Raw genomic sequence first — 144,179 nt, 5'->3', positions numbered from 1 at the left:
GAGATTGAGTTTTTCCTCCGGAGTCTCCCCCCTTTATTCTCATGGGTTATGCTGCAATTGCCTTTTGACAGTCATTCTTATAGCCAACACCTTAAACTTTATGAGTAAATGCAAAATCCAGCCCACACAGTGTCTTTGTTTTTGCCAGGAGCATACAGGGCTTGTGAAATGAATTAATTCAATATTCTATGTTCCTCGTTCAAGGAGGTGGCTCTTCATCATATCTTGAGCTTGATGTCCGGCTGTGGCCAGAGCTGCAGCCTTGCTGGGTAACTGACTGACTTTGGCAGAGGGACACCAAGCAAATAAAAACTGGCAACGTTCTGTTCTTTTGGGTACATCAATGAATGTTTACTTCAAAGACCTGACAGTTCTTTTATTAGCAAATATTAATTTCAACTGAAAAAAACCAGAAGACCTTCATGGTGCAGCACGTTTAAATACACATTGAGATAATTTTTAAAACACCTATTGGTATGTAAAGCAACCTTCCTCATGAAAAGAAGTCACTGAACAAGTGGCAGAAGCCAGTTGGTAGAGCTAAATATTTTGATTATTTAATTTATTGCCATTATTTTACAAAACATAAAAAAAAAAAGCAATTGAATTGCAATTTTGTTCCCATTCCTGCCCAACTTTGCAATGCTATTTTATGACTGCTGTCTTTGGAAAGAGATAAGGGATGAGGCAGCAAATGGCTTTTTATAGAGAAAGAGGTGGGTCCCCTTACCTACTTAGTCTTCTGTTTCTACAGGGATGGTAAAGGTGAGTTAAGGCCCTCCGTGGGAGGAGACAGACCTCAGTGGGTGTTCTCAGAAAGAGCTGTTAAATGCTGGTGCGTCTCCACCTCTGTCCCGCCTGTGGATATTTTGCAAATTGTTTCTCTCAGCCTCCTTCGCAGACAGCGTCAGAAGGGAGGCTTGTATCCTGGGAGAGGGGGCTGGCTCCCTCTATCCTTTCCTCCCCTCTCACTCGAAAGTTGCTTTTTGATGCCAAAGATGGGGACAAGTTGTTATAAAGGCACCCAGAAGGCAGAAATTAGCGCTTTTAAACTGAAGGTGAATCACAAGTCCTATTTCTGCCTCCAGGGCTTCTGTTCAACCATTAAAAAGACCCAAATTAACTTTGAACACATCTATTCTTCGCATAAATAAGAGTGGGAGGCACACCAAATCATTTTGTAAAACAGAAATCCTCTTGGAGAGTTTATGTTTCATGTGTGCATATTTTTAAATGCCCAAAATTCAGGTTATTATGGTGTTTGAGAGAATTCGCTTGCAGGATCAGACTTTAACATTCCAAGCTTAGCTCTGAGCAAATTTCTACGACTGGTTTAGAGACCTTTGAAAAATACACTTAATTATAACAAGGCAGCATTGTGCAAACATGCTAGGGTGATGTTTATCCTACCCCATTCTTATCAGTTAGAAGAAAAACAACAAAAAATATTAAAGAGCAAACAAGCCGAAATCAATGTGAAAAGAAAGTATGCTTAAATGAAAAAATATATGTGTGTAAATAATGTAAAGATTATAAAGTATCACCACACATAAGGTAATATGTGTGGTGGTTTTTTTTTTTTTTTTTTTTTTTAGAGACAGAGTCTCACTCTGTCACCCAGACTGGAGTGCAGTGGTGCAGTCTCGGCTCACTGCAGCCTCCGCCTCCCGGGTTCAAGTGATTCTCATGCCTCAGCCTCCTGAGTAGCTGGGACCACAGGCGTGTGCCACCACACCCAGGTAATTTTTGTATTTTTAGTAGAGACAGGGTTTTGCCCTATTGGTCAGGCTGGTCTTGAACTCCTGACCTCATGTGACCCACCTCCCTCGGCCTCCCAAAGTGTTGGGATTACAGGTGTGAGCCACTGCGCCTGGCCTGGTAACATTCTTATTATCATAATTACCTATAAGCCTTACAAGATAGCACAGGGCATGACTGGAACAGTTTCCTAATGTGTCGAAGCTGTCTGATGTTTCCTGTATTTATGTATTTAAGTTGCAGGACAATGAGCCATTTTAAACTTCTGTGTAAACCAGTTTCTATCTTCCTTTTATTCTGTGCTGCTTCAAAGAAATCTCCAAAAACTTGCAACATTTCAAATGTTCCTCATGAGAACTCTGGATGGTAAAGTCAAAATAGAATCATAAGTAGTTTCAACTAAGCATTAGTTTTCAGGGAACAGAATATCATGGATGGAGAAGGTCAATTTGAAAAACAGTGTGGGGTTTTATAGGAAGTGGCCTTATTTCTGAGTCTATAGGTGTCATCTAAGCTCCACCCCCCATGCCAGTTTATGCGATTTCTTCTGTAGAGGTTACCTATCTTGGAGCCAGGCTAACCCCTGCCCACATCCAACCACTGCCCTAAAGCCAGAGCCCAAGAAGCAAAATTCAAATGTCCTGGAGGCCTTAGGTCTTTAAAATATTAGCTTACGGTTCCCACTCAGGTGGGAATAGAACCCAGGGCCTTTAAGCTGATACCCTAGGGGTTCCAGAGGCTCCCTTACCTCCAGCACGGATCTGCTATGTTCTTATAAACACAAATGAAAATAGATATATCTCTTTTGGTGTCTAATCTGTAGTATCTGAAACCAAGCTTCCTTTTGCATAAATAAATTGAGGGGGTAAAAACTTTGAAAATTACCTACTTCCTTTCAAATTAGAAAAACAGACATGAAACAGACTGCTTTATTTCATTGCCTAGGACCTTGAAATTTTTAATTGGCTAAGAGAAAGTTGTTTTAAAATAATGAGTAGGGCAAAATAAATACATAATTTGATAGTCTGTTAGCAACTCCTTTACTTATTGTAAGCGGAACACTTTCTCATTTTCCCTTTGACTGTAAACAGAAACCTAGTTTATTAAGCAGAAACATAGATTATTAATAAATAAACCACTTGATGCTTGTAAAGCACTTTGAGGGTGAAAAGCCCCTACTAAATGGCAAATATTATTATTTTTATTGCAAGCTAACGGGAGGAAACTAAGCTAATGAATGCTTACAGAGCTTGGAAGTAGTCATCACACTCAAATTGCCACATACTGCAAACTATTAAACTTGTTTCTTAGATAGAGATGCTTTTACATTTTAAGTTGATACTTTTTAATTTTTGCCAAGGATGAAAAGCAATGCTTATGGGCCTGTAATTTAAATAAGAATAACTCAAGGGTATAATCACTTTTTAGTTGAACTAGAAGTTGTCTAAAAGAGAAACTATTTTTGAAAGTACAGCTAGCAAAAGAAGATAAAAATAAAAGACCAAAACTAATTTTCTGAGTTAAATCTCAGAAATATAGCTATTTATGAATATCTCTTCCCTTGAGTAATATCATATGCATGTACCAATTTACATTAAAATAATACCCTAAACAGATAAAGTGAAGCCTGATGTTTCAAGGTTCAGGCTGAAAGGTATTTTTTTTCGTGCCATGACTCTTTGGCATTTGGCCTTGACACTGTGGTGTAAGACACTGATATGTAAGACAAATGAAAGCTTTTACTGTTTGATAGTTGAAATAGGGAAGAATATAAAAATAATACCAAGTCATAATTAAGACTGGAAGTAAGAATTTAAGTCTGATATTCCTAACATTTTTCTAAAGTAAGACTATAGGTATTCAATTTTGATACCATAGGTATTCAATTTTGATATCTTCCCATGTACTCTATATTTCTATGTATTACCTAAAATTTGCTGATATGCATGTGAACATGTGTTTATATAACTGGATCCACACATTTTGCTCATTCTTATTAAGAGATTTTATTTAAACAACAACAAACAATTTTAACAGACACTTGTAAACATACAGTAGAAATTCCTTTGTTTAAATCTAACACAAATATATATTTTAACTAAATCCTGTAGGAGAAATTTTTGAGTTACTTGAGATTTTCCTTACTAACATGTCAAAGCAGTCTTCATTCTCAAGGGAACTAGGTTCTGATCTGGGATCACAGCTAAGGTGTGCTAAGAGGAAGGCATTTAAAGACAATTGTTTTGTCTCTCCACCCTCCTACCCCTCTAAACACACACACACATTCCAGGCGTTTAAAACTGACACCAATTATGTTCCATGCCCAGGACTGAAAAACAAAATCTCCTCCTGTATGACAAGATTCAGCCTGCAGTGATTTTAGCAGCCAAGATACAAGATTTTTAAATTAGGGCCTTCAGTATATTAGCAGAGCCATATTAAAACAATGCTGGCAGCCCTTATGCTGATACAGGGTAATTTTCTAATTAGCAGAAGGCTATTTGAAATGCAGCATGGTGTCCCATTTTTCATACTGTTATTTTCTACTGGATAGAACTAGAAAAGTAAGACAAAAGCCATGAAACTTCATGGTTAAATTTCTGTAAGTTGGTCTCTCCAGCCCTGTAAAAACAGAATCTAATTTTAAAGGATTTTTAATTTACAAAACTTAGCTTTGTTGCACCAGGGATGTGTTAAAAACCAGCTCACCATCCAACCAGTTAACAGATAGCAATTGCTACTCTTTAATCATTTGATTTTAGGTAACATTTAAAAATTTATAATGGCGTGTATTATTCATCCTTGTTTTCTCAATATCTCTATTTGGGTTCATTTTTTAAAAGAAGATTCAGCAAAAGGTTGTGTGTATAGTGGATGCTGAATGAATATGACTGTATAGTGGGAAGGCTTAGATATCTTCAAATGTTTCTTTCTAGAGGTAGAGAAGAGGGATTTTCTTCATAAATTTGAGTCCTACCTTTTGGCAAATTGGGTCAAGGGAAAGGGTAAGGGTTAGAGGTAAAAACTTTTGGGGCCCCCACAGGGAAGAATGAATTAGGTTCTTAGACAGTCCAAATATAGAAGCATTCAAAGAGTAGACTTTCTATGAGAAGATTCAGCCATCCTGTGTATGTAAATAGAAATCACTGTCAGAAGCATCATCGTCAATTATGGAGGAGAAGATGGTGAATATTTCATTCCTGGTGAGATCCAAATCACTTCATTTGCATATGGGCCACTTCCTCTGCAGATTGGCAAATAGAAAAATAAGTTGAATGGCAGAGAACAATTTGCTTCAAGCCACTCTCTAAATTGCCTCCAGCTTTCAATTTTTTCAAAGAGCGTGTCACCCACCACCCCTACTCCAAAACCTCTCATGACTTTCCATTGCCTACAGATTCAGGTCAAGACTGTGAATAATGACATTCCAGGTTCTCCCCAGACTTGCCCCAACCTCCCTTTGCAGACATCTTCCTGTCACGCCACTGTGCTTCAGCTACACCAGGCAACTTGCAGCCCCCAAACTCACCAAGCCTGCCTGAGCCGCTTGCTCTCGGGTCAGCCAGGACTTCCACTCTGAGTGCTCTTCTCACATCTTCCCATGTAGTAAAGGCCTACTCATTCCTCCCCAGCAGCAGAAAATTCTCCCGCTTTGGGACACCTCCCTGACCTCTTGTCTATTGCCTGTTCCCCAGTCAGACTTGTATGTGAGTCCCTCCCCTGGACTCTGATCCATTCCACAACATGGACCTTTTCTTGTTGTTAACTTGTCTTCGGTTCCCTCAACATCTGACACAGGTTTCTGATACTCAGAGGCACCTGGTATTGAGCTGACTCTAAATAAGGGACCTGCCTATTTCACATTATATACAGTATTCAATATTCTATATGTTTAGGGAGATTGTTTATGAATGAAAAATCAAAACAAAAGTAGCAGTACCATGTTCAAGGAAATATACTTTGAGTAGAAAGAGAGCAGCTGATGTTCAAGGTCATCTGGAAGCATTTTTTGACCAGTTAGTTCTTCATTTTCTTCTACCCAACTCCAACATGATGAAGCAACTTCCTCATCATTCCGAGGGCCTAGGAATTTACACCCTCATTTTTACCTGAACTGAAACTGAACAGTGACGGTGATAGGCATGACAACATGACATCATTTGGCTCACTCTTCCCTCCCCCTGGCAAAGGGTGATTATTGTAGACACAACTTATGAAGTTCTGGCTTTTTGATCATGGTGCCAATGTCTCTTTATAAGAAAAATGAGGCATCCCCTCCTCCCTAGGCAGTCAGAGTTTTCTTCTCTTAAAGAAGAAAACAAAAACAAAAACAAAAACGAAAGAAAAATACATCATATTATTCTGTGAGTAATAGAATTGGATTTCTTTATTTTTAGGATGCTTGAAAATCAACTTGCATTATCTGTCATGTGGAAGCCTGGGATATGGTTTTAAAAACAGGACACTTACCTCTCCATCAGATCTTCTATTACACCCCCTGTACTAATGGCTCCTGGCTCATTATCTTCATCGCTTGAATGCTTACAACTTGGTACATCCTAGATGATCTGTATTCTGCTGTTTCTTCTACTGGGGGAATAGTAAGTTCCACTGGGTCCTGGATGCCAGACCATCAGCAACTGCTTTCAATAGCCCTGGATGGCAGATCCACCTACCTACTTTCTTTCCCACAAAAAGATAAGATAATTGTTTATCATAATTCTTTGTATCTATATATCTATTTGATAGTTGTGCTTTTCCCTCCAAGTCTGGATTCATGGAGGCTTTTTTTCTCCCCACCCCCCCCACCGCCCCGCTCCCAGAGGATACTTTGAATGTTCTTACAGGTCTCTGGCATAGTTGACACCGAGGACCAAATTGGGGTTAATGCACAATGCAGTCTACTTTATCATATCAACCCAAGGACTTAGAGTCCTGATAAACAAAGCTAAGCAGATTTGCACAATATGTGGGAAAAGCACTAGAACCTGAATCTTTTGATAGAACATATGTAAGTAATTACGAAAAAAATAATTGCACGTTTGAGAAGGTGGACTCACCAGGCAGTTGTTGAACTATAAAAATGCATTAAGTGTAGTCAGTTTCTTTTTTAAATTATTCAGGAATGTTGTTTATGTTATCATGAAAAAAAAGAGGTGAGAAAATATATTCGGCAATTTTTGGTTTTCCCCCATTTGAGCAGATGGCGATTCGTAGTTCAAAATTTGTAACTCAAATTATTTCACATTTTTATTAATCAGTACAATATGTTTTTAAAACAACAAACTGCACTTAGAAATATCAGTGTAAGTTCCCCAATTCTCCTAGTTCCATCAGAGAGCAGTTTGAGAATTAGAGATTTTGTTAGCAATACTGGGAAACAGGGCATTCTAGTTCAGTGTTTCAATAGTAATTATTTTTATTCCAGTGTTCAAAGTGTCTTATATGGGGGAGGGGCAGTTGAAAATAGTACAGAAAATTGCCATGGGGAGCTGTAAAAAGCTGGGAGAATCTGTTTCAAGATGTTTGCTTTTTTGGTAGAACAAAAAGTGCATTTTGTTAGAGACAAATATTTTTGTGATAAAAAAACATTTTATGTGAAGTAGATTGGACTTTTAATATAAAAAAGAAATGTTAAGACATTCTATTTTCGGAAGGTTTGGCGTCTTAGAATGAAAGCTGTTAGAACTGCATATATTGGAATGTTCTCACAACTGTTGTCGTCCTATGTTCCTCTCCAAACCTGTTAAATTACATGAGTGTAGAAATAAGGGAGCTTTTTTATTATTATTAATTGACACTCATTTTTAGCTGGCATGTGCTGGCAGGTCTTTCCAGACAAACCTCAGACCGTACAAGGCAGAGCTTCAATCTGAAAGTTTGGGGACTATTCCTAAAGCTCTGTAACATGGAAGCTAGGAAGTGTAATATTAAAGTGATAAACATCTTAGATTCAGTGTAATTCACAGTTTCTTTCATTCTTTTTACTATCTATAGATCTAAATCAAAACAAATTCCATAAAAGAGGGGGTTATTTTCAAGCACATTTTCCTTCAGAGAGCTCTTGAATATTTTATCATATCTATTTCTATACATATGCTATACGTTTCTAGATCCATGCTGAACAAAATCCAAGGTGATGATATAAAAAAAATGAGACTATGACATTAGAATTCCTAGGAGATACAAAGTTAGCCCTTGTAAATGAAATAAACTTTGTTTTGGCAATTAAGGAATATACAGGGATATTAAGTCAAAGAACAGTATGTCTGAACTATTGAATTGGCTTTTTCCAGGAGGTTATTAAAAATGTATTTCAAATTACCAGAGTGGCAGGAAAAAATAAAAAATAATGACTTAAAAACGGTTACATTTTCCTTCGTTCTTGAGAAGGCATATTAGATTTCATAGAACGTGATTTCTAAGTAGAGTCTTTTCAAGCAAATATCCACTCTAGGATGCACCAGAGGTTCACGCTGCCCCTCACTTCCCCACCAGTTCCAAATAGTGAGAGCTTTTGAGCTGTCACTACAACAAACTATGAATGGGTGAGCACTTCAACTGTTGTCTGGCAATGGGAATATATGGATTTTCCGGGTGTCCCTCCAATTGTGCAGAACCCCGGGATTCAGGCAAGCTCTTCACAAGGTCAAACAAAAACCAGACCCGGATCACGGTGCCGCTCAGGATCAAATGGGGCACGAAGTATAAGCTTATGATGTGAGGATGGAATCTCTGGTGACTGAACAGCGTCTGCGTCCTCAAATGGTTAATTCCCCAAGGCTGTCATATTGCATAAACAGATCTTCCTTTAATAAAATTAATTAGGTTCTGAGCTTTATAGGGTGATGCCCACTGACCCTTTACACGCCTATTGTTCCTAGATTCAAGAGAAAGAAAAAAAAAAAGAGAGGCTGCCCAGTAGACAAGAGAGAGACCCAAGTTGAAAGATTAGAGATCTCAAGTAGGATCTGGGAGGGAGTGGAGGAAGCTAGGTAGCGTTTGCTTTTGAACCGAACTGGGAAAAAAAAATCCCCAGGAAAAAACAACAGCGCGGTGGTGGGGTTTTGTTAATTTCGCTTTTTTTTTTTTTTGCACGCGCCACGAAATTCAGGCTGCGTTTAGTTCCTGAGAAACATCCAGAGTAATTGCAGATTGCGGAGACGCACAGCGTTAGTTCAAAAAAGACCCGAGGCATTGGGGCAGGGTTAGGTGGAGGGCACCGGAGGCTCTGCACAAGAAAAGCAGGAACCTGCAAACCCACGTAGATTTCCACTACACCCTTCCCTTTTCTTCCGGCTAGCCACCCAGCACTCTCCATGGCATTGCATGGCACAAGTTGCTTCTGATAGTCTTTTAAGTTTGCTAAGGGAACTCCTTGAGGGTGGAGTGGGGGCTGGGGTAAGGAATGAGGATCCTGGTCTTTTTCTTTTTTCTTTATCATAAGGAGCTTGAGGTTCCCATCCTGGGGATTACGTGAGCTCATCCTGGGCGCCTCTTGTCGCAGATAATACGAGGCAGGGCAGCAAATACTGCCTGATTTTGTCGGAAAATTTTTTGAAAGGGAAAGAAAAGGAAAAAATCGTCGTAGACCGGATGTTTCCAATTACAGGGGAGCCAGAGAACAGAAAGTGTGTGTGTGTGCGTGTGTGTGTGCGCGCGCGCGTGCGTGTGTGTGTGTGTGTGTGTGTGTGTGTGTCGGGGGTGGGGGCGCGCGGTGATGGGGAGGGATGGAAGGATGGGGCAAGATTTGGAGAGGGTGTAGGTTGGAAGTGGGAAGAGACGCGGCAAGGCAAAATGCAAGAAATGAGGCTTCTGTGAGGAGAAGAGGAAAATAGGAAAATGAAGCAGAACTAGAAAAATGACAAAGTGTTGAGTGCTGATTTATTGCAGAAGCCTCTGGTCATTTCCATATATTGAAATGCGCCCAAGCGGCCAGTCAGTCAATTTCTTTTGAGCTGCTGCCGCCGCTGCCCACGGGCTGCCCACGTGACTCCCCCTCAGTCAGCCTCTTTACCACCCAGCCCCTGATACAGAGAGAAGAGGAGGAAAGAAAGAGAGTGTGGGGCAGAGGAGGCATCTGTGTACTCTAGTGGGTGATCTGGAGAAGCAGACGTCCGTGTGGGTCTTTGGGAAAGGAGGAATGTGGCCTAGAGAGGGGAGAAGAGGATTTCAAGCTCCATTCAAGTGTTACATCGTTTCCTCTCTCTGTTTGGCATCTTTCCATCTGTTTCTCTCTCCTCTATGTCTCTTTTCTCTGACTTTCCTCTTTCCCTCTTTATCTCTCCCCTCTTGATGGTTAAAAAAGGGGTCAGAATTCAGAGATGGAGAAACCCATCTATCTAGAAATAGATAATGAGGATGGGTGCGGAGATGTAGGATATTCAAGTCAGATTTGATTTTGGTATCTTTGATACTATCCATTTCTTTGGTAGATTTTTCTTAAAGAAAGGCACATGTGCACACATGCACACACACACATACACAAATCCTAGATAAAAGCCAGTGAGTTGTTAAAAATGAATTTGCAGCATTAGAGCTGTTAGCATCATTCAGCAAGCAGGAAGCTTGATAATTTCCAGGTGTTGGGGAAAGCCGTTGTCCGGGAGCTCTTACAGAGCTTATAAATCCCTGTTGGGAGGGAGAAAAAAAATCTTCGGAGGTGAATGAAATATCAAATCACAAGACTCCTATGTAGATTTATGATTGCATAAGAGGCTTGATCATTTCCATATACTGAAATGTGCTGTTCTCCTGAGTCTGCCTAGCCCTTCCAGGAGACGAGGCGCTCCGTTCTGCCTTGATCAATGTTGACTATGAAGCAAAAAAGGAGGGGGGGGGGTGGTGGAAAGCAGGCTGGCACCAGATGGAGCGGGGTCTCGGAAAAGGTCAAGGTTAGCCCAGGCTGCTATTGAGTCGGTAGCAGCCTCACAGATAGATCTCTGCCTCGAAGGCACCCACTGGGGCTTCTCAAAATCAAATCTAATAGAAAAGGCAGTCACAGAATGAAATCGCTTCATCTGAATGCTAAAATTGTTATTAGGCTACATTAGAGAGATATCAGGCACGTGGTTACCAAAAAAGGGAGCATGCCTAGCAGTTTGTGTCTGAAAGAAAAGCTATGAATATGTTGATAACATCAGTAATGGGCAAGTAGAAGAGATGGATATCTTTTTTTTTTTTTTTTTAATCTGAAGACAGATTAACATATTAAACGAATATTCCCCCCCACCCTTTAGCAGGACTACCTATAATTCTAATTGCTTAGAGTTCTTCTTTGGGGGGGGCGGCAGTGAAAAGTCATTCATTCCAGCAATAGTTGATCCTTATTGATCCAGAAGTTTGACTTACTGGGGGAATTTGTTGAGGTTTTTTTTCCAGGTGTGTGCCTTTGGAAATTTATTCCTTAGGCATTACATGAGGGGTTGACACTGGCTGGAAATCAGTCTTTCTGGCTTTGGACCATTGGAAATCTGTTAGAGGACTCCTTCCCTTCTTCCCCCTCCTCTTTTTCCTTTTGCATTGTTTTCAGAGACTGAACTGTTTCTGGAGAAAATTTCATTTTACAGGCAAACCTCAGCCTCGGAGAATGCCTGGGATCAGACATCCATAGCCTGTAAGGGTAGCCACACTAGTATTTTTCAGACAGTCTCTCCCCCCAATTATCATAATGAAACCCACATTAGCTGTTTTTAACCTACAGCACAGCCATATCTTAAAGAAGGATTTAGTCTTGTAAAATAAATGTGGGCTACACTAGATTAAACATGATGACTGCACTCCAAGGGTTAATAAATTTAGAATTAACAGATCATCCCAGCTTGATACAGCTACTATAGATGATTTAATATGCAGCCTAAGCAGGTTGACAGTCAGCTCACAGATGCAGATAAGATCAAACAGTCTCTTGATTCAATAGATTGAATGGTTGTACGGAGTGTCTAGAAGGTGAGCGACAGAGCATATATGGCAGGGGTTCTGGGAAAGAGGAGCTTCCATTCCCAGCTGCTGTTTTGTGCATGCTGGTTTTCTTTTTCTAACAGTTCACCTTCTGTGGCAGTAAAACCTGGAGTAGGGGTTTAAAAATTCTCCTCATCATATAGAGTGATGGGTACTTGTGTAAGTTTTGGGTAAGGAAAGGATTGGTACCTTTAATATCAGGATCTATTTCTAATTAGTTCTGCCTGGTAAAAGCATCCACCAGTTTCTCTTCCTTTCTCTCCTCGTGGGCCCTTAGGTCAGAGCGCAACACACAGGATACAAGATTCCTGGATGGTGCAGATAAAGGCAGGCTCATTGCTGAAATTACATAGGTAATTTCCTCAGTCCTCTACTTTGTTGTAGCTGTAAAGATCTGAATATGGAAAAGAAGTACAGAGCTAAGTTGAAATTCAAACTTCAGTATGTAGCCACGGTGAGATGTTTACACTAGGAGAGAGCTTATATTCCTAAAACTGATGTTAAAAAATAGCAAAATTAGGGAGCGTGGGGCCTTGGGGAAGATTGAGGTGAGTCTAACAGAAAAACTTGAGTGTCTTTCATCAAGGCTTGCCTTGGTGGCTCAGAATCTAGAGTTTTTAATGTACACCTGAGTTTCTTTTGGTAGGTTTAATTTCCTTTTATCTATTTCCACTTTAGAATTTAAATAAGACAAAAAAAAATACCCAATTTCAATAGAAGTATATGTGATTTGATGTGATAGACAAGGTTTAACAGTTTTTATGATTTGATCAAGAGCAAGGACTCCTCCTCAACCCATTAGATTCTGTCATGTGAATATATATTCAGGCAATTTAAAAATGCATATTATGTATTCAATAGACCGTCACAGGTCTGAATTGTAACATATTATTCTGTTCTGTCAGCTACCCCCCGCCCCGCCCATCTTAATATGAAAATCTGTAACAGAGTGACTATAGAGCTATGGCCATCACTTTTTCAATGTGCCTAACTTGGTTGTTTCATTTATTTATTTTATTTCATTTTATTTAGAATATCAAAATGTCCAGTCTACACTATAAGCTAATGGGTCACAAAATTTTCTTTTAATAGATAAAGCCATTTAAAGCTGTGTAATATCTGTACATGCTGTTAACACTAACTTTTCCCATTCTGTTTTAATGTCCTAGTAAGTGGCAGGAAATTCTTCTAATTCAGAATTTGTTATCGTTAGGTAACCTCTAGGAAATTCTTAAAACATTTCATTCTTTGAAAATGCTGTTTGGGATCTTGGTGAGTTTTTTTTTTTTTTTAAACCTATCTCTATGTAACATGCATCTTTAAAGGGTTTGAGATAAAAGCAAATCTTCCAGATTTTAGGCTGAGGAATGTTTAAAGTGGAATTGTGGCTGACGAGAGGAACTCTGAACTCAGGTATGGCTGTTCCTGGAGCAGGGGAAGTGGGCATTTATTTCACATATTAACCAGATCTAAATGCTTCTGAATTTTATTCTCCCTTTCTTGGACAACCTATGATTGCAGCAGGGGGCACCACCAACATACGAATTACTTGAAAGTAGGAAGCTCTGGCTTTCCTGTTTCCCTTACTACTTGGAGGCATAACCACTGAAAACAGTTATCTCTCAGAAATTTGCATATTTATAGTGCCTCCTGCAGGTTCCTGTGATTGCTTTACAGTCAGGAAAGGTAACAGAAAAATATATATCCTCCTTTAAAACATGAAAAAGGATCATATAGGAACAGTGACTCTAATAGGAGACTAATCCTTGCAAAGCCGGTAGCATGAAATTTGTTTCCTGAATTTTTTTTTGTTTTGTTTTTGGATTTGAAAGGAATATTCTGAAAGTTACAGGACTAAGTCCCTGATTCCTTGGAAATAGGTATAGGAAAATACTTAATGTTTTGAGAAAAAAATCAGCATAGACTTACTTATTCATTGAATGACTACCTCTAAAGAACAGAAAATTCCTTACATTTAAGGAAAAGCCATGCAGTAGATCATTTAAAACCCTAGTTCCATGGCACATACATTTTTTTAGTTCTCGTCGTAAGCAAAGAACAAATGTGCAGTGAACCTCTGGATATAAAAGTTAATTAGGTCTCAGAAGAGAATAGTTTCATTTTTATTGGCTCTGAGTTCCAAGGATACTTTTGATATACCTTTTCTTTCAGCCCTTCTTGACTGACCCTCTTTGTGGAAGCTGTCCATGGTCCAGACACTCAGGCCTGTTTGGTTGTGGATGCCAGATTTTTGTTACTCAGCTTGCTTTCTTGAAAACCATTCCACCAAAAATCAGCATCATAATTGAAATTACACCCAGAAAAATCTAATCTTATCTCCACCTCAGGACCAAGGTGCAGTTAATCTGCTGTTTCACCAGGGGTTTCAGTTCAGTGAGAGATTTCATATACTCTTTAGTTGGCGATACTTGGACACAGGAACGTTCAGGGAGGATGAGACTGAAGCTTTAATTCTGAGTCATCCTGCTTCCTCCCTGTATCTTTACCAGAACCTCTTTCTTATTTTATCACAAGTCTATTGTACTTAATTTCCTTTTCTTTTAAAAGGCCGGTGTACACGGTGCTAATAGAACTGGTATCAGCAATCATCAGCACATCCTTCGTGATAGTGGAATTCCATAAGATGTGGAATTCCATAAGATATGGCCTTCGCTGTATCTTACCCTTTCTGTGCAAATGCCTATCAAAATCAAGAGGATAAAAATAATTTTTCCTGCAATTAGGTTTTATGTAATAAAGATACCATGTAGTAAAAATAATATGTGCTATCAATAATACTGGAGACACAAATGCCCAAACAGCAAGCAGAAGGATTCTCTTATCACCCATTAGTCACCACAGCACTACGTGTTCTTAAATTCTACCTCTCAGTGTAACATTAGGTGATCTCTCTGCTTGTTACTCTGGCTGGGGAAATTTTGAGTGAAATAATTACTGCCATCATCTTATTATTTCAGTGCAAGTTTACACACAATGTTTAGGCATTTGGTATTATGTTGAAAAAAAAAATGTACCTCAGGATTAATATTTGTTTCCTGGCTGCTGGTTAATCTCATCCCTAAAAAATTAATAAAAGATACCAACTAAAATCAGGATCTTTTTTCCCTTTTAGCATCCATAGTGACAATCTTCTTCCTTCTAGAATGTTTAAAAATTGGAAGTATTGAAGCACTACTTTTTAGCATTGTCATAAATGTATTAATTTTGGTTGTTACTACAAATCAGATATCATGTCAATCTTACTGAGGGTAAAGTAGCTGAAAACGCAGTCTGGACCCAGCATTTGAATTTCTTTCTTTGTCACATTAACTTAAAGAGATCTAACCCCTTATATGTGAAGATCAGTGGAAAGAAACGATCCATCTTGGAATTCTGAAGACGTTACTAAAGCTAAAATCATATCATTTTTTTTAAAGAAAGGAGTTCCTTTTTGGTTTGAGGCTGCTTCTCAGTTTATTTATGCTAAAATAAAAGAAAAAAATGGAGAGCTGCATGTTCCTATGAAGGAGAGTTGATTTCTTATAAAACATGTTTTTAAATGAGCATATTTAAAATTTTCTAGAACCTTTAAATCAATACAAGCAGAAGATCTATAATCTTCAGCAAAATCCCCTTATGTGCTTAATATTCAAATAATGTATATGCTTCCCCCTAATATATTTGTAGTCAGAAGCTGAGTTTATTTTAAAAATCTACTAATTTTGTGTTTTCTCCTACTAATTAAGCTCTGAGTTCAAGATTCAATATTTTGAGAAGAGGAGGTCATACTTCTTTCTTCATCATATGTCAAGAGCACATAGTGATATTTCCCTTGCTCCCTGAGCCAGGACAGAAAAATCACTGTTTGGGGGTGTATGGGAAGGGGGTTGCCCATATAAAGCTCTGTGAGCTTTGCCTGTTGCAAATGAAAACCAGCTAGACAGGTCTTGATATTTAAAGAACGTAGTGTCTGGAGAATCAGCCTCCAGAATTAGTCTCTCAGAGTTACTCTGTTATGATGCTCTTGAAATTTGGCTCTTTGAATATTTTGCTGCATTTCAAAATCTGAGAATTGAGAACAATAAAAAGGACATTTTGTCTATGGTAGATAGGATTTTGAAGTTCCTGGGAATCTAAGTGGTTTACTTTGTAAGTCTTTGTTCATGTACCAGACATTTTCCTAAGGTTCTACTCTGTGCTGAGGGAGAGAAAGATGAAAATGACAGAGACTGTGCCCTGTAAGCCCTAACATCTTAGGACTTGGGTGATGTGGTAGCTTTTATGACATATATACAAAGATATTATACACACATATATACACAGATATTATATGAAATATACACAGAGAGACACGTAATTGTTTCCCGCTGATGGAAGTGGGTGTGGAGTTTATAATATGTAGGTTAAATAGCAGTGCAAATGGCCCATGTTTCTTAACTATTTAAAAAATGAAATAAAATAATTTTCTATTATTGAGTACTTATTAGTGAGCAAACGCAAATACCCATGTCTTTTTCACTGGCAGCAGCAACTGAAAATATATCTGTGGAATTCATTCCTTGATTCAGCAAATGTATTAAGTGCCTACTATGTGTTAGGGAACCAAAATAATGTCACTTAAAAAATGGGCTGGGCGCAGTGGCTGATGCCTATAATCCCAGCACTTTGGGGGACCAGGCGGTTGGATCACCTGAGGTCAGGAGTTCAAGGCCAGTGTGGTCAACATAGTGAAACCCTGTCTCTACTAAAAAAAAATACAAAAATTAGCCCGGCATGGTGGTGGGCACCTGTAATTCCAGCTACTCAGGAGGCTGAGGTAGGGAGAACTGCTTGAACCTGGAGGCAGAGGTTGCAGTGAGCCAAGATTGTGCCACTGCATTCCAGCAGCAACAGAGTGAGACTCTGTCTCAAAAAAAAAAAAAAAAAAAAAAAGGCACATTCACAAATACATGTTAGGAACAGTCCATAATATTGCCTACAAAACAAGTGGTAGCACAGAAAGCTCATTTCTCAAAAGTAACTAGTTAAGCCATTTGAAAACATTATAAAAACTGTGATAGTGATAGATGATCACAGATATCTATGACCAGACCTCATTATTTACCATTCTCATTTAAGGGAAATCAAGTTTTTCTCCAGAAAGTACAAATCTGGTGTCAGAGTGACCAGATCTGTGTTGCTTCACATAGATCCTTGCTATAGGTTTAGAACCCCTTAAATCAGTAATATGAAGCTAGGGCTATACAAAATAGGATAATAGTGTGCATTTGTATGGCTTTGGCATGTATGACTGGTGAACTTTATGTGAAATGCTTGTGCCTATGTATGTGTGTCTTAGTGCCTTAAAAAACAAAACAAAACAAAACAAAACCAATCATCCAAAAGCAGGGACCACATCTTATGTTTGCACAGTGCAGTGCTCCATAAAGAAGGAAAGAATAACAATTCTTAGGACCAGATTCTTCATTTTATAGGAATCTGGAGGTTTAGATAACTGAACTTGTGCAATGATTTTTTTTAAGAGAAAGAGAAAACAGGCGGGTTGTGTGCAACTGGGAATGGGAGAATAGAGAGATTTGTTTATTCTCTACTAAGCTACCAAAGAAAGATGACAGAGGGATAGGTATTTTATCCCAGAAAAGTTCCCTTTGCTGAATTTGACAAGAAAAAAAAAAAAAAAAAAAAAAGACTTTTGACTATCATGGAAAAAAAAAAAAGTCTTAATTTCTAGAGAAGGGACCAGAATGGTCTGGGTTGTGCAGTGCCCTCTGGGAATGACTGGCATGCAGCTGGAGTGGTTATGGGGCTAGGCAATTGTGGAGTTTATGAGACACTGGTAGAGAAGGAACTTGAGCCTGGTGACATGTTTTGATGACTGCTTCCCTTTTATCACCCATTGAATTCCAGAGGAGACCAACTAAAGCTATTGTGAAGTGAGAATGATCAAAGCCTGTGGTCCTCAGTGGTCTAATTTGGTGGTCTGATCCCAGTCAGAGGGAATAGAGGAAAGGAACTGCTCTTCTGAAAGTGGAAAGATTTCTGAACGCACATGTGGTTGCTGCAGAGCTCTTGGTGGGCCTTTCTGTGTGAAGTCAGTGACCTTAGCGGCTGCCAACAACACCCAGCCAAGGCCACATCTTGGTGGAGGGGCCATGAGCTCATGCATTTAAAAACTTCACTTTAACTTGTCTGCCACCTGATCTTTATTATAGAGTGGCTTTTCTAAAGCAACAAGATTTGGAGAAACAATGTGTTAGAGCTTCTAACCTTAGCCCATCTTTCATCCTATTTCTACTGCCCTCTGGTGGACATGTTAATTAGAGAAACTGCCACTCCCCACCCTGTCAGCACTACCTTCTCCACCACCATCACCACCAGTATCATCACTGCCACCACCGCCACCCCTATTGCCACCATCATCATCGTTACCACCACCATCCTTGTTTTCCTCATGCACATAATCAGCATCAGTCACATCATCACCCATAAACATTAGTTTCATATTGTGGTGATACACCAGGTTAATAGTACATATTTCAAAACTCTGGTCCACCGCATAATATAAAGTAAATTCTTCATCAATCTGTCAACAATCAAAGTCAAGCAGAGAAATACATGGTGTTTGTGTACAGTCCTTGGGTAGCTCAGGGATGACTGCACCATGCTATTGCCTTCCAAACAAACCAAGCGATGCTGGGAAAGCTATACCTTTTACGAAATAAGATGTGAATACTAACTCTTATTTTTACCACACAGTTGATAGACAGGATTAAGATGATCTGAGGTGCTTTATTTTTCCTTTCTGGTAAGTTCATACTTTTTCATCAGAAGGTAGCACAGAATGCATACCTCTGTGTATGTATGAGGTCGCAACATTCCTTGGCATATAATCTTGATTTTTAAGTTGCTTCTTTCTGTGTGTGTGCCTATATATATGTAGGAACACACACACCCACACATACATACTCCAGGACAAAATAATAAAAACTTATAAAATCGCAAAGAGTACTTGTCCAAATAAAGGACTAACCGCCTATAAAATTTCCTTTTAGACAGTGAAGTCATAGCTAGAAGCTGGCAATAAGACCATCTGAAACTACTAAAAACATTCTGAAATGTTCTGGAGGAGAGAGAGGGAGAGAGAGAGAGAGAAACAGGAGAGAGAGAGAGAGAAATGGGGGGGGGGGCGGGGAGAGAGAGAGAGATCGATCCAAATCCAAAAGCTTCCTCAGCTGAGTTATTCTGCCTTTTATAAAACAACTTCACATCTGGACTGATAACTTGAATTCCACCCAGTGCCATTTAAACAGCCTAAGTTATAAACCTCTTAAACTTGGGGTTTATAATAGAAACACTGACAGACCCTTAACTATAGTGCCTCTATAGTAATGAAAGCACAACTATTTCATTATAGCAGTGTCTGGCAGGGCTGCTATAATTAAGAGTCTGTCAGCGTTTCCATTATAAACCCAAATTTTAAGAGGTTTTTAACTCACATTGTTTTAAATCACATTGGGCTGAAGCTGGCTGTACAAAATGTCAGACCAGATGTGTGTGTGTGTGCATTGCTTTTCTTTTTATTTACGAGAGAGAGGCATATAGGTGAAGGTTGTTTTTAAGGTTGGGTTTGAAAAACATGTATTAAAAAATTATTCCCTTGCTAAAGGTAAAAGATGCATGGGGTGAGGAAGCATAGAGAATCAAGTTTGGAATACCTTTTATTTTAGATTGTTTTGATTATATATTTTTTTCCTTTAAAAGTAGTCTCATTTGAGAAAGCAGATTTGTACGTATCCAAAAAGGAATGTTAAAAGAAAGAAATCATTTGATAACAGGTTATTGATACTGGCTTATTTGGAAGATATTTGATAATGTATGCTACTGGAGATGATGGAAATATCTTGTATTGTTACTTGTTCAGCTGCTCTGATATTCGAGATAATCTTTTCTGAGCTCATCCTTGGTGGGAATCACTTTTATGTTTAAACACACTCTTGGAATAGGGTTGCCTGATCAAAGCCTTATTAGTTTTTGGGGAAAATGAATAGAATTTGGATGGTTATGTTGGTTTCATGTATGTGGTGATAGGATTTATTAATTTCTTATTTATCAAATTATTGTTTATCAAATAAATTTATTATTTTTCAAAGACCATTTATTGAGCATCTACTGTGTGCTGAGTATTGCATTAGGAACTCTCTAGTGCAGTACATTCATTGGACTGGCAGCATTGCCCAGCACCTACGTGTCTTTGATGTCAATATTAGGAACCTAAACTGAGCATTTGTCATTCAGTAGTGTTCTAACTAGAACTCTTTGTCTCTTCCAAGGGGCCCCTTACTTATGTGGTAAGACTACTGCTCCCTCTTCCCCATACATTGTTGACTTAGCACACAGCAGCCTCGTCTAGAGGCAAGTATAGACTTAGAGTAGATTCAGCACCTTCCTTCCTTCCTTCCTTCCTTCCTTCCTTCCTTCCTTCCTTCCTTCTTTCCTTCCCTTCTTCCTTCCCTCCTTCCCTTCCTCCCTTCCTTCCTTCTTTCCTTTTCCTTTGGATGGGTTCATTCAGGTATTTGAAGCGCTGACTGCCAGCTAGCTAAAGGCCTAGGAAACCTGGAGAGAAAGATGCCAGACTAATGGTTCTCCCAGGAGCCTCCTTGGGGGATGTCTGTGCCTTTATGGAAGGTATAAATACTGTCCTCCAGGGACCTCCCAGCCTCTGGGTCACACTGGGAGTAGAGGAGGAAAAAGAGGCTCACCCTCTTCCACAAGCAACTCCCCAACATTTTTATTATTATTTTTTTGAGACAGGTTCTCACTCTGTAACCCAGGCTGGAGTGCAGTGACATGATCTTGGCTCACAGCAACCTCTGTTCCCCAGGTTCAAGCGATTCTTGTGCCTCAGCCTCCCAAGTAGCTGGGACTACAGGCCTGCACCACCATGCCCAGCAATTTTTTGTATTTTTAGTAGAGATGGGGTTTCACAATGCTGGCCAGGCTGGTCTTCAACTCCTGACCTCAAGTGATCCTCCTGCCTCAGCTTCCCAAAGTGCTGGGATTACAGGTGTGAGCCACCGCACTCAACCATCCCTAACATTTTAAAATTCATTTTTCCTTTGTCTCAACAGCAGCCTAGCACTCCCATCCTTGAGAACCCAAAATACAAAGCCTATGCCAAGCATAGAATCCAAACCTAAGTTTTATTTATATGAAGATGACTGCCTGTTCTCTATTTTGTGACCTGCTGATTAGGAAAAACAAAACAAAAAATAAAAATAAAATAAAAGAAATAAAAAGAAGAAAAAAGGCTAACGTAAAAATCAAGAAGGGAATGATTGTATTTTTAATCATTCATTCAGTCATTCACTTATTTATCTTTAAGTCTATGAAGGTGTTTCCCCCTAAAGGCAGAGAGCGAATATTTTATTTTAATCTTGTAGTTTCCATCCTGACAGACCTTTTAACCCTTCATCTTCCAGCTCAGCCCGAGTCCCTCGCGCCAGGCGATCCTCAGTCCGAGGGCTGGGACTGTATTAAGTCTCCCTCTTCGAGCTGTTTGTTGACCACATTCACGTTCAGAGCCCTGGAGCTAAAAGCACTTTACACCATAAAATAAAAGCACTGTCTTTTTTTCTAAAAGGTTACGTCTGGAGGCCACGCGGCTCATACTTCATACCGAAAACTACTGAAAGGACTATGAAATCCTGTATGATTTACACTCTCTCACTGCATTAGGGTATAGATCTACTCAACTCTAAAAATACGGTGGGTTTCTAACCGACGTGAATATATGTACATTATTTCAGAAAGTCTGTTAGAAAACTTGTCAACACATTATAAAGCATAAACTAGGACTTGGCTATTAAGTACGGAGATCAGAGGCAGAATATATACTGCAGGAAGTCCTGGGGCGTCTCCTCCGCGGGCAAGATAAAAAGGGGGAGGAGGGAAGGGGAGGGGTCGTCTGCTGGCCTGGAGTTTACACGCAGTGTCGTCACCAAAGGTTTGGGAAAGAGCCCACGGAACGTAATTACCCTTTCAATGGGAGCAGCAACAGCTCCACAGCTCCAAACGAAGTTAACTGAACGGCCAGAAAATAATTTTAACGTTGTCATAAATTATGACTTTCTAAAAGCCACTTCTGGAAAGGTAAATATACTTACTGTGTATCCAAGTGTGCGCATTTAAAGTGACCTTTCACCCCCTCTACAAAACCACCTGCATCATTAATCAATACTTATGTAATATTTTAAAATCTCTTAAAACGACACATCTTTCTTTAAACACACATACAAACCCTCCCCTCCCCCACTTTCGGGCGCTTTAGCGAGATCCAGCAGTGCTGAGGGAGGGGGTGTCACCGTAGAGGAGGGCACCAGGGGCCGAGGAGGGGGGTCAACGACCAGGAGGGATCAAATGCCGACACACAGCCGTGGTTTTCTGGACTGGGTGAAATCTGGCTGGGGGAGGGGCGGAAGCGGAGGGCACTTCCCATTTCACCCTGGGTATATTATGATGGTGAAATTAAATATATGTTAATCGGGGAATAGTCACTGCTTACCTCTCCATTGGCACCCAGGGAAAGCTGCTGCAAAACTGGCTTTTTAACGTATGTTTTAAGATGTGGTTTCGGAAGGAACCCCCGGAATCTGAAACAAGTGCAATAACATAGCAGACCTACTTGTAACTAAGTGCTTAATTTCCTATGATTTTTTTTTTTAAAAAGGAAAATCAATAAAATGTTGCCAGTTATTTATTGGAAATAACCACAGATAGCGGCCCTGATAGGGTGCCGTCGTTAGAGCGCACACAATTGTGTAATGAATTGTAATTCAGAAGACTGTTAAATGTGAACCACAGAACCTTTCAGAGGTAATAAAGTCATTACTTTTTACACTATAGCCAACCCCGAAAAGCTTTATACACACCATTATATATAAATCACACACACATATATATATATTTCCACAACACTCACTCGCTCATTTCTATATCTTCGTCATAGATGGATTTTTATGGATGGGTGGGAACAATATTCAAATCTGAAAAGCCTGGTTCTGAAAGAATCTGGCTCACTATTGTTACCTGAAGGGGCTTTTCTTTTATTTATTTATTTTTCAAAGGCCTCCCAGTTGCACTTTCTTCTTCCCTCTCTTCACCTTCCCTCCAACTGTCCCCCACTTCGTCCTCCCCCGCCACCCCCCAAGAAGACATTCTTTTGGTGACTCCAAGGCTGGTTTAACAAGACAAAAAACAGACTGTGATGGAATAGAGATGCTGACCTGCTCTGAAGAACTCAGTGAAAAGGGGAAATGGTGTCACACACAAGCTACAGAGCTTAAGTTCTAGTGAATCTTCCCGCTTCTTAAACAGAATTTGAGGTCTCACCGCCCCCCGCAAACTGGAGGGAAACAACAACAAACAACAAACCACATTGAGACAATCCCAGTCCAGCCCACATCACTCTCAATGTTGAGCATCAAAACCTCCTTTTCTTCCTTAGAGGGGTCCGAAGCTCCGCCGAGCTAGGCAAGCCAGTCATTTTCTAACACAGTAGACTTGAAACTTTACTAAGACGACACAGGAATAAACAGCCGCTTGCCGGTAGGGTTGCGGGATGGCTGAGCGCGTGCAAGCCTGGGACCCTCGCTTAAAACAATAAAGCCCCCCACCGGGTGGGTGAGTTTCCGGAAACGACACCCCTTAGACTGAAGAGGGGGATGAGAAGACGGGGGTTGTGGAACCGCTCCGAGGAGAGGGAAGGAGGGCTCCTCGCTCTGTAGACACACTCACACATATCCACCTGCAGCTCAGGGTCTCGCGGGCCGTGGCGACCCGCCTCCACCCTGCACCCTCCGCACCTCCCTTGGACCTGAGTTCATTCTCCTCTCCCCCCAGCCCCTTCCCGATTTGGAATCGGACCGCGATCTCCCCGGCGGCGGCGGCGGCGGCTGCAGAGTGGTGCTGGCAGGCAGGGAGGCTGGGAGGCGGGAGGCGCCGGGGGACTTTACAGGCACGTTTCTGAATAAACTTTCCAATCGCAGGGGGTGCTGTTGCTGTACATTTTACGTAAAACTGAAAGTATCCCACGCCAGAGTGAAGCCCGCTTTTTGACAGCGGCAGCACGCGCGTGTGTGTGCGTGTGTGCATTAAAGAGACAGGGTTTTATTTCCAACAGGTCTTCCCTAATTTCCAGGGAACGTCTGCAGAAAGGCGAGAGGGGGCTGCTGGCTCCCGGGTGTGCGCCTTGGCGGGCGGCGCCTGGGGAGCGCGGCGCTGACCCGGGGCGGTCATCTCACCACCGTGGCCTCCCCGCTGCTGCTGCGAGCCTGTCGCTCTCTCTCCATTCCCCATTTTCTTTTTCCCTGGGTAACAGCACAGGAACAGTTGTGCTCTGCCCGTAAGAAACATTTTCTTTCCATCCCTCTGTGCTTTTGCAGTTGCTCTGGAGTGGGAGGGGGTGTGTCCCTCCCAGGGACCCGGCTCGGGGACCTCCCGCGGCGCCGGGAGCACATTCCCAGGGACTGGGACTCCCGGGACTGCCCGCGCTTTGTCCTCGGCCGCTCAGAGAGGTGGACGCCTCGGCGCCTCTCTCGCCCAGGCCCCCGGCGCTCCCCTCCGGGGGCCAGACTCTGGCTCCTCGTTCTTTATTCCTCGTGCTCTCTTTCCGCGACCCTTAGGAGCCGGGGACTCGGCACTTCCAGTTGCATTCAGACCCAGTCGCTTGGCGGGGCGCTCAGATCCCAGGTCCCTGGCTCGGCCTTGGGGGCGCCCTCGGGCCCTGGCCTGCGCCGCCTCCCTCTCCCTGGTCCCCTCTTTCCAGGCCGCCCGGGCTCCTGGAGACTCGGGCGCTGCCCTTCCGGACCTGCAACCCTCCAAACTTGGGCTAGATTCCACGTTGCCGTGCGCTCCCTCCCGTCTCCCCTCGCCCGCTGCGGAGCTGTAACTTGGAGGCTCAGCTCTCAACTTCGGGTGATTTTTCTTTGCTGTCCTCTCCTCGGGCAAAGTTTCCCGAGCGCAGCCGCGGGCTCGGGGCTTTTACTTCGGCCCCTGGCGTCCGCACGCGGGGAGCAAGCGCGGCGGCGGCGGGGAGGGGAAGTGGGTGTGCGTACGGAGGAGGGTGTCCGGGAGCAACTCTACCTGGCTTCCCTCCGCCCGCGCTTCCCCAGCCCGGGGCTGCAGCCTCCCGGTGCACTCTCGCTCTATTTTTTCCTTTTTTGAATAATCTTTCATTTTAGGGCCCGCGTGTGTGGGGGGGAGCAGGGCGCACGTCTTGCTCCCCCCCACCCTTTCCTCCCACCCCTGCCACCCCTTTCTTCTCTCCCGGCCACGCCACCGCCGCGGCGCTCGCTGCGGCCACTGGTGAGCCTGCGGCCCCAGCGCCCCCTCCCCTCGGCCCGCCCCTCCCCCGGGGGCCGCGTCTGGCGTCCGCGGAGCCCCCCGCCCCGCACCTCCCCCGCCCCGCACTGGCCATTGGCTTGTCCTGGTCTCTTTTTCATGTCCAGCCCCTGATGTGTGTCCATTGGTGTGAGCTTCCCCTTCCCTCCTCCCCTTCTCTCCTGCTCGCCCTGCCCATGTTTTGTGTGTCTCTGTCCATCCAGACTCCTGACGTTCAAGTTCGCAGGGACGTCACGTCCGCACTTGAACTTGCAGCTCAGGGGGGCTTTTGCCATTTTTTTCATCTCTCTCTCTCTCTCTTCCTCTATCTCTCTTCTCTCTCTCTCTCTCTCCCTTTTTTTTTTTTTTTTTTTTTTTTTGCTTAAAAAAAAAAGCCATGACGGCTCTCCCACAATTCATCTTCCCTGCGCCATCTTTGTATTATTTCTAATTTATTTTGGATGTCAAAAGGCACTGATGAAGATATTTTCTCTGGAGTCTCCTTCTTTCTAACCCGGCTCTCCCGATGTGAACCGAGCCGTCGTCCGCCCGCCGCCGCCGCCGCCGCCGCCGCCGCCGCCCGCCCGCCCCGCAGCCCACCATGTCTCGCCGCAAGCAAGGCAAACCCCAGCACTTAAGCAAACGGGAATTCTCGCGTAAGTAACCCAATAATAGTAATAATAATTATTAATAATCACGAGAGCGCGCAGGACTAGAAGCAAAAGCGAGGGGGAGAGAGGGGTGTGTGCATGCATTTTTAAATTTTTCACGAGAAAGACCTCCGAGAGTCGAGGTAAAAGAGATTAAAGGGGGAAAAACCCTCATCCCATCTCGAACCATTGCCGTGTATGCACTTTTGAGACAGTACGCACCTTTTAATTTTATTTAATTTTACAAAAATTTGACTCCTCCTCTTTCCTCCTTTCCGCTGCTTTATTTCTCTTTTCGAAAAGGAATGCAATGATTCCACCGCCCCCCCCCCCCCAGTTTTGCAAAATAATGAACAATGCTAAGGATGCGAACAACTCACATGCAAACCTGGGGGTGGGAGCTGGTGGGGAAAGGGAGGTTGCTTCCCACTCACCGTAAGAAATTGGCGGGGGAGGGGGGGAAGTGAGTGAGTACAAGTCTAAAAAACGATTCCCGGGGAGAAAAGAGGTGAGACTGGCCTTTGGACACCAGCGCGCTCACGGTCAAGTGTGCAGCGTGAGGAAAGTAGTCATCCCCACAATAGAGTGAGAAAGTGGGACTGTGGAAAGGGGCCCCCGGCGCTCCTGAGTCCGCCGAGTCGGGAGAGGGGCCGCGGCGGCGGGGAGAGCCGTGGGACCGGGAAGGACAGGAGACGCGGCCGGCACTGCCGCCTTTTGTTCCGGCCCGAGGTGGGTGTTTGTCCCGCTGCCTTTTGTGCCGGCTCCTCGCGCTTGCCCTCCCGCGCCGCCGCCGCCGCCGCCGCCGCCGCCGCCGCCGAAGGGCAGGAGCCAGGGCCGGGGGAGGAGGCGGCCGGGGGCACGCGGGAGAGGGAGGGAGGGAGCCGGGACTGCTGCCGCCTGGGTTGCCGCTGCCCTCCCCTCCCGACCGAACCTCAGAGGCAGCAAGGAGAAGACTGGCACATAAACAAACAAATACATAAAAATAAAATAAATAAAACAAGGCAAGAGAATGTACAATTTCTTGCCCCCAAATCGAAGCCAAACGCTCTGCCAACCCTTTTCTGTGACGGCCTTCTCTTTGACTCCCCCACCAGCCCCCCTGCAAAAATCTCACAATCTCTAATCCAGAAAAAAATTTACAATCACCCTGTTCCCCAAAACCCCTTCAGTTGCAAACTTAGGGCGCCGGCGGCACGGAGAGGGAGAGAGGAACTCCCTCCTCTTACTATTTTTTGGAAGATTTTCAAAAAAAGTGGAAGTGGATTTTGATTGGGAAAAATCTCGTGTCTGAATGTTTACAAGCACCGCGTGTGCGGGAGCCTCCTGCCAACAAACAGACAGAGGACCGAGCGCGGCGCGGCAGCCCCGGAGCAGGCGGCGGCGGCGGCCTGGCCTCGCCCGGGCCTTGCCCCACCTCACCGCGCCCCAGCCCAGCCCCGGATCGCCCACCCGGTGCCCGCCGCCCACCCGCCAGGCACGGCGGCAGGCCACGCAGTGACTCCGCGCTAGCCTGGCCCGCGGTCCTGGTCTGCCCCCAGCACAATGCCCAGACCTCTTCTCGACCTCCCAGACTGCGAAATCGGCTGGGTGAAACTCGGCTTTGCAAAGCATTTTTATTTTGCAAAGCAACTGTAAAAGCGCGTTCTGCGCCTCCCCTCCCCTCTGCCCTGGGTACTCTCTCAGATGTCTCTTGTCCACAGCTCGGGACCGCGAGGAGGTCACCACGTGCTTTCCCTGCCCACCCCCCACCCTGCCCGGTCTGGCCACGAGTCCCCCTGCTCCCCGAGCACGGCCAGGCCAGGTGGCGGGGTTGCCGGGAAAGGGCAGGGCAGAAGTGTGTTTGAATATGCATTTTGAGGGTGCTGGATCCTGGGACCCCGAGCACTTCACCCTTTGGGGCTTGCCCTCTTCCCCAGGCCTGGCTCGGTCTGAGGTTCTTGTGAGTCTATATAAGAGGTGGTGGTGTTGGCTGTCTCCTGCTGACTGCGCCTGAAAGGCGGGCGGTGGGCACTTAGGAAAGTTTGGCAGCAAGGGAAAGAAAGGCGTGAGGGCCCACATTCCCCCCCTACCCAATTTATGATTCTTACTTTAAATTTTTGATGCAGTTTTAAAGGACCACCTATACTTGGTTCTGTGTTTTTTTTTTAAAGGGGTGGTGGTGGGGGGTGCGCACAGGGAATTGAATTTTTCACTGGGCCCTGGAACTTGTCACACACTTCGGAAGCTCCCCCGCCCCGGCACGTTGCGGGGCCCTCCCTCTCCCCACCCCCTCGCATCCCTCCCTCGCCGCTCTCCCCCGCCCCCCACTCCCCCGGCCGCGCCGGATGCGGATCAGACGCGGCGCGCGGCGGTGTGAAGTTACAGCCCGGCCAGGTACCGGCGGGAAGGAAGGGCAGTGTTCGCAGGACTCGGGAAAGTCAGGCCCTTCTTCGGAAGGATGCAGTGGGGGCTCAAAGGACAGACTGGGGCGCGCAGTCCAGGCTGCTCCCTCGTACCCCTCTCCCTCTTGGGTCCATCTTGGGACACTCTAGGCAGGGAGGGTTAGTTCCCCTTCCTCCTGTCCCGGGGTTAAAGGGCCAGTTTGGGAGGGGATGAGGGGGCTACTTTCTCTCCTCATTTTCTGGGTGCGCAGAGGGGGCAGGAGCCATCCCGGTCCTCAGGACCACCCCCCCGCCCCCCGCCTTTGCTCTGTGGGCTGAATGAGCCATTCGGTCGCTAGGAGGCAGAACAAGATCAAGAAAGCTCAGCGAACTTGAACCTGTACCAGAGCCTCCCCCACCTCCTGCCCGGCGATTCTCGTCCGGGGAGGAACAAGCTTTGCGAGGGTGGGGGTGGGGGGAACGAACGGTTAGGCAGAATTCCCTTTCTCTCCCCCATCACCTCGTATGTCTTTGTTCTTCATTTTGACTTTAAAAATGCTTCTGGCAGGGGCCGCGGAGAAGCGACCGGGCGCGCGGCCGACACCCCCGTGCGCGAGCTGAGACCAGCGCGCGCCGGGCTTGGAGCGGGGTGCAGTTTTTGCTTTCTTTCGCGGCCGGCATTTTTGGTAGGGAGGAACCGGGAGTGCGCGCTCTAGGGCTTCGGGGCATGGCCAAAGAGGGAGATATGGCAAGTTTGCACTTGGTCTCCAGGCTCACTTCTTCCATCCCCTCACCCCCATGGAAAGCACAGACCTCGGTGGCCTCGGCTGGCTTGCTCGGCGGCTCTGCAGCCCGGCACCCCCCTCCCCGCCTCCCGTGGCTCGCCTCGGAGCTCGGAATCACAATAGTAATAGTTATCATCATAATGATGCGGGCAAGCAGCTTCATTAATAATGAATAACCGCAGCCACCTCTGCGCGCACACCCAGTGCTCAGAATTGCGGGGGAAACGCATTTGCAGAGATCCCCCAAAGTAAAAAGTGTAAGCTTGTGGACACAGAATGAATTTCAGGACCCGCACTTGAGGTGTGTGCGGAGATACTGAGACTGCACCAGGTTAACCAGCCGGTTTTTCCAAACCTCACTTCCTTTTTCACCAACTGGCGGGCCCAGGGAACCGTCACCCCACGGCCGAGCTGGACGGGCATGGAGGCAGCAGTCAGGGCCCCTGGCTGCCCTCTGCCGCCGGGCCCCCGGGCCCCAAGACCCCGCGGTCGCTGCTGCACGTGTTCGCAGCAAGCGCGGCGGGAGCCTGCAGCCAGCACGCTGCTCGCTTTGTGCCTTAGAGTCCCCGCGCCCAACTTCACTTTCTGCACGGTCCACCCCTGCCGGGCCCCCTGCCCCGGGCCCGTAGCCCCCGGCTTTGCTTTTGTTTCTTTGCTTTTCCTCTCTGAATTTCAGCCTCCTTTTGCTTCTTTACCCTGTTAAGACAATCAAGGGGAAGGACTTGGAAAGCAAACTTGAAGACACATCTCCCTTTCCCCCTCCCCCTCCGCTCCTCGGCAGCTCTCGTTTCCCTCGCTCCTTACCAACATTTCTTATAAGGATTATTTTTTTTCGTTATATTTATTCTTTTGCAACTACACAGAGAGGAAAGAGATCTCAGTCTGCCACCGAGAGACATTGACACGTTCCAGGCTGTCTTGCTGTTTGAACGTAGAAGCATTTTATTTTCTATTTCTTCCTCCCCTCGTAGAAAGAATTCGCGGCTAATTATTATGATTATTTGCTCACTCCCTTCCACTTCAATCGAGGACTCCCTGCTTTGTAGCCGGAGTTTAGGCCGGAGCTTAGAAACGTTGGTATTATTGGGGCGAAGGAGGATGGAGTTGAATTGAGGGAGGGGGTAAAATGGCTGAGGTTAGGAAGGTTTTTAGGGAAAGGGGAATTTGCATTAAAATGCAGAGAAATTATCAGATGCCCAGAAAGGAAATGTTGATTGCCACTGAGAAAAGATGTCAATGCAAATCAGTAGACTACACTATGAGAATTGTGTTTTCATATTTTCTTTGTGTCCCACTTTGTCTGATTTTTAATAATATAGCAGCAATATTAAAACACAGTTTGGTATTTCTCTGAACATCACTAGCCAAATGTTTTGCAAGGAGACCGATGTTAAACGTATTTCATACATCAGGATATAATTCTTGTTAATTAGCAATAATTTACGTTAAGAGCATAGAAAATGTTGAGGTTACAGGTTTTATATCTGTACATTTGATCATCTTGTTATTTTCAAGAACTTTGCCTCCTATAAAATTAATTAGGTGAAATGTGGAGGTGTAATCAGCAACCTCTGAATTACCACTTCATTTCCCGGTTTTGATTGTAAATCAGTTCAGTCACTACATTTAGAAGACTTTAACCAAGTCTGTTTTGAACCACATTACTTTTAACTATTTGATACCTAGGAGAATATTTCCTTTTGCACCTAAATAATATTCCCACTTTTAGAAATGTGTCAGGCCTTGGGAAAAAAAAAAGAATCTTAACGGTGGAATTAAAAAAATTTTTTTTTGCAAAGGTTCTGTGTACTACTAACTTTGATAAAATAAAATATTTTCCTGAGTCTTCCTTCAGTCTGAAACCTCAGAACTTGCAGCTAATGCTAAACAAAAAAGCCACATTTATCAATGTGTACTTAAAATCCTTAATTCAGACAACAGAAATATTTTGAGAATGAGTTCCCTATTCCTCACTTGGTCAAAATAGAAGCAAATGTAAGAGAAGAATGACATAAAGGCACAATGCAGAAGCACTTCCGTTTGTCTTCTTTTATTTGAAAAGTATGCATATGTATTCTGTATTTATCTTTTGGCCAGTATGTTGGGCAAAGAAACATAAATGCTTACTTTACTGTCTTTATTAGTAGGAATATAACCTTCATATTCCTGTGGTGACCTTATGTTAAATTAGGAGGAGTACCAGAGGCTAGAAATTATGAGATGTCCTACTTGAGCACAGGTGCAGCTAGGCAGGGCTCTCTCAATATTATTTCACCTAGCACATCTGGGAGTTACTCCAGATCTTCCCCCTCAATATTCAGCCTGGGTAGGGTTGAAATAAATTTAACCTGAGTTCACTGGATTTTTGCACTTTATCAAAATCTGTTCCAATATTCTACACTCAAATTAAAATCTATTTTTTGATTCTCTGTGGCTTTAAGTTCATTAAATGTGAAATTGGCAGCTTGCTAAAGAAGGTCAGACTGATTAACTGTTTAAGACTTGTACATTTTCTGCTTCAGTTTTATTAACTGCCAGCATCCTGGATGTGTTTTGTATTTTGTGATTTTTTTTTTCTTTTGATAGAGCAAGCATAAGATTTCATAAGCAGAGACTTACCAACTCTCTTTTCCCCTTTGGAAGGTTAAAAAATGATAGAGGCTGGTAAAGTAGATGCTGGAGTATTTTAATACAAAGTTAAAAAAAAAAAGCCAACAGGAAAAAAAGACATGGCTACCTTGTTATACCATCCGCTGGTGATTATGTGTGCAGAAATAGTCACATAATGAAGCATTTTGGAGCTCATTCAGAAAATTAGTCAACTTTGACAACATTAGGTGAAGTATTTCAAGTCTAAAGAAAGGACTTCTCAGCCTTGCTCTGAAATGTGGTGTTTGCTTGACCATTCTGATTTTTATGTCATGGATGCCACCAAGTACAAACATATTTAGAATATTTTAGGCATTCCATTTCTCAGAATAAAAAAAAAAATGACTGATTGGCTTATTTTCTTAAGTACTCAAAAGTATCCCATTTAGCTAATGTGTCTGAGAAGTATTGCCAGTGAATTTGGTATTTCTTTGATTTTGTGGCACTGCTGAGAGTGAAAGCAGAAAGGTTTTTGGCAGTGTGAATTACGCTGCGACATGATTATTATTTAGATCCGTTTCATAGGTGCATGCAGTCGTTTTCTTATTACGGCAGTGTAAATGTGGCACATTTTTCGTGTGACATAGTAGCTTTCTAATTTATGAAGCCATGTCTGTTTACTTAGGAGTATATACATTCACACACAAAGGGTGTGTGTGTTAATTCACCTCTCCTTTCATTCTTTGGCACAATGGACAACTTAGTGTATAGGAAAAAAGAAACAAATTTGGTTTCTCTCCACTTTTTTTTTTAACCAGTTTTTCTTGTAGTTATTATTTAAACTTCCTTTATGTTCCCTGTGTTAACTATTTAAGTAGCATTCTTTCTAAACTTACAAACCAGACACATTTGTTGCTGTGTGTGTGTGCATGTGTATATGTGTGTGTGTGTGTGTTCTCTGGAGTTATGCAAGGAAGACTGTTTTCTATACATATATGATGATTTGCCTCATTGATAAATTTGCTCTCTGGTTGATAACCTTCACATCCTTGTACATCTTGCATACTCACATTTTCTGGGTATTACATAGAGAAGCCTAGAAACACTTTACATGATGTGGTAGGATGGCATGGGGTTGAGATGTGCTTTTCCCCCTTTCTCTCCTCTCTGGCACTCTAATAATTGTGCTTTTGTTTCTCCAACCACAGCCGAACCTCTTGAAGCCATTCTTACAGATGATGAACCAGACCACGGCCCGTTGGGAGCTCCAGAAGGGGATCATGACCTCCTCACCTGTGGGCAGTGCCAGATGAACTTCCCGTTGGGGGACATTCTTATTTTTATCGAGCACAAACGGAAACAATGCAATGGCAGCCTCTGCTTAGAAAAAGCTGTGGATAAGCCACCTTCCCCTTCACCAATCGAGATGAAAAAAGCATCCAATCCCGTGGAGGTTGGCATCCAGGTCACGCCAGAGGATGACGATTGTTTATCAACGTCATCTAGAGGAATTTGCCCCAAACAGGAACACATAGCAGGTAAATGAGAAGCAAGGAGAAAAGCTGTTTGCATGTTTTCTTTTCATTTTCAGAGGTGCTGTAGCCAAGCAGTAAGGAGTGGTGAAGTGCTTTCTCTATTTCTCCATGTGACTGTCCATGACAGCCCTGTAATGTTAAAATAATCATTTCTGTTGCTTACGTCCAGAACACAGAAAAATAAATATTTTCCACCTAACTGAATCAGATGTAGGCAGGACAGGTACACACACCAGACACCCTCTCTCTGGATCTGTCAATTTTGGATTTCTTTTCTTCCCCATCCCCACCTTCTCATTTCGAAGTATTGAACTTTACTACACCTAGTCCAGTTCCATTGTCCATTTCCAGACTTGGTGACGTGTCAGAGGCAAAGTGGCCATATAGGCATTTGCAGTTCAGCTAACGACTTGTTTGACTCAGAACATCTGGCCAGGCCTCCTTAGGGGTTCAGCTCGTTCTCAAGGCTTCCCTGAAGTAGACTAGGCTGGCAGGGTAGTTGGAGGAGGTGGAAAGAGTTAACTGAGCTTCAGGGCTAGCCTTGGATCCATATTGGCTGTCAGCCCGGATGGGGCTGTAATTAAACACAGCCCCGTGGTGGGATGACACCATGACCTTGACTTTAAGATGCCATTTTCGACTGGCCAGGCCAGAGTAGAGAGGGCAGTTGCTGAAGCGCACAGACATGCTTACTCGAAAAGTTTAAGGGCATGTTGGAAATTTCAAAAGGTTGGTTTGACAGGAACGGCTGCTCCCTGCAGCCTGCCTCCTCAGCTAAATGATAAATGCTTCTCTGTGCTCTCTCTTGTCTCTGATGTGGTTTTGACAGATGTATCTTGATTTTGTTTGTGGTTTACACAGCCACATGTCACCCTTACAAATGTCCAGTCCAGACTCCACTGTTTCTGCTATAACACAATGTAAAAATTTTCTTGGAAAAATCCACACGCATATTCAACAGCCCTCCCTCCTTCGGTTAATTTTAGCAGGGAGGTAGCTAGGTGTGTGGGTTTCTCGGCAGCTTAAGGGAAAAGGAATTAAAGGCTAGCAGTGGGACTTAAATTCCCTGCTCTAAGTGATAAACAGCAACGCTATATAGTGACCCTCAAAACATTTTTTGATTGAGCACATTAGACAAAGTCGATACAGATTCTGTGATGACCGACATGCCATGCCTGTTGGTGGATCACTTTCTTCCATCTGCCCCCCACCCAGCTCCCGAAAGGCAAGAGGTTTGTTCAGTTTTAGGAAAGGTGGTGCATATCATCAGTTGATTCACTGGAACTTGTCTCTCTGACCTAGTTTGACCACAGAGTTGAACCATAATAGGTCAGTGGTCCAGAGGGGATTAAATGTCATATTATTTCTCCTCTCCCCCTCTAGAATTTGATCATTAAAACCAAACGTGGCATTTTCTTTCTTTCTTTAATGCTTTCTGTAATAACACTCAGATACACTCCCTTTAGTGAAATGGGAAATCTGCTACTGGGGAAGCTGCATTTGCAGAGTGTATTTCTTGAATCCACCACATTTACCTTATGTGACATGTAGGTGAAGATTTTATCTTCCCTACCCCCCAGTAGGATGTGGGAATGACCATTTCCATGTGTTGTCTTGTGACTGGAAGGAAAATGAACAGAAGTGTAAGGCATGATTAATGAAGCAAGAGCAGGCGGAAGGGGATTTGTCGTCTTCGGAGATCCAAAGCCTTGCTAAATCACCAAATATGGAGTAACACTTGCGTGATGTAACATCGTATTTACATATCGAGCTGCTCGTTTAAAAGACAAAACACAGTGTCTGTCAAGCAAGAATTAAAACCACACTTCTTACTGAGGTCCCAAATAGGTTATTCAGTCTCAGATTAACCAGCTCAAAAATTCTGTGCCTCTGTATTTGGAGGAGGAATCTAAAAGCTGGGGGGAAGGCCTTATGTATAGTTAAGGCTTTTACTGCTATCGTTGTGAATCTATGTAGGGAAATAAAAGATATTTGCTTGAACTCCCTGGTTGTCTAAAGGTTCTGTTGTTTTTTTTTTTTTTTTTTTTTTTTAAAGAACAAGTACAATAGCAGAACCTGGAGAAGCCAAAAGCAAATTTAAAATATATTTTGTAGAGCTAATAATCAATTGTTTAACTGAGACGAAAAGCTCTCTAAGATGTCTAAGATATTCAGTGGGTGCACAACAAGTGCTGCGACCCAGGTGAGGTAAACCTTTCGTGCATGAATAATTACAAAGTCTTGATTTCTTTCATTGTGTTTAATCACCTGTTCCCACCCTGGAACTGGCTGAACATAAATAGTGTGGTCACATCTCAAAGTGAGATGTCAGTAACTAGAATCACGACTTCTCATAATTCACAGTAATGAATTAAGAGTTTCCTATGGTGAAATTACCATTCTACCATTGCACATAAATTCCGATGCTCTGGCCCTCAGGTGCCCCTGAAACGAAGTTCTGGAAGACGGCTATGTGTGTAGCCCCAGCCCATTTCTCTAAAGCACGTCTCTGCAATTCCAAGTCTGCTTTTCTTTTTATGATGAGGAAGGAAACAATAACAGTAATCATTCAGTAGATATTTGAATTGTGTCACAAAAAGAAAAGAGAAGCAATGCTTTTGTATTAAGGAAAGAGATATATTGATGAATCTCTAGAAGAATATGTTTGGCAACCACATAAAAGATAGTCATTTAAGCGTGCTGGGTAGGAAAGCCTTTATTAAAGTGATGTAAGTTGGATTTGAGTTCACTGTGAGCCTGTACCATTTTATAGGCAGGAAGCAAGAATAAAACGGTGACAGATTCTTCCTAAGATAAATAAAACTTAGAATTCGGGGCTTTCAGATAGGAGAATAAGGCAGAGTTCTTTACATCTTGAGTAAAATGGTATGCATTTTCACTGTACTCAGGCCTCTCCAAGCTGAGGTTTTTTTTTTTGTTTTTGTTTTTTTTTGAGACAGAGTTTTGGTCTTGTTGCCCAGGCTGGAGTGTGGTGGCATGATCTTGGCTCACTGCAACCTCTGCCCCTCTGCCTCCCAGGTTCAAGCGATTCTCCTGCCTCAGACTCCCTAGTAGCTGGGATTACAGGCACCCGCCGCCAAGCTTGGCTAATTTTTGTATTTTTACTAGAGACGGGGTTTCACCATGTTGGCCAAGCTGGTCTTGAACTCCTGACCTCAGGTGATCCACCTGCCTCAGCCTCCCAAAGTGCTTGGATTACAGGTTTGAGCCACCTCACCTGGCCCAAGCTGAGTATTTTTTAGAGAGGATTCTTTTTACCTGGTGAGTAGATGGGTATGTGCTCCCCCATTTCATCCATGTACACATATGAGCTGTACACATAGTTGTTAATCAGGTTGATTTTTTCATTTTATTTAAATATTCAAAATATTGTGTGATTGTGACCCATTGAGATAATTGAAGTAGTATTAATTTAGCTGGGAATTAGCAGCATATGTTGTGTGGGCCCAGTTCATCAATGTGTGTGTCAAATATCCACCCTCAGATATCAGCAGCCTTTGACTTGCAGTCAGAGCTTTCAGTAGGGGTTTTGTTTTTTTTTCTTTTGTTTTTAGTCTCATATGTTATGATGGGGGAAATATTCATGGAAGATGACTGAATGTGAAACTGCTGTTCCCTTATAGAAAAGACCCAAGCATGATCCCATCATGTCAGATTTAAGGTTTTGGCTTATTGCACATAGGAATCTTTACATTAGGTTTGGGCTGTCATAAAGTTCACTTTTTGAGAGACTAGTGAAAAAATATGACAAATCCTATAAAATGTAGTAAAGTCTGCTCCTGTTCATATGTAACATTTTTTTCTCTTTAAAATCATAACATAGACATTTATATCAGGGTATTTAAAATTATTTGCCTAGACAGTATAGCTGGTATTTAAATAATTATATATCAGACAGATACGCTAAAGAAGGGAGATATACTAATTCAAAATGGAAATACATTAGCATGCTACTTAAAAGTAGATCAAATATAATATGCTTTTCAGAATTTAGAAAATTAACTTACCTTTTCTTTTTGTATCCATTCTGATTCTCTCCTAGCTCAGACTGAACTGGAGGATGTATTTGTGTAACTTGTGGTATAAATGTAAATGAGACTATAAATTATAGTATGCTGTTATGACTACTTATTTTTCTTTTCTCTTTATTTATGTGATTCTGAATAAAAACGACTGACCTCTGAATTTTCAGCATGGCAGTTAAAACAAAAAAACACCACTACCACAAAAACAATATACTGGTGAACATTTTATTTACCTTCAGAATCCAGAGAGTAGAGAACATTGTTTCCTAATAAATACCTAGGATTTTCATAGGGAGCCTATGTTTGCAAGGCCACTATCCAAAGACTCAGGTTCATGAAACTGGGAGTCCTATATACAAGCTGTATTTGTAAATAAGACAGAGAAAGGTTGTGAACTGGCAGCTTGGATGTTTTGTCAAAGTACAATGTCAGAGAAACTCTTTCTAAGACAAATTGTAAATAGAACTGTCACAGTGATTGCATGATTGAGCCGCAGAAGTGTCCTACAATTGTTGGCATTGTCAGGACTTTTGAAAGCTTAATTAAACACAGTGGCCCGCATGGCTGCTAAACTTACTAAGGAAAGCCAAAAGGAAAAAATACATATATCTAAAATGTAGCAGATCCTAAAGATCCCAAACTTCTTTAGACATTACCCTTGTGGTGACACAGAAAAGATGCATTGTGCATTTTCCTAGTCGTCTTTTATAAATAATAGTTTTGAGAATAGGTCCACGTGATATGAAGATCATCCTGTGTGTGATGTGGAGATTGTGTTAGTTTTTCTGTCTCCTGCTGTTACAGACAGTTAATGTAAAAATGGCCTTTTATTGGAAACACAAATATGTATTCACTTCAAGAACAGGAGCAGAGGGGGACAAAGTTTCCCTCCCGTTCTCTGTGTTTATTCTGTGAAAGCTTAAAAAAAACAACCACCAGTGCTGTAATTTCTTAAATCACCCCATTCCTTGTTGTGTTGCAAGTTGTGCCTTTACTATAAAGGATCTGAAATATGTTTTGCACACCTTTCTCTTAGTGAATGTGGCATTTAATTGTGGAGCTGCACATGGACTGGAAAATGCAACTGGGTGTAGAAACGTGCAGGCAGGGTCAGGACAGGCAACCTTCAGCTCAGGGAGGAGGCGAGTTGGATGCATATTAATGGCACCTTTTAGAGTCCTGGAAAATCATTAATTTCACACTGCAGCCTCCATGTAGTTTGGCTAATGTGGGAGTACTAAATTGGGGTACATAACAAACATGCAAATCCTAGGGAAACATTTTTTAGATTTTTGTGATTTCTCAAGGAAAGTGTTTAATAACAGAGAATAGGTGAATGGTGGCTTTGCGTGCTGGTCAGTAAGAAAGGAAGAAAGTTTGGCTTTCCTTTGTGGGGAGATATTAAATTTAACCAAAGTAGAAAGCATAGCGAGGGAGATGCACCAAGATTGCGTCACTCGATGTTAATTTAATCTACTTTGGTTGGTCTGTGCACACCCTTTATTGCACAAAGAAATCATTTGACAAAATTTACCCCAAGTCCAAGTCTGTTTTTACATACAGTAGTACTAGCTTTGTGCAATAAAAAGCACTTAGCATCAAGCTGGACCCAGCCTGGCACCTTGCCACTTTTTTAGCATGAGATTTAATCACCAAGGATCTTTAGTACCTTTCTGCTTGTTCAGATTTCATTTGGGTCATGGCTATGTCAGCAGTGTTGTTATTTCAAGGACTAAAAAAAAAATATTCTAACTTAGAGCCCACTTTTAACATTATTTCAAATCAAGCAGGTTTGTATGTTATGTGTCAATTTGGATGACATTAATAAAGTTCATAAAATACGTTCAGCCTATATAATTTAATGGATAATGACTACTATTTTTATTTGTAATACAAATAGGAAATTGACCATTGTCTCCCTCCCTCCTTGGTTCTTTTCTCCTACCCAGGTAAATGAGCATCCTTAAACAGCTTCTTCCTTTTACGACCAGGGTACAGAGCACTGGCCAATATCAGTAAATTTACCTTTGTAATTTGCCACGTAGTTTTTACAACATGACCTAATTAATTTGAGCACGAACCATATTATTGCTGCTGGAGTCATTTTCTGTCACAAACTTAATTTCCAGGAAATGTAACCTGACAAATAAGAATTCTTTAGCTCTCTCCATGTGCTCCTAGAGACCAAAGGCAGATTTAAAATAATAATAATTTTAAAAGTGCCAGCATTATTAAAGCCAGTATGCTTGATGCCAAACTCAATTTGAAGCCAGTAAACATCAGACTGTATTTCTAATCAGTTTTAGAATGTAACGTATTCCATATTGGATTCATTGGAATTTGTCTCCTTGCTTTTTACTGGCCAGCTGCACTCCCTATGCATTTTTAAAACATTTCAGCAAAGGCTTTTGCTGTTCTTAGCAGGGTTAGTAACTTGGGGTCTATTTCTGAGCTCATTCGTCATTCTGCAATGGCATTGAGTTAGGTTGGCAAGGGAAGGATTTGAGGCATGGGGGGTGGTGAGGTCACTTCTGATCCCAGCAGGGAATAGGTGAGCTTCATTTGCCTTTACAATAGGTGCACAGTTACTGCACCTTGGAGGAGCTCTCAGGTGCCGCTCAGATGGGCGCATGTAAATGCCCTGTCAGATGTGGAGCTGGAATATTAATGCTTCTTCCACCACCGCACCATAATAAAGCTGTACACAGCAAGCTTAATATGCAGCTAGTCTGGGGAATTGTATAAACTTAGATAGCCCAGTGTGAAAGACAGCAATGGAAAAATGCTCGATATGCCACAGTTTCCATTCTTGTTCTCCTTTGATCTATAGCAAAATGAAAACATCATCCTTTTCTTCTCTTGGAGTTGTCTCCCCAACTCTGCCACCTCCCAATTCACCACCAGAATTTTTTTGCATGTGCTGGTATGGAGAAATGCAACATAATTTGTTTCATATGGTTAATTACAGGCGTTTGAATATTTAAAATTTTAAATAGCCACAGTTCCAGCTTTTCCTGTTAAAAGTATGTGATTTGAACAAAGGGAGTACAGTGTAAATATTTGTGGTGATTTGCAACACCCCTCTTTCCCCATTAAACACACACACACACACACACACACACAGAGAGAGAGAGAGAGAGAGAGAGAGAAACATTCAGTTTAAATCTAGTACTGATCTAAAGGACTTCTGCACCTTCATTGGTACTTTTTTTTTTAAAAAAACTTTCAACCGGAATTCCATTAAAATATTTCACCATTATATTTTTGAGTCCACATTGCTTGAGGTTTTAAAGAAGATTTTTATGTGTTCATTTAACAGAATCAACAGCTGTCAGAAGCAGTTGTGGTAGATCCACAAAACATATAAAGAAAAATACATGTTTCCTGAAACAAAACACTTGGAAAAATAAGCTGCCAAGAACTGGCGAATTAGAAGTTTGCAGACAGGGAACTGAAGTGTCGTCTCTTGGTTCACCCTGGAGACTGATGTGAGCGGATCTGATGCAATGCTGCTGGAAGATTTACCTGCGCAGGTTGCTCCTCTAAGGCAATGCGCAGTGCACGATTGACGTGTGCACCAGAGCTAAGCTGGGCCTCAGCTCACTCCATCTTCTGCCCTATTTTTTCCCTTTTTGATCTCTTTAAATAGATAAAATACCAAGTTCTCAGAGTGCTAAACAACAAATTATATGTACCTAAAGGTGAGATGATCAGGTTTAAACTTCCTGTAAAAGAGGTGAGAAGGCGCCTTGCACACTCTTTTCCAGATAGGGCTGGCAGCATGTTATTCAGAACTGAATCGGTCTCCGCCAGGGAATTCCCAGTGGGAACCTGGAGCAGGTATGTTGATGAAGGGGATACCTGGGGACCTTTGGTCACTCACAATGAGTTTTTGTTTGTATTCTGACTGTTGTTAGCATTGCTGATGAACAATTACACCCACAATTTGATTTTAGTTTTAGATAGAGGTGAATCTACTGATTAAAAACTCCCATTAAAATAAAAAATGGAATTATGGTGAAACCTGCAAGGGTGCCTTCAAAAAGAACACCGGTGTTGTTGTGTACCTACCTCGCCTTTCTATTTGCTTTTTGAACATTCTAAAAAACACAAGGAAGCTTTTTGCTAAGCATGAGGGCATTTAAATTTATTTATATTCATCAGTTGTTCATTTTCTTAACATGTAATGATGCATAAAAAAGCTGCAAGGAAATCACATCTGTTAATTTTTAGAGAAATAAGGTGTAGCTTGGATTCTTATGTTGGAGCACAAAGCACTGTGTGCCAAGTCTGATCCTGTATGTTTTAAATATAGAGTTTTAATATTTGGCCAAGCCCCCCTCTCTCCAAACAAAAACAAACCTCAAAAAACTAAGAGAACCAAACCTGAAGTATTCTCCTTCACCAACTCAGGTTATACCTTGATTTTATGATTTATTTACTTTTAGGGGGGAACTCGTCAGTGAACCATTTACTCCCCATTTTAACTTCCCTGCCCCAGATCTTTTCAGTTCCCAGTTAGAACAATGCATTAACCAATGTTAAATCTTAAATCGCATGAGTTTCTCTCTCCTACTCCATTGCACCCTAAGATTTAAAAAAAAATTATTCCTTTACATTTAAAAGTGAACATTGGCTACTGAAGAATGATTTAAAGGCTGAAAAAAATTTTAATAATAAATCGTAACCTTCTCATGTTATGTTTTTGTTATGTTAAGGGGAAAAAATCAATAAGGAAAAATTTAATTCTGATAAAGATACTCTTGGATCTTTGAAAACAACTGCTGTCCTTTTAACTAAAACATTTGAGCAGCTTCAAAGACTATGTATTTCTTCTGATCTTGGAGCTGTGTGACTGGTAGCAAGAAAGAAAAAAAAATCTTATTCTACATACAAGTGGATTGCTTAACAAGTCAGCACAGACACGTACTTGTTTGTACAATAGAGATAAAAATTCCTGTATAAAAATAATTCAGCTGCTGACAGCAGGCATTGTTGTTGGACCTGTCTTTTGTGCTTGTCCCAGCTCTGGGCCCCCCTCCCCTCCTATCTGCTTGGGGCAGCCTGCTGCCTGCACACTCCTGACCAGAAGTTAATTGCTATATATTAAGTATATAGGTATTGTATTTAAAGAGGACTATCTCAAGGCTTCCTATATGCATTCCACTTTACTTTCTGATGTGATTGCGGTGTTGCCAGCAGGGGGGTGGCAGGCAAACGCTCTAATAGGGAAAATCACTTGAAGGCAGTTAGGGGAAATTTGGCCTTCAAGTCCCATTTGCTCTGCAGTGTAGCATCGGTTTCTAAACTTTTGTTTTTAATCTAATTCTGATTTACCCTGTCACATCCCATATCAACCCTCGTTGAACTCTACTCATGTAGAGTAACATTAGTGTCAAACGGAATTGGTCAGGACTGTGGACCTGTGGCTCATACAGTTGGTTGTGGATGTGGATTCCATGCAGCTCTGCATCCTATCCTTTCTAATAAATGTTAAAATGTGGCACATTTCTGAACAGAGCCCAAGGATAAGAGAGTTAAGAAATCAGGGAGTAGTACCTGAGATTTTCTCCCTTCTCTTTCCCATTTCCTTGATAATATCCACATTTCTGGTAAGATCAACTCTAGGAGAAAGTCTGAGGCTGGGGGAGAGAGGGGGAGAAGGGTGCGGAGAGAGGTTCTTGGAATATTCTTCGATAGCAGTTCAAATGAAATCCCCACAGCAGAGAGCTTTTGGGTCTAGCAGTGGAGCGGTAAGCTCGGACACGTGGCCTTTCGAAGCTGTTATTCTCAGTCTGACTTGCACACCAGCTGAGATAGGACTTAACATATACTTTCTTGCTTTCACCTGGGTTGGAGAGGTTCGGGTTGGGTGGAAGAGGAGTTCATTGGGAATTCTGTCACTAGAATTTTTTAAATGTCAGGAGGTTAGCAAGGTGTGGGTTAGCATTCAAGCAAAGGATTCTTCTCCAGACTAGTAATTGGAAAACCTGAAAATCCAGGTTCCCACGATACTCTAATAACTGGGGTGGGATGGTGGTGGTGGGTGGACACCACGGCTTTCTGAATGTCAGCTGATGTCTGCGTGACCCGTTCACCATGGATTCAGTGTGGCTAGTGCTGAATGGGGGAAATCAGAAAGGCAGATCTCAAGCAACAGGATATGCACTCCTCAGAAGTAAAGCAGACCTTGCTCCTCTCCCTCCTGTGCCTCTCCTTTCTTGCTGGTTTCCCTTTGGAAGCAGAAACTTCTAAAATTAATGCCACTCCAAGCCAGTGAAAAAGCTGTTTTTATACCACAGTGGATGTTTACACAGGAGAGACAACTTGAGGGGGAAAAGGCTTTTTGGGAGGGTGGAGGGACTCGAGTTAATCTGTTCTGTTGGAGGACTGTGCAGTATTGCCTATGAGCGACTCTGGGCTGTTTTTGATAAATTACCATGTTTAGAGATAGGTTTGGCTCTTAAGGGCTTAGTTTTATGAACAAAGTCCGTGACAATGTTTGCAGCCTCTGTTTGTCTCTTAGCCCCTTTGGCTTGACTAGAAGCTCTATGTTTAGTTTAAGCTCAGTCTGGAAGATATAACAATTTTGCATTAAAAAAATGAGGAAATCATAGGAAGAAAAACCCTTTGCTTTTTGGATGAATCTTACTGATAATTTGCTAAAGCTCATTTGAATTTTAAGCACTTCTTTAATCTTCAAAGGCTAAATTGCTTTATGAATATGCATGGTGTGGGCAGACTTCAGTTCATTACCTAGTTGTAAATTCTAATGACCATTAGGTCCTTCCAGTAATTGCGAATTGTTTTGCATTTTTGATTGGCCTATTAACATGTACATTCGGTGCACATCAGGCTGGCCTGTCAGCCTGCTGAAGGAGAAAAAAAAGGTGAAAATTGTTTATAGCACCAAGATTCTTAGATTTTCAATCTTGCAAAATTGATGATGTAAAAAAATTAAAGCAGTGTTTTTTCTTCTCAAGATTGAAAGTTCACCAAGAGATTTGACATATTTAATTTACATGATGACTTTGCACTCCTTCATTAATGCAATTTGCATATGAAGCTGTTGTTAATCACTTTTGATCATGTTTTGTGTATTAGCTGCCTCAGTGGCTCTCCTCCTCAGATGCCCCAGTAGAAAGGAGCAAAATGATGCATCTTCTTGCCAAGTTTCCTTTAGTGAATTGAGGAATTAGAAGTCTAACCTTGAGTAATTACATATGTTTTATCCGTTTTCTTTTAACGTTAAGTACAGTTTGTGAACGTGTTGGCTGGAAATCGTTCTCATTTGGGGAGAAGACTGTAAAATTTAAGTATATGATTGAGGCACTTCCAGATACATAGAGAAATATGTATTGCCTGTTTCTGTTCCCCACGAACGTTGCAGGGCAGTTTTATTGTTAGCAGTTTGATGGCAGGAAGCCTTGGCTATTCCAGTGTATTAAGACATCAGGTTCCTCCTTTGGAAGAGGGAAGGCTACAGAACTACAAACCTTTCTAACAATGCTTTAGATTTCTTCTTTAGATAGATGGCTAGCACCTAAAGAACTTGGGCCTGGGTTTGGCTGACTCTTTTATCTTTTAGATCAAGTAAGTTTTCCCATTCAGCTGCTGCTCTGAGCTACAATGTGTCCTCCCCTCATCACCAAAGTATATCCTGGTCTCCAGGCTCCCTGGGCTCCCAGTGTCTCCCTCAAGGTACACGAGTGCCCTGGTCGTGAAAACAAGGTGCTAACTAACGGTTTCCAATTTTTGAGACCCTGTGATTTTGGTGTTTGCCTTTGCTGTTGAATAACCTGTGCTGTATTATTGATGTTCATCTTGGGTTTGTGAGTTTATCACTGGTTAACAAGCAGAATCAGAACACTGAAACTGATATTCTGATTAAAAGGAATGTTTAATGAAAGAAAATAAATTGTGATGGAAAATGAACAGTGTGTAAGAAACATAACTCTAATTTTAACCTCCGAGGGACCTAGCACTGCCCTACTGCGACTTCCATCTATACCATGCTAAAAGCATGCTTCAGTTTAAAGTTGTTAATATTCAGCTGGGAAACAGTATCCAGAACACAAATAAATTATTAAGTGCATGAACTTTTTAGGCAGTAAGATGAACTGATGGGGTCCATCTGTGAGATCCAGGGGCTTTTTATTTGTGTGTGTCGAGCGATTCTGCCCTCTCCGACTTCACAGCCTTTGGTCTCCGGCCAACTGCATGCATAATTGATTCCACACGCACTATCATTTTCTTGATGTAATTGCTTTACTAAGATATGATGAAATCTAATGGATAATTTGCTATTTGAAAATGGGCAAAAAAAAAAAATCTTCATACTTTATGTGGGACTGAGTGGGCAGTAGAGAAAGGGGTATTCAGCTGACCTGGTATTTAAGAAAACAAAACAAGCAACACTGACTTATGCATGCTGCTTCAGTTGCGTTGGCTGTGGATAGGAAGGTCTTTGTGACATATGGAAGCCAGTGTATAAATCTCTCTCCTTCTATCTTGCATCACTCCCTTCATTTCTTCTCTCTTTCTCTCCTCTCTCTCTCCCCCAAACTTTACAAGAAAGGGATCCTAACAAGGTAAAAAGTAAACAATTTAGTCATCACAAGCCTTATTATTCAGTCTATCCAGGAGTTTTGCCATGTCGGTTTATTTAACTTCCAGGAATGTAAACACTGACACAGCCCTAGAAGCAGCAAGAAAGATTACAGTATTAGAGTTAAAAACATGAGCATGGAGGAGCTGTGCTTTATACTCTGCTATAATAACACTTTACATTGAAACATAATGGTAAGTCAAAAGCGGACTGGAAACTTCTGCTTATATGGAGTACAAATTTCATTCTAATAGATTGGCATAATCTAGTGTACCCAGGGTAGATTGTTATATAATGGAGAAACTGTATAAATGTCAAGGACACAAATAATTCTACAGGAAGTAAATGAAAAGTATTAGAATTTCTTAAGTCACCATTAAATTTTGTTGGTGGGACAGTCTCATTAGCTGCTTCAAAATCATGTGGCTTTGCATAAGTCTTTCGAAAATGTATTTTCAGGGAATTTAGACGGTGAAACATTGTTTTAATCCAAACCAGTTCATGCTTTAAATATACCTTTAAAAAAATTGTACGGTTTTTCAAAGTACTTAAAGGGAGTGGAGGGGTAGAAAGCATATAAGTGAATCCATCTCACTGTGGCAAACTGTTTTTCAAGTAAAGTCATAATAATGAACAACACATGATCTGAAATTTGATCAGCAAACATATACTTATGCCAAGGAATTTTCTTTCTTTCTTTCCTTTTTTTTTCTTTTTCGCCATTCACATAACCAAGGTTCTGTAAATCAGTAAACCAGGCAGAGAGTAACTATTGTAAGGGGGAAACCAAACCATAATACCCAGAATGGCCCAGAAGCTGTCCTTCTGAAGAAACATTAATGCCACCACCACCAAAAAAAGAAAAACCAAAAACAAAACAAAATAAAACCTTTTTACAAAACTGGAAATGACAGAATCGTTTTAAAAGAAAAAAAAAAAACCACCTTCTGATGCTCAAAACTTCAAACTATTAATAGACCACCAGTGAGATAGACTGTCTTTGTGCCTTGAAATGCAAAATGAGGGAAATAATTAGCAGAGGAACAAAATTCTCAAAATTTGAAGAACTTCTGTGATTACTGGGGGTACAGTGAAAAGAAAATGCAAATTTCTTCCTGATCTTAATTAGATTCGATTGTGCGGTGGGTGTGTTGGATTTGGGGGGAGGGGCAGGGGCAGGGAGTGCTGGGGTGAGGCGTGAGGCAGAGTGTTGTGGAGACAGGTTAGCAGGGGCCTGGCGGTGTGGCAGGAACAAAGGCAGCTTCCAAGGCTGGTGCAGGATTCCGTGCCTTAACCCAGATGCTCATGGTGCCCCAGTCTTGAGTCCTTCATTTAGGTGGGCTTATTTCCCACTGGGTCTGGGGGATTTCATTTGTCTTTTGAGGGGCAGGGTGGACACTGACAGAACAGCTGCCTGGGGAACCTAGGAAGAGGGAAGCAGCCTGTGGGTAACTTTTCCTGATCACATGGGAAGGCTAAGACGTTATGGATCCTGCCTTGGGCACTGGGGTCAGCGTCTCCTTTTGGTGTCTGCACAGGGCCCCCCAATGCCAGGGTACTGCCAAAACACGCTCTTGAGTTTAATGGTAGTGGTTGGTCTGAGTCCTGCCGAAGTGTATGGAGCAAGTTTCATTGGCTGGACTTTCCCTTTGCATGAAATAATAAAAGACCTGGCCAAGGCTTATGAATCTATTTTTGTTTCATTAATATTATTTATTATGTATTTTATTAATATTTTTAGGAGGGACTGCGCTCTTATTTGACCATTTGTAGTTATAATTAATACATTCCGTACTGGTTGTAAAAAGTGTACTTGCATTTAATTGCAAGTCAGGGTAAATTAATGGATATGATTTAAAACAAAACTCACTTAAAATATTCTTGCAGAAAGCAAAGGAGGGGGCAGTCCCAGTATTTAATTTATTTTCTGGGTTAGTGTCAGTGGTGAGAGGGTCGAAAAGGTTGTGTGGGTCCAACGGGATTTGTGTCTGTGTGTGCAGGACGGTGGGGGCAACACACAGGGAGGAGGAAAACCTGGGCCGGAGGAGGGATAGCCAGGAGCTCTTTTTTTTTTTTTTTTTTTTTTTTCTTCCTCTAATTTCTGAGGTTGCCAGGAGGGGCTTAAGCAAAGTGGTCAAGTCCATCTGCTCCGGAGAAGGTGGTAAAGAAAAGAGGTTAGTGGCAAGAGGGAAGGAGCACAAAGGGAAAATTGTACATCGGGAGCGTTACTCTCCCTGGCCGTGGTGTAGCCAGACTGGTTTAGCAGACAGAATGATAGATTGTTTTGTCAGGGGTCCCAGGGTGCGCCCTGAACTTGAAGCACTTTGTTTATCTTGAATAGAAAGGGAAAAGCGCAGACATAATCGATGTCTAGTTTTTAGGAGCTCGAAAGAGGTAGGAGAACAGAGAAGACTCGGGAGGGGTAGTGGGAGGTGGGGGAGGTGCGGGCCTTGGTTGTGGTTGTCCATTAACAGATGAACTTGGCCGAGGGCCAGGCTTTAGATGAGAGCGTGTCAGGGCCCCAGTGCAGCCAAGCCTTTTCAGTGTTTTTTTTTTTTTTCCTTTTTCTTTCTTTCTTTTTTAAATACCTGCTGACTGTACATCAAATGCTCCCTGGTCTTTTGGCTAAAGGCAAAAAAAATAAAAAAATAAAAAATAAAAAAATAAAGAGACGCACAGCTCAATTTTTTCCCTCCTCTGAACCAGTTGAGGCCAGTCTTTTGGCTACACACGCGGGTTCTATCATCTTTCCTGGCTTGCCATTGGGAAAAAAAGAGTTGTGATAACGCCAGTAACCCGAGGGCCAGATGGGAAGGGTTTGGTTATGTTCAGGAGACCAGGTGTGAGAGCTCGTGGTGCAGTAGGGTGGGGCGTGGCCGGCGTGCCTGCGTGTGCAGGTAGGAAATCAGTGGAAACTCTTTTTTTTTTTTTTTTTTAAATGGCTGAAGTTTAACTTGTTGGAAGGGGCCTGTGAATTAAGCTGTCGGTGGCTGAGAATAATATGCAAGGAAGGCTCAGGAAAGGCCAGGGGTGGGGAAAAGGTGCTCTTGCTAGAGGCACAGCCTTTCCTGGGCAGGACCGATGGCAAACCCATGTGTTTGGGCTTGTTTTGTTCTCGATTTTCTTATCTTCTTGGCCTCTTCCTGTGTTTTTTCGTTTATTGTGACATTATGCATTCATATATGAATGTTGGCAAGCAAGAGTCATCATCCCAATAACTTCCTGACATTTTTAGCTCTTTTAATGTGCAGTCTTTGCCCTCCTGCCACAAGTGGCGAAGTAATTGAATTTCCCTGTTACTAACTGGCAGGAGGCATGTTCTAGTTCCCACCAGAGGAGCTGCTGGGGCTAAAGCTGGGTTCATAGAATCCCACCTAGGGGACACCAGGGCTTTCGAGTGGTTTGGGGACCTGTCTGAAATGAGATTCACACAATATAAAATATTTTTCCCATCATAGACTTGAAAATCACCATTGTGCACATCTATATAAAATGTGATAAAATCACATTTACTTCTCCTGGCTGAGGCCTCATAAGGGAGGCGGGATTTTCTTCTCCTTTTCTAGTAGCAAATAAAAACTGGGAAAATTTGGGGGCCTCTGGGTTTATCCCATGGATACCCCCCCAACTCAGCCAAGCCCTTAGAGGCAGTCTTCTCTCCCACCTGGGTGTCTTTGTAACCTGAGCTGGTAAGAAAGGGAAGAGGGACTGAAAGAGGGGAAATATGCCCTTAACATATGATTTCTCTCCTTTCTTTTCTTCTTCCCTTTGATTACACGAAATAAAATGGTTTACGCTGAGGGTAAAGAAGTAATACCATTTCTAGTTGTGTGACCTTGGGCAGATTTCATTCCCTAAGCCTCCGTTTCCTCAATCTGTAAAGTTGGGTGGATCACGGGGCTCGCTTCATAGGGCCTTTGAGCATCCTATGAGAGCACGTGGGGTGCTGGGCTCAGTGCTGGGCACATGGTAAAACATGTCACAAAAGCTCATTACTATTACGGTTATGACTCATGGCTTGGAACTGTGTGCTCCTGGGGTCTCAATGTAGTTCCCCCACTATGGGGTGAGCAGGTTGGGATGAGAGAAGAGCAGGGCAGGTGGGGCTCTAAAGAACTCAGGGCCTCATTATGTTTCTGGTGGCAGTTCCCTCAGTGGGTGGGAGTCCCCTCTCCCCATAGGCATGTGCTGCCTTGTGAGAGGCTTGTGCCTGGGTGTGTGACGCAGTTACTCTGGGTTCAGATTTCTACATCACCGCTAACTGGTTGGGAGAGTCTGGGGGAATCATTTCACCTCTCTGTGAAATGGAGACAACTCAAGGTCCCTTACCTTACAGAGTCCATGTGAGAAGTAAATGAGGGAAAGCACAGACATTACTTGCTCCAGGGGCTGCACCTCCAGATTGCTGTTGTCATTACCATGTGTCTGACACATTGATATTCCATCCCACAACAACCCCGGAAAGGAAACACTCCCATTAGCCTCATTTGGTAGAGGAGAAAATTGGAGTTCATCAAGGGTTAAATGACTTCACTGAGGGTCCACAGTTGTTCAATCCTTTGGCCTGCGGCCACCATCCTCTTCTACCGCCTCAGTACGTGTGCAGCTTTCTTCGGCGGCACCAGGCAACAACTGGGCAGGAAGCTCTGGTGCTGGACAGTTGTCCCTCCCATGGGTTCTGTGGTCAAGTTTTTCAATCTTCTGGGAAAGAGAAGAATGTTCCCCTCCAGTTCGGGGCATATTGAAGGAGCACAGAACTGTTGGGAAAAGTTGCAATGTAAGGAATTCTGCTTTGCAAGTAGTCATTTCCCCATCTGTCCAGAATGAGCCAGAAATCGAGTGAGGGTCCTGAAAAACAGAGGGAGGAGGTTTTACTGTTTGTGTGTGGCTTGGTTAGGAGACTGCAGTGGGCTGAATGAGAAGCCAAGCTAGGACTTTTAAGGAGTGGTGAGACTTGGCCTGCAGCAGTTCTGTATGTTGTCTCTGTGGCATTCACTTCTCGGATTGTACCTTCAAAGGGTGGGGAGAATCAGAATTATACAGGGAGGGAGAGACTGTGTGTGAGTGAGTGTGCATGGCAGGGGTGCTTCTGAGGACGATGGGTACTGGGGGATCATAATCTGCTTCGAGGAGGTTTTCATTTCTGGCTGAACAAGTGCTGTGGTAAGGCAAGTCCGGAAGGCATGCTGGAAACTTGAGGGAAGTTTTGAATGGAAACTGCAGTCAACAGCTCCGTATGATCCGCATGTGGCTTCCCCAGAGGCAAGTTTTCAGCTGCATGGTGGCCTCTCCCAGTCACTCCACAGGCTGCCCTGACACTATTAATATTTGCTGAAGCAAGACCTGAGATTCGTTGCAGATGGATTACACAATGTATTCCAAAACCAAATGTCACTGTTTTCCTGTACTCTCCATCCTTTCGAATTGGCCGGGCCATCATAGACCTCCACTGATAGAATTTCAGAATCATTTGGTAGTTGAGAAGCGCCTACTGCATGTGGAGGCCCCGTGGGAGGAGTAGAAGAGTTGGCCTCGGCACTGACGAGTGTTGGATGGGAGCTCTGCTCACTTGGTAAGTCCTTCTGCTAGAACCAAGAGAGGCTGTTCAGATCCATCACAAAGAAGTTGTCGCTCACATCCAGGTTGTCTTCTGAGTTTGAGGTAGGATGGAGGTGGCTGCTGAGAACCCATGTGAGTCAAGAGCTCCAAAGCTTCACTTTCACTTCGCACTCTGTCCCGGGGCATGGATGTCCTCAATGGAGGTCATGCAAGCCCTTCCCTCTCACCCCTTCTCTTGGCCCTCTTCGTTGTCTCTGTATACCCCTGGGTCAAGAGTGTAGTGGTTCTCCTTTGTCACCCTGGAGGAGAAGCTCTTAGTTTTATTTGCTGAGTCTCCTAGACTGAAATGATAAAGCTGAAATGATAAAAAGCATATCATGGCCTTAGAACCCTTCTTATTTCCCTTGCTCGCACCCCCTAGTTTTCCTTCTCTTCCCTTGAAAATCAGTGAAAATCAGGCCACATCTCTGATGATGGCCTTTTGTTTCTTTTTCTTTTTCTGTTTCTGCCTTCGTTAGGTAAGCACAAATTTAATGTCCCAAGAGGCAGGCCGGTGACCCTTCAGGCCAAGTGCCTGGATGTGGCAAAGCTACAATAAATATCGAATGGTGAGAGCAATGGAAATTTAACAAAGCCATAACCAAGGAGACCTCAGAGGGGCAGTGGACTGGTTAAGAGGCTGTTGGATGAGCCGGGTAGTATTTCTACTTCAACCTGATTGAAATGTCGACTAAAAATCAATGCTGTTGACTAGTGATAATTTACAACGTTCCTGGTGCTAAGTAGTTCCCCGCTTAAGAATGCGTTTGCTGGGCAGAGATTAGTGCAGGGAGTTGTGTGTGTCACAATGAATCAGACGCATTATAGGTCAGCCCTTTATTTGTTTCATCATGACTTTTACACAGTTGTCATGTAATTTATGGCTGCTTTCACGTTGTCAAACATTTTCATTGCATCTTCTTCTTTAACACACTCCTGACATAGACACACTGCACTTGAAGGCTTGGTATTGTTTCATAATCCGAGAGGAGGCCTATAAACCATCAAATTACACTATCTTTGGGCTAATCTAAATGCGCTGCAGATTAAAATCAGAGCTCATTTGTCCCTGATGCAAATTATTAAGTTCTAATTATAAATATCCATTTAATTACCCCATACGTTTTTATTTTGCGGACCCTTTTGAGCACTGCTGTCTGCGACGCGGAGGGGGTGGGGGGAGATGCATAGGAGACAATCTGCGTAATTAATGTACACTTCCCAAATGGTAAAGGATAAACATATGCTGCTTTGTTTGTCTTATTTATTGATTGATTAGATGTATAGAGACTTTGGCATGGGCACAATCTGAAGTTGAAATCCTTTTAAAAATGAAAACTATTTAAAAATCTTTTGGGGAAGAAAGAGCAAAATATAGCCAACCAATGGCTTTCTGCTAGAACACATCATCCCAAAATATGGGATTCTGAATTTGATCAAATCACCAGTTTCTGAATTTGATCAAATCTAGATTTTGCAGAAGTTCAGGGTGAGAGAAACCATGCCTGTTTTATATCTAGAAAGTGAAATCATTGTTATAGAAAAAACCTACTGTGGTTAGAAAAGAAACCACATTCTTTTTTCCCAACTCTGCTGCCATTCTCTACCAGAAAATAACAGTATCTGCCTGTAGTATGAAGACCTTCCAATTGAGAGCATTATGATAAACTATTTTTGATTACCAAACACGAATGAAGGAAGAAGATAACATAAAAATTAGTAAAGGCCTTCCAACTATACATTTACCCTTCTGTGAAAACCATGGAGAAATTACCAAGACTGGTTTGCGGGGAGGGCATTTAAGGTCTTTTGGGCATTACAGATTTTCTAGAACCAAACTTTGACTTTTAGTGTTAACAGAGAGACACTGATCTGAAAACCAGGACACCTGAGTTCTGACCCTTATTGTGTCGTGCTGTGAGATTTGGGGCTCCCTTCACCTGTTAGCATTTGTTTCCGTGTGTTGTAAAGTAGGTAAAATAGATGGTTTGAACTGGGTGGGCCTCTAAGTCCCCATGACGTTCTAGCATAGTATGAACACCACTGACCAGTTTCCTCCCTGCTATATTTTGGAATCTAGTTGCTGAATGGGGCTCACCTGCAAAGACGGCAGAATATTTTCTTGATTTGCCTCAAAGATGGAAGCTATGGTGGAGATTAAGGCTTGGATTCATGATTCCCCAACAGAAAGCTTAAAGGCATCTTTCAAATTGCTGGAAGCAAAACTGAAGTGCAGTATAATGGAATGGTGATAATTCACAGAAGTTTCCAGCCTTACAAGCTTTCTCCATCTTTTAATTGTTGCAAGCTGTTTTTTTGAAAAACTCCAAAGAATGTAATGTGTATTTTCTCCAAGTTTGCTTTTTTGGGCAAATGTAACTACATCAAAATAGAAGTACGTTTTTGAAAAAGAAATAGTTGAATTCAAACAACCAGGTATTTTAAATTCAATTAACTGACTTAATTCAGTGATATTTTCCTCCTTCCTCCTCCCAAAAGCTGGTTTCTCTGTATGGACATAGCCTACATATGCTGAGTCCCTGGAGTTAGGAATTTTTGCTTGTTAAAGGCATCCGATGCAACATGTTTAGAAGAATTCTCCCTCTGTTAGTGTTGAAGACAGCATAAATTGAGGGAAAATGTTCTTTTTTTATTCATCATGTAGGTAAAAGCATATGGCCTGTTCTGGGACATGCGATCTTTGCAATCCATTTTTTAATCTTGGTGTTTACCATTGGCTTTTAGGACGGATGTTTCTGTTTTCCACACTGTCCAGCAAATACCATTTATATGTGGCATTGAATGAGATATGAAATGATGTTTTCAGAAGCATGCTGAGAAAGGGCATTCAAAGTTATCCTTTGGATAATGATGATCTAAAACTTTCTTTTATTATCCCATGTGCTCAGAGTAAGGGGCAAATGAATCAGTTGTGAAATATGTGTTCCTTGTAGGACACAGGCACTCTTGAGATCTATAGCTTCAATAAAAAAGTAATTTATTTAAATTACTGCCTCTTTAATTTATAATGTTTTGGGGATTTTTAATAGGCGTGCTCTATAAGGGCACTGATAATCAGCTGTTTCCGATTTCACATGCTCTTCTATCTCTGGCAAAAAAATAAAATCTTAAAAAACAAGAAACAAGAAAAAAAAAAAAAAAACAAAAGCAAGGAACATGACGTTTAACCCTAACCCAACGCAAAAGCAAATAACAGGCCAAATGAGTGGCAGCCTCCCAGAGGTTCTACTTTCCCCTTCCGTTATTACCTGAAATAAAAGCATGATAACATTCATGCCAGAGATAGGTGACAAAATTATGTATTCAGATATGAAGTTTAGGATTTCATAGCCCGATGTTCTCTCTTCTCCCCCCCCCCCTTATTGTGATTGTGTAAATGTATCAGCCGTTGTATTGTTAATGTATGATAAGAAGCTGCCGCTAGGACAGTCTTGGCTCACTAATGGGGTCAGCTATGTCACAATGTGATCTATGGATTATATTTACCATGGCATATTTTGTTTGCAAGCTGGGTTGTGAGATGGGAGTGGATGATAACTGAAGATACCCTCCAGTTTTCACACTAGTTCCTGTGGTCCCAAGTCTCTAAAACAAGCACTCCTGATAATGGAGAGGTATTTATGGGAACATAATTGACTTCAAAGTTTTAGATCTCTGGCTGAAGTTTAAGATGGGATAGTCCATGACATTAATATCTGTGCTTAAAGCTCCTATTTGTCTTAAATAAATTGTTTAGGGTTTACTGCTAAAACCTTGGTTAATTCTTGAACCTTTGGGCTAGTTAAGTAACTTTCCAGGGACTTTCTGTGCCTTGGTGATTCATTTACTTGATTGAGTTCCTGTGTGCTCATATGATTTCTAAATTTATTTCTCAAGTTTTGTCTGGCAATGAATGATTTTGCTTACTGGAGTCTTGTGTGGTACACCTATACAAGGCTTATTATCTCTTTTTGAAAAAAAAATACCCAAACATATCAACACTGTCATCATAAGATAAAGCATATATACATATGCATCTATATACACACATATGTATATACATACTACATATATACATATGTATATGCATGTATGAATATATGTATTGGTTGTGTGCGTGTGTGTGTGTGTGTGTGTGTAGAAAGGGAGAGAGAGAGAGTAGGAAAGTCTTTAGAATTTACCATGATTCCATCAAACCAATATAAAAGTTTTTGAAAGCTGTCCATGTAGAAACCACTTTTCATCAAAATCTGACTTAAGCAAATTATCTCCATACTGTTTATCTGAAAGTCTATTTTTCACATAGCCCTGGATTGAGGATCATAGTGGTTAATTTAGGAGCAACAGTCCCAAGCAGGAATCCTGGATGGCAGGCTGTCCTTTGTGCCTCCCCTGAGTTGAAGAGACTGGTGTTTATTCTTTCTCTAGGTTGCAACACGTGTTGCCTTGAAATCTCCCATCTTTACAGTTCTGCCATGAGTGTATTTTCTGTGACCTGCCTCTGCATCTGGTTAAATGGACTTCAGTAATCTGTACACAGTTACTTCTTACTTATTTTATGTCCTGAAAGATATTAAGTCCAGCAAGCTTTTACCCACAGAGTCTACAGAGAAAACGGCCAGGCAATTTTTGTTTCAATCTCTGTGTCTCTCTGGAGCACTAGTTCCAGAGGCTGATCAATAGGTTTTATTGTAGACCTCACTGTCTCTAAAAGCATTGTGACCTTATCCTGTCTAAAAATAGTATTTGCTCTTGCCTGCAGAACCTTGACCTGTGAAAACCCATTTGGAACATAACTGACATATCTAGTCAGCTGTATATCCAAGACATGCTCTGTGAATGAATTCTGTGCAGAACCGTCCAGGAGAACACTTTCTTCCAAGACAAATGAATTCCAGTTCTGAACACTGGGAGTGCACCTGCTTGTCTGATGTGGTGATGGGCCACATGGTGGGGAATGAGGGAGACACAGGGCCTGTGGGGCAGTCGATGTGGGCAGACTGTCACAGAGACTCTCAGAGGGTGCATTCAGCCCTGAATAGGGCAAAGGACTGCAAGGGGCAGGAGCTTGGGCTGACATGCAAGGTGGCTTTCCACAAGGCCCCTTTTAGAGAGTGTGATTCTCTGAAGCTTTTCTTGGCAGCTTCAGTCTTGAACTTCACTGGAAGGGATCCTCCAAAACATGACCCAGATGGAAAGAAGTATTTCTAAGTTTAAAGTAACTCCCTTATTTGGTAATGCAGGACTTTATTTGTCACTTTATTATTTTTAGGTGTGATAATGGTTTTGCGGTTGTATTTAAAAGAAAAAAAAGTTCTTGTGTTTAAAAAATACATACAGAAGTGTTTACTGATGAAATGATATGATGTCTGGGGTCAACTTAAATAATAAAATGGGCTAGGGAGGCGATAGGGTTACAGAAGACAAGAACGACTGTGAGCTGTGGTGGTTGGAGCTGGAAGATGTAGACTTGGGGACTGATTTATAACATTCTCTCTACTTTTGTAGTATTTGAGATTTTTCCAGAAAATAAAGACATTGCCTGACTGGTAGAGAGCAATATGACCTTGTTTAGTTGGTGTTGCTTCTTCACCAAGGGTTTGGCTCAGAGGAAGCAAGGGGACAAGTGTCATGTGGGCAAGAAAGTACCTGTGAGCTCCAGTAAGTTCATTGTGAAGGGGTCATTTCAGGGTCTGTACTGTGCACTGTCGCCCATTCTCCTGGAAGAACAGAGATCCCTTGGCTTTTTCAGTGCATAAGGCAGAGTCAGATGTGGCGTTTGCTTGAGTTTCAGCAGAGGTGCCTCTGTGCATCGTGGTGGGCTCAGGAAGAAGCAGCTGGGACGTGCTCACTTGGCTGGTAGTGTTGATGAAGACAAGGCTCTGGGACCTTCCTTTGGCCATTTGATCCCTGACTATTAGAGAAAGATGGTTAGCCTGAGAGGAGATTGACCACACTCTCAGAAAGAAGGGAACAAAGAACATGTCAAGGGTTAAGCAGCCTTCCCTTTAAGGGAGGACTGGGACACAAGATGGAAGATGAAAGGGAGCAGAGTGACAGTTGCAGAGCTGGAAAGGGGCATTTTGTTCTTTTGGTTAGCAGAAGCCAGGACTGTTGCCATATGACTTGAAAGCTAGGTCACTGGTGGGCTTCGTGCAGCCCATCATGCGGGAGCCATGGTGGGCCTGGTCTCTGCCGTATCTGCTGCCTGGAAGCTGAGAGTGGCCTAACCACATCATGCTGTTCCCAGGCCCAGGCCCAGGCCCCTCTGGTTTTACAAAATGTCCACTCCCTCTCGCTTCACACCGAGGCTATTATTAGCAAGTGTCACTCAGTTATCTGAGAGTGGCGCTTTTAGCTGCCATCTAAGTGCCCGATACTTGGGTTTACAGCAGATTAAATTAAATTTTAGGCTGGTTTGGCTTCACTGGCAGTAGACAATGGAAGGCAGCTGTTGTAGAAATGTAACCTGGCACCCTCAAGGATGTGTGTGAGTGTGTGTGTGTGTGTGTGTGTGTGCGCGCGCTGACCACTAGGCTACACTTTTCCTTTTCCTTTCCCCCTCATATCATCCATTTCCAAAAAGTGTTTAGACAAATAGTTTCCCAGACTTGGTTTTATCATGCTGGGTTTACAAAGGTTGTGTACAGAGCTGGAATAATTTTTTCTTCTGTCTACTGTTAGCACATCAATATCTTTTTTCTGCAAAGAAGGGGCTGAGCTTGCATGAAAACACCGGTGGGAACCCACTGGAGAAGGGTATGAGTGGTTTTTGGTTCAGTTGGTGGCTGATCTGATGGGTGGTATAGGCAGAATGTCTGGCTGCCCCTTCGGATTCCTGTAGGTTCCGTAGGCGACCAACATGGGGTGGGGGTGGGGACTGTCTGCTCTTTTTGATGCAAATATCTTCACTCCTTGGTGCTTCTGTGGTTGTGCCTATGAATTTAGGACCTTATGCCTCATAATGTTGAGTCAGAGCAAAGCAGTGTACATCAAAGGCCACTTATTTAATTTTCCTCAGAAAACTCTGTGAGGATAATTTCTCCTTCTTATAAACGGAATGCAAATGTGTACATTATCCCACCGAAGGGTGATGCTCTTTACTTTTATAATCTAGATTTTTAAAAATTTGGTGGCACTTGATTTCAGGTCCTCAGACTCCAGAATTTATACTCACTGATTAGTAATGCATTATGCAAATAATTCAGTTTACATATCCAAATACTGTTTTGCATCATTCACACCTCATGTCTTGAAAAAAAAAGTGAAATGTTTCCTCAAAATAAACAAAACCTGCAGGAGAGTTTATTGTAAGGGTGAAAATTAAAGAGGCACCCATTTGCCTGGGAACTTTTGAGGAAAATTTTAATACTCCTGCATAAATAATTTTGCAATTATTTTTGATTCCTACCCAAAGGATGTGCCACTCAAGGTATATTCTGTTATCTTTGGCTTTCTGAATTTTTCAATTTTCAGAAAAAGAAGCCATAGTACTACATCATACACACATTTGTGCATAAATATATAGGCATAAATGAAAATTTAGGCCGAGTTATTTGAAGAGGATACAATAATTGCTTGCCAGTGACATGATTCTCCTGCCAGAGAGGGGAGAATAACTAGGTGCAAACTTTTAACACTCCAAGTCTAGAGAGAATTATCCAAGCGTAGCCATGAGTTCCTAAGTTATGGATTGGCAAACGGCAGTGCCCTACGAAAACGATCTCTTTGTCTTCACTGAATTTTTATTGTCATTGGAGTAATTCAAGAGAATACAGGATGTGACCTGGAGCCCTTTCTGAATAAGCACAGTCCCATGCCCACGTGAATTCCTAAAACAGTGGCTCACAGCTTCGTGTGTCAGAACAGAATTGGCCTCAGAAATCTACAAGATTCCAGTGGTTCCAGCCTCACTCCAGTGGTCAACTTACTGCTGTTGCAAAGCATGTCAGATTTCAGGAGCAACTTCCCTTGTAAGGAAAGAAGGCAGGCAGGCAGGCAGGCAAGCGAGGACCTTATTTTTTTCTCTGCAGCATGAGTGCAGTCACCTTTTTCCTATGATGCTCCACACCCATCTCTCCTTACAGGTTATAGACACATTTTTGGCACTGCGTAAAGTAAGCGTTCCAACGTGTTTTTAATCTTTAACTTTTACGTCATTAAAAGGCTGATGTACTGACTTTCAACTGCCTGGAGACAGTTCAGGGTCCAGCACCTGACAGGTGTAATGTTCTGTGTTTTATGCCTCTCAATATGGAGGTTATAGAATCAAAAAGACCGCAAAATGCCTTAAAGGTGTTGATACCCATAGACAGAGCTTGCATAGTCCTCAGGTTCCCTTTCTTGCCCCGCTTCCACACCTACTTCTTTTTTTGTAGCACCTGTATTTGAAAGGGGTTCCTGGTGTACTTGGGAGAAAAGAAGCTTCTTGGTTTGGTATTACTTACCAGAGACTCCCTGTTTCCTGCTGGTATCAGGATTGAAAAATCCCGCCTTCTCGACCTTGGTGGCTCGGCCTGTAATCAGCACTTTGGGAGGCTGAGAGTGGATCCAGAGGTCCAGGAGATGTCGAGACCATCCCACAGCTAACATGGTGAAACCCGTCTCTACTAAAAATACAAACTGGCCGAGGCGTGAAGGTGGCTGGTAGCCTGTAGTCCCAGCTACTGGGAGGCTGAGGCAGGGGAAGAATGGCGTGAACCTGGGAAGTGAGGAGCTTGCAGTGAGTCGAGAATCGCGCCACTGCACTCAGCCTGGAGTGACACAGTGAGACTCCGTCTCAAAAAAAAAGAAAAATCCCACTTCTCTTCATTTTCTCTCAAGAGTTGAGAGATGTGTGCCATCTCTCTTTTAAAGAAGGAACTCTCCTTTTGCTGTGGATTGTAGGGAGCAGATTTGGTGCTTATTGTGGCTTCAGGACCCACCTTGAATGAGAGAACGTCAGTAACAAGCAGCCCCAGGAAATACGGCTGGTGGTGAACGACTGTCTCTTGATCTTTGCCCATCGAGCAGCAGCATGTGGATGGGGTCTATCCAGCTTGACTTGAACTTGAATAGTAATTGATGAGTCCTTAAAATCTACCCCTGGCCCCCAGGAATGCCTTGTGGCATCCCATCCCACATTCTGATTCTGGATGGACTTTTAAGTGAACTCTGTAATGATGAGTAGGCTCTTAAAACTCTTTCTCAACATTCTCTGCTGGGTTTGTGTGTCACCTCCCATGCCCTCTCTGGCGTGTGTGTGGTGATTCTCAGATGTAGAGCAATGCTTCCTGTCTCGTCCCACCATGCCTTTGCGTGTGGGAAGATAAAATTCACATGTGTGATGCCCTCCCATGTGCCATTTTTACCTGGTCCCTTCTGCTCACTCTTTATTCATATTTAAATACAGGTGAGTTGGAATGTCATCTTACAGGCATAATCCTGAGTCTGCTCTAACGCAGACATTTTAAAAGCAAATTAAATGTTAGCACTAAGTAGTAACCAAATTCTCTGAGTCTGCTTCATGACAGGCTATAACACACTGGTATGGAACTGTAGGTCTAATCCTGTGACTCCTTTATCTGTGATGTTTTATGCATTATGGGAGCTCAGCAGACGTTGACAGAGGGAATGAGACAAGATGATTTTAGGTCTAGGTTTGATAGATAAAAAGCTGGGCCAAATATTATATTTTCTTTAAAAAGATAGCTAAATCTCAGTAATTATTTTATTTTGTTTATTAAGCTTTTTGTAGAGACAGGGTCTTGCTATGTTGCCCAGGCTGGTCTTGAACTCCTAGCTTCAAGCAGTCCTCCCTCTGTGGCCTTCCAAATTGCTGGGATTATAGGCATGAGCAAATGCCCCTGGCTTTCAGTAATTAAAGTCTTTTAAAAATTTTCTCTTCTCCCCTAAAATTGGCTTTTAGAGTAAGGTTCTTGTTCCTCTAGTCGACAAGAGTATCTGAGGAATCATAGAAGAAAGTACAACTCTTTGAGCATAGATAGTTTCCTTTGTGGAAAGGCAAAGTGAATACTTACTGAGCATCTTCTATGTAGACATAGACTTGTGAAGTCATATCATTAACCATGTCATTTTACAGATGAGAAAGGTTGAGGCTAACAGGGGAGTGAGTGCCAGAGGCTACTTGCTAGGCAGTGGTAGACTTGGCCCAGAGCCTGGGGCTTCCCACTTTTATTCCTGGCTGACTGTACTAATCACACATGGCCTCTCCATGGCCAGCAGGAGCCAGAGGTGGCCCGCATGTGCTTTGCAGAGGAACTTGCACCCACACTTTCATGGGTGATGACTGGAATGATTTTCTTAACTGAAGCTTTGTTGATGAAGAGCCTGGCAGTGCTAACCTGGGGAGCCCGTGATAAAACCCAAACAACAAAACCACCACCCAATCACCTGTGCTGTTGCAGAGAATGGTCATGTTCCTTTGCCCTTTCATCTTGCCTTGTTCCTTTCTCTGTTTTCTCTGCCCTGTTTCGGGGCTGGTCTTCCTACCACCTTTCCTGCTAGGGCTCCCAAAGTGTGGCCCTTCTGAGGTTTACATGGTGTGCCCAGGGAATAGCTTGGCTTTTTTATCCAGATCATTGGAGATAATGGAGTAGACGGAGTTGGGGTGGTGAAGGAATGTGTACCCTCTCAGGGGCAGATGGGCCTCCAGAATTGGCCAGCCCAACCACTTCCTCACCACCCTAGTTCTATTTTTAAAGACACCTTTCAATCACAGGAAATCCTTCCTTTCGTCTACCTTCGATCCCTTATGCTCCATTTTGAGCCCATTTCCTCTTCATTCCAGAGAAGACAAAGTATCTCATCACCAGCTTTGGGCTGAAATGCTTCATATTTTAGATTCTTCACTCCATTCTCTGACACTATTTCTTCCTAAATAATCTCTTTCCTGAACCTGAACTCATGGATCTATTATCTTGTAACCCATTTATTGTTTTTGTGCCTCTCTTTAGAATCTGCTGGTTTTCCAGCTCTTTTACTCAAACATTGCAGAGTCCAATGGCAAGATACCTTAGTGTTTTTCACATTCTTTAGTCTTATGTCTGCCCTCTTACATCCTGCTTGCTGTTTAAAAAACCAGTGCTTCATTGATGACTCATGCTTGGTGTCCACTAGGAATGCTAGATCTTTGTCAGCCATCTTTGAGGGCAGTTAAACTTTCACTCCCAGTTGTCCTGATGCCACATTTCTCCCATCCCAGGTGCCCCTCTCTGTCCTTGTCCATATTGAGCTTAGCTCTCCACTCCCGACACAAGTTCCCTGACTTCCTCTCTACTTCCCCGGATGACAGTGAGTTACGATCTTGTCTCCGAAGGTGCCCCCTCCCTCTTGGCTCCTCTCCCAGTGACAACTTCATGGAGGCTGAGAAATATAGTGAGTGGCCTTTCTTGCCTCACTTACTGCTCGGTAAGTTAGCTCAGGGGGAGAGCTGTTCATAACTTTACGCTGACATCTGGAGAACAAAGGTTTTGGAAGAGCAGAGCCCAGATTCACTGTGAGCCAGCAGAGCCAAGTCTTTTTTGAGTTTCCAGCAAAACCTGTGTTATAATAATAGGAGTGGGTCATTGTGTTTAATAGTACAACAAAACCTAAGTGCACATAATAAGCACATCTTTTCTGTGTGCTGGGGTGAGAACAGGTGACAGTGAGTGTGTAGGATGATATGAAAAGCATTACAGACATGGGAAAGCATCTTAGAGCACACAAAGGTGGCATGAGTCATCACAGGCTTATGGCCACAAGGCTAGATTTTCAATCCCTGCTTCCCTTTTTCATACCCCAGTTCAATGAAGACGTAATTGAAGTGGTGAGAAGAGGGGCCACCGCCCTTCAGACTCCAGGGTATTTGTATTCCAGGACCCCTCTGTGGGTGTTGGCCAGGCGGTGCCCAGAGAATATCCCCTGATTGGATCTTTCTCGAATTGACTTGCTCACTTCCTGTTCTGCCCAGCCTGGTTGTGACTCGGTAATCCCCACATTAAGACCTCACAGTGGGCTGAGTGGCCTGGGAACTCAAGTCAGGGGCAGAAATGGGGAAGCTGGAAAGTTGGGTGATCAAGAGTCATTAGGAAGCCCCTGTGTCTGTGTCAGTCCGCTCACATATCTGTCCACCACCCACCACCAATTTCTCCCTACCTGAAAGCACTGGGCTGTGTTTCAGAGAGGTAGCTGGGTACCACAGATATTTATGGAGTGCTTGTTTCTGTATCTGCTTCCAGTGGACTGGACCTCCCCGGGCCATTTTTCTAGGTAACTAGGAAGGCCTGACTCTGTCAACAACTTGGCTTTCTTTGGAGGAGGTGTCACTCTGGGATTAGTTAAAAGGGGATCAGTGGTATTCACATTGGCTCGTGAGTGTGTTTTCTCCTCCTCAAATTATAACCTTTTGGATAGCGGGAGTCGTGTTTTATTTTTTGTGCTTTCTTGGTGCCTCACATAATGCTGGTTCACATGTAGTATTTAATCTGTACTTTGCTCAGGCTGCTTGATTCAACAGAAAAAGACCAGGCTTTGAATGGATCCCCAGTTCCCTGTCCGGGGAAGGTGTGAGGCTGGACAAGTTTATTTCCTCCTTTCTCCCTGTGGAGAAAGTGAAAAAGTGAAAGGGTTGGGGTTGGGATAGCGGGTGGTGTCTTTGTGGCCTTCACCCCATGGTCAAGCAGTGAACTCTGCTGGCAGCTTCTGTCTCGCTCACCTGGAAGCCAGTGTTGGGGGAAAGCACATGGGGGAGGATCCTTAGGTGTGGGCAACACTTTGGAGTTAGGGGGTCCCTTGGAGGTGTGGGCAGCTGGTAGTGGCATTCTGGAAACAGGCTAGAGCCTGTCTCACCAGAGGGAGAACGGCTGAGTTCAGAAGGGACTGGGGCCTACTTTCCTTTGGGTGGCTCTGACTGGCTCGTGGACGAGTTTAAAAGGTGATTTTCTCTCTCTCTTTCTGTTTGTCTTGTCTTTTCTTTCTTTCTTTTTCTTTTTTTTTTTCCTGTTTTGGTGTATGTGTATTCAAGACCTTTGCTATTTGAGTAGGGAAATCCTCTCTTATCAATGGAATTCACAGCCTCTTATGGTGCCTTACCCTTTCAGTGTGTTATAAAGACAGTCAGACCAACTAGATTTATTTGCACAACTCTAATTTTTTTTTCCTAAGAAGCTCCCCCACCCAATTTAATTTATTTATTTATTTATTTTTTTTGAGATGGAGTCTCGTTCTGTCACCCAGGCTGGAGTGCGGTGGCACGATCTCAGCTCATTGCAACCTCAGCCTCCCAGGTTCAAGTGAGTCTCCTCCCTCAGCCTCCCAAGTAGCTGGGATTACAGGTGCATGCCACCACACCTGGCTGATTTTTTTTTGTTTGTTTGTTTTGTTTTTAAGTATGGATGGAGTTTCACCATGTTGGCTAGGCTGGTCTTGAACTCCTGACCTCAGGTGACCCACACGCCTCGGCCTCCCAAAATGCTGGGATTACAGGCGTGAGCCACTGCGCCTGGCCATTTAATTCTGTTTTTAGATGGCTTGTTCTCCAAGTCTTAGGACTGCCCAGAAATGGGTTGCCCAGTAGGCCTCGTGGCTCAGCACTTCCATCCCACCAGTGGCCGGGGTGGTCCTTAGCCTTCTAGTTCAGTTGTGGCCCTTCTGGGATTCCTTTGCTACCAGTTTCCACCACACAGCTGGAGGTAGCCCAGCCTGGAAGCCTTTCAGAGAGTCCTTGGAGCGCTGCTAGCTGCATGTGCTCTCAGGAAAGTCCGCAAGGAGATGGCTGGTGGTGGCTCAGAGTCCTTGTGTGCTGCCTCAGCCCATGCCAGGCCGCCTGTGACTGCCTGCCCTCAAGCCTGTCCTCCTTCTTTGACGATGTAGGACCATGAACCTAGAGAATTCAATGTAGTGGAACTAGAATCCAGGTCCCTTGACTCAATCCAGGGAATTTTGCTCACCACAAGCCAGGAACAGCTTCTCTTCCATGGAGGTGCCTGTCTGGAAGGCAGCGAATCTCTGGCTTGTTGAGGAGAGCAGCTACCCTACAGACTGAAAGGTGTTCACTGCGTAGGACCCTTTGTAGGTGCTGACCCAGCTGTGCCCAGTGCTAGAGCTAGGACTCAGTTCTAATTTCCCAGAGAGTAGTGTGATGGGAGGCTATTTCTTTTTCTTTTTTCAGTCCTGATCAGGGACGAATCTGTGCTGTTGGGTTTATTTGTTTACTTTAGGGTGTGAGTGGGGAGATGCATTAGGTAGCAGGCCCTTGGAAGGGTGGGAAGACTCAGAAGAGAGAGGGCAGGACTGGGAAGATCCAGATAGGACATGAAGAACTGCTCCAAAAAGAGAGAAGCAGCAGGAGTTCTGGCTAGAGGCTGACCCAGCACCCACACCCGGCAAAGGGGCTCCCATGGGGTGGCTGGCTTGAGGGGATCTGGGTGCTGGTTTCTGCTGTGGACAGCCTCAAGTGGGGCATGGAGGCAGCATCTTCCGAAGCACCCGGCAGATGGCTCCTGAGGGATCAGGGACTCCTTCTAGTGCCACTTCTGGGATTGAATTCCTTGTCCCCTCCTTGTCCCATATTTAGTATCTTGGAGCAGTGTCAGCTGCAGAGACTGGGGTCTGGGGCATGATGGGGATGTACCTGAAACCTAGTGAGAGTCATCCTGACTCTGGGGAAGAGCCTTTCAAAGATGAGAAAGAGAAAGTAATTTACCACCCCCAACCCCTCACAGGCAGCCATCCATGGATTTTGGTGGGGTGGTGAGTCCTCATGATCCCTGAACCTCTCCTCAAATGGTGACTGTTCTGGGGGTCCTTTCTCCACCTTTCTCAGGGGGTAACCAGAGGTGGTGGTGTGGTCCAGTGTGACTTGTCAGCTGTTGCTCTGTGTGTTCATTTTTGAGAAAATATTAATCTCTGAGACGTCTAAGAGGTGAAACTCCTTTCTCTATGTCTCTTCCAAATGGATGCCATGTGGGTGGGCAAAGTGGTTGGGTTTATTCATTTACTTTAGGTGTGTATTGTAGTAAAACCTGCTTGTTCTCCTACCCGTCATCAGAGGTGACTCATAGTTGAGACACTAAAAGAGAATAAACCATCTTCATCAGGCTGTGAACGCCGCCAGATTGTGAACCAACTTCAAGTAACATAGGGATGCCTTGATAATTTTATTATTGAAACCATCTCCAATTAGATATGCAAAATGAAGTTTCTGGGGGCTTCAGTTTTCTTTAGACCAAATAATTTAGAGCTGAGAGGAGAGGCAGATACCATCTAGTCTCACTTTTTACAATTTAGCATTGGGTTTGTTGAGCATGTACTCTCTGCAGAGCATTGTGACAGGTTCTGGGTTGGGAGGGGAGTCGGGAAGGCAAGCATCCTCTCTCAAAGCTGACTTTCTCATTTGAGAGGTGAGTGTGTGTAGCACAGGGGCGGGTAGAAGGGGACAGATCCTTTATACTTGAGAGCAAGATGTGCAGCCAGGAAAGCTCAAGGACACAGGCCAAGGGAGGTGAAGTGACTTGCCCAGGCCACCCAGTTACCTAGCACAGCTCAGCCACAAACCCAGATGAATGATTCTGAGTTCCACATCAGCATATCAGGCAGCCACTGTGAGCAGTTCCACGGTGACAGGTGGGGCTCTAGGTGGCTTCCTTTAAAACGTCTGAGGAAAGCAGGCTTCCTCTCTGACAGCTCTCCGGGTGGTGAGCACAGGGGTTCCTCTGCAGCTCCCCAGCTCTGGTGCTCCTTAGCCTTCCAAGTTGTTTGAATTAAGTTGCAAGCCCAGGTGGCTGCACACGTACTCATTTTGGAGTGACTGTGACGCTTGTATTTCCTGGGAAGCGTTACTGTGTCTTTGGCCAAGTAAGTATTATGCCATGAGCTGGTTCCCTTTCTTTTGCCTTTGAACACCTACATTGCTGAGAGGATACCTTAGTGAGTGTGCCTGGACCACTGGGCATAGCAGAGGAAGCACCTCATCATTTTACTGATGTATTTGAAAGAAAAAAGCTCCCCCCAACCCTTGCCTTCATAGAAACAGAATGCTGAAAGCTTGGAGAAGAATTAATGACTCCCCTGCCCCTTAGTGTCTTACATTACTAGCTGCTTCTTTGCCTACTGCATTTTCAACTTACTTCAGCTTTTCTATGGCTTGGAAAATACGTTGACTGAGTGATGATTGTTTTCATGAAATGGTGCAACATGTAAAGCAATGGTTGTCATTAATAGTGCAGTTATGTAGAGTGTAGCTCTTTGAGTCTTCAGTTTTGAATCAGATTAGCGCTCTGTTAACTTAAAATAGCCCCAAAAAAGAAGAAAGAAAAAAAAAGAACTGTCAGAAATCAGAGGGAAATATTAGCATTATGAAACATGTTAACAAGTGGCCATTAGCACTTTATGTCTGCATGAATAGCATCTTTAAGTGTTTTATTGGAAACAGAATAGAGTGGAGTCACATAGAATGGCATTACTTCCCAAATTGGCAAGTTCTTTTAATTCAGACTTCTCCTTGTTATTGCCTACTGGGGAACACTTATTCACCTGTCAAAATGTATGCTAGGGTGGGAAAGGGTATTTCAGCTTTTCTGGCTGCATTCTGGGCTCTCAGGTAGAAGGGATATGTCCCTTTACCATGGCCTTCTTCTCTCCCGCCCTCCCCAATGCCCCTGCCAGGAGGAGGGAGAATCTGAAAGCAAGAACGGAGGGAGAGTAATGCCGTGGAGGCATCTGGGATTTGTGCCCGGCCAGTGCCCCTGCACAGTATTGGATACGAGTATGGGCATCTTGGTGTGCCTGGAAACGCAGTTGGCTGCACAGCCCCAGTGAGAAGAGCTCTGAGGAACTGCTGGTGGTTGGCTCTTCCCCAGGCTCTGAGCCCCCTCTCTTTCTAGAGGCTCCACCTAAGCCTTAGGAAAATGACTCCCTTTTGGTTTTTACTGGCTCCTGTCAAGGGTTCCCCCAAACCAGCTCAACCCCTCCATTTATATTATAATGCAAAACCTCTTCCCTCTGGGCCTCAGGGCCTGTGGGGAAAATGGAATTTGGCTCAAACCCAAGATCCAAAGCCAGAGTGCCCCCAGGTTGGACTGCCTGACAGTTTTATAGATAGGGCATTGAGTGGCCTCCTGGCAGTTTGGAATTGTGAAGGTTTACTCATTCATTTTTCAACAAATATTTTGAACACCTGCCACATGGCTGGGAACGGTTCTTGGTGTTGGGCATAGAGCAGTGGTCAAAGCCTTAAAAACTCCCTGCTTTTGTGGTGCCCCCTTTCTAGCTGGGGAGAGACAGAAGACGCACCAATAAATATGTGAATTATATAGTATGGCAAAAGAAGATCAAACTGCCTGCATAAAAAAAGGTGGGGAATAGGGGTAAGGGGTGCCTGGTGGCCATGCTTTTAAATAGGACGATTAGGGGAGGCCCACTGAAAAGCAAAGGCTCCAAAGAAGTGAGGAAGTTGGCCATGAGAATTTCGAGAAGATGGTTCCAGAAAGAGTGGTAGAGAGCAGAGACCTTGTGTGTAATATACCTGGCTGCTGGAGGAGGAGTGAGGGCCCCTGAGGTCAGAGTGGAAAGGGTGCAGGAGGAGGAGGAGAGGAGACCAGCTGGCTCCTTGAAGGACATAGAGCACGGATTTTTGGCTCTGACTCCAAGGGAGATGGAAGCCACTGGAGGAGTGATGTCATATGACTTGGGTTTCCAGAGAGTTGCTTTGGCTGCATTTTGAGACTTGAGCATGGGAAAGTGAGGCAGAAGCAGTTAGAAGGCAAATTCCAGGCAAGTGATGGTGGCATGGACCGGGGTGGTGGGGACGTGAGAAGGGGCTGGATTCTGGACATATTTCGAAGGTAGAAGCAGCAAGATTTGCTGACTGATGGGATGGGGGGTATGAAAGGAAAAGAGGAGTCAAGATGGACCCCAAAATGTGTGGCTTGGTGACTAGGGGAATAGAATTGCTGTTTATTGGGATGGGCTAGAAAGGCTGTGGAGGTGTTCAAAGGATGGGCATGTCTGGGCTCCTTCTCCACTTCAGGTCTTCGGTGGATGCTGGACTACTGCCCTGTTGAGGAAGATCATGAGGGGAAAGAGAGTATCCCCCTGATTGCGGCTGTTAGGAGAGCCCCAGTTGATTGCCTATAGCCGAGATGATTTAAGTCAAACTCTAACTGTAGTTCTTTAGGGAAGGCCAGGTGTTTTTCTTCTCCTCCTAATCTTTTTCCTTCTCTATTGTTCTTTAGCTACCAAAGACAACTTAATCTTTTGATCCAGAAAGATGCGCTTTTTTTCTTGCATTTCTTTCCCTTTGTTTGTTTCCTCAGGTCTCAGGTAGACCATCAGGCTGCTGTTAATTGGTGATATTTGGGAATGGGTTGGAAGCTGCATCTTTTCCTGGACTTCTCAGGACTCTCACTACCACGCGTCTTGTGCTTCCACAGAATGCTTTTCTGAGATGTCCGTGTGGCTGTGCTGTGCTCAGGTCCACGGTTAGCCCCTGGCTTGGAATTTCTTCTGGAAATCCGTTGTCCTCTTTTCCACAGGTTCTCCTCCTCCCTTTCCCCATTCCTGGAAAGAAGTGGGCTGGCAGATAGAGCCTTTTTCCTTGAAAGGAGAGTGCAGAGCCCTCTAATGGAAAAGTAAAAAAATTCTTGGAATCCTCATAACATCCAAGCCAGCCAAAGCTGAGACCAAGTAAATTATTGGGGGGTAATTTGCAAGAGCCTGAATCAAACAAATTGCTTTCTTGTTTCTCAGCTTGAATCTTTAGACCAGAAGCCTGTGATTTCGGAGTCTGACGAGAAACAAGAGTCAGTGTTTCTGTCTGAGCCACTTTTCTTTGGAGGAGGTCTTCTAGGCTTTAGCAATCACAGAAGAACCAGTGACAGGTTCCTTGTCATAGGAGAGCTCCTTGGTCCTCAGGACTCAAAAGACACCTTAAATAGCAGTGGTTAGAACATAAATTTAACATCCCTCAAGGTAGGCCTTAAGGTTTCCCTCTGTCCCCTCTATGGTGCTGGCTTTGCCACATGTAGAACAAACTCTTCTGGAATCATAGGTGACCCAAGGGGGAGCTCAGAGAGGAGTCCAGGCTGCCAGTGCAAAGGTCCAGCCCTGTCGCCAAGGAGACCCTCAGGGAAATGCACAGGCCTCCAGCTATTCCCACGGCCCCTGTAGCTGAGCCCCAGCTTCTTCCTGGGCCAAGCTGAGGCTGTTTCCTGCCGTGTCCATCCTCCTAGCAACACTTCTCTTTGGCCAGTTTGCCGTAGTACCTGAGGTAAGTTTTGTCCTTTGCCTGCCAATCAAATACTTTACATCCCGGAGGAAAGCAGAGTCCTCTTCAGAACAGGAAAAGTCCAGTGCGGTTCCACACTGTGCTATTCCAGAACCTCCCAGTGCATTCCTTTGCCAACTAGGTAATGTGCTAGGGATATTTGTCTTGCAGCAACTGGCAACCCCCTGTTTGGGTAAAAGTCAGACTCGGGGACCTGGCTGCAGTGCTTGCTCCTGTGGCCCCTGCAGGGAGTGTGACCCAGGATGTAATGCTGCACACCCAAGAAGCTTCTCTGTCTCCTCTTTCACATCAGGCCTTCCCTGCGTTCTGAACCAAGTGTGGATGAGTTTGATTTTCCTCCTAGTTTTTATTTGTGTAATTGGTTGTTGTTGTTGTTGGGGGGTGGGTGTCGACAACGCTGGGCCTGTCAGCATTTTAGGTTGGTTCTTTGAGATGAATAACTACTTAGCTGTTTCTCAACTACTTTTGTTTGTGAAAGAAAGGGCAGTAAGCACCGTGACATGAGAGAATTTCAGGTTTATTGTGATTTCTTTTTTGTGTTTGCATCTGTCGTGCTCAGTTAGGGCATTATCCGTAACCCCATAGGAACCAACACCGAAGACCATATGATTTTAAAGCTTTAGAAATCTGCATGTGTAATATGTCTTTTGTGAATTTTTTTTTGTTCTTTTGCTTTAGAAACTGTAATAATAATCCATAGTAATTATCCCATAGTATACTGTCCTTTGTTACAGGAGCATTGGATTAGTGCAAAAACGTGTCCTGTATACAGTTTCAACAGCTTGATTTTACTTCTTCCCTTCTCCCGGCACCCGTTGCCTCCCACCCCACCCGCTTTCTGTCTTGTGCTATTTGGAAGACAATTTCCACATTTCTGCCATATGTCTTAGAAAAGCTGGGGACCTAGAAGCAGTAGCCGACTTAGGACGGCGAGCTCAGCTCAGGTGGGGAGGCAGCTCTGTGTAAGAGACTCTGTTATGCAGACAGTGATCTGTTGAAACAGCTGCATGTGGAAATAGTTCTTCCCCTTGCCTGTCCTCATTTCTTGAGAGACTCCAAAACATCTGAAAATGTACAAGCACTTCACCAGGTTTTAACTTTTCTGGCTTGAATGGAAGCAGCTTCAAGTCAACAAGAGCACAGCAGTCTTTGTAGGTTTTGGACACAGTTTTCTAGCTTTTCAAGAAAGGCATGGGCCCTCCCTCTCCCTCCTTCCCTCCCTCCCTCCCTCCTTCCTCCCTCCTTCCCTCCCTCCTTTCCCTTCCTTCCTTCCCTTCCTTCCCTTCCCTCCCTTCCCTTCCTTCCCTCCCTTCCTTTCTTCCCTTCCTTCCTTGTCTTGTTTTGCATTCTGCTGAACTGGAAGAGCATTTAATCCTTGGCCCTCTGTCTGTTGGGATATTATGTTTTTTTAATAGTGCTTGTTTATGACTAAGGTCAAAGACAGTATTTCAGAACAAAAATTAGAGTTAGTTCATAATTGAGTACATATGTATGTTACTGTTTATTTTTATAGTTTGCTAATTTATTTTTAAACAGCTCAGTTACGCCAACATGTTTATAGCTCTGTTCATCACATGCCTTAGCAGTCAGGGTGTTAAAAGGCACATGCTTTTCAATAGTTTGGATCCCAAGTTAAATTAGATAATGCCATCAGGTAGCAATTTAATTACATTAATTGAATGTTTAGGCGGAAAGGTAGTTTTGCAGAGGCTATAATGAAGTCACATTTATAAGTACCCATGTATAAATCTCAGCATTATAGACATTATTTGAGGTTGCTGACAGAAAAATGGATATATATCAGGCGTTTAGAAGGAAACACGCAGGGGGCTCTCATCACTGGTAAATGCTGCCTTCGCAATTTAGGAGACTGCTGGGCACAGTCGTTTCCTCAGTGAGCTGCCTTTATCATTAGCCCACTAAGCAGCCATGCACAAAGGTGCTTGGGTGCTGTGTTTTGTATAGCCAGGGCTTTCCTGGGACTTAGCATGCCAGCTTGGGCCGGCTCACTGAGGCTGGAAAAATGAGACAGTCTAGTGAGGTCTTTGTTACCTCGGAGGGTCTGAGGATTGGTGCGCTTGGGTTGACCCGTGTGGCGTCCTCAGCCAGCTCTGTCCTGGATCTGAGGAACACTGTCTCAAGGTTTCCAGGGGTTTGACAGACGAGAATGGAGGCCACTGGCAGGGCCTCGTGGCATTAGATGTGGCAAGTCAGACCACAGCTGGCCTGTGAAGGTGACTCTTCCTCTGATGCGGAGAGAATTAAATGAGGAGGCCAGAGCCCTAGCCACTGGCCAACTGCCTCCCCTCCATGCCCTCAGACAAGGTGGGAGTGCTGGCATTTGGCTAATAGGACAAGCTATTTTGGGCCCAGGTGTTCTTTCCAACCTCTCTGTGATTTCTATGGTGGGTGTCAAAGGCTGGCTGGGAAAAGGGGATTTTTAGGTGTGCTAACAACATCCCTTGCTTGTGAGTGATTCACTGTCTTCTTGCACCATCTGGTTTCACCCGGGCTGCAAAGCCTAGTGTGGTGTCCCATACCCTGCAAAGCCCTGTTTGGGTTATTTACCAAATGCCACCATGGCACCTCCACGGCGTCTGGCAGATAAACCAGGTGGGGCTGCTATTGCTTCTGGGTATTTTACGGGATGCAGATTTTTCTGCCCACCATTGTTTTGGGAGGTATTTCCCCCTCCCTCAGGTAGAGTTGTTCTCAGAGATACCTGTAATTGGCCCTTCCCATTGAATAGTCAGCCACGAATGGCTTATTTTAAAATGATAGACCCAGGTAGAGAGGTTACCCACTCTCATCACAGAGTGGCCAGCTTGGTCCTGCCTCCGGGAGGTGGGAATGCATGCAGAGGGGTCACTGTTTCCTAACTCTCTGCTCTGGCAGCCTGAAGAGCTGTCTGTGCCCTGAACAAGAGCTTAGGGAGCTGGAGGAAAGAGAAGGAGGTGTGCGTTTGAGGGAGAAAGGCCCACTGGGTTGGACAAGGAGGTAAGAGAGGGCTGGTTTGGCCCCTGAGGGAAGGACAGGGAAGCACTCGCTCATTCCCCTGTGGATGCAGTGTTTGTCCAGCTGAAGGCAGCCCCACTCGGCTGACTACCTGATGAGTGATTTTCCCCAAGCTGACAGCTGCTCCAACACATTTCACCTACAAGTCCTGACAAAGTGGTGTGTTCTTTTGGGGCTGTTATTACTGCAGCAGGCATTTGGAACAATCTGGAAGAATGGGGTGCCAAAGGACACCCTTGAAGCCATTTCTGAGTGTCTGTCCTGTCTCTTCTTTCCAATCCTCTAGCTTTTTTGGCTTATGAAAAATTGGGCCCATCCCTTTCGAATGTCCATTGTGCCGTTAATAATGAGGATAGAGATAAAAATCCCTTTTTTTTTTTTTTGAGTAAGCCCTTTGAGGAGTATTGTCAAATGGAGCCTCACCTCATGAGTAACCCTGTGAAGAGGCAGGAGAAGGGCTAGTTGAAGCTTAGAGAGGTTAAATGGCATGTCTGGTCTCACGCAGCCGCAGGGGTAGACTAGGGATTCTGATCCAGAACTCCTTGTGCCTCTGGGTCATCCCCACGCTCCACAGCCTGGACACAGGGTAGGGAAGTCGCAGCTTGCAGCAGGCTGGTTTTTTGGGGGAAGCTCTGTTTTAATAGTTTGGAGCAAGGCAGCTGATGGTGGGCGCTCACTGGTAGGGGAGGCATCAAATTGATAGGAATCAATTTGATCTTTAAGCATTTTCGGGGACAGAAATGTACCTGATATTCCACCTCTCTATATAATTTCAAGACTTGATTGGCATAGTCCCTAAGCACCAGTAGAAAGCTTGAAGAACCTTCTCAGTAAATACAGCAGCTGTATTTCCAGGTGAGCAGTACCTGCTGAAATGCTGAGAGAAGGTTCTGACCAGGAGGGGTTGGGGGAGATAGAGACGGAGTTGGCTGTTTCAGCAGACTCATTCTTCTATTTGCTTTTTGCCTTGGACATTATTTTTCCTGGGTGCCCCAATGCTGAGCTCCCACTTTAAGAAAAACATTGGTATAAATTCACAAGCCATGTATAGTCAGAGGTTGACTTTTTTGTTCTGTTATTCCTTCTTTGGGAGAGCAGGCTGGCCAGGTGGAAGGTTCAAGTGTGTCATATCCTAGCATTCGGCTGGGTGGCCTCCTCTGCCTTTTCAGTGGGTGGCTGGGCTGGGTAAAACCCCACAGTGACTAAGAAAAGGAAGGGTGAACCTAGGCAGACCCAGAAGGTACTGTATCTTCATCATTGATTCTGCATGTGTGCCGGTAGGCAGCAGTTCTGGAATTACTGTGGAAAACACAGTGCAGCATGAGCCCTGGGGCCTGCTCTCTCGTGCCCGGCTGAACATCTCTGTTTTGTTTGGGGAGTCCTGCCAGGCAAGTGTGAGTCGAAGAGGAGTCCAGGGCCCTGTGGCACGGGGGCAGTGTCGGCTGAATGGTACTCTTCAGAGTTCTCAGAATGTATCACTCGAAGCCATGTGGGCTTCCAGCAGGCTTCTAGCAGGTGGGGTTTTGGCTGGGCCCTCACACTCACTGTCTTTCATTCCCTTTCTGCCCCCTCGTTCCTCTCCTGCCTTTCTTGCTTGCTTTTTTTTTCTAGAATCAATGAAGCAGCCAATAACCAATTTTGGGGAGGTTTAGATGAGTGTGAATTACTGTTTAATATACAAATTTTATTAAGATTATCAAGCTCTGACAAAAGATCCAGAATATCGTACCTTGCAGTGGGCTTTAGGGTTGCATCCTGGCTCCTAGATCTTCTAGGTGGGTTAAATTAGTCCTCACAAAATGTCACATTTCCCTGGCAGCTATAGGTTTCCAGGGGGGTGAACAAGGGCCATCTGGGTATTTGCTGAGGGCTTTTCAGTCCTGGGTAGGAACTGCTGGGTGTGGAAACCACCAAGGCTTTGTAAGCCTGAAATAGCCACTGGTATTGGGAGCTCGATCCGTACTCAGACCTGAGCGCCACAAATTCTTTTCCCAGATTTGGGCAGTCTAATGGATAAGAGGGAGGGTTATGCCCCATGCTGGGAATAGGTAGAAGAGAGGGTCCAGAGAAAATTGTTGCAGTGCTCAGAGGAAGCAATAGCCTGCTGTCTTCCAGGGAGATATTTGGCTCCTGGAATGCCTGTCTGTGCTGCAGTGGGTGGCATGGGTAAGGGTTTTTAATAAAAAGTCACAATCCCTGGAGAAGTGAGGCTCATTTGCAACCACCTGCCTTTTCTGTCTTGGGTCTCCTGGTTGGACCCCAGTCTGACTTTCCACCTGCTCAGAGCCTGCTGAGGCTGCAGAATGGCGCTAACATGACCAAGGGTGATATGGCTTCTCCCTCTTGGGACTAGGAGTGACCAGGTTTGGAGGAGGTGGACTCCTTCCTGCTCCCATTGCCAGGACAAATGCAGAGTGGATCTGGGTCTGTCCCTTCCACACAGACACCTTCATTTCAACACATTCCATGTGTATTAAAATGACAGACACGTTGGTTTTGCTCCAAGCCACTAGCCATCCCCCTAGACAGCCCAGGCCTTAAAAGACAAGGAGGTGTTCGGACAAGAGCAAGCAAGAAGTCTGGCTGTGTCTTCTGGGAGCCCCAGACAGACCAGTGTTCTTTCTCACTGGTTCACTCCTTCCCCAGCTCATTTTACCCACTCGAGACTTGACTCTCTTAGAGATTAAGTACCTCCCCTGGTCACATAGTTTCTGGGTGACAGGACTAGAATTGATTTCTTTTGATCACCAGTTGAGTGCTCTTTCTGCTGTACTGTGCTACCATGATCAGAGGTAAATTTGTTTTTCTCTGATGATGATTGAAAACAGTTTTATTAACATATCAAGAACATTACAACACAAAGAGTTTCTGGTTTAAAAAACCTCTTTTCACTGGTATTTCTTAAATTCATATTTTAATATTAAAGCATGGGATTGGGTGTGAATACTGCTTTTTGATGTCGGAGGAAGATGAGCGAAGGAAGCGGGCTCTTCCTTTAGGAGCAATACCTGAGATCCCGGAATTGTATGTACAAAGTGTGTGATGGCAGCGCTCAAATCTGTGCTAGCAAGAACCCCCTGCTACTCTTCTGAATCCGATGAAGAAGTCATTCTGTCTGTGCAGTTTTATGAGGCTGAGACTTTTTCCGATGGTTTGTTTTTCCGTTTGCTCACAGACTGTAGAGGAGAGCCAGGAGGGAGCTGACATGTTCCCACTGTCTACCTACTCCCTGACTTTGGAGCTCAGCAAATCTGCTGTCCATCGTTTTGTTTCACCAACTTTTACAAAGCAGGATAATAAGCTGTAAGCTCATTTGGAGGGACCTGATCTCTGATTGTTGCTTTGATAAGTATCTATACAAATATTGATATCATTCTGACAGTCTTGAATTGCATTGTTACAACATGCAAACCTGTCAGTTTTCCAGGACTTCTGGTGGGACAGCTTCTCTGTGGAGTGAGGGATATTTTTGGTCTGGCCTTTCCTCCCTGAAGCTCTGTTAACCTGAGATTTCACCTAGTGCAACACAAGTTGTGTAGAAAGAAACATAATACTACTTTATTCCATAATTCACTAGTAAAATATTAGAATAAAAGGAAGTTTTGGAATGTAGAGAGGCAGAGGGGCTGATAGAACTTTTCAGAATGCATCTTCCTGTTTTCACCTCTTAAATTTTTATGTGAGATGAGCACATTGCTGTAATTAAGAAAGCAGTGTAAGGCTGGGCACAGTGGCTCACGCCTGTAATTCCAGCACTTTGGGAGGCCGAGGTGTGTGGATCACTGAGGTTGGGAGTTTGAGACCAGCCTGACCAACATGGAGAAACCTCGTCTCTACTAAAAATACAAACTTAGCCGGGCATGGTGGCGCATGCCTGTAATCCTAGCTACTCAGGATGCTGAGGCAGGAGAATTGCTTGAACCCAGGAGGCAGAGGTTGTGGTAGCCCGAGATCGTACCATTGCACTCCAGCCTGGGCAACAAGAGCGAAACTCTGTCTCAAAAAAGAAAGAAAGAAAAAAAAAAAAAAAAAAGCAGTGTAAGTACTTGCAAAAGGCCTTTCACTCTTGCCACTCAGGGAAGCACCTGAAACAGAACTTATAAACCAGGTAAAGTATTTGGAAGTGATTAATCATATTACAAGAGTGTTCTTCATTTCCCCCAAAGGACCATGGCTTCCTGTGACACTTGCCTGTGCTCTTATAGATATTAAAGACAGAGCTGCTGGACTGTGAGCTCCTTGAGGGCAGGGATTGAGGCTCATTCCATTTTGTTCTGGCAAGTAGCACTACAGGTTTGGACCAAATGAATGAAATTGGCTGCCATTGAATCAAAGCAGAACAAAGATAGTGTTTCTGAAACAATAATATAAATAAGTGCAAAATTGGATGTTTACCAACAACTTTCCAGAAACAGGTCTTGTTTCAGAAGATGTGCCAAAGATGTCTCATGTGGGCAGGGCTCCTGTGGAGACCTCTGTTGTTGAGCGAGTCAACCAGGAGGTTGGCTGAGTAGTTTGGGGTTCTCCCATTTTACAGAGGAGGATGCAGCGACCTGGAAATGCTTGCAAGCTCACCCAGCTAGGCTTGCTTCACGGACACTCTTTTAACCAGTTCCATCAGCAACCCCAGGTTGGCCATACAATGTCATCATGCACATTTTACCAGTGAAGAAACTGAGGCTTGGAGAGGTTAAAGAGCTGCGCTGAGGCATACAGCCAGGAAATGGTGGTAGATGAAGATTCCAGCTCATCTGTCTAACTTGGGAGCCTGAGTGTTCATCTTACCGACCTACCAAGGCTTGAAGTGAGGTGCCCCGACTCTGAGTTTCAGGTTTGGTGCCTACGGCCCATTAGCCTTATACCTTGTCTTGTACCTTAACTGCTGGAAGGTGCTGTCTCTGTGTAGCAGCCACCAACCTGGCTCTGAACCCTGTCCTGAGGGGTTGGGAAGTGTGGGGTGTCTGGTTTATCCCATCAATACATGTAGTCTCTTCCATTCTTCCCCCATTTTTTCTCAGGGGCTTCCTTCCTTCCCTGGCTTTCTGGTAGGCTGCCTGCTCTGATGTAATTTCCTGCTGGGATGATTGCTCTGGCCAGGCCCCCAGCTGCTCCCCGCCCTTCTCTGAAGGCACATCTGTCAGCCCACAGAGGCGCGGTTCATGGGGGCGGGGAAGCAGAGGCAGTGTGTAATGGGGGAACTGGCCCCAGGAACCTCACCTGCCCTATCCCTACCTGCCTCCTGTCCCCTTTCCACCTGGGCTAGACTTGGCCAGTTTCACTCTCAAGACCACCCCTCTCACACACTGCTCCTGTGCTGCCCTCACACCTTTGCAGGCTGCTGGTTTTCCATCCAGGGCACAGCTGCAGGCCTCTGGGCACCCCAGCCCTCAGTGCCCAGGGAATAGCCCTGACATGCAATCTCACTGGCAGGCAGCCTCAGGCAGGCCTGGGCAGAGGACCGAAAGGAGGAGAGGAGGGAGGGAGCTACAGTAGAGCAGACAGGAGACAAACACCAGCTAAGAGTAAACAGCCTGGCGGTGGGGTGGGTGCCTGGCTGGAGGGGCTCACCCGGGCTGGCCTGCCTGGGAGGAACCAGGTCCGCGGCTGCTCTCACCGAATCTTAGTCCTGCTTGAGGTCTAGCAGCTGCTGGAGCTGCACATGGAGCTTGAGGTCTGGTGCTTATGGGTTAGGAGGAAGAGAAGAAGAGAGAGATGGCAGAGTACCAGGCAGCTTAGGAACATGTCTCCTTCCGCACGCTGTGGCCCAGGTGCTGTGCAGAGCTGTTTCACAGCAGCCTCTGCTCTCAAGGTTGAGCAGTTTCCTTCAGTGCTGTCCACCCCTTTGGTCCTGGGAGCCTCATGTTCCTGGGCCTCGCTGACACCTGCATAGGTCTGGTGGGGGGGGGAGTGTGAGGGGTTGGAGGGGTCTCTTTGCTAGCCCTGGCCTGTGGCAAACACTGTCTTGAGAATGTGGGACATTGAAGGAGCTTGGACTCTAAAGCCAGCTACATGTGAGTCTTTTCACCTGCTGGCTGGGTGGCCCTGGACAAGTCGATCAAGCCCATCGGGCCTCAGGCTCTTTATCTATAAAATGGGGCTAATTTCCTTTTTTGCCCCTGGGAAGAAATGTACTCAGAGGAGTTACAGAATGTGCAATCCTTCCCAGGAGTATTGCTCCTGAAGGAATAAGGCACGATGGGCTTTGACTTCAGCCTCCAGCACTGTGGCCCAGAAGGGTATGGCTGGGCAGGGGCGTCACACCCCTGTGGCCCTGTGGGGGTGACGAAAGGGCGCTATCCACTCGCCTTGCACATGGCAGTCGTGCTTCACCTGGCCAGATACTGTTCTCCAGCTCTTTGGCTTGGGCCCCGAGACCAGAGAAGATAATGGCAGCCCAGAAACCTGAATACTAGGGAACACATTGTAGGGTGATCTCCCAGAAGAGCCAGCGAGAAATGGACTGTGGCTGTAGCATTCTTCCCTTTGGATGCCTGTGTGGGGACAGAATCAGTGGAAAGGAAAATGGAGAAGAAACACTGGCCCTGCCTCTCATCAGTGCCCCCCAACCGCCCACTACCACCACCTGCTTCCTGTTCTGTCAGACAAACGTAGTTTCTGGATGAATTGGGCAGTCATCTGAGTTTGATCAAGATTTACAGGTGATTCAAATGTATGTATAAGGTACATACATGTTAGTACATCCATCAAAGAGGCTTCCTTAAGCCACACAGTCTCTAGCTTCTCAGAGAATTGACAGTCTGACTGTCAATGGGGGGGGGGGGGGGGTTGGACGAACTTGGACCTATAGATGACCTCGCTGGCTTCTCCCTTTGTCACCTCATCTTCCTGCTTCCTTCTCTTTACTGATCTTATGTGAGTAGATAGAGGGGTCAGATCACCTCTGCTCAGCTCTGCTCAGCACACTAAACCTATTTGCTATTAAAATTTGAAAAACAAATTCAGGTGCCAGAGGTGGCTAAATGATGAATGTCCCAGGCCAATTCTAGGAAGGGAAGTGGGTATGGGGCAGCCATTGCCTTCCTGGTACCAGGATGATGCAATGCTTGGAGGCTGTGAGCTCCCCACCTCCTCGGGGCACACCCTGTGACCTTGTGGGACCCCTCTGTCCAGCCCAGCCTGGGTGTGCATCTTGTGTGCTTGGTCAGCACTGATAGGGGTCGCAGTGGGGAGGAGTTGTCAGCACACACTGCTGCATGTCCTGTGAGCAGTCCCCAAGGCTGTGCCCAGCCTTCAGTGTCCAGGGCCTCTTCTGCCAGGGCCTGCTGGTTATCACTGTTGGCATTATCTCCGCTCACCACCTCTGTGCCCAGGGCTGCTGGGTCCCCTTAAGGAGCCTCACACCCGTCTACATAGAGGCCCTTCCTGCTCAGAGTCTGACCCAGTTATCCCCTCCATGCCTCCCTTTTCCCAGACTTTTGACTCACCCCAGCCCTGCTCAGAGTGATGTCCTCCCCCAAAGACAAGACCCCTGCTCTTGAGGGACTGCCAGGTGGGTCCCTCATCTCCCCACCTCCACGGGCAGTCTCTGCAACACCCTGACCTTTATGGGGTCATCCTCGGCCAATGAAGCATTGGGTCCAGGCTCCCCCTTCTATCACCTGGGTCACTTCCATCCGCAGAGGAAGCTTGGTTTCATTTAGGACAATGTGCAGGATCCTTTTGATCATTTCTCTACTGGATCATCAGCAAAGGGAAAAATGAGACAAAAGAGGCCACTGAGTCCTTTGGGGGAAATATGTACCTATAGTAAGGTGATAGTTCAGAGAAAGGGAAGAGTAGAAGGTTGGTCCTGAAGGCTTTCCAAATAAAGTAAAAGATGTTAAATTGCTCTGGAAGATGCAAAGTGCCATCCAGTGAAAACTATTATTATTATTATCATCATAATAGTCATTATCATCACCATTATAGGATATGGCACTGCCATAGGTAGTGACTGGTAGGAGCCAGTTGAATTTCTAGCTGATTCCTGATGTTAAGGGCTGTGAATCTGTCTACCTGGAATGTTCTAATTCAATTCAGGAGTGGGGGTTTGAGTCTAGACTTCAAAGCACTCTCATATATCCTTGGCCTGCTAACCTGAGGGCTAGTTTCTAGGGATCGATTAACTTGAAGACAGTTCATATATGCCTGAATACTAGTTATTCATATTCTGAAAAATCTGACTTGATCAAACAGAGCAGTTAAAGGCAATGCTTCATTTTACAAAAGATTTTTCCCCCTACTTTACAAAGGGATGCACAGTGGTATTCCTCTCGATGGAATGTTTCTCTAGCTCATTAAGTGTTTACAGGTCATTAACTACTGCATGGAAGGACTTTGCTAGAGAAAAGGAAGGCTGTGAGGAAATAGCTGTGGCTCTAGCTCTAGCTTAGGGGATGCTAGCTAAAGAGAATTAGAATTAGTTGGCCAACAGGTGTCTGCGGTGTACTCCCTGTCCACTCAGCACTGCGGCGGGGAGTGGAGAGCTGGCTTCCTTCCGTGTGAGAGCTTACAGTCCCTTTGGAATCCAGATTTATCGTGAAGTAATCGTGAAGACAGAAATTAAGTGCTAAGTTGTGTTCACTCATCTCTTATGACTGTCCATGGGGAAATGGGTCCCGCTTTACAGAAATTCAGTTTGCATGCTGCTTTTCAGGCCTATATCTGTGGCATCCAGTGAGGGAGATTTGAGGAAGGGGTTGATGTAAGACTCCTCTTGGGAGCATAATGAGAGAGAGAGAGAGAGAGAGAGAACTCACAATGGAACCCAGAGAGAGAGAGAGAGAGAAAGAGCGAGAGTAAGCTCACAATGGAACCCAGAGGGAGAAAGGCTACCTGTTGGCTGTCCTGGCATGTAAGTCTGTGTGGTCAGGGCTTGCGTTCCACAAATGGCCCAGGCCCCTGCTGGCTGCTGGGAGAGAAAGTCAGTGAGGAGAGAGGGTTGTACAAGACAGGAGAGATGTACTTACCAGGCTCTTCCAGAAGGGGTAACTGGCTCAAATCCTTGCCTTGAACCTGCAGCAAAGTGGAGGATGGGTGTTATCCTCCTCTCTTCCCTCTCTCCTGCTCCCGGCTGCTCTGAACTCACTTTTGCTGCGTGTCCAGAGCTGACCAGAGGACAGTGGCAGACTTATCGTCAGACTGGCAGCACCAGCCTCGTGCTCTGTCTCTGCCTGGGAATTGGTTTCACAAAGCTCCAGTTCTGCCCTGGACACTTGCCTCATAGGGCTATCCCTTTGCCCCTCAGTAACACCACTGGGATGGTCCACTCCCACCCTGTCCCCCATCTGTGGCAGTCTGTGTTGCCTTGTGGGACAAGGCATTCTGTAAATGTGTATTGGACTTCCATTGCTTACGTCATGATTTGTTTTTCCGACTTCCAGGACTTCCCCGGTTCTGGTTTTCTGGGATTTCATGAACAAGTCCCTGTTTCCCTAATCCATTTCCTTCCCATGTGCATTGCTTTCAATCATCTCCCCTCTGGTTATCCTAAAGCCTTCATCATCAGTTCACATAGGAGGGTGACCTCTGGACCACTTCTCTTTGGTTTGTTCTTATTTCCAGATCTGCAGTATGTTTCTTAGGTGTTTTAAAAAATATGCTAAGAAGAATGAAAACACCCTTGCAATTTAGAGACTCTTAGAAAAATGACAGCACCATTTAGAGCCTGGAATTACAGTTTGACTTCCCTGTGCCTTCTCTGCCCCAGGCTCCCATGGTGGCAAGGGTTTGGGTTGGGGGAAGGGATATCGAATTGCCTGTCTCTGAGCAGGAAAAGAATTAGGGTTTGCCAGGTACCTTTTGTGTATATGTGCCAATTGAGGGCCCATTTAGAACATTTTGACTTTTAAGGAAGCTCCAAATTCTCAAACCGCAGGGATCACAACACATACATGTGTTTGTTATGATGTTATGTGTAAGCATCATGACAGACAGAGAATGTCTGCACCCCAACCCGGAAAACAGCCTGACTGTCCCCCATGGGCAAACCAGACTAGTTTATAGGGGGTTCTGCTCTGAGGTACTGATGGACCCTGGGTCCTATCCCTGTGATACGGAAGGCAGCTAGACAGGACTTGGGATTTATCTGTAGTGAGATGGCTGAAAAGATACAGGGCTGGTTCTATGCCCCAGGTGTGCATAAGTAAGAGCAGATAGCTGATTCCAGTGCAAAGTCCATACAGGTAATAACATTGGCCAGAAAGAGATATGGCATCCACTCTTAGACATAACACACCAGGGTCAATACAACTTTGAAGCTACTCTAGTGCAAGCTAACAGTTGCTTTTATCACAGGCGCCAGGAAGGGTTTGGCCTCTGGTTAGGGTGGGGGCGTGGGTGGGGTGGAAGGGGACTGGCAGACCTCTCCGTCAGTGGCCGTTTGCCCAGGGGGGCCTCTTCCAGAAGGCTCTCTTGCTGATGGAGAATTGGATTTTATTTCTCAATGGGAATAAAATAATTTGTATGCCATGCTGTGTGGACTCTCAAAATTGTAAAGGAGGTGAAGGTTCCCCTGTCTGCACTCTCCCCTCCTCATCACTGTCCATTTATGATCTGTCGGTCTGTCCACCCATCCATCACATATTGGCACCTATGAAGTACCAGCTACTGTGTTAGCATCTGTGTTCCCAACTGACTTGCCTCCTCCTGACATCATATTCTTTTCCTTTTTCCTCTCCCTCTTCCCTTTTCTTCTGACCCAAACTGGGAATTCGGGAAAGGGCCTGATGACCTTGTTTGTGCTGAGGTGTAACTAATAAATACCAGGAGGTATGCGTTTTAGTTCACAAGCTCGGAGAACTTAACTCTGCTCTAGGAACTTTACAAATACGCACTCATTTTATTTTCATACAAACCCTATGAAGCAGATACTATTATTATTCCTATTTTACGGATGAGTCCATTTTTTAAATTCCAGCTGAAGAAAGAACATTTGGTGATGAATCATTAGGAATGAGCTAGGAGTTATTTGTCATCACAGAACCAGTCCGTGTTGCCCCAAGTCTGGCTTTGCCAATTGGAGATTAGGGAGATGGAATGAATACTTTTCCTCCCCTTTGATATCTCACCTCACTGAGCTCTGGGCCGTTTCCACTCTTCTTTCCCCATACTCCCATCTCGGCAAAAATTGCATAAGATTTATAAGACATTAGGGTATTGGAGATAATTTATTACAACCTCCTACAGAGGGGCAACCCAGGTCCAGAGTGGGGAGGTGACCAGGCCATGGTCACTGCCCAGTTTAGAGGCCATGCACAGCTGAGAAGCCAAACTCCCAGCTCCCAGCTCCCAGCCCACATCTTTCCACTCTCCCATATGGCCTGTCAGCATCATCCTCTCTCACTCTTGCTTAGCCTGTGTAGCTCAAGAAGGATGTATTTATTGCCCCAGGCATAAGAATGTGCTCAGGTGTCTTAAGTAATGTAGGTGTGCCTCACCCATGGGACTTCACTTTCTCTCTGTTTATTGCCAATAGTGGTCTCTGTTCTGTTTTGTTCAGTTTCTCCCCCTTGCATTGTTGTCTAAGATGGCTGTCCTGTCTTTTGTCCACTTCCCCTCCACTTCCTGTGCCTTTCTTTAATCAGCTTCCACCACTGCCTGGGGCCACTCAGCTCTGGTCCCACTGGAGGGCCTGTCTCCCCCAGGGGTCCTTCTGCTTCCTGTTCACCTCTGGTCCTCCAGCCCTGCCCTGGCTCAGCTGATGAGGGTGAGGGAGGGAGAGGGAGGGGAAATCTTAATTTCCTGCACTGCTGCTTTGCTGTCCACAGCACTGGGCAGCAGCTGCCTCCCGGGAGTGTTGTGTGAGACCTTGATGCTGTCTTTCTTCCCAAGGCCTTTGGCAAGGTAGAAATCATCCCCTGGACTCTCTATGCTGCTAATGGGGGAGGTCAACTAAGCCCATCTCTGAGCTAGTGAGGGTTCTTCGGACTCTGAACACCATAGTTAAGTTATCTCTGACCCAGAGTCCAATTCATTTGGCCTGAGTTCAAATGAATGCCCATTTTAAGAATGTTTTGGGGTATCTTCCCATCATTTCCTTAGAGTAGTGGAGAGGTTTCTGTTTGGAATAGGATGACATTTGGTAGCTGAGCCAAACAGATGACTGGGATACAGGTTTGGATTTGAATTCTCCAGGGAATGGGGTGGGAGGGGGGCAGCCTGGAGGATGACAAAATGAGGGCTCCCTGGACTCTCAAACTCAAAACATTTTCTGTGTTCTCTATGTGCCTTAGATATTTACCTAAGAGAAATGTAGATATACATTCCTATAAACACATCTACATAGTGTCTATTGTAGCAGTGTTCATAATGGTCAAAAAGTAGTCACAATCCACATGGCAACCAATAGGTGAATGAATAAACAGCCCTACGGTGGAATACAACTCAACAGTAGAAGAATGAAAGAGTAACACACTCCATACCATGGATGAATCCCAGAATCATTCTGCTCCATGAAAGAAATACAAAAGACGACATCCTGTAAGAGTCCATTTGTACCAAATTCTAGAATTCTCAACACTGTAGTGGTAGGTGGGGATTCAGTGGTTAGAAGGAAGGGGTCAGAGGGTTAGGGGAGGGGATTGACAGCAAAGGGGCAAGAGGGGGCTTTCTAGACTGGTGGATGTGTTCTGTATCTTGATTTTGGTGGAGGCCACACAGCTGTATACAATTGGCAAATTAAATCCAACTGTACACTTAAAATGAATGGCTTTTGTTGTATGTAAATTATACCTTAATAAAGCTAAAATGAAACAAAACAAAATACCCATCACGGGAGTGGAACCAAGTCTGTCTGTAACCTTTAACTGTTTGGGTCTCCTCAAGACTCTAGCTGTCTTTCAAGGTAGCACCAAAGTACATTTCAGGGAAATGAGAATGCCCTTTGGATTCTGAGATTTTATAGAAGTTGGTAATGAGAGAGAGAGAGGCCCACTGAGATGGGATTATCCACCATAAGCACAGCATGTGGGTCTGAGAAGCGCATGAGCACTGGTGAGTGTGTGAGGAAGGAGAGAGTAAGGGGAGGAAATCTATTTTTCTGGAATTCCAGCAGGCTTCAAAAAGTAAAAAGGGAAGGGAGTACCCAACTAAGTTTTTTCTTCCCTAGAAGTAAATTTATTCTAAACATTACCCCAATTAGTTGTTTTTTGTTTGTTTGTTTTTGAGACAGGATCTTACTGTGTTGCCTAGGCTAGAGTATAGTGGCATGTTCATAGCTCACTGCAGCCTTGATCTCCTAGACTCAAGCCATCCTCTCATCTCAGCCTCCTGAGTAGCTGGGACTACAGGTGCACGCCACCATGCCCAGCTAATTTTGTAGAGATAGAGGTTCTCTATGTTGCCCAGGCTGGTATTGAACTCCTGGGCTCCAGTGATCTTCCTGCCTTGACCTCCCAAAGTGCTGGGTTTATAAGCAAGAGTGACCATGCCTGCCACCAACCCAGTCTTATTCATCAGTGTATCTTCTCCTTAAGTGGAGATGCTAACAGTGTAACTGGTGAATTCTTGTAAAGTAAGGGTTTTTGTTTTTCTTACATCCATATTCCTCTCCAGATTCCCTCTCAATTTCCAAAGTATTTAGCATAAATGCAATATCTGAACTTCATTCGTTTGTTTGGCAGATTTGTGTGCACTACCTTTTCTGAACCTATTTGGGTGCTAAGCACTGTGTAGATTTGGGTTCTTAACATGGAAAACGTCTGTGCCTGTGTAGTGTTGGGTCCTACCTGGCCACACGCCAGGTCTTGGCTCTCTACACAGAGTGAGGATTCCCAGGGTGTTTTGATGTAGACAGTCAGCTCAGCCTGGAGAACTGAGTGGAGCATTTCAAATGATAGTTAGGACTTCCCCTTACCATACTTAATGGCTGAAGGGGGCCGAGAATGTCCATGTTTGCTGCCCTCTGGCATCAAAATGAGGTGCTTTTTAGTAGTGCTGCATTTAAAAGAGCATTAAAAATATGTTTTTAGAACTTCACTTTTTGCATTGAGGATGCACAGGTGGCTGAGACTAACTTCTTTGCAGATGACCATGGTTGAAAGTCAGCTACAGAGTTGCACAACCATGTAGCTGGGCTTCACATATAGAAGATGTTGTTATTTTTTGGTAACTCAGTCAGACTTGACCAACCTGGCACACAATCTGGTTGGCACATGAACTTCACATTTGCTCTTCTCCAGGGCATGGGGTGGCTGTTTAAAGAGGGTGGATATTCATGCTAATCTTTGTGTAGCATAACATGTTACTGCAACTTGCTTTTTTTTTTTTTTTATCTGAAAGTTCAAGTAGATATCAGAAGGGAACTGTTTGTGGGTGCTAAGAAGGTTAAAATTACCATTTTGAACAGAAATGATATTTGGAAAAATAACTTCCCTTTTAGGAGGTAAATCAGTCATTTATATGCTATTTGTTGAATGCCTAGGATATATGAATATCATGTCACATGCTGTGCTGGTACTTTCAAATATAATAGAAGCAAGTAGGAGAAAGAGTCCCTGTACTTAAGAAACTCGTTGGGAAGACATGGAATTAATTAAAGACATAGAGGGTTAACCAGCAACATAAGGCCTAGGTATGAGTCGGGGTGGTGCATGGGATGAGTGCTCTATGAGGTTGGAGAAGGATGAGATTGATTCTTCTTGCTAAGGTGACTAGGTAGGCCTTCAGTGAGGCCTTGAAGTTTGAGCAGGATTCCAGGAGGTAAGAGAACAAGAAGAAAAGCCAGGAAGGAAATGAGAACGGAAGGGATTTTTACTTGGGCGGAATATTTTTATTGATGGGTATAGGGAACTAAGACTGGAATAGAAAATTGGAGTTGGATTGTGGAGCTCTGGAATGATGGCTTAAGGAGTTGGACCACATCCTATAGATCAGAGAGGGCTGCTGAAATACTCTGATCAGAAGACAAAGGCAGCATGCTAGGGGATGTTAACTGAGGACTCTGCAAAGTGGGTGGATGGGTTGTTGAAATTCTCTGAAATACCCTTCATGCCTTGTTCTCTCCTGTTGACTTATATGTTCTAGAGGATGGAGTTGGTTGACTGTAGGGTTTCCTTTCACAAGCAGAATGGAACCAGATATTGTAGGAGCCTAGCACATGGGTCTGTTACTAATATAGAGGACTGTTTAAATCTTGGAAAACTTTCCTTTTGCTTTTGCCCCCGTTGCAGATGGGGAGTGAGCAGGAATGAAGTTCAGAATCAAGGGCCCATCAGGGTCTGTATTGGTCCCTTGTCCCTCTCCTCCAGTCTATCCATGTTGGGATGCTCAGGGCATGGACGGTGTTTCATGATAGCATGTATCATTTAGATGGTATGTGACAAAACAAGGCAGGCATCAAAATTCGTATCCCTGTGATCTCTCTTTAATAGTGTCCTTCTGCTTTGGGGGTTATTAAGCTAGCCTGAATTTGAGTAAACATTTTTGGATGGGGTGAGAGGGGTCCTGATAAAAGTGGTTGGTAAATAGACAGTTGGAAAGGAGAAGGGCCTGGGGGCTCAGGAGATGAGCCAGGGAACAAGGAAAGCAGAGACACTAGTGACCCAGAGTGTCCTAGAGGGGAACGAGCCTCTGTTAGATTTTCAAATATCAGACTTTCTTTTCAGCCTCCTTCAGGTGCTTCCTCTTCTAGTCAGAATTTTCTTTTGAGACAGGTGCTGGTCAAACAAGCTTTTGTTTGTGGCTGATCACTTGGCACACAGTGTGGCTCTTTGTCATCCTGGATAATGAGGCAGCTATTTTAATGGCAGGCAGGGCAGCTGTGTGTTCACTGCCAAGAAATAAGGGCTTCTAGGAGACTTGGTGGCTTTAGGAACAAACTTCCAGTGGCAGAAATTAGTTAGGAGGTAGAGTAGCACTGGGTTCCAAATGCTTCTATTATATGAATTTGGATATGTTGTGGGCAAAATGACATAAAAGAAATGGAATGAGAAATAGTGTGACTGACAAGGATCCCACTGGCAGGTGGACTAGTGTTGACTGGCTCCCACAGTGTGAATTTAGTTAGGTGTTTCCACTTTATTTTCCCCAAACTCTAAAGCAACAGAGTTTGCTAAGATATCCTTTAGAAACCTCTTGACCACCTATTATTTAGGACACACAGCATTTTTTTTTCTTTGAAGATAAATTTGTTTTGGGTATGGCTGGGCGTGGTGGCTTATGCCTGTAATCCCAGCATTTTGGGAGGCCAAGGTGGGTGGATCGCCTAAGGTCTGGAGTTTGAGACCAGCCTGACCAACATGGAGAAACCCTGTCTCTACCAAAAATATAAAAATTAGCCGGGTGTGGTGGCGCATGCTTGTAATCCCAGCTACTCAGGAGGCTGAGGCAGGAGAGTCGCTTGAATCCCGGAGGGGGAGGTTGCAGTGAGCCGAGATTGTGCCATTGCACTCCAGCCCAGGTGACAAGAGCAAAACTCTGTCTCAAAAACAAAAAACAAAAAACAAACAACAAACAAACAAAAAAATTGTTTTGGGTAGCAGTGGCTTTAGGCTGTTTTTGGATCTTTGGCTATTGATATTGATTTGAAATTTTTTGTTATTATTTTCATGTTAAGCAAAACTAGAAAGTTTTACTGAATTCCCCTGCAGTACAATAAGTATTTTCTTTCACTGGGGGAAGCAAACTATTTACAGCCATAACAGGGTTTCCAGTGAATTGTATAAATAGTACTGATTTCTGTGTCAGCAAAAAATGAAACGAAAACTGATCATAGATGACATTACCTAAATGACAGTACCTACGTGTGTCCTTTCTTTCACATTTGCTGTAATCCTGTTAGGGCATTGTCCTATTATCTCAAGTACTGTCATCTTTAAATGCTGTCAAATTGTAACTGGATTGCCAAGGACAGAGGAGAGGAACCGGGGAGGACACAATAGCGATTCCCACTACACCAAAGAGATGGTCTTCTTCCCCCTCTCACAGTTTGAATTCTTGGAGAAATTGTTCAGTTAAAATCATGACTCAGGTATCTTTTACAGGCTTTGATGAAATAGTCAGATTCACTCCTCATGTTCCTAGAAGGAAAGGAAGAAACTCTTTGAATCGCCCGTGAGACAAACTCTTCCAGGATAATTTAAATGTTTCTACAAAATGAGAATACATTATAAGTGTTACTACGTTTTTTTAACCCAGGTCAAAAGTAATACCACAGAGATGGATCTATAAGCATTTAATATCTAATTGTTCATATATTGCTTCCCCAGGTTTGGATGGGGGCTCCATTCTAGAGTTGGGAAAACCAAGTCAGTAAACCTTTAGTGGCAGATGTTATCAGGGAGCTGGAGTTGGAATACTTGCATTTTGTGTTTGTGCCAGCTGTCCATGTTCCTCTTCATATATTTAGACCAAATTCTTATCCAGATTTCCCATTAAAGGTTCATAAATTTCCAGTTTTCACCTTTCTGCAGCTTCCTTAGATAGAATGGTTAATGGGAAAATTACTGCATTAAAATTAAGCCTCTTGCTTTTTACATGCTGCTGCTCATAAATAAGGGAGTGGGAAATGGTTACTTTGAACACCCTCATTAAAGGCTGGTTTGGTTGTCAGAGAATAGGGCTAACTTAAGGGGGATCCGCTAAGCCTTCTTTTTCATGCTTTTTGTTTTGTTTTGTTCTGGATTTTATAAAGGCATCATTTAGTTTTCCCTTAATCTGAATCTGTATTCATTTTTTAATATCTAATGTTGATTAGTATGTTCTATTATTTATAGCCCTCCAGAAGGATCCCAAGGGAAGATAATCTCGATTTGAGAAGACGATTTCCCAATTTCCATACAGATGACGAAAACGTAACTGCCCACTACACCGCTCCCCCTGCTGAATTTTCTTCTTCCACTCTCGGTGTGTGGCATTGTGGGGTGCAGACACCCGAAAGCCTGACTGGAGATGTAACATGGGCTCCGCTGACATTAGCATGAAGAGCTTGGCTAATCGACTTGCAAAATATAGGTTAGGGAGTTTTATAGGATATCAAATTATCTTACTCTTTCATTGATTAAAGACAAAATATTACATTAGGTAGATCATTACGTGGGTAAAAGGTTAGAACTTCACACACTTAGGGGTGTCGCACTATCCTTCCCTCTCCTGCCTTGTGGCAAATCACAGGTTGGAGGCAGGGACACTCACCGTGCCTAGCACTCCTAAATGCCTGAATAGCAACGTTAGACTTAAAGGAGGGGCATTTGCCTTCGCTTTGAATCTCCTGATTCTTTTTTATTCTGATAGAATAGTAATCTTAAAATTAAATATTAATTTGTTCTGATTCCATTTCTGTTAGCAGGGGAAAGGGTGAATACATGAAAGGGCGTGGGCTGAGCCGTGGCCAGGTTTGAGAGACAGAGTGATTTGTAGTAGTCTTCCCAGGGTGTTGAGTGGGAACGTCTCCCTGAGAAAGGACGTGGTCATTCTCAGACTGTGGGCTCAGACTCTGTCACACTGTAATACCTCTGTCAGCCATCTAATGCTATCAGGGTCTTCTTGAGAGAAGTTTCAGGTCCAGTCCTGGTGTTGAGTTAGCATGTTCACATATCTGATAATAATCTGCCAGCTAATCCATCATGCTGCTCATTTCTGTGCATTATTTATCTCAAAACCAGAAGATCTCATGTCCACCATAGGACTGTGGTCTGTGGACAGGGAAAATTTCAAGGCTTTTCTGGGCCTGATGTAGCCATTTTCTTTCAATATCTTAGATTGGTAGGTCTTTAGAAATTATCTCTCAGAATGTGTGTGTGTGTGCCTAAGTATAGTTTTCTTGAATTTCTCACTTCAGTACTTAACTACACATATGTGCAGAAAGTGAACTCTTAGAATTTGGCTATCCGTTCTTTCTCATTGTGTGAGAAGGAGGCAAAGTTGCCAAATTGGAGGTGGGGCAAGGTGGGCCAGTAAAGCTGTGATTGGTGTCTCATTTTGATGTGTAGGAGAGAGAACAAATCACAAGTCATTCTCTGGAAAGGAGCCATGGTCCACCCACAGAACAAGGACCCTGAAATCCCCAGTACCAGTCTCCCTAGGATGTCTTGCCTTTCAGCAGCTGTTCAGTCAAATCCATTTCAGAATGGAGAACAGCTTGTCACAGTTCTCTACTCTTGACCTGCTGATAGAACAAGGGGCTTGGAGACTTTGGGTAGATATGGAAATAGATCCCTAAACATACTAAAAAGATTTTTTCGTACGTGTGGTGGGGGAGAGGAGAACCAGAGCAGAAGGTTGGAGAAAGAAAGTTGGGGAAGGAAACTAAAATGTGCAATCTCATTCCTCAGCCTTCTTGTTGAAAATGAGAATCAGATGCAGCAATGTATATTTCCAAGAGCTATCTGGTGATGGGATCCATCTGGTGAAGGGCTACTTCTGGGGGACCTGGAATTGCTGTGTGACCTTTGGGAAACACTTGCCTTCTCTGGGTTGAGCTCAGCCCGTAGTTCACAAGGGGCATTGCTGATATTTATAGACTGTGTTTGACAGTCCCAAGTGAAAGGCAACTTCACTTCTCACCCCAGAATAGCAAGCGTTGTTTCTCATATCTAGGTTGCTGGGACAGCTTCCCAGGAACCTAATATTCAGCAGCTTTGTGACGTTGGATGGAGGGTTTTTCTTTTTAAATGAGTTGATTGGCTTTTGCCACTTTACACATTATTTTCCAGGTCTAGGCTTATAGGTAGAATCTAAAAGAGTATGGGGTCTGCCCTGGCTCACACCATTCTGTTTTTGCAGTTAGCTTAAAGGCATGGAGGACGTTCCTGGGGCTGGCATCTGCTAGCCAAGAACCAAGATGACAGCAGCATGGCCGTAGAGGCATGGGCCCTGCTGGGGCTAGTAGCCTACTGTGGTGGCGGCTGCTGCTGCTGCTGCTGCTACTGCTGCTGTCCTTGGCATTCTTGCTGGAGTGGCTTTGCTCCACCCTGCCTGGTCACGGTGCCGTTCAGTCTGGGCTATGGCCTCTCACCCCACCTCATCCCATTGCATTTCGTAAGCCAGTAACTCCAAGACCAGACTTCCATTACCCTCTGGACGGCTGCATTTGGTTGCAGGAACCTCAAGCAAGAAGGGGCCTGTTTAGGGAATTGGGCATTGGCCTGGTGAGAAGGTCAGCTTGGGAAATTGTGGCTGCAAGGGATGCCTTTTTCTTGCAGGACTATGCCTTGGTGGTGGTGGGACTACAGGTGCTCGCCACCTCACCCGGCTAGTTTTTTTTTTTGTATTTTTTAGTAGAGACGGGGTTTCACCAATATTTCCTATTTTGATTTAAATACTGTTCTTTTTTTTTTTTTTTTTTTTTCCAAAGTCCTAAGCAAGTGCCACAGAGGATTTCTTTTTGGCTTGAACTTGACAAAATTTGGAGCACACAAATTTACACACACACAGTCATGAACACATACCCCTTCTCCTGTCTCCCCAGACCCCCAGCACATATATTCCATAATGAGGTATTCCTAAGTGAGAATTCCTATAATTTGAGGTTTTACACTGGAATGGTGATAAGGGCAGGAAACCTCAGCCCATATGCATTTTTGCTTGAGTGGTTAACCTTTCCTCTCTTTCTCCTTCTTTTTTCGCCCCCCTCCAAAGTCCCCCTTCTCTTAAGAAAAAACATGTGAGCCATGTTGGAAGTACGGCCTTGACCTCAGCCTCACCAGGTGCGGCTGCTGACCGGTGCAAAAAAATAGGAAATATTATTTAAAAGGCAGGGAGGGGAGAGTTTCTGTTCCACAATCACTGCTGTTTCAGTGAAAAGCAACCCGGTTTATCTGTAAAACCTACTTCCCTTTCTGGTGAATGTGGCTGTTTTTGACAGCAGAGGACCCCAGTTGTTGGGGACTAAAGAGAGGGAAGATGAGAAAGAAGATGCTGGAAACAGAGGTTGGAGAAAGAGAGGCAAGGAAGTAGAAAGGAGGAAAAGGGGAAGAGAGGAGGCAGGGGGAGAGAGGGTTGGAATTCGAGCTATTTTCAGCTGAATGTGAGTGCAGATTTCATCAGGCTTCTGGGCTGCAGGGAAACTGATGTGTGCAGACCTTCTGTGTAACTTCCTGTGAAGCGGCCGTGGTGACTGCATTTTCTGACACTGTCAGAGTCTGGACAACCCTGCCAGCTCCTGGAAGGGCAACACGACAACTGTCACAGACGAAGCATCAAAAGCATGAGCTGTCGATAGTGACCTGCATTTGCAGAAAATCTGAGGGCTTTCTAATTAACAGAGGAGCTCTAAATTAGAGTAAAGCTGTTCGACAAGACCCCTCATACGCGGTAAGTGTCACAATGCAGATAATCATTACATCTAACAAGCTTCTGATTTTTAACAGAAGCTATGAGACCAACTCATATTTATAATGGTTCAATTTCAAAGAGGGGGAAAAAAACAACCAAGAAAGAAAAAGAAGGAAAGAAAAAAGAGGAAAGGAAGAAAGAAAGAACAACCAGAAGAACAAAATAGGAAAGAAAAATAAAAAGAAATCCTCCTTCAAGTGCTTTGGGCGAGCGCTTAGACCCAGTCCCCAAATTCTTTCTTTGTTGCCTGCTGCAGCATCCAGATACATCTTCTGTTTTAGATTTTTCTTACTGTAATCCACGTCCGCTAATATGCCAGCTCATTCATTTGATGTTTCCTGGAGACGAGCATCCTCTCTTGAGTTATTTCTGACAATTGCAGCATTCCACAGGGTCTGAATTGTTGAACAGAGTGCCCTAACTTAAATGTTACAATCAAAACACATGACATAGCAGTTGATTTGGGTTCTGCCTTGGACAGAGAAACAGACCAGGGCCGAAGGGACTGCAGCTATACCTGGGGACTTGCCTGAGATCATTTGGGACTTGCCTGGTCTCAAGTCTCCTGACCTTGGCCAGGACTCTTTGCACTGGGCAGGGGAATTTGAGTCCCAGTTTGAGGCATTGATTTAAACCACGTTTCAAAGGCCTGAGTGGAGCTGATTATTTGTGTGTCTTCTTTTCCTGGTGTTCCCCTTGTCAAGACCATTTCTCTACCATGGGTTATATATTAGAGGGGAAAGGGCTGTAAACCCTGATTGTTGGCTAGCATTGTTCAGGAAGTGTAGTATTAAGGAGCAACACTTCTGTCGCCTGTGTTGATTCTCCTCCAACTACCCACACTATCCTTGCAATTATTCATGGGAAATAATATAAATCACACTGCCTGATTCTTCTCAAACATCTCGCACAGTAATCACAGGCGGAAGCGCAGGTTTTCTTGCAGTGCCTTTATCAGTAAATCAGATTTTGAGCATTTATCAGCAAAAGTTAGACTTAAGCATCATCATTTCTGTAATGTTTGAAAGAAAGATTTGTTTCAGTGGGGACTCTGCCAATCAATGATCTTTCAGCTCGACTCTGCTATCAATTATTGCTGCAATTATTTGTCTAGTTGGATATTTAAAATGTCATCAGAAAGAGATGATTACATATTCCAGAAAGCAAGGCACTGTATAATCACATGAACTGAATCCAGTTAAATGTAGTGTGGTACTAACCTGTCCTTCAAAATAGAATTCTTGAGCTACCACCGAAGCAGTCTTCTGCCCTGTTTTCAGGAAGCTGATCTTAACCTTGGGATGCAGTGTGCTTTCAGGGTCGGGCGATACTTAATTATGGAGAACTTTCCAAGTCTGAAAATGGAATTGCTCCTTCACATACACGAGAAGTGCATTTTGGTTATCTCATTCATCTGCAAGTCCATAAATAAGCAGTCCCTCTATTCTTCTTGCTTCCTGTGGATTTAAATGCCAAATCCTGATTTGTGGTAAAGTTGTCACATGCCCCTTTCCCACTCTCTATGCCTGGTGCCCAGGAACTAAGCAGTGGCAGTGGAAATTACAACTGTTTGGAAGCCAAGAAAAAAGCTCCATTTCTCACTTTTCTCCAGTTCCGGATATTCTCGGCTCTGCTCCATGTATCAGCCTCCTCCCCACACACCTCCTCCACTGCACACCCTCCTTCTGTCCGCTCCGTGAACAGGAAACAGAAATACAGCTCCAATTTTTTTTTAATGGAGGAAGAGAAACCACAACCCGAACAAACAACCCAAAAACTAAACTCCAACAAAACTAAACTCTCAAGATAGAATCATGAGAGATGCAAAATATCCAAAATGTCCTAAGTGGATCAAACCACCCTCCCCGACCCCTGCCCCTTAACAGGTCTGCCTCTCTTCCTGGGAGTCAGAAGTGACCTTGATGAACTGGATGTTAGGTCCGAAAGTGACAACCAAGCCCTCCACTGGGAAGCATCAGTCCAACCGCCTTGTTTTGACACCAGGACTAGAACAAACCAGAGGTTCCAGAGAAGGTCTCTATACCTAGGTGGGTTTCCTGAGCTGGAGAATTTTCCGTGGGGCTGTCTGTGTTGAGACTTTTCCCCATTCACTTTCCCAATTCACTTCCCAGAGAGCATGCTGAGCTCATTCCAGGACACTGTGATAGTCAAAAGGCTCTCCCACCATCACATAAAATGTACTGGGGTTCTGTTAGAAAATTAATCTCACCTGTGGAAAAAAAAATGCCTTTAAAACACTGGAGCCCTGAGTTGTGTGTGCTGGAGCATGTGGGAAAAAGAAGGATGTAGGGGGTGGAGCATTAAAAAAAAAAAAAAAGACAAAAAAATTCACGAGCCATGGAAATGGAGGAGAAACACTGTTTCTGCTGCAGTTTTCTTAGCCAGGGGCCAACCGTGGACAGCACTGTCACCTTGACCCCCTGTCCTGCTTCACCTGCCAGCTTGTGGCCTGGGTGGCTTCAGTTCTAGCCCTGGGTGACCCTCTGACTCTTGAGAACATGTGTATGTGCTTGTGGTGGGTGGGGTGTAGTGCGTTAAAGCCGCAAAGCAGAGGTGTGAAGGGCCTGGTGTAGCTCTTGGGAGACACAGAGAAGGCCCTAGGTTCTGAATGTTTTTACTTTTCCTAGGATCCCTGCTTCATTTTTGTTTTCAAGGTGTTACTTGTTTCTCTCTTCTTGCCTTCCAGCGTGTCCCAAGCAGAGGTGGGTGGCTAGGTTTGGGAATGGGGTGCTGGGAGGGGAGGGATATCCCATTCCAGGGCCCTTCCCAGTTTTTGGGCTGGGAAGCCTCAATCTCCTTGAGCACAGCAGGGCTTTGCCTTCTTCCCTGAGCTGTGGCCACCACTGGGCTGCACCAGGATCTAGTGCAACTTGGGTGACAAGGTGTGGGTGGCTGCAGGTGTTCTCCCTGCATCTGAGGCAGGGAGGCAGCTGGGGGCTTCCAGCCAGCCTGTAATGCCCCTCCCAGGGCTGTCTTCCTAGCCTTATTTTTAAGCCCTTTTAGTGGAGCAAAAACTATTTAGAACTATGGGTTCAAAAATAGGGATTATTCAAGCGGATGTACTTCACACTGTTCTTTCTCTTGGGACAGAGATGGGGGTGCAGGTAGGGGATGAGAATAGAGGAAAATGTGGAGGATTGCTACAGCAAATTGAGAGAGGAAGGAGAAAGGGACCCAGACTAGTAATTGAGACCAATTCATCAGAAGACTTAAGGAAATTTGACATCCACTGTAGCTCTTCTAACTGTGTAATTACACAGCATTTGGAAAGTGAATGATTAACCCGATTGTCCATAACAACCATTGAGCAAATACACTATTACAGATTGCCAAAATAGTACAGTGAAGCGATGGACAGCAGCCACTTTGAAGGGGCTATAATCCTCTCCTGGGTCAAGGCTGACCCAGAGGCTCCTTGGTTAGTGAATCATTTACTAGGGAAGGTTTCCCCAGGTCACTGCTGGCTCCATGGCCTGGTCCTTCCAGCCGGGTCATTTAGAATGGCTCTCCCGGAAGAAAAGTTCACTGCACAGTGCTTGAATCCTAAGTATTTATTGAGGGGGTCTTCTTTGCCCAGCATGGTACTCAGAGGTAGACCACTGAGACTTGGTTCTTGGAAGCCTTGAACTTTTAGTTGACAAACCAGTGGTAGATGCTTGCTGATTACAGGGAGACCTGGATCCAGGAGAAATGGAGTGGAGAGCCAGGGTCAGAGGAGAGACGTAGCCTTTGCAGGCCTTTGTGTTATCTAGCCAGTGCTTTCATGTCCCCAGCCCCCTGGCCTCCAGCCCCTCCGCCCCCACCTTCCCCCCACTGTCCTTGGTGCAGAGCAGGGCAGTCATCTCAGTGGGGCCTCCTTCGGGGAAGTCCACAGCCTTGCTCCACACTGGAGGAGCCGCCAGAGTCAGCCAAGAGCCGCAGGCCATAAATGCAAAGTATGATTTAACAAAAGCAGCTTTTGAGTGAGAAAGCTGAGTGGAGTTGTCCCAACCTGTCAACTTCAGATTTCTTTCCTCCTCCCCATAAATCAAAAAACGGTTGGTGGAAGGGAGGGACAGAAGCGTTTCATTTTCAGATTTTGTAAGAAAATAAAATCAAATCAAAAGAACCTGCCCCACGCTGATACCTTACATGCCAGGTTTGAGCCTGAGGCAAATTTTTGTGGCCATGTAATAAGCCTCTTTAAAATGGTGACAGACCCTTGACTCTTTGCCTTGAATTACATTGATAAAAGACATTTTATTGCATTAGAGCCGGGGCAGGAATACAGGACGGTTCTTGCCTGGTCGGCCTCTTTGAAACCGTGTCAGCCTGCCGTCCACACTCTCCACCGCCTGACAGGGTTTGAGTGCGATGGCGGCTGAGATCTGTGGGCCGGTGACAGAGGGGGCTTTCTACCTAGCAGTCGAAGGTTGAGGCCCTGGAAGCAAAAGGATTTCAGCCTGAGGGGCTTGTTAAGGGAGAGTTATTCTTTTGTGTTCCTAGTAGACCTGAGAGATCTTGACATTGGTGGCCTCTGGTCAGCCTCATGGTTTGGACTGCATGGAAATGCTAGACCTGAGAGACCTCATTTTCCAAGCAGTCTTAGAGAGACTCAAAACAAAAGATGATCCCCGGGTCCCACCGTGGTGTGTGGCCCCTGTGCCCACAGAGGCCAGGTGTCCATAGGGCTGAGTCCCCAGGTGGACCTGTTAGGTGGGTAGAAAGGAGTTGAGGATGTTGTGCTGTTCGATGGAGGAGCTTGGAGGTGTCTGGGAACATTGGATGTTACTCATATGGAATCAGCAGAATTATTAGTCCCAAGAACAGACAGCAGTGCCCCACCCCGTGGCTGGACTGAGGCTTCTCCAGTGATGGCAGGTTGTATCTGTGGGCATCTCCGATTTGCTCAGGGAGCCCTTTCCAGATTGGTCAGCGGTATAAATGAAGGATTAGGAAATTGGGTAAAAAGCCAGGGAGGAGGGGGAAAAAAAACCCGACAAAGCCAAGGCCTGTGTTTTGTTCTGTGGGACTCTGCCAGAGAGATGAGGACTGAGGCCGGAGCTGGGCTGCTGTGTGCCTGGGAGGTGGGAAGGTGCTGAGGCACTGCAGAGAAGCAGCTGCCATGTGCCCCGGGCAGAGGCCTGTTTCTGAAAGAAGGACTTGCTGTCATGGGAGGAGGCCTGGCCTCGAAGCACCAGAGCTCTCCTTCATTCAGCCTCACCTCAGGCGAGAGGGCAGCCTAGTTTTGTTCCTGAAGAAATGTTAGAGCCTGACCTGCTAGACCATTTTTTTTTTTTTTTGGTAGAGCTTTGAAGCCTTAAATTAGTTCTCATAATTTCCGAGCAGCTCTGTGTTAACCATAGGACATAATAGGTTTTAATTCTGGAGAATGGCCAGTTCTGGTTCTCAGAATCTCTCAGCCAAGACTGTCACAGAGTATTAGGCCTGTGAAGTGCCTTCCACACTTCCCCTGAAGTCCACACACCACTCACTCAATAGTGCCAGAAAGGCAAGTGAGGAGATTGCCTGAAAGGGGCCGTAAGACCAGTGTCCAGACGACACGTTTCTGCCGCGGCCCTGAGGTGGTGGTGGGAGGGCGTTCATCAGAAGGTGGGCAGAGTTCTGAAGCCCAGCCCTGTCCTCCCTGCCCGCAGCAGGACACTTCTGAGATCTTCGAGTTCCTCACTGTGAGGTTAGGCTAATACCTTCCCTCATTCCACAGGACGACTGTGGGGGCAGGATGTGAAGAGAGAGTACTTTGGGAAGAATATAACGCTTTCCACCCAGCCTGGGCAACATGGTGAGATCCCATCTCTACAAAAAATACAAAAATTAGCCAGGTGTGGTGGTGGCGCGTGCCTGTAGTCCCAGCTACTTGAGAGCTGAGGCAGGAGGATTGCTTAAACCTGGGAGGCGGAGGTTGCAGTGAGCTAAGATTGCACCACTGTACTCCAGCCTGGGCAACAGAGTGAGACCAAGTCTCAATTTTTTAAAAAAGCTTTCCATAAAGGCTAGGACAGATGTGCTTCCTTAAGAAGGGCTGGACTTGGAGGCCTTGCCCTCCTCTGGGCTTATTGGCCTTGAGGGAGGCCTGAGAGAGCCTTCCTGGGGCTGCTCGTCCTTCTGGCCCCTTCTCTGTGCACAGACCAGTCTTGGATGATAAGTCAGGAAAGCCCTCCAGCTGGCCAGGCTGCAGTGTCACTGGGGCTGCCCACACCAGCTGACCGTGGCTCCCCACTCCCTTGTCACTCACAGCACCACTGCCCCTGTTTCCACAGTGCCCACAAACAAAACATCAGGAGTCTCTTGGAAACGCCATTTTTGGTTATTTCTTTATTTATTATTTATTTTACTTTAAGTTCTGGGATACATGTGCAGAACCTGCAGGTTTGTTACATAGGTATACATGTGCCATGGTGGTTTGCTGCACCCATCAACCCATCATCTACATTAGGTATTTCTCCTAATGCTGTCCCTTTCCTTGCCGCCCCCCACCCCCCGCAACATGTTTGGTTTTCTTTAGCTTATTCTAGTATTTTCTCAAGACCGAGTGAAATGATAATATAGAGGCATAAAGCACATTTGTTGTGAGTTGACGCAGATAAAAAGGCTCGGGGTGGCCTCTTCAGAGTAATTTGGGAGTCGTGTGTTCTGCTGGCTTTGATAGACAAGCCCTTCTCTGCCCTGGCAGGTGTTATCAGAATCAAACGTTTGCAAATGGTCATTCTCATCGCATCCATCTTCACAGCCCCATTCCTCTTCCTGAATGCTCAGTTGAAAATGCGTATTTCACCTTCCTCAGGTATCTAATACTTAATCTGGGAGAAACGCAAGTGTGGTTTGCAAGGCTTTCCAGGTGTCCGAATGATGACTTTCCGTCCTTTTCTTCACTTCTCGAGTGGGGTAGGGAGGCACTGGGGTGTTTGTGATACATTTGTGTGAAGCTGGACAATTCGGGTGACAGAAATATGTTCAGGGCAGCGTCTTTTATTGTCCCTTCTAACTACAAAGGCATCGATTGCAGTTGAGCCCCACTTTCAGAAGGCCCAATACACACAAAAATCTCATTAATGGAAACTGATAAATTAGAGAGTGATTTTTCACATTACAGAAAGATTGTTAACTTTTCAAAAGGTTTCACCACAGGGTTTCTTTAAATAGTGAGCTCCCCCACTGAATTTAAAGTGTTTGTTTACAGATCATTAACTACTTGACAGAAAGGATATTTGGGGTTGGGGGGAAGGAAGACACACTTAAAAGGTAAAATGTTAGAAGCCCTGCCAATTTTCAATGAGCCTGGAAGGGTGACGAAACATCTCTGAAATTATGTTGGTTAGCAAATGTGATTTATTTTACAGAAATTCATTTTACACATGGCTTTCCAAGAACTCCATGCTGATGGGGTGTGGGGGGAGGGCAAGGACCACAGGGTGCTGGGCTTTGCTGTCCTGGTTTGTGGTCGCCGGGGAGAGGACTCCCTTTTCTTAGAGTCCTGTGTGTGCCTTCGTGAGCAGTGGGTGCCAGGCTCTGGCATGAGGCCGAGCTTTGCTACTGGCCTTCTGGCATGAGCCACTGAGACCTTTTCCCTTGACATTTAGCCTGGGTTTGGGGAAGTTTCTTCCTGGTTCTCTGACCTTCAGTCTCATTGGCTCAGGACACACCTAGGTTTCCTCCTTGAAGCTCAGACAGGTGAACTTTGCAAGACTGTGTCCCAGGAGGTTGAAATCCACCATCAGGCTCACTCTCTAAGCCTAAGGATTAGCCTGGGGACCGAGCCCAGCCCCGAACTCTCGCATAAGGCCCTCCTCATCCAGGTCAAGGTCGTGAGGGGAACAGGTGTATCCTGGCCAGCTTCTAGCACGGCCTATCGTAGGTCTCTTGGCTGGTCCGAAGGAGGCCTGGACTGGCATGGGAGGCAGGAGAGAGAAGCCACCCATCTAATCCAGTCTTCTCCTTTTAAAGATGGAAACACTTAGGGCCAGAAAGAAGAAAGGATTTATTCAAGGTCACGAAACAGCTGGTGAGTTGCAGAGTTGGGGCTGCAGAACTTAGGTTCCTGACTTCCCTCTAGGAGTCTCTCCAGAGGAACAAGTCCCTGCTTCCTCAAGGAAGAAAAGAAACTGGGGAGTGGTGGCAGTGGGAATACATGGAGCAAGGGCATCTCTGAAAGTAGCTCCCAAATAACCTGATAAATACCTTGGACGGAGGCAAGGCTACACCCCTCTCCCTGCCCCCACTACACACAGACATCCTCAACTGAGGATTCAGAGCAGGAGTAAGGGCACCCCTATCCTCACCATGGCTTTGAAAAGAAGAAAGAGGGCAAATTTGGAGGGATGGTCAAGTTGATGATTGAAGAGACAAAGTAGTGTAGGAAAATCTCAATGTTTCTTGCACAGTCATTTGTTGAAAATGTGTCAGCAAGTACAAGCCCATCTTAAACTGGCAATGAGACATCTGAAATAGATTATTTAAGCCAGGGAGGCAGTATTGCAAGGAAGAACATGGCTATCAACACTTGTTTGTCTGACTCAGAGGAATAAAACATAGTAAATTTTGCCTTAGCGGGCCACCCACACTCATTGGGGGAAGAAACAATTGAGGTGGGGGAAAAACAGAACAGATGAACCTTCATGGAGTTTCACAAGAGTCCACATGGCTGTGTCCCTTATTTTCAGAAAATGTGAAATTGGAAAATACGCACTTGTGAAAACGGAAGATGTCACAGAAATCTTCAGAGGATTTATTTAGATGGTCGTATCCTCTGCTGTCAACTGGATGAATCAATGTGCAATATTTTGATGTGAATGTAACCACCTATTGGGCCCCATTTACTCTGTGCCCACCTTGGGCTTTGCTTCTCTCTGAGCATCTTTACCTGCTTTTTCTTTTTATCTAGGAAATCCTTTCTCTTGGCTCTCCGGGTTTAACTCATAAGTTTTCCTCTTTCCCAAAGCCTCTCTCCCTCCCTTCCAAATGGAAGTAATTTATCTTCCTTTGAATTTCCATAGCAGCTCATCTGTACCTCTCTCATGACACACTTTCTGCATTGGGGTAGAGCAATTTCTGTGCAGGCTTTACCTTTTCTACTAAATGAAGCCTGCTGTGGGAGAAATCTGTGTCTGTGTTTTCTTTGTACTGCCCACAGTGGCTAGCCCATTGCTTTGGGCATTGTAGGCACTCAGTAAATATTTGTTGAATGAATGCATGAGAGGTTGAATGAATGCATGAGAGAATGAATGAATGCAATTTATCCTGGGGGACACACATTTTGCATAGTGAGGTATGTGATTAAACAAACAAAAAAAATGTCCTAAGACAATTTGTCTTTTTTATGCAGCTGCCCTCTCAGTCTCCTAGATAAGTTCCACCATTCTAAGGCAAAAGCTTAAAGTATAATAAAAATTTATCTAATTCATGATCAAGTGAAAATACTTTGGGCCCAGAGCCAAAGAATATTATTGGAGTGAACTTTTTTTTTAACACCCTAAATTTAACCAGCTGGAATTCTTTTTTTAAGTACCATCCTATTCAACCTTTTGAAATGAAGGATTTGCCTTTTAGTGGGAAATCTGCATTTCAACACAAAGATGGAACACAATGTCTTTGGCTTAGTTACTCTTCAGAAAAGCAAGATTTTTTTTTTTTGGAATTATATGCTTTGCTTATGTTAAAGACACAGCTTGCAGAAAAATTTTGTTTAGGCCTGACAGATTGGTGGCTGGCATTTTTATAGATAAAGGGTCATGCAAAATGTCATCTCTACTTCCTCCCTTTATCGAGAAAAAGCCTAGGATGAGAACTCTTAAAAGGTGAAGTTAGTAACCCGTTGTTTGAATAATCAAGGCTCTGAGAGGATAGCATTGATCAAAAAAGAGTTTTAAAATGAGTGATTGATGTTATTTAAAGTCACTGGTGAAGTATCAAGGAATCTAAGGACCATGAGTGAGTTTCTAGGAAGAAATTCTATATTGTAGTGTCTATAATTATTGCTTTCTTTTGTTTTTGCAGAATACACTTTTTAAAGAACATCAGGATTTGGTAAAACCTTAGCCAGTAAGAAAGCAATGAAGGAAAAAAATGCTCATGTAAATGCTCATTTCCAGAACAAAAGAGAATGCGATTTTGACAATATCAGAAGGTTAATTAAGAAGTCTGTGAGTGATGATAAAGCTGGCACATTTTCATTACAGATTGACACAACTCAAGACACAGGCATAGCTAATGTTTGCTCTATAATACTCTGATAAGTCAGAGAATCTAAGCAAGAAGAACTGGTATCTATGGTAAACATAGGGTCAAGAGCTAGATGCGGCTGAATAGAAAGGACATTTACTTTGCAGTTAGATAAAGAAGCCTCTAGCTCAGACTAGCCGCACTGTTGTTATTTGTGTGACTTGAACCTAGTAATCGGATTCAGAACTGGAATAGTTCCTTCAGGGTACTTTACAAATGTTCAGGATGCATTTTAAGTGTAGTCTAGAAGGTCGCTACATGGAAGGGCTGAGGGACTTGAGGTTTATGGACCGGGAGAGGACTGTAGGGAGTCCTGTATTTTGGCCTGTCACCAATATAGAGATCCCTTCTCAACACAGTGTCATCCATTCTCTTTTTGAAGTCCCAGGGTGAAAGAAAGGGAGGTCACGGCGTCATGAGATAGCCCATGCCATGTGGGACAGCTCTACTGCTTTTGTGCCTGTCTTACTGAAAAAAAACAAACAGGGAAATTATCTAAAAACATATGTTTAGGAAATATATACACATTCACACACGTACACAGACATGCAGGCACACACATATACACACATGCATGGACACGCTCACACACATGTGCATGCACGCACATGCACACGCTCACACCCGCACATGCACACGCTCATACGTATATACACACATGCACACGCTCACACACATACGCACACATGCACTCATATACACACATACGCATACATGCACACACACGCACACATATGCTCACAAACATACTTGCACGTGCATGCACACACACATACAGACTTATGCATGCACATGCTCACACACACACACGCTTGCACACGCACACACACATACTTTTTAGTGAATAGCACACATCTATATACTCCTGTGGAGAGTCCTGTGGTTTTAGTACCTGTTGAAATTGGGCTCCCAAAGCAGTCATTAAATGTGTTGGAATGATGCTTTTTTGCTTAGCTGTTTTGGCACATTTGGAAATCTGCAGTATTACCTATTGATTAGTAGACAGTAATGTGTCTGTATTATACACCCAGTGATTAGTTTCAGAAACAAATAGCATGTTAATAGTCAAGGAATCTTTGAGACGTTCTTGAGGAAACCAAAAACTTGATTTAATGACCTTAAATTCCAGGAGCATCCCACTGGGCTTAGAGCTCTGGGTCAAAAGTTGGTATCCAATATATGTAGAAATGTAAAGTGACCAAATGTATAACATTAAATCAAAGCCATTCCCAGTTTGTTGCATATTTTTTAATGAGACCTGAAAAATAAGAGTCATTATTTTTTAATTCAGCCATAAGGAAACTTTGCAACCTAATAATGTGTAAGGCATTTCTGAGGCCCCAAGTGGAAATGCTGGGTCTAGAGAGATCTTTATGAAATAGAACAGGTTGAAACACCTTCCACCAGAAAAGTGTAAGACATTTGAAAAAACATTGAGTCAGAAAAGGGAAATGTGTCCCATCTGAAAGACCAGAAAGGGAAACAAGAGTCCAGTTCCTGCTCTGTCCGTGCGGTTGCCACAGCTGCGTTCTCTGACATGTCGACTTTTATGGAAGCAGCGAGGACACAATCTGACACAACTGGTTTGGGTGTTGTCTCATGCTAAGAAGGCCCTGGAACTGATGGAGAGCCTGGACCTGTTCTCTGTCCTTATCAATGACAGACGGAGGGTGGAACCTGAATTTCCTAATGGAGACACCCTTAGGGATTCCCTAAGCTTAATTTGATTTTGACTGTTCCAGTCCTAAAGGAGGTGGGGTCCTGGACAGGAGGGAGAACAGCCTCATGGCCCATGGGTCTTTGCGCAGGGAATCTCAAAGCTTCCAGCGTTCATACTTCCCTTCCCCTAAGACAGCAGTGCTGATTCAACTTGAGTGTGCATCAGAATCACCTGGAGAATTTATTCAACATAGACTGCTGCTTCCCCGCCCTCAGTTTCTGATTCAGTAAGTCTGAGGTGGTGCCCAAGAATTTGCATTTCCAACAAACTCCCAGGTGATGCTGATCGGGGGTGGGCTTGGGTCTGCATTGTGAGAATCACTTGCCTAAGAGCACCAACAAAGAAATAAAGAGGACATAACTAGATCACCCACTTCCTGGCCAGCAACCAGAGCCCATCTCTGGCTGGGCAGAATGAAAGTGAAGGTGGGAAAAGAAGAGGCCCTCAACCAGGGGCAGCTCTTCCCCCATCCCGCCCCCTGGCCTGGGAAGGCAGAGCTGCTCCTTGAGTTTGACGCTCAGAAGCATTAATTGTGATACTTTACTTTGTCTAAGCCGTGATGAAATAATTGAAGGCATCATAGCAAGAAGTTAAGCCCTAGGGAGGCTATTAACAATTTAGCATTTCCAGTTCATGTGGGAATGTCGATTCTACTTACCAAAGAGAATATTATGGATGTGTTTAGTGGAAGAAGCAGCAGAATCAGCTGGGGTCCTCAATTGGCTTTGCTTTGACCCTCTTCCTGGAGGAAGATAAATGCAAGGGTTAGTCTCACAAAGACAGTGTGCTTTTTTCTAAAGTAAATAGCTTCTTAGCCTGATAGAAATGGTTTCAGCTGTCTAATTCTGCAGGGGAAGCAGAGGTAGAGGGTGAACACAGCAAAGGTGAGGCCAGGAGGCCCAGGCAGCAGAGCAGGCCTTGTTTTCCAACTGTGAGACCAAGTCAGTTCATTGGCACCTTTTGAAAACCCCATGTAACACTGCTGGGCTGGACCCTCCCCAGGACTGTTAAGTACTGCCTAATGGATCAGCAGAAACAGGACCTTCTTATTGGGCAGTGAAGACCATGGCAGTAAGAGCAGAGGGGAAGAGACAGATTCCCAGGAAAGATCACTGGATCAGGAGTCAGGAGATGAATGCTAATCTTCACATTGTGGTTAACCATCAGTGTAGCCATGGGCAAGTCGCTTAATTTCTCATGGCCTCAGTTTCCCCATCTGTAAAATGAAGGGAGCGACTTGATGATAGCTAAGGTTTTCTACAACTTAGAAAACAAAAACAAAAACAAATGATGCTGCCAGATACTCAGATGAGACCTCACTTTGCCACATGGTCTGACACTATAGAGCTCTGGTCCTACAGTCAGCTTGTTTAGGGCTAATGGGTTTGTAGACGAGTTTGCCAACCAGAGATTCATGCGAGGGGTTAAGCATGGATTAGGTCAGCAGTTCTCCCATTTCTTGCTGGAGGCCTGCTGAAGCACTTCAGGGTCTCTTCCCAGAGTAAGTGGCAGAGAATTTGAAATTAGATGCTCCCCATACAGGGATCCAAGTACCTGTTGCTTTTATGCTGGGATCACAGAGATACCCGGGTTGCGTGTGTTTCCTAAGAAAAGGATGTCTGTTTTGGCAGCAAACTTAGTGAACGGCTGAGGCAAAAACAAGTGCAAAAATGGATTCTCAGATTTCTCATTGAAAAATGCCATGACAAAATCTGTAGTAATTTTACACCACACTCTCAATTCAGTTGACATAAACAGTCAAATGTAGACATACTTGTTTGTTAAGTCCGGTCTTCCTGCTTGTGTTGGTTCACTTTGCGGTTGTTTATTTTGTTATAGGTCAGAGAGGATGAAATGTCTCTGTAGACGGTCTCAGGCTAGGTGGTGCTTCCACCAGGGCCTCCCTCTGCAGGCCTGGTAACAGCAGACCTATGCTGTCTGTGTAAGAGCCTTCTCAGCAGCACACCATCGTTACCCACCAGGCTCCTCACGAAAGGAAATCTTGTCCCAATTGCCTTGGCTGTGCTTGGCAGTGTGCTCTATATAAGGAGAACAGGATGTATTTTACACTTGAGACCTGCTATCCTAGAGTACAACAACAACACTTCTAAGTGCTCTTAATATTAAGCTAATGGAAAACATACTGTTTATTCACCATCAAAGTCTGTTTTTCTTCTCTCCTGCCCTCCGCAATCATCACGAACTCCAAACCTCTAGAACACACAGAGCGTTTCCTGCACCATCTATCCTCCAGTCTGTCTCAAGATGGACAACTACATGGTTAGTTAGCTAGAGGAGGACTTGGAAAAGCTAGGCACTTACCACATAAACCATAAAATCCCCAGACTGCACAAACCAAATTTTCCTCTTCTCAAAAAAATCTCAGTGCTAGAAATGTTTTGTTGACTATCAGATTCATTTTATTAGTGTGAAAAGTCACTTGTCTTCACCAGAGTGCAACAAAGTGCAATAAAATGGTGAAGGTGGGCCAGGGTTTCTGGGTGCTGGTATTACTGGAATGCTGGTTCTTTCCTTGTCATGTAATGGCCAAAGTTATTTGGACCCCAGAAGTCTAATCTTTATCTTCCATTGCTTTGTATTGTGAGAAGCCACATCTGTACAGGGTTTCCCGTTGACAGGACTCTAGCATATGGCCCAGGTCAGTCCAGAAATGCCCAAGGTTCCCCTGTCACTGAAGGCTCTATCATAAATATAGCATGGGAAGAGGGGGGCAGAGGGACAGAGAAAGCAGAATGGGACTCTGTCCCATAAAAAACGGTTCACAAATCTACTCATTTCCTATCAGCATTTTGTTTTTTGCTTGGGTTTGTCTATAAAGTAAAGTTAATGTATGCATGTAAACCAGCCTTGCAGATAACGCCCACCCCCATGTTTCCAGGCTACCCACAATATTACCAGTTTTCCCCTTGCTGTTTACCCATCTCTTTCCACAAAACAATAATCAAACAACAAATAAACAAGCAAATGAACCAAAGACCACCTCTCCCCATTCCTAAAACAAACCCTTTCCCTTTTGTCAAAAAGACCGAAATTGAAAACAAAACAGAAACTGTGGGAAATAACTCTCCACTCTTCTTTTGTTTCAGGCCTTGGGCCTGTTAACTATCTGCAAGGCTGTTGTAATGATGTTAATCTGTTTTAATGGAATTGAAATGTGATATCCTGTGGTTTATGATGCACGTTGTTTGTAGCTGTAGTGCTTGATTTTGGGTTTCTTTCACAGATAAACTTCTGCACTGGAGGGGCCTCTCCTCCCCTCGTTCTGCACATGGAGCTCTAATCCCCACGCCCGGGATGAGTGCAGAATATGCCCCGCAGGGTATTTGTAAGTTGAGCCTTATTTCTTCTACAAATGTCCATGTGTATAGAGATGACAGTTTCTGGAAATTGCCCTTACTTTTTAAGTACTGAACGGAGTTACTTCCAAAATAGATTGTCATATGTATTATTCCATTACTCACTTGGCAGACGCTCCCCACTCCACTCAGCCCCAGAGGGACTTCTTGCCTCCCCTTTTTCTTTCCTCACTGGAGGCTGGGAGCTGAAAGTAGCTCATCCCTGTGGGTCTTCTCCCCAGGGTCTTGTCTGGCTCCATGGCTAGTGATTGAATATGCCTGTGCCTTTGGAGCCCATTTTATTACTGGACATTCACTCCTGTGGCCTCATTTAGGACTTCGGGTATAGTCCAATGCACACATCTTTAGCCAAGGCCAGAATCAAAAGCAGTCAGTTTAGGGTTATTCCAGAGTTATTCTAATACATATTCCTTATGTATTTACATGTGTATTTGTACATAGTATATTTTATATATACATGATCACACATAATTTTGACTTATTTTTCTCCTAGTTTTAGAGGAAAATGCACATCATTTTAGTTAAAATGTGAAGGTTCTACTATCACCACCACCACCACTACCACCACCATCACCACCACCACCACCACCACCACCACCATCACCATCACCACCACTACCATCACCACCATCACCACCACCACCACCGCCACCACCACCACTACCACCACCATCACCACCACCACCATTTACTTGTTCAAGCGAGCTTTTATAGTAAGGACCATTTTATGAAACTTAAATTTGTCCATTTATACAAATGTTTTCTGAAAGATACTGTTTTAGAAAGTAATACAGTTTGCCTCTGTGTAGGAAGAGATGGTATGAATCATGCATGGCTAAAGGGTTGGGGGGTGGGCAGTGATTCCGCCCTAAACACAAAAAAGCAGGTTCAAGAAGAAAAGAAGTGTGACCTCTAATTTTTATTTGAAAGTAAATGAAAAATAACCTGCTGTGGAAAGAAAAGAAAAGAAAAGGAAAAGGGTCATGGAAAGAGAATAACAAAGAGCAAGATGCCAGAGTTAAGGCTCTAAGGGGGACTGTTTTTAGACGGGAGGGAAACGACACTTATCCATCTTGTAAATGGTATCTGAAGAGCAGGGCATGCACCCTGAGACCAGAGTCAAAGCCAGTTGTTTATTTTTGTTAACTCCTAGGTAATCCTAGGTAACAAAGAGTTATTGTGTGAATTTCATAAGCCCTCAGGTCCTGAGGGCTGGGTGGTTCAGGGGTTAAAAGCACTTCATCTGCCCCCCTTCCCCAAGCTGGGCCTAAGCCTGGGTTAGGTCACAGATTGCAGAGGGTTTAGGGGGTTGGACTCAACGGTTTCTAGTCCCTGCATGCTGGCTGGGTGGGGAGAGCTCTCCTGTTGCTGGGGGCGTCTGGGGCCTGCATGGGGCTGTGGGAACGGAGCCACTTTTGGAGGGAAGGGAAAGAAGGCAGTTGAGCAGTTGAGAGGAGGGTGGAGTTGAGAGGCCAAGGGCTGCTGGCCAGGGAAACATAGTTCTCTGTCTTCAGCCTGGTCTTCCTGAGGGCCGGGAGTTTGATTTGACTGGTAGGAAAGTCTGAGCTTGATAGGGAACCCTTGTCCTCTCCCACCTTCCCACAAAGGGAGGGTACATAGTTTACTGGTGCCCCTGCCGGCAGGACCAGTTTAGGAGTGACCAGAACAAGGTATGTGGAAATGGGTTGTGGGGGTCCAGAAAGCTCTAGAACAAATCTGATGCCCATTCCACTTGGCGGCATTAACCTGCTGCCCCCGGCTTCTAGAGCTCATAGCACTTCCCTTTGGCCGCCCTGCTGTGTGCCAGTCACCCCTGCTCTTTCACTACAGCCTCCTTTTGGCCTGGGTTAAGGCCTGGACTGGGACCTTCCTCTGGAAGCCGTGCGGGGTGTGTAATGTGGTTAGTCATTACCCTCAGTAATTAATCACCCCTGGTAGTAATGAAAATTCACATTCATGTTGGACCTGATAGTTTACAGAGGGCTTTTATATACTTCTGTCATTTGAACCTCCCAAAAATTCTTTACAGGTACTGTTTTTATGCTCATTTTACAGATAGGAATTCTAAGACTCAGAGAAATCAAATGACTATCCCAGAGTTACATGCTGGTGAATAATAGAGCTAGGGCTCCAGTCTCAGGCCTCCTTGTTCTTCTGAATCTTGAGCCTTAGATCACATGACTTTTTCACATTGGTGACATACTAGAAATGGGAGTCATTCCTTCCTATAAAGTAAAATGAAATAAGATAAAAGTCAGTAGGTGGGCTAATAGCTTATTTTAACCCTTTTGATGCCTCAAGTTCCTATGCTTAGGGGCCAGGTGTCAGTTTATTGCTCTAAATCAAAACAATCCCTGTAAATGCCCAATGAGGCTCTCAAATTGAGAAGCTGATTTTCATCAGAGTAAATGAAGAATATTATTATATTTTACACATCAATAAATCAATGTAGCCCTAATTTTGCCACACAGGAAATCAATTCTGGTCTTTCTAAATCATCAAAGATGTTATGAACAAAGTAATTTCACAAATTATGGCAAGTAACACATTTATTGATGACTGCAGTTTAGGAATTTAGAATCTGTGAGCACTGTAATATAATATGGTACACCGGCACGAGCTGAGTGAAATACAGATTATATGGTGAAATTGTAATGCATCATTTGCTATTAGTGGACTGGTAATAATTACCAGTTTCAAAGCAGCTCTCTCCATGTAATCTTTAGTCTCAATCGTAACAGCCCTTCTCATTGACATTATGATTACACTAGCTGCCCTCATGATCTAGAATATCTAGTTGATGGGAATACTAAAATGCGATAGTGAAAACTGTATGTTGTATGCTCATTATAAGATAAAATGCCATTTTCTCTGACCTGATGTATGAGAGAGAGGGAGGATAACATCACAGTGTTAACATACTGTAGCATGATCACATAACTAGCTCTGAAAAAAAGTTTAGGACGCTCAGGGCAGCAAAATAAAATGGACTTTTCTCATTTAAGCCTTTTTGAAAGGATACAAATGAGATCCTTGATGTAGTGCTGTATGCCACAGATTTTGGCATTTATCAATGACTACATTCATGGCACATGTGAAACCAGCACCACTAATTATGAGTCCAGTCCTGGATTTCTATCGATTTTTTTATAAGGTAAAATATAATTTTAAGGCATTTGGAGTGATGAACGTGTTAAGGACTTGCATTATCAGACAAATCTTTTTACTTGCCCAACTCAGATTGTCGGGCTACATGGGTATGATAGTCACGCAGAGACCTAGGGAGGACAAGGAGGAAGCCACAGAGGATCATGTAGTTGGAACCAGATAATTTTTTTTCCAGCCTATTTGGGACCCAAGTCATTGTTCAACAACAACAAAAAATTTATGAAAATGCTCTCAATGAAGCTTTTTATTTCCCTTTGAAGAGAGGAGGCAAACAAAAATAGGCAGATAATGTGATACTAATGTCAGCGTTTTCTTTCAAAATCTTTCTGCCTTTTTTCCCTCTTCCACATTAGACAAATGTTTGAAATCTAATTTTGGTATCTTACCATCTAATCTTGTTTAAGAGATTTACCCAGGAGTGGGATATATTGAGTGGGATTATAAATGCATTGTAAAGTAAATTACAAGGTCAGTGCAGGAGTCCATTATTGAGACAAGTGCTTGAGCAAGGCTGGCTTGTTTTGGAATACCAGTGTTTGGGGGCTCCTGAGAAGACCCTGCCGGCTTTTCTTTCTGACTTGCTAAATGGAGGCATCATATAATTGATTAATTCCTCATTCTCACTATTAACCTCCCTGGTAGATTTTTATTTTTTATTTTTTCCCTTCTTAGAAAGTTAACTGACAAATACTAGCTGTGGCCTTAAGGAACTCTTGTAGCCTTTCTTTTAAAAGAAGGAGAAAAGTTTGTTATTTCTCAGTTGTATTTTAAGGTTTTTTTCAGAATCCATGGGAAGTTTTCTGTTTTTCTCATCCTTGTCCTTTGGCTACCATTACTTCTGCCCTTTTTAATGTTGTACTTGACTAGTAAACTGTTGGTTAGTTATTCCATATATATATATATATATTTAATTTAGCTATCTCCCCATATATATTTAATTTAGCCATCTCCCCAAATGAAAGATTTTGTGAAGTCAAGCTGGCCCTTCTTTGCCAAAGTGGCATTTACCACTCTTGGGTTCTTTTCAGCAAGGGAAATAATGTGACTTAAGCAGGGCCCCTCTCCAGACGGCTTGGCTACTGGCCAGAGTTGACTAGCTGAACTGTATCTTTCTGTTTCTTTCTCAACTGGAGCTGAGTCTCAGCCGAGGGCGCAGGATGTTGTATAATTTGGTTCACGTTGTTAGCCTCTCAAAATAATGAGGAGGAGGATAGTGTAGCATTTCTCAGCCTGCTGCCTGTCATGGTGCTGGCTGCTTTAACTGTTCCTTAAACTAGGATGCTGTGTCTGCTTAAGTCGGCACCAGCCACTTCTCCTAACTTTTCCAGACTTGCATTTGTCTGACTGGGGGACAACTCCTAAAGATTGGATACAGCCTATCCATTAGATCTGAATGAAGTTTTTCTTTCAGATTTTTAAACATTCTTTGAGATAAAAATGGGCGTCCCCATGGGGTGTTGTGGAACCAAAATTGGGACTCACTGATCCTCCCACAGTCTGGGATGTGAGAATGTTGCTAGTCTTTTTTCCATGGAAGTATTTTATGAGTACCCTCTCATTTTAACAATATCAACAATTAGTGTGTTTCAGACTAAGACTGAAAGCATCTCTAGGGCCATATAACATTGTAGTGAGTTGACCTTCTCCCCTTTTTTTGAATCTCTATGAAATGTTTGCCTATTTAGAAAGTTCACCTGCCACCCGGGGGGGAAATAGAAAGCTGGGATTTAGGAAGCCAAAAAGTTTCCTTGGGTCACCTTGTCCAAGTTTCTCACTTAACAAACAGGAAACAGAGGCACATGGAGATGAGATGCCTTGCCCCAAACTACAGCTGATGGGACTGGAAAGTTTAGAAGACATTTGTTTAGGTGCCTAGAATGTAGGGACCTTCATTCTCAAGCCAGAACTGGCCAGGATTTTTCTGCTTTGGGGACTGGATATCAAATTCCTAGAACTGAGTTTAATGGCAGGAAGACTGATTGGACCAATATTTACTGGGTACCCATGCTCAGACGTGCCAGGCACAGGGGTAGGTCAGTGAGGGTTTAGGCCTTGGGGTTGAGGGGTGCGGGCAGGGAAGGCTGGAGGTGGAACATAAATAAGCAATTGCTGATGCCCGCCTCAGTGATTAAACATTGATGTTGGTGTTGTATTATTTTGCAGGTAAAGATGAGCCCAGCAGCTACACATGTACAACTTGCAAACAGCCATTCACCAGTGCATGGTTTCTCTTGCAACACGCACAGAACACTCATGGATTAAGAATCTACTTAGAAAGCGAACACGGAAGTCCCCTGACCCCGCGGGTTGGTATCCCTTCAGGACTAGGTGCAGAATGTCCTTCCCAGCCACCTCTCCATGGGATTCATATTGCAGACAATAACCCCTTTAACCTGCTAAGAATACCAGGATCAGTATCGAGAGAGGCTTCCGGCCTGGCAGAAGGGCGCTTTCCACCCACTCCCCCCCTGTTTAGTCCACCACCGAGACATCACTTGGACCCCCACCGCATAGAGCGCCTGGGGGCGGAAGAGATGGCCCTGGCCACCCATCACCCGAGTGCCTTTGACAGGGTGCTGCGGTTGAATCCAATGGCTATGGAGCCTCCCGCCATGGATTTCTCTAGGAGACTTAGAGAGCTGGCAGGGAACACGTCTAGCCCACCGCTGTCCCCAGGCCGGCCCAGCCCTATGCAAAGGTTACTGCAACCATTCCAGCCAGGTAGCAAGCCGCCCTTCCTGGCGACGCCCCCCCTCCCTCCTCTGCAATCCGCCCCTCCTCCCTCCCAGCCCCCGGTCAAGTCCAAGTCATGCGAGTTCTGCGGCAAGACGTTCAAATTTCAGAGCAACCTGGTGGTGCACCGGCGCAGCCACACGGGCGAGAAGCCCTACAAGTGCAACCTGTGCGACCACGCGTGCACCCAGGCCAGCAAGCTGAAGCGTCACATGAAGACGCACATGCACAAATCGTCCCCCATGACGGTCAAGTCCGACGACGGTCTCTCTACCGCCAGCTCCCCGGAACCCGGCACCAGCGACCTGGTGGGCAGCGCCAGCAGTGCGCTCAAGTCCGTGGTGGCCAAGTTCAAGAGCGAGAACGACCCCAACCTGATCCCGGAGAACGGGGATGAGGAGGAAGAGGAGGACGACGAGGAAGAGGAAGAAGAGGAGGAAGAGGAGGAGGAGGAGCTGACGGAGAGCGAGAGGGTGGACTACGGCTTCGGGCTGAGCCTGGAGGCGGCGCGCCACCACGAGAACAGCTCGCGGGGCGCGGTGGTGGGCGTGGGCGACGAGAGCCGCGCCCTGCCCGACGTCATGCAGGGCATGGTGCTCAGCTCCATGCAGCACTTCAGCGAGGCCTTCCACCAGGTCCTGGGCGAGAAGCATAAGCGCGGCCACCTGGCCGAGGCCGAGGGCCACAGGGACACTTGCGACGAAGACTCGGTGGCCGGCGAGTCGGACCGCATAGACGATGGCACTGTTAACGGCCGTGGCTGCTCCCCGGGCGAGTCGGCCTCGGGGGGCCTGTCCAAAAAGCTGCTGCTGGGCAGCCCCAGCTCGCTGAGCCCCTTCTCTAAGCGCATCAAGCTCGAGAAGGAGTTCGACCTGCCCCCGGCAGCGATGCCCAACACGGAGAACGTGTACTCGCAGTGGCTCGCCGGCTACGCGGCCTCCAGGCAGCTCAAAGATCCCTTCCTTAGCTTCGGAGACTCCAGACAATCGCCTTTTGCCTCCTCGTCGGAGCACTCCTCGGAGAACGGGAGCTTGCGCTTCTCCACACCGCCCGGGGAGCTGGACGGAGGGATCTCGGGGCGCAGCGGCACGGGAAGTGGAGGGAGCACGCCCCATATTAGTGGTCCGGGCCCGGGCAGGCCCAGCTCAAAAGAGGGCAGACGCAGCGACACTTGTGAGTACTGTGGGAAAGTCTTCAAGAACTGTAGCAATCTCACTGTCCACAGGAGAAGCCACACGGGCGAAAGGCCTTATAAATGCGAGCTGTGCAACTATGCCTGTGCCCAGAGTAGCAAGCTCACCAGGCACATGAAAACGCATGGCCAGGTGGGGAAGGACGTTTACAAATGTGAAATTTGTAAGATGCCTTTTAGCGTGTACAGTACCCTGGAGAAACACATGAAAAAATGGCACAGTGATCGAGTGTTGAATAATGATATAAAAACTGAATAGAGGTATATTAATACCCCTCCCTCACTCCCACCTGACACTCCCTTTTTCACCACTCCCCTTCCCCATCGCCCTGCAGCCCCACTCCCTGTAGGATTTTTTTCTAGTCCCATGTGATTTAAACAAACAAACAAACAAACAGAAGTAATGAAGCTAAGAATATGAGAGTGCTTGTCACCAGCACACCTGTTTTTTTTTTCTTTTTCTTTTTCTTTTTTCTTTTTCCTTTTTTTTTTTTTTCCTTTATGTTCTCACCGTTTGAATGCATGATCTGTATGGGGCAATACTATTGCATTTTACGCAAACTTTGAGCCTTTCTCTTGTGCAATAATTTACATGTTGTGTATGTTTTTTTTTAAACTTAGACAGCATGTATGGTATGTTATGGCTATTTTAAATTGTCCCTAATTCGTTGCTGAGCAAACATGTTGCTGTTTCCAGTTCCGTTCTGAGAGAAAAAGAGAGAGAGAGAAAAAGACCATGCTGCATACATTCTGTAATACATATCATGTACAGTTTTATTTTATAACGTGAGGAGGAAAAACAGTCTTTGGATTAACCCTCTATAGACAGAATAGATAGCACGGAAAAAAAATCTCTATGAGCTAAATGTCTGTCTCTAAAGGGTTAAATGTATCAATTGGAGAGGAAGAAGAAAAGGCCTTGAATTGACAAACTAACAGAAAAACAGAACAAGTTTATTCTATCATTTGGTTTTAAAATATGAGTGCCTTGGATCTATTAAAACCACATTGATGGTTCTTTCTACTTGTTATAAACTTGTAGCTTAATTCAGCATTGGGTGAGGTAATAAACCTTAGGAACTAGCATATAATTCTATATTGTATTTCTCACAACAATGGCTACCTAAAAATATGACCCATTATGTCCTAGTTAATCATCATTTTTCCTTTAGTTTAATTTTATAAACAAAACTGATTATACCAGTATAAAAGCTACTTTGCTCCTGGTGAGAGCTTAAAAGAAATGGGCTGTTTTGCCCAAAGTTTTATTTTTTTTAAACAGTGATTAAATTGAATGTGTAATGTGCAAAAGCCCTGGAACGCAATTAAATACACTAGTAAGGAGTTCATTTTATGAAGATATTTGCTTTAATAATGTCTCTTTAAAAATTCTGGCACCAAAAGAAATAGATCCAGATCTACTTGGTTGTCAAGTGGACAATCAAATGATAAACTTTAAGACCTTGGATACCATATTGAAAGGAAGAGGCTGACAATAAGGTTTGACAGAGGGGAACAGAAGAAAATAATATGATTTATTAGCACAACGTGGTACTATTTGCCATTTAAAACTAGAACAGGTATATAAGCTAATATTGATACAATGATGATTAACTATGAATTCTTAAGACTTGCGTTTAAATGTGACATTCTTAAAAAAAGAAGAGAAAGAATTTTAAGAGTAGCAGTATATATGTCTGTGCTCCCTAAAAGTTGTACTTCATTTCTTTTCCATACACTGTGTGCTATTTGTGTTAACATGGAAGAGGATTCATTGTTTTTGTTTTTATTTTTTTAATTTTTTCTTTTTTATTAAGCTAGCATCTGCCCCAGTTGGTGTTCAAATAGCACTTGACTCTGCCTGTGATATCTGTATCTTTTCTCTAATCAGAGATACAGAGGTTGAGTATAAAATAAACCTGCTCAGATAGGACAATTAAGTGCACTGTACAATTTTCCCAGTTTACAGGTCTATACTTAAGGGAAAAGTTGCAAGAATGCTGAAAAAAAAATTGAACACAATCTCATTGAGGAGCATTTTTAAAAAACTAAAAAAAAAAAAAACTTTGCCAGCCATTTACTTGACTATTGAGCTTACTTACTTGGACGCAACATTGCAAGCGCTGTGAATGGAAACAGAATACACTTAACATAGAAATGAATGATTGCTTTCGCTTCTACAGTGCAAGGATTTTTTTGTACAAAACTTTTTTAAATATAAATGTTAAGAAAAAATTTTTTAAAAAAACACTTCATTATGTTTAGGGGGGAACTGCATTTTAGGGTTCCATTGTCTTGGTGGTGTTACAAGACTTGTTATCCATTTAAAAATGGTAGTGGAAATTCTATGCCTTGGATACACACCGCTCTTCAGGTTGTAAAAAAAAAAAAACATACATTGGGGAAAGGTTTAAGATTATATAGTACTTAAATATAGGAAAATGCACACTCATGTTGATTCCTATGCTAAAATACATTTATGGTCTTTTTTCTGTATTTCTAGAATGGTATTTGAATTAAATGTTCATCTAGTGTTAGGCACTATAGTATTTATATTGAAGCTTGTATTTTTAACTGTTGCTTGTTCTCTTAAAAGGTATCAATGTACCTTTTTCGGTAGTGGAAAAAAAAAAAAAGACAGGCTGCCACAGTATATTTTTTTAATTTGGCAGGATAATATACTGCAAATTATTTGTATGCTTCAAAAAAAAGAGAGAAACAAAAACGTGTGACATTACAGATGAGAAGCCATATAATGGCGGTTTGGGGGAGCCTGCTAGAATGTCACATGGATGGCTGTCATAGGGGTTGTACATATCCTTTTTTGTTCCTTTTTCCTGCTGCCATACTGTATGCAGTACTGCAAGCTAATAACGTTGGTTTGTTATGTAGTGTGCTTTTTGTCCCTTTCCTTCTATCACCCTACATTCCAGCATCTTACCTTCATATGCAGTAAAAGAAAGAAAGAAAAAAAAAAAGGAAAAAAAAAAAAAAACCAATGTTTTGCAGTTTTTTTCATTGCCAAAAACTAAATGGTGCTTTATATTTAGATTGGAAAGAATTTCATATGCAAAGCATATTAAAGAGAAAGCCCGCTTTAGTCAATACTTTTTTGTAAATGGCAATGCAGAATATTTTGTTATTGGCCTTTTCTATTCCTGTAATGAAAGCTGTTTGTCGTAACTTGAAATTTTATCTTTTACTATGGGAGTCACTATTTATTATTGCTTATGTGCCCTGTTCAAAACAGAGGCACTTAATTTGATCTTTTATTTTTCTTTGTTTTTATTTTTTTTTTATTTAGATGACCAAAGGTCATTACAACCTGGCTTTTTATTGTATTTGTTTCTGGTCTTTGTTAAGTTCTATTGGAAAAACCACTGTCTGTGTTTTTTTGGCAGTTGTCTGCATTAACCTGTTCATACACCCATTTTGTCCCTTTATTGAAAAAAATAAAAAAAATTAAAGTACACATTGTAAGCTTCTTGTGTCCTCATTTGACACACTCTGTAAATTACTTTCAAGAAAATAACAGGTTTTAAGAGAAGGCCAGTCAGTCTTTTTCAGGATTATTTCTATGGGCATTCTGATGCGTGTATTATACCCTAAAGGAACATAAAGTACTTACTATATTAAAATAGACATATCTCAAACCCTGGACATAGTTTTAAGGCTTTACAGTTCTAGAATAGTTTTAAGAAATGGAAGGTGTTTTCAGTCTGATGTTAAAAACTTACTCCATCTCTTAGCAGAAATCCATTCAAATATAAGTGAAAAAACTTGCTGGTAATAGCATCTTAAACTTTTATTTCCTTTAAATTTTTTGCTGTTCTTGTCTAAAAGTTCTTTTCTATTCTCCCATCCTTGCTTTATCTTAGAACATAATGTAAAATATATATATATATTTTTAAATCAGCTCTTTGGTTTCCATGTAAGAGTCTTTTCTTGTAACAAAATAACCCCACTTTTCAAATCTAAAAATCTGGAAACAAAGGCATCAGGTTTTGTTTTTTGGTTTTTGTTTCTTTTAAAAGGGGAGAAAAAAAGAGAGAGAGAGAGAAAAGAAAAGAAAGCAGCCACTAGGGGTTTAGTCAGACATAGTGAAATCTTTGGAATCAGCCACTGATTTCCTGAGATGAGTAGTGGTTTGCCTTGTGGTTCTGAGATCCCAGGAACCCTAGATGCTACAGATTATTTTAGGTGTTTTGATAGGGTGTTCCTGGATGACAGCAAATAAGGGTGGGAATACCCTTCAGTTATCTTCTGACCAGCCAGTTAGGTGTATTTTAAAAATCCTTCCTTAGAAATCTGTGTTGTCAATTTTACAAATACTGCATGTTGCAGCATCTATTTGCTTTACTAAACACATACCTCTGTGATATCGTCTCCCTGTTCCCAGTGTAGATGAACGAATACGACATTGTTCTTATTTTTGTAAAAAAACAAAACAAAAGCCATTCTGTTGTCTTCTTGTGGTAGCATTTTTTGTCGCTCAGTTCTTATGCCCTAGTGCCTGTGAGGTGGCCTTTTCATGTCATGCCTTTTATCTGAGGCAAGAATAGTTTTATCTTTGTAAAGTGTAGAGAAAGTCAATGTTTTCTGAAAAGCCAGTTTGGGTGGGAAGGAGAGAGTGGGGCTAGAGGAATCCACTGCGAAAGGATGTTGGAGAACATTACACAGGAGCTGGGGTGGGGCTGGCGTGCGGTACCTTGATAACTTGATGTTTGTCACTGAACTTAGAAAAGATTTACTGTATGTGTTTTGGATTAGGTTTCTCCAAAACTGAACCCAAAATGCTGCTCAAGACAGATAGAAATAATTCCCCAGTGCCATGCCAGCTTTAGATGTGGTGACTTCAACTCCACCATATTAAATGTCCATAAAACCTCCGTGTGTCCCTATTACTCTTTTATTAGGAGCTATGAGTGCAACTGTGCAGGTTTTATATACAGTATTCATTTTAATTTCTCAGTATATGATGCTCTTAGCATAATTAGGTTTTGCATCCTGACAGACAGAATTAATGGTGGATATCGTATAGTTGTCTGTTCAAATTTCTTAAATCAAATGGGGAATGGGGAGGAGTGCAAACATCTGGTGATAAATCACAGATTATGTTTGATTTACATGGTCCCAAAGTTAAATAAATTTATTGGGAGACGGGTTCTTCAGGTTACTCAGTCTCCTAACTTATTGAAATCTTCTGATAAAATATTATTTCTGAAGCTGATGAACAATAGAAGCATGAGAACCTAGCCAACATGAATATCACTTATAAATGACACTTTGTATCCAGAACTCTAAAATTTAAAACCTTAATATAAAATAACATACAAATTTCCAACAGTAAGATGAATTCATGATCTATTTTTTTTAAATGAGGAACTACTAAGAACATTAATGTCTCTTAAAATCCTCAAGTAAGTTTTTGTAATAGGCTTGACGTGCTGATGGAATGTTTCCTACATACCTGAACTCCTGATGCTTAAAATGTTCTTTTAAATTTTCATTTGAGAACAACTTAATAAACAGGAATACAGCAAATTCTATTTCTCACAGATTTTAAATCAGAAACTCTTCCAGTGCCTCTATTACCTCCTTCCTGAACCCATTTGCTATCCTTTCTTTGTTTAGGACCTACAAAAGGGCTGGAACCAACACGTTACAAAGGTTACTAAGAAGTGAGGTGAACACAGTTCTTCATTTGCACTGGCCATGGCAGGAAGTGTGAAGTAGTTGAGTTTTTCCCAGGGCATTCTGTAGATATAGAACTGTTTATTTAAATACCATTTTTGTATATGCAATAAGTACATATTGTATATATTCATAATGCTGGAAGTGAGAATTTGAAAGGAAGTGGCGGGAGGTGGCTTAGGTATAATTCCAATTGGAGAAATAAGGAAATGAGGTGGTTTATTCACAGACACAGTTTGCTGAAAAGTACTGGGATTATTTCGGGCCTTCCTGAAAAGGAGTTGAGAAGCCTCAGGCCCCATCCTCTCCTGCTTGTAGCCCTTTGCTCACAGGGACTGAGGGAGGAAATACAGTGTTTTCTTGTTTTAAGTCTCCTTCCCCCTCCGTACACACACGAACATGACTTCTTATGACTGTGTTGTAACTGTGTGTTCCTCATTACGATTCTGTTACTCCATTGTCCCTGGGCCTGGTGTGTTCAGGAATGTACCCATCCCATTCTCTTTTTTTCAGACAACTTCCTGTGAAAAAAATTGTGGGAACTTTGCCGATATGAGGATGGGATTGGCAGAGTTCTCTCAACCTGCTTGGAAAAATGTTTCTTAAAAGACTGCTAACTTTTAAAAGGCATGAGCCATCTAGCAGATTTTCCTAGGTGTCTCCTAAAGCCCTGCATCTTTCCCAGTTGAGAATAAACAACCCATTGTTAGAGAAATGGACATCAGAACACATAGAGGGAATTGAGATGATGTGTATTTACTCTAGGGCTGCTATAGCTATGAACTGTGGACATGGGTTGTCGGGTCTGCACTTCTGCTTGCTGGCATCTCGTTATCCCATTAGCCCGCTGTTTCATTTACTACATACAGCACATGGGCAGTGACTCAGCCTTTAGAGGGATGGGACTGTCTCTCTCTCTCTCTCTTTCTCTCTCTCTATTTCCCAGTGTCATCTACAGTCATGGGATACCATTAATTCCTCCCTTCCAAATGGGAAAGAGACCAATCCAGTTCACACGGGTCATTGTACTTAAGAACCTAAACTTGGCTGAACACAGCTCGATGGTTGATCCAAATACTGTTTTTCCTTTCTGTAAAGTGGCAAAAACTATTTCAAGGGAGCACGTGTATCAGATCTTTCATAGGGATGGTAGAAGAGGCAAATTAAGCCATTTCCCCAAGTGTCCTCTAAAGCGGGAGCCCCTAAACCCTTAGGGGGCTGTGCTTTTTTAAATAGCTGTGAACGTGGTACATGCCCATGATACACTTTGTCTATTAGGGCTTTGAATATTGGTAGCAGGTTGGACGAAGGGGTTTGATTGGGTTTCAGCTAAAGGGGCCTCGACGACAGTGACTTAGCGCTGGACTGGGAATGGGATTCCCCAGAACCCACCTGGACACAGCATGCCCCTCAGCCCAGGTCTCCGCTGCTCTGCTCAGGGGTGGGATGCGTGAGAGCAGCTGAGCTCCAGACCCCGGGCCTCCTGCGGCGCCAAGTCAGGGGAGAGGAGGCCCCAGGCCCCTGCTTCAGGTCGCCATGGCAACGAGGCCTGGAATGCCACAGTGGTAGCCCTCTTCCTCGGCACATCCGGACTCCCAGTTCTGCTGCTTCAAGTCAATGTCCACAGCAAGGGAGGAACCCCGGAGGAAAATAACCACTCCCTTCTTCCCTTCACCATTGCCTTCCCCCTTCCAAAAAAGAAAAGAAAACTGCATGTTTGAAAGAAACTACAGGCAGTTTTTGGTGCAATTTGAGAGCAACTCTTTTGGGTTCTGGTTTTCTCTTCAGAGATTTGTTCGCCTCTTGTAAATCATTGGCTGCTTTGACGTTGAACTTGATGACATTTCATGTTTTCGTTGTGCTGCTTTTACATCAGTTTTAATTTTTTGTTTCTTTATAATTTTATTATTATTTTGAGAAGGTGTCCCCTTTCCCTCCTCCCTCTCCCGCTCTCCTCAACCAAAGGACTGTTTCTTACTAAGTTTTCTCAGTCATAAGGGCAAGTGTTTCCTTCCAGGTGTGTCCCGAGTTTATTAGGACTATCATACAATTGGGCAGGGGTGGGGGGACCTGGGTCCTCCTTGGGGGGACGGAAGGGAGGGAGGCGTGGGAAGACCACTCAGAGGTCAGAGATACTTGGGGAGGGGAGACTGAGTTTGAAATCACGCTTAAGATGCCAGTGGCTCGACCTGTGGTTGGTTTAAGTTCTAATTTTTAAAAGCTAGTTAGAGAACAGAAAATCATTGGGCCAAGTCACACCTGTACTTTTTTTTTTCCCCCTCCTCTGTCTCCAACCTCTTTCTAGGTTCTTCACACACCCCCATTCGGCGTAGTACCCAGAGAGCTCAAGATGTGTGGCAGTTTTCGGATGGAAGCTCGAGAGCCCTTAAGTTCTGAGAAAATTTGAAGCCCCCAGGGGCGGGGTGGACGCGTGCCGCCCAGTCGACGTCAGCGTGGTCTGTCATCCTGCTAGTTTGTGATGTTTTCTGACAGTAGCCTCCAAGAAGCCGTTGTGCGAAGACAGAGTCCTGCAGAGTCCTTCCAGCCTGGACCTGCAGTGCCATTTTATTTATATTTTTTAATAAAAAGTAAAAACAAAAAAACAGACCCACACTGGAATGGTGAATCAGTCCCATAGAGAGGGCCCGTGGACCATCGCTGTCATGAGTGATGCCCTGGCCCTTCTGAAACCAGCCAACCTAATTACCCGTATTGTGGAAATGCGCATGAGCCCCCAACCCCTTGTTTCTATACATTCTATGTTGTCTTTTAAAAAGTGTGCTTAACATTGACACAATAAATGTTGGAGCTTTAGGTGGTGTTTGCTTGTTCTTTAATTTTTAATGCTTATAAGACAATGCGGCTGCTTATGACTTTGTATTTCTGTACCCGTTTCCTACAGACACCCATCGGGTGGGTAGGAGGAACAGATTTGAGAAATGGGCAGGAGATGTAGGAGGGGAACTAGGTTACCACTTATCAGATGGCATAAATTTTCAAGGAGAATCAAAATGCAAAACTTAGGAATAAATCATAGCAATATCATAATTAATGTAGTAGTAGTAGTGTTGCTGTTTATTAATGCTGAAGGGTGGTTTTCCTAACTGTCTGACTTATAATTTGCATACCATTAAATAATGCATAAAATGGCACGCCGAATCCTGTTTTTCAAATATATGCTTTTGGTGGTTACCATGCAGGATTTGAATTTGTCTTTTAATTTAGCTTAGGAAAGATAACATCACTGGGTGAGCGGTAAATCCTAAAGAAGGTGATAAATGTCAGTAGTTGCTTATTAAATATTCTAATTTTAGGTTCCCAAACCTTCAGGAAATATATCTTAATGCAGACAAACAAACATAAAACTTCTTTAGTACTTACATCAGGAAATTTGGGGCAGATTTTAGAGGGGTGAAATTATAGGAAGAAAGAGGTTCACATCAGAACAGACCATCGTAATCATAGTAATGCTCCATTCCTTAGAAATTAGTGCCACAAATAAGTTACATCTACAAACAGGTGGTAAAAATTCTTTCTGGCCCAGTTAATTTGCACAGAACTTTTCTCAGTTTGGTATTTTTTACTGCTTGGAGATCCGGAAGAGAATTAGAAACAATATAGCAAATTAAAATAGATTTGTCAATAATAGAGCTCAGACACCTGTGTGCTGTAGATTCACATACAGAGCATGCACTTAAGTGGGGAAAATCTTACCCATCCACCTTCTGGCTAGATTACCTAGCTTAGTGAAAAGATAGCTAAATAATTGGCATCTGAATTCTTTCCTGCTTATTCATAATAAATGATGACTCCCTACAGTAGTGAGCTACCTTATACTTTAATACAGTGCTGTCTCGTGCATTATTTCACCTGCTCTCTGGGACAGAGCTCACGAATTCCACTTTTTGGAGGTGGAGACCGAGGCTCGCCAAGGTGAAGGGCTTGCCAGAGGCCACATCAGTAAGAGAGAAGGCAGGGAAGCCAGGTTTTCTGGTTTCTCGTTCGGAGCTAATTTCACCAAACTCTGTTTAACTGATCAAAGGGAGTGTCTTTTCCTGTGTTAGCACATAAGTCATAAATGTTCACAGACACACACGTGTGGCTTACACATACAGACCCAGGATGGCCTTTGGTAAAGGCATGCAGAGTTGCCTCTTCCTACCAGCAGATGTGTGCACCGAGAAAGGGAGGTTGCGGCCTCTTTGCCATCACCTTTCCCCTGTGGCTTTTCCGCGACAAATAACCCTGATTACACAAGTGGCCGGTTTGTGACTTCCTCTCTCCTAGTTGAGTGTGAGACTTCTAGACAAGAAGTTATTTCATAAAGAAACCCTCTCCCTGCCCCGTTCTCTACCTATGTGTTGCTGAAATATAACCATTAGGGTTTCTGTGATGGCATCCTCCCTAAATGTGCTGAACTCCTTGCTGATGCCTCAAAAGAGTGGCACCACTTCCAAAGGGAGGCCACAATTGAAACAACAATCCTGGGTCTTGAGACAAGTTCAGCCTTTGTAACTGCATTTGGTGGTCACTACACTTTCATTTCTGGTCTGTGTATCTACCTCCACTTTTTATTTCTTCTCAGAGTCAGTTTGTAAATAAGTAGATATCTCTAAAAGTGGGATTTTTAAGGGGCAAGAGGATAATGGAAGTGGATAAAAGATATCTTTTTTTCCTCCACACTTTGGAGAAGAACCCCCCCCCCAGAAAAAACAAACAAAACAAAAAGACTGTCTTTTCCCATGGCTTTTCAAGTTGAAAGACAACAAAAATTTATTTACAGAATTTATTAGGAAATGGTATTGCATTAGGTCTAGCCTTTTTCTTTCTTTTCTGTTTTCTTTCTTTCTTCCTTTCTTCCTTTCTCTCTCTCCCTTTCCTTCCTTCCTTCCTTCTTTCCTTCCTTCCTTCTTTCTTTTCTTTCTTTCTTTCTTCCTTCCTTCCTTCCTTCCTTCCTTCCTTCCTTCCTTCCTTCCTTCCTTCCTTCCTTCCTTCCTTTCTTTCTTTTCTTTCTTTCTTTCTCTCGTCCTTTCTTCCTTTCTTCCTTCCTTCCTTTCTTTTCTTTTCTTTCTTTTCTTTTCTTTCTTTTCTTTTCTTTCTTTCTTTCCTTCCTTCCTTCCTTCTTTCTTTCTTTCTTTTTCTTTCTTTCTTTCTCTCGTCCTTTCTTCCTTTCTTCCTTCCTTTCTTTCTTTCTCTCTCTCTCTCTTTCTTTCTTTCTCTCTCTCTTTCTTTCTTTCGTTCTTTCAGACAGAATCTCGCTCTGTCATCCAGGCTGGAGTGTAGTGGCAAGGTCTCAGCTCACTGCAACCTCCCCCTACCGGTTCAAGGATTCCCCTGCCTCAACCTCCTGAGTAGCTGGGACTACAGGCACGTGACACTATTGCCCGGCTAATTTTTTTTGTATTTTTGTAGAGACCGGGTTTCACCGTGTTAACCAGGATGGTCTCCATCTCCTGACCTCGTGGTCTGCCCTCCTAGGCCTCCCAAAGTGCTGGGACTAGAGGCGTGAGCTACCTCACCTGGCCTAGGGCTAGACTTTTGAAACCCCATACAAGATTGATAATTTGGGAAGACATCTCTCAGTGTGATGAGTCAAGGTCATGGTTATCCATGAATGGTGGAAACAGGGAAGGGGCTCAACAATCTGCCTGGGGTCCTCACTGTGTACTCTCTGCAGAGTGGAATTTCAGATTGCAGAGAGATAAATTGGTTGCCCGACATGAGCACAGACTAGAGGACAGAGTCCCAGCCACTCGGATGGAGGAGACCAAATACAGGGCATTGTTTTTCCTTTCCCAAGCCTTTTGTGGTCTGTTCAGATTATTATTTTTATTATTTTTGAGATGGAGTCTCACTCTGTCGCCTAGGCTGGAGTACAATGGCACGATCTTGGCTCACTGCAACCTCCACCTCCCGGGTTCAAGCGATTCTCCTGCCTCAGCCTCCTGAGTAGCTGGGATTACAGGCTCGCACCACCTGGCTAATTTTTGTATTTTTAGTAGAGACGGGGTCTCACCATGTTGGTCGGGCTGGTCTCGAACTCCTGACCTCATGAGCCACCTGCCTTGGCCTCCCAAAGTGCTGGGATTACAGGTGTGAGACACCATGCCCGGCCAGATTATTACACTATATAAAAAAGGTCTGTTAGACTTTGGGTCCATGATGGGAAAGAAAGATACTCAGAGCCCCTGCAGCACCCAGCATCCAGCCTGCTGAATATCAATCTGTTTGAGAAATAATTGTTTCAAAAACCAGTGATCATTTAAAGAAAACTCTTAGGCAAGGAGTGCAATCTTGGAATCTGCTGAGGTCTAACTGAGTGCCCCAAACCTTGGCAGCATATTTCCTGGGCACTTTTGCTTAGAGTTTCCAAGAGCATTCATATTAAAATCAAGACCTTCAAGTGGTCAGGAATATCTTTCAGGTTTTGTGTGCATTGACATGATTTTTTCTTTTTCTTTTTTTGATAGTGAGGTTAACATTGACGAAGATGGCTATTAATATTAACATAGTTTTTTTTAACCTAAGTGTCAATATTCCTATTTTTAAAAATTCTTATTTTATAAATCAGTGTCCCTGGACGTAGTAGTAGGATTAGAATGGAAGTATTCTGTAGGCTGTTGGTTCTTTTCTTACAGTATGCCACATAGCTTTGGCTCCCTTTTGAGTATAGTGTGAAGGAAGCAGATTTGAGGAATTTCGAGTCTGGTGGAAGTTCTGAAACAACCAGTGATGCAAGCACACCTTCCTTCTTCAAGAGTTCATCTTGAGTTCCTAACCAGCAGGGAAACAATATTATATTTCTTTCTTCTGACTGCCTAGGAGAGATGGTACTCTTCAGTTTGCACTCCCCTGGAGTTAAATTAAGTCATGGAACTTCTCACTTCCTGTAAAATCCAGAAGCAGTCATTGTCTGTCTTCCTATCTTAGTTTAGAGTATCTTATTACTAACCACATTGCCTTTCTTTTTGCTTTGTATTTTAAAAAATGCTCCCAGGAAGTACTTAAGGTTTATAGAGTACTTTTATATGCAAGATAGAATCAATTTTCCTTGTGATTCTATAAATTAGATAAGAAAAGAATAGACTGAAGTTGAAAGGAATCCTAGTAATCACCCATTTTAGAGATCAGAATAATAAGGGCCCAAAGATGAAGTGAAGTACCTAAGATCACAGTGTGAAAAAAAGGTCATAGCCAGGCTTGAAACCACACAGTTAGTGGCTGAGTCAGAATTGGAACCCAAGTCTCCCAGCTCTTGTGCAAAGGAATTCAAGTGGCACATCTCTCCCTAGAGACCCGCTAAATTCAGAAATAGGAATAACAGAAAAGTATGCATTTCAGAAGGATTTAAGAATGAACCCTAAAGCTTGTTTTGGTAGTGCCAGTACTAGTAGGGAACATGTCAGCCTGCCCCATATGGAATACGGGTTTCTACAATAGTATTCCTATGACCGAGAAGATTTAGGTGACAACCTGAATGGATTCTTCTTTAATTCACCCCTCCAATGGTAGAAATAAACCTGGGGACCAAGAATTGCTGAGAGACAGCTTTTAAAGTTAAAAGGGCTGCTCATCAAACCAAATTCATCTCCAGTGGCTTAAGTGGATCTCACAATCTGTTCCATTCTCTAGACAAGATATGAGAGAAACACCCACTGAATTTGAATTTCAAGGCCACATCACATCCTGTTAGAGAATCCAAATAACCAATAGCATAACCTGTATCTTTTTTTTTTTTTTTTTTTTTTTGAGGTGGAGTCTCGCCCTGTCTCCCAGGCTGGAGTGCAGTGGTGTGATCTCGGCTCACCGCAACCTCTGCCTCCTGGGTTCGAGCGATTCTCCTGCCTCAGCTTACTGAGTAGCTGGAACTACAGGCACAAGCCATGATGCCCAGCTAATTTTTTTGTATTTTTAGTAGAAATGGGGTTTCATCTTGTTAGCCAGGTTGGTCTCAAACTCCTGACCTCAGGTGATTTGCCCGTCTTGGCCTCCCAAAGTGCTGGGATTACAGGCGTGAGCCACCGCACCCAGCCTCTGTGGCCATTTCTTTTCTTGCCAGTCACCCTTTGATTCACATTTATTTCTAATGGACATGGGTTGACTCCGAATGTCTTGGGGCCCGGTAGGGCAGCAGTTGCTGTGCACAGCAGCTGTTTAGAGCCTGCTCAGGCAAAGTGCTCCCTGAAATAGGAGCAAGACAGCGGGAAGCCTCACCGAGTAACAGCAAATCAAACATCCCTGTTGAGGATAGTCTGAGAGGAATAATTTGCCTGATTTTTCCCCCAGTGATAGTTCCCTAAATTTCCTTAGATGGTAATGCAAGCAGGCAACTCCCGCTGCCATTTCTGAACCTTCTGCTTCTCTCTCCCTGCTGATTTGTCCCTCTTCTAGAATACGTAGAAAGTCAATTGAGAGGTATGCAGAGATTAGCTTCCTTTGGGCTCTAAGATTTGCAGCATTGCTCACGCTTCTATTTCAGTGACTGATTTTACCTGTTGCTTCACCACACAAAGGGGAAAACCCAAAATGCAAATATTCCTCTTCAGAAGCTCACCCAAATCTCAGAACTCAGGAACACAAGAGATTTTTCTTTAAAGCAGTCCGCTTTGTGTAGATTTGCCTGTAGCCAGCATGCCTTATTTGTGGAACTCTTTTTATTTTTCAGCTTCTGTGAGAGCACATTTTATTTTCCCTCTGACACAGGCCTATGTGTCGTGGCAGGATGGGGTTGGGGTTCCTGTGCTTTTGGTCTGGACTGGTAAAGGTGCTGTTCTCTGAGCCCACAGCTCAGGGTTATGATCTTGGCTTTATCATTGCCATGCTGACCCACCTGGCATCCCCTCTCTCTGCCTGTGACACATGTGACACATTCAAGGCCCGTTCCTCCTCTGAAAAAGGAAGGGCACAATCCTACCTCCTACTTCCCAGCAGCACACAACAGTCACAGCAGTGGGAGACATTCATGTGTTCCGGGCTCTTGGGACTGGAGCGTTGACATCCAGTCTTGATGGCCTTGGGGATGTGGGGTTGTGGTCCATGTCAAGGGTGGGCTTTCCTTTGCTTTTGACTAGTAAACCCATTTTTCTTTACAAGCTTATGTCACAGAAAAAAAGCAGCAAGCGATTTTTGTTTGAAAACTAAAGCCGTCATCATGCACACATTTTTTACACAGTTGCTTGTACAGTGCTCAGGGGCCATCTTATCACTTTGGCTGTACCTTAAGGTTGGGGTCCCTCTTCACCCCTTTTCCTGCTGGAGGGTAGCATTAGTGGACAACCCTCTCCCACAGGCCCATGGTATCTCACTGAGGCTGGCAAAGCACCAAACTTCTTCGGGTGCCTGGAGATCCAGGCCCAGATGTTTCTGAAATGTGATCTCTGACTGAGAACCTAACCCTTCTCGTCCTTGACTGGCAGACTGCTCAGGGCTTGCTAAAGAGGAAAATGTAGGTTAAAGTTGAAATAATCATATCAGCTAGTGTTTATTGAGAATTTACCACATTCTAGGCACAGTGATAAGGGCTTTCTATGCATGTTCTTTCTTTCTTTCTTTTTTTCGAGATGGAGTTTTGCTCTTGTTGCCCAGGCTGGAGCCCAGTGGCGCGATCTCGGCTCACTGCAACCTCTGACTCCCAGGTTCAAGCAATTCTCCTACCTCAGCCTCCAGAGTAGCTGGGATTATAGGCATGTGCCACCATGCCCAGCTAATTTTTATATTTTTAGTAGAGACATGGTTTCACCATGTTGGTTAGGCTGGTCTCGAACTCCTGACCTCAGGTGATCCACCACCTTGGCCTTCCAAAGAGCTGGGATTACAGGCATGAGCCACCGCGCCCAGCCTCCATGCATGTTCTTATTTCTTCTTCCTGATCATCGTGTGGGATAGGTACTATTATTATTTTCATTCTACTGAAGCTTAGAGAGACTAAATGACATGTCTAAGGTTTTGCAACTCGTACTACTACTACTACTGTCATATAACTCCAGAACACTCACTCCCAACCTCTACATATTGACTCCTGGTATCTACCTCATCCTGAAATTTTGCCACCACTTGTAATGCCAACGCTGAGTTTACCATCTTAAAAAAATTAACAGTGCTAATTAAACTGATTAAGAAGTCTATTCAAAGTGGTTTTGCTTTGAGGGCTCTGGTTCTGCTGACTATGGAGCAAGGCTGGTGTCATTTCTTGCTGTGGTGCTTGCATTCCTGTCCATTTCTGGTGACGGGAGGACCAGTATGGTTTTGTGAGGCATATCTGAGGAATTCACTCCCCAGTCTTCTCCATCTGCAGTATGGCTCATTCATTGTTCAATCAACAAATATTTATTAGATTCCTGCTACATGCAACCTGCTGAGTTAACTGCTGGGAAAGGGATGCAAAGAGGTAAAAGGCACAGTTATTGTGAATCAGAAATTGCTACCAGTGGAGAATTAAATTAATTAGAATCCTATTAAATAACTGGTCACAGTTAAGCTGGAATGGTGAGAATAGTGAGCTTTAAAAAATGCTGATATAGAATTCACTTTGCCTGTGTAGCCAGCAGTCCCAGGCAAAGGACCTGAGTACTCTGGAATGAATGGGAATATTATTCTTTATACTTTATCAGTGGTACACGCACTTAAAACTTGTTTTTCAAATGTAGGGGTGAGTATACATTGGTGTTTCCTCACGTATTTGGCCCAGTCCTTCTCGTAAATAACAACACCAATGATTTAGAAAGAGGTTAGTAATAGGAACACAGTCTTTGTCCTGTGATTAAAGATAAAATAACTGTAACAGGGGATAAGTCCATGTATTTTAACCTTCTGAGCTGACCTCTAACTGATTACCTGCCACTAATTCATTCCAAATGGAACAAGACAAAGAAATCTTTACTTTTCCCGTTTGCGGTATTATCTTTCTCAGATCACCAGCATAAGCAAATATTTCCCCCCACCCTGCGGTGTGCAAGAGGCTCTAGGCACTGTGGGGAATTATAAATAGGTACAAGACCCAACCCCTGTCCTCAAAGGGATTACAGTTGGTCCTATGTGGGGGCTAAAATTATATGCATAAAAGCACATAACAATAGGAGAGGGCAATATGATTAATCCATAAGTGAGAGATGTCAACTAGAGGAATGTAGAGGAAGATAATTTCTCTGGGGCCCACAGAGATGTTAGGCTTTTAGTCATCAAAGACAGGCTAGGATTTAGATGATAGAGAGAAACTATGACAGCAAACCAGTTCAAGGCAGTACTGCAGTATTTGGAGGGCACTGACCAGACCAGTGTGGCAGGAAAAGGTTTGTCTATGAAACTAGTGGAACATAAGGTGGGAAACAAATTTAGGGCCATGTTATGGAGTCAATTTGACAATAGGCCAAGGGGCTTATATTTTATCTTATAGTCAATAACATTTTCTTCAATCTTCTTTTTTTTTTTTTTTTTTTTTTTTTTTGAGGCTGAGTTTCACTCTTGTTGCCCAGGCTAGAGTACAATGACAAGATCTTGGCTCACTGCAACCTCCGCCTCCCAGGTTCCAGCAATTCTCCTACCTCAGCCTCCCGAGTAGCTGGAATTACAGGTGCCCGCCACCACGCGCAGCTAGTTTTTTGTATTTTTAGTAGAGACAGGGTTTCACCATGTTGGCCAGGCTGGTCTTGAACTCCTGACCTCAGGTAATCCACCCGCCTTGGTCTCCCAAAGTGCTGGGATTACAGGAGTGAGCCATCGCGTCTGACCTTTCTTAAACCTTATAGTCAGTTAACGGTTATTCAAAATCCTGTCCATAGAAAAGTTTTGGAAGAGTGTAGCAGGGCATGAAATACATTGAAAGGGAATTCAAAACAAACCAAGAGACCGGTCGGAGGTTGATCCTGGAAGGTGTTGGCTGTTTCATTGAAGGATTCTGCTGTGCATGCAGTACTTGGGTTAAACTATGTAGTTATCCCTGACACATTCAAATAGACATTAACCCTATTGTTTGAAGCTGTATCTAAATTCCCCATTTGGGCTGGTCTAGACCCATCCCAGACTGTAGAAGCTTGAAAAAGTTCTTCCTTATGGATTGACACCACACCACACCACACCACACCACAAACAGCCTAAAGATAAAGACCTTGAGGCCCAAACAGGTCAGTTAGTTCCTAGGGATTGACTGTTTTTACAACGCAAAGGAAGACTTCGTGTCTCATTAAGCACTTAACGCTTTAGCATCATGTCTCAAAGCAAAATGATAAACCTAACTGAAGAAAGACTAGAACGCTACAAGAGTTTTGCAGATCGGAGAGGTACAACGACGTCTTTTTTAGGGGGAGATTTAAGAATTTTTTTCTTTTTGTAGACACAGGGTCTTGTTTTGTTGCCAGGTTGGTCTCAAACTCCTGGCTTCAAATGATCCTCCTGCCTTGGCCTCCCAAAGTGCTGGAATTACAGGCATGAGCTACCACCCAGCTGTGATTTAAGACTTTTTGATTCTCCTATTTGTAAAAGTTATATTATATTGTTTTTTCTTTGCAATATGCTTGTTGGTACAGGCCTGTGTCCCGTAATAATATTATTTTATTGCTATTTGGCCATAACATTAGATGAATTTCATAATAAAGGCATGGATTAGAATAAGCAAGCATGTATATACATAACCAAAGAAGCATTCTCTGCACAAAGTAAGGCAGTGCAGGCTGGGGCTTCACTCTCTTGGAGCTTGCATTTCAAAAATAGAGACTTGGTATTTTTGTACTGCAGTCATAAGTCATATCATCTGGTGTCCTTCCCTATCTCTCTCCCTCATGCCTACTATCCTGTTTCTCCTGGAAGCAGTACTAGTCTATGACTGTCCAGTGTCATAAGTCAGAATATTTAGGGCATATAAAGAACTCCTTTTTGGTGCTGGGTTGCAAACTCTCTATTTCATCCTAGAGTTTCTTCCAGAGCTCCGGAGTCTCCACTCCTGTCACCTGCCATGGTCACAAGTCTCAGCAATGCCCCCCTGCAACACTCCCACCTCAGGACGGTGGCCTAGGAGCAAGTGTGTAAATACAAGCTAAGGATCAGTCACAAGGGAATGGCCGGGAGGCGTCTGAGGGGTTCAACACACATGGAAGTGTTCCCCTGAGGTGTGAAAACACTCTGCTATTACCAGGACGCCCCATATTTCCCCTCCCATTGAAATATAGTAAAGGGTAATGAAAAAGTGAGGTATAGACCTTAACGGGGGACAGGGAGGAAAGCAAGGCCTGTGTGAGAAGAAGTCTGTGAGCAGGCAAACTTCCTTCACTAGCTAAGCACCCTCCTTCATGTCAGCGCAAGGCTCAATCCGTGCCTCAGCAAAACATAATCACTAAAAGTCATACATACAATACTTGGGTTAGGAAATGCAAGCATGTGTTCCAAGGGCCTGTTTGCATAGATTCATTCTTTTCCACTTGCCCATGAGTCAGAATCATGGTATATGTATGGGAAGTATGCACATATGCACAGTCACACATATAGTTCCTTGTGTATATACCTATTTATAGCACATGCATATTCATGTGCCTCCCGTATACACACATCTAGACAGAAAAAAAAATGCCTCATCTGTAATGACTATGATGATCTCAATGACATTACTGGTCTTGATCTTTAATAGTCATTATCCTCTAGTTTCTGTAGTCTTATCCTCAGAAGCTGTATTCACTCTGGGCTCCCACTCTTCTGGAGTTAAAGGTAAAGGCTAGAAAGCCAGGCCAGCAAAGGTTAGCATATCCTCTTCTGGCCTAGGGAGTCCTTGTGTCCATAGAACAGATGTAGGGTGGGCTGGAGCCGAGTAAACCTATCCCCTCTTCTACTGGAAATCACATTGAATTCTGACCCAAGGGGCCTCTGTGTTGCAAATGGAAAGGTAATTAAGCCACAAGACTTTGAGCCTTTTGGGGCTAAGAGGGCTTTTCACATCCAGTATTTTTTTTTTTTTTTTTTGAGACTGAGTCTGGCTCTGTCCCCCAGGCTGGAGTGCGGTGGCCGGATCTCAGCTCACTGCAAGCTCCGCCTCCTGGGTTCACGCCATTCTCCTGCCTCAGCCTCCCGAGTAGCTGGGACCACAGGCGCCCGCCACTTCGCCCAGCTAGTTTTTTGTATTTTTTAGTAGAGACGGGGTTTCACCTTGTTAGCCAGGATGGTCTCGATCTCCTGACCTCGTGATCCGCCCGTCTCGGCCTCCCAAAGTGCTGGGATTACAGGCTTGAGCCACCGCGCCCGGCCCACATCCAGTATATTTTTGAAGGGCAGAGGGTAGAGGTAAGAGAGACATAAGAGGCCTTGAAGAGAATAGAAACAAGATAACAGGTGTTGGGTGCATTGCCATTAGGGGCCATGGATAAACAGAAAACACATTTAAAAATTAATTTTAGTTTTAAAACACACTGATAATTCTACCAGCATTCTTGATGGTGTGACAGAAGCATGGGGTTACCAACTTGCCCAGTGAGTGTGCTGGGAAGATGGATGGGTTGAAGTGCTCCTTCTGCTATTATCGTGATTATTTTTTAAATGATTATCATCGTGGAAAATTTCACCTGCAGAGACCTGCAGTGAGACCTCGAAGGACAGGAGCCCTCCGCTGGTAACGACACTTGGTTGTTAACCAACACAACCAAGGATGGAGCCCATTATCTAGAGGGAGGTAACGAATCCCCAGGAGCAGCCCCCAGAGGAATGTCGGTCTCATTTCAGCCACTGCCAACAAGGAGAATTCTGCTAGCTGTGACTCGGTGTTGATTCAGATGATTCCTCCAGGATGCATGGCTGCAGTAGAGCTCGGAAAATCTGAAGCAAGCGAGAGGACTTGAGATTTCCATTTAGGAATGTTGACACCTTCCCATGTTCAAAGGACGTGTGTGTGTGTGTGTGTGTGTGTGTGTGTGTGTGTGTATATGTGTGGATGCATGGGTGCGCATGTGTGCTGGGCCTGTGCAGAGGGTGAGAGTCCATCCTTTCTCCACTACCCAGCTGTGTTAGGCTTGCTGAAGTGGAAGGTGCTGCCCGTAACTACTCACCCTCTCCTATCATCTCCCTTCTTTGGAACCAAGCTGACAGAACTCTTTAGCATGGGCACTCTTCATTTTTTTTTCTTTTTCTTTTTCTTTTTTTTTTTTTTTGATGGGCCAAGCTTACAGTTTTCAAAGTGCTATGACAGGATGGTTGCAAAAATAAAAAGCTAGTGAAAGCTTAGTCACAATATTTCTATAGCTGGCAATCAAAAGATCATATTGCATGCAACTGGCAAAATCATCATAGGGAAATTATGCATTTTCCAGAATACCTTATTCCCTTCTGTGTATTAAACATTACTTTAATATTCTGGTGACAATGTTTTATAATTAATCTAAATGTAAGGGAATGAACACACCAGAGATTATGTCTCAGTGCAAAGAGGTGAAAAAGGCATCTTTGCAGTGGCAGACCGGATTACAGACTCAACTCCTTTCACTTACAAGCAACCACAGCTATCACTAAGGGCTAATATCCCGCCACATCCTCCAGTGAATGCAAACATTCTGTACACTTTGGGGAGTAAAACTCTTTCACTCAGAAGGGTGTTAATGTTAACACAGAAGAAAAGTGTTTTAAAAATTGCGTTAGTTCATAGACTTATATTGAACTCATGAGGGGGAATCTAGCCCCAGAGAGATAAAAACTAAAGAGCTCAGCCATAAACCAGTATGATAACATCCTTATTATAAGATGCAAATTGAGGGACCCAATTCACTAAAACACATGTTACTGGTATTTAATTTTGCTTGTGGGAATATATCAGAAGTTGGCCTATGCCTTATGCACAATGTACTTAAAACGAGGGCGAGTAACTTTAGCTATAAAAAACAGTGATAAAGCAGCACAGGGCAAGCCGGGATTGAGAGATAATTGCGAGGCTCTAATTTAAGTGTCAGCATACACAGCTTTCTTTCCTAGCTTAGGCTGGGAAGCACAGCGCCCGCGTGCTGGAGGCGAGTGGGCTCTGTGTTAGGGAGGCTGGGGTCCCAAACCAGGGCAGGGAAATGGTGGCCCTGCGTGGCTCGTGGACCTCTCTCAGGGATTCCTCTCAGCAGGGGCTGGAAGAGCAGACCCACACCCAGTGGTCATTGCAGGAACTTCACTTGAGCTGGTCTGCTTGTGAGCCTGTGGTTTGGAGAGGAGAAGACGCACTTCCCCATGAGAAAAAGGTCAGTTCCTCTTTCCCTGGGTGGCACAAACAGCCTGCTGGGTGTCCTTGGCCTTCCTGCCACCCTTGAGTCAGTGAATTCCCTCTCAGGGTGTCACTGAGAGGATGCACTCTGTGTGTCTCCAGGTGGTCATCCCTCTGGGCTCCACAGATGAGGACACCGGCCCTCAGCTCCGCCTCCTCTCAGAAGCCTTCCTCACCTGGGGGTTCTGAGTGAAGGGAGCTCCCCACTGGAGACTCATGTGGGATTATGTGTGGACCATAGAGCCACAGAGCGTCACCTGGGAGCCGGGCGAAATGCGCAACCTGCAGCCCCTCCCTCCTCAGGCCTATGATTTACGATCTGCGTTTTAGGAAGACACGTGAATTTGTGAGAAGTGTGCTACCCCTACCCTCTGACCACTGCGTGAGCCCCTCATTCACCATTTAGGGCTTGCAGGGTTTGAAGAATTAAGAGACAGTCTTCTAAATGCCTCATTTTTAGGGGGTTAAACCTTTATGATTAGAGGGAAAATTATTGCAAGAAGCATAGGGATGCATCAGAGGTCAACAGAGCGCAAGCATGAAATGCCACTAACACTATGTTAGATAACATCAGGGGTCACCTTGAGGTTGGCTGGGGAGGAAAGGGATGTCCAGCCCTTGAGGGCATGAGATGTCTGCTGAGAGAGACATTTGCTCTGATGGTGTTGGCTCAAGCCCAAGAGGACGATATGGACATCAGCGTGGTCTGCCCCTGCCTAGCCCTCTCCAGAAATGGGCCACCGGCCACCTCCTGAAGACTGAAAGTTAGGGAGAGCAGGGAGGAGGGGGTAGGGGCCAGAGGACAGGGGTCCCCAGGCCACCAAATGATGAAACTCAGTTAACCTTGAGGCAGACTGGGTGAGCCTACAGTGATTGCAGGGGCTTAGACTAACCCTGCCCCGCTAAACTGCCAATGTCTGGATTTCCTTAATAAGATGAAAATCTTTTTGTAACACAATTAGGAGAGAAAATGCTTATACCACAAAGGCTGGGTTGAGGTAACACTTAAGTGTGAATGGGTTAAAGAATAACCAGCCAATCAATCACCAAGTCTCAACAAGGAGTGAAGACATGGCCCTCTCCTGGTTTTGCTGGGGTGCACTGAACATATGTGGGAAAGACTCAGATAAAACTGATCATAGGGTTGGGTGCAGAGCGTGCATTTTGAAGTCTCCCCTCTTAGCCAGGAGTCTGGGCCTAGTTTACGTCATACTGAGTGAGAGAGGAAGCATCTTAGTAAGGGTTGTATTTCAGTCAGGCAGCTGCAAAGACCACAGCTCAACTTTGCATTCTTCAATGAAGCTTTTTGCTTTTTTGTTTTTAAACCCAGGTTATTTCATACAGAGGAGGTTGGCTCTTAGGGCTTTATTAATTGGAGCATTATATTTAAATGTCTTATTTTTTCATCTGACCCTGTCTTAGTCTTCGTGACTTCCCTTGTAGCAAGCATAGCCCTCCTCACGTAACTCCTGGGTGATGAGTGAGCTCTGTATGGATGCCCAGATGTAAATGGCCTTTGGAAGGACCGGCAAGAACTTTGGTGGGATAATTTCCTCTCCTAGGATGGATTTTATTTTCCTTATTGTGTTCTCACTAGAATGGCCACATGCATCCAGGTCTCTGGAGTAACTTACTTTTGTTGTCTCTCCATTTTTAGAAAGCAAAGTGGACATTTTTCTCAAGCCTTTCGAAGTTCAGATTACATCATCGGATCATCTAAACGCTGTCAGATGGGCAGAAGATTGGGGATGGGTTGGGGGAGTGGGATCACTAATTACCACATTCGAATGTGTGGATTCAAATGCTCCTGTTTCTTCTATAGATTAGATCCAGGCTTTAACTTCAGTTTCCTGTGTGACCTTTGAGAAGCCATCTCTCCAAGTGCTTCCTTTGGAAGGGTGAGCCCCGGGTGTCTCTCTCTGAGAGAGGCCCTTGCTCCATCTGGGCTTGACTCTGCCACGTGGGATCAGAAGGAACGTACATTCTGTCAGCTGCTGCCGGAAATGCTGGAGCAGCAGCCCTGGAGGGCGGGTGAAGCAGTCCCTGGTTTTGGAGGAGGCGTGAGAAGAAATTCATGGGGGGCTTTAATTCTTGTTAGATTCCCAACCATTTTCTTCTAGCTGCTACTCCCTGCATTTGTATAACTATTAGTTTGCAACACATGTGACAAGCTTTCTCTCATTGGCTGCTCACTGCGGCACTGTGGGGCCATGCAGCCAGGCAGGTGCTAATGCCTCCGTTTCACTGACTGGGAGACTGAGACTCAGAGCAGTTGGGAGCTCTCCTATGATAACACAGCTAGTTAGAAGTCATGCCAGGTCCCCAGGGTAGAGCTTTCAGTACTGTGTGAGGGCAGCATAAAATGAAGTCTGTAGACTGTTTTTTCTCTGAGAAGTTCAAGTCTTCTGCCTTACTGCTTCTTCCCTCCCAGACAATAAGTTGGTCTGGTGCCCTCTCCAGGGACAAACTTGGGAAACACCTCTTCAGTGTGAGGGAGCAGTCTCCTTTAGCTATTGTCACAGCCAATTCACAGAGGTCTAAGGCCCCCAGCTTAATTGATGGTTAATGACCAATTCCACCCCATTCCCCTACCTCCATCAAAAAAGCGGGCAAACACCATTTCATGCCTACTAGAATGGCTATTAAAAACAAACAAACAAAAACAGAAAATAACAAGTGTTAGCTAGAATGTGGAGAAGATGGAGACTGCATGCATTGCTGGTGGGAATGTCAAATGCTGGAATCACTGTGGAAAATGGTTTGGCAGTTTCTCAAAAAGTTAAACACTTACCATACGATCCTGAAATTCCACTCCCAAGTGTACAGCCAAAACAATGGAAATCAGGGATTTAAGCAGATTTCTATACACCCATGTTCATAGCAGTATTAGTCACAATAAATACAAAGTAGAAACAACCCAAGCATCCATGAAAAGATGAATGAGGCCTGGCATGGTCGCTCACACCTGTAATCCCAGCACTTTGGGAGGCTGAGGTGGGTGGATCACCTGAGGTCAGGAGTTCAAGACAAGCCTGGCCAACATGGTGAAACCCCCTCTCTACTAAAAATATAAAAATTAGCTGGGCATGGCGGTGCATGCCTGTAATCCCAGTTACTCAGGAGGCTGAGGCACAAGAATCACTTGAGCTCGGGAGGCGGAGGTTGCAGTGAGCTGAGATCATACCATTGCACTCCAGCCTGGGTGACAGAGGGATAAACAAAATGTAAGCTATACACACAGTGGAATAATATTCAGCCATAGAAAGAAATGAAATTTTAACATATGCTACAACATGGATGGACCTTGCAAACATTGTGCTAAATGAGATATGCCAGATATAAAAGGACCAATATTATATGTTTCCACTTCCATGAGGTACCTAGACTAGGCAAATTCATAGGGACAGAAAGTGGAATAGAGATTACCAGGGGATTAATGAAGGGTTGGGAAGGAGAGCTACTGTTTAACGGCTAGGGAATTTATGCTGGGGATGATGAAAAAGTTCTGGAGGTGGATAGTGGGATGAGGACACAGCATTGCAAATGTACTTAATGCCACTGAAGTGTATACTCACAAATGATTAAAATGGTAAATGTTACATTATATATATATTAACATAATTTTAAAAGACTGTTAAAAGAAAGCAAACAGGCCAGGTGCGGTGGCTCATGCCTGTAATCCCAGCACTTTGGGAGGCCAAGGCGGGTGGGTCACTTGAGGCCAGGAGTTCAAGACCAGCCTGGCCAAAGTGGTGAAACCCTACCTCTACTGAAAATACCAAAATTAACTGGGATGTGGCAGCACATGCCTGTAATCCCAGATACTTGGGAGGCTGAGGCACGAGAATCGCTTGAACCTGGGAGGTGGAGGTTGCAGTGAGCCGAGACTACACTACTGCACTCTAGCCTGGGCAACAGAGTGAGACTCTGTCTCAAGAAAAAAAAAAAAAAAAAAAAAAGGAAGCAAACAAACCCAAATAGAAAAACAACTGAACAAACAAAAACAAAAAAGGAGGCAAAAGAAGAAGAGAGGGCCCAAGGGTAAAGGACAGGGGCTGGTGTGGAAGACACAATAGTACATCATGAAAAGGAAGAAGAAAAAGAGAAAGGGTGTCTCTGGGAGAGGTCCAGGTGGTGCTCTACCCAAGGGGTCGCATACCTTAGTGCTGGGAAGAGAGGCATTCTCTGGGGCCTGAGACTCCTGCAGGGAAACTGTCCCAGTATCAGCCAGAGAAGAGATGGCTTTCTTTTACTACATGGCAGCAGCCCTGGAGCTCCGGGGCGGGATCATAGCCTTAGGGCGGGAGAAGTGCCCATTTCCAATTTATTTATGTGTTTTATCCCCAGAGTGGGATAAATGATTGTGAAACTGACCTAATATTTATGTCTATTTTCAGGCCGGGGGTTGATATGAGTGCTTTCTTGATGAACTGCGCCCTCAGAGCTATTTACTTTAGTGGAAGGTTTCTTTTGAGGAGGAGATTGGGAAAAGTCATCAAATTCTGTGGTTGCTGCTTCCTCTAATTATATTCTCACTTTTGAATAATTTTTAAGCCCTTCGGAAGTACAAGAAATAGGGGCTTTTAAAATGATGAGAGCATTCCCACCAAAGGTAAAATGCTCCCTACCCCGGGGCCCAGCTCTTTACAGTGAGTTTGTGAAATCTACTTTTATCATTCTAAAAGTTTCATGTTGTCCATACTGCCTGTTAGGAAATGTGGAAGAGCTGGCTTTCAAACTTGGACTTGAAGCCAGGCATCGTAGCGGGTGATTGTAATCTTAGCTACTTGCTTGAGCTGAAGACTTTGAGGCTACAGTGAGCTATGATTGATTGTGTCACCATGCTCCAGCTTGGATGACAGAGCGAGACCTCAGTCTCAAAAAAAAAAAAAAAAAAAAAAAAAAAAAAAAAGGACTAAGGCTGGCAGAGACAAGAAGACTAAAACTTTGTATTAATTTGTTGTATGGTCATTCCTCGTTTTTTCAGAATGGACTGTTCTCTTTTTTCCCTTTAAGCAACAAGAT

General features: G+C 44.0%; 1 protein-coding gene across 12 annotated transcripts; it reads left to right on the top strand.

Moving 5' to 3' along the window:
- The first annotated feature begins 25,170 nt into the window (after window positions 1–25,170).
- BCL11A (BAF chromatin remodeling complex subunit BCL11A) lies at window positions 25,171–125,763 on the top strand. 12 transcript variants are annotated; one of them, XM_031655213.1, is made up of 6 exons: window positions 25,172–25,751; window positions 32,688–33,017; window positions 100,547–100,624; window positions 110,025–110,126; window positions 115,489–117,231; window positions 125,250–125,763. In XM_031655213.1, exons 1-6 carry the CDS (start codon window positions 25,697–25,699, stop codon window positions 125,339–125,341), a joined length of 2,400 nt encoding a protein of 799 aa, XP_031511073.1. In that variant the 5' UTR covers window positions 25,172–25,696; the 3' UTR covers window positions 125,342–125,763. The 12 variants fall into 12 exon arrangements, with proteins under 12 accessions (XP_031511074.1, XP_031511072.1, XP_031511073.1 ...); XM_031655210.1 differs by having other exon boundaries at window positions 115,489–117,383; XM_031655208.1 differs by having other exon boundaries at window positions 115,489–117,511.
- The last annotated feature ends 18,416 nt before the right edge of the window (window positions 125,764–144,179 follow it).

This window comes from Papio anubis, chromosome 14, assembly GCF_008728515.1.
Source record: "Papio anubis isolate 15944 chromosome 14, Panubis1.0, whole genome shotgun sequence".
Lineage (NCBI taxonomy): Eukaryota > Metazoa > Chordata > Mammalia > Primates > Cercopithecidae > Papio > Papio anubis.
This window is presented reverse-complemented; position numbering and strand designations above follow the sequence as displayed.

Bases quoted from the DNA above. Each gene is read 5' to 3' on its own strand.
- BCL11A (XM_031655208.1), top strand. From the start codon at position 25,697: ATGTCTCGCCGCAAGCAAGGCAAACCCCAGCACTTAAGCAAACGGGAA. The intron at 100,625-110,024 runs GTGAGATCCCAT...TTTCTTTCACAG, and splicing joins CACCCAGCCTGGGCAACATG to ATAAACTTCTGCACTGGAGG. The intron at 110,127-115,488 runs GTAAGTTGAGCC...ATTATTTTGCAG, and splicing joins ATATGCCCCGCAGGGTATTT to GTAAAGATGAGCCCAGCAGC.